General features: G+C 45.5%; 1 protein-coding gene across 3 annotated transcripts; it reads right to left on the bottom strand.

Annotated features, from left to right (window-relative positions):
* Positions 1-29544: 29544 nt before the first annotated feature.
* Positions 29545-137964, bottom strand: LOC126521528 (MFS-type transporter SLC18B1-like). Of its 3 annotated transcripts, XM_050170232.2 has the most exons (14): positions 137899-137964; positions 80765-81121; positions 58372-58467; positions 56616-56689; positions 54760-54907; positions 54022-54090; positions 52383-52482; positions 50527-50681; positions 50332-50430; positions 50107-50195; positions 48345-48440; positions 33424-33498; positions 30350-30443; positions 29545-29686 (listed from the first exon to the last, which is right to left on the bottom strand). In XM_050170232.2, exons 2-14 carry the CDS (start codon positions 81047-81049, stop codon positions 29558-29560), a joined length of 1509 nt encoding a protein of 502 aa, XP_050026189.1. In that variant the 5' UTR covers positions 81050-81121; positions 137899-137964; the 3' UTR covers positions 29545-29557. The 3 variants fall into 3 exon arrangements, with proteins under 3 accessions (XP_050026189.1, XP_054921809.1, XP_054921810.1); XM_055065834.1 differs by lacking the exon at positions 33424-33498; XM_055065835.1 differs by lacking the exon at positions 50107-50195.
* Between the last annotated feature and the right edge of the window lie 6215 nt (positions 137965-144179).

Below are 144179 nucleotides of genomic sequence, written 5' to 3'. Positions count from 1 at the left end.
GAACGTCGGTTTTGTCGAGCCGCTGCCTGGTCGCAGGCGCCTGACGGTCACACCACCTCTGCGACTCGCAAGTGATAATGCGCCCTAAATCTGTTTGGAACGACGTCGGCGTTGTCGTCATGTTCCTTATAAAGTCAAAGTGCGATAGCATCACGCCCGCGCGCCGTATGCTGTAGGCGCGAGGGAAGCATTGAACCAAGAAGGATGGTGGCTTGGTGCGGCGGTGGCGTCTTCTTGCGCGCGCAAGGGAAGAAAGCGGGGAGGGTGGTACGTCGCCGAATTTTCGTGCGCACAAGGAGCGTTGGGGGAAGCAGGGAGGTATGCGCGCGCTAAGAGGGGCGTAGATGAACAGGGTAGCGGGCGTCTCCGCTCTACTTCGACCATGGCTGCACTCTTAATCCGGTTACACATAGGTTCCATTTAAAAGTAACGTTCCACATATTTTTACTGGAACGAACCTCATATTTATGTGGATCCGGCTGTTCTCGCGATTAATATGGGTATCAGGAATTGCAACCTCTAAATTCTTTCTTTATTTTTTTTTCAATTAAGAGGAACATGCAAACGTTATGTGGATCAACGAATTGTTCCACTTACTCTGTTCCCTTACTATTTTCCCGTTCCACTTACACCTTGTGAGCGAGATACTTCTTTTTTGTGCTGTTCCACTTGAAAACATATGCATTGCAGTGAAGCAAGTGGCGAAGAAGCAAAGTGACCACTTACGTTTTCTTCGGATCCCCCTCTTTTACTCAAGCAATCGCAGCGGGCAGTCACCATGAATAAAAGGAATGCATAAATATTTCGAACTTAAAGACCAAATCGTCTTGCTAACCTTACTTTTTGCATCCTTAAAACGCCGACGTGAAGTTACGCTGGAGCACAAAGCTCACGACAGTTACTTGCTTAGTATGTCGATTAGCGCTGTTTCGAAAAGCGGAAGGGGTATTGGGCTTATGGTTTCATCTGGAAACGCAAACCCAACAGGGCAGAGCGAGACACAAGTGGCGCAGAGTGAAACAAATTTATCCGCACAAGCTATAAGTATACGAGGGAAAATATGAATATAAGGGGAAGGTAGCCGAGAGAAACAAAGTCAACTAAATTCAAGTGCCGTCTAGAAATGAAATTTCACAATTTAACAGTGATGTAGACTGTGAACTCACCATCTATATCCCTAGTTTTCGCGTCATGATTACGATTCACAACTTAAGTGTGCGGAAATTCCGAAGCGCAGCCACATTTTGCACAATGAGCAGGCATATGCAACCCCGGCGCAGACTTCAGCGCACTGTGGTGTTCTCGAAGGCGTACATTCAGGCAGCTCCCATCGTACCCAATGTATACCTTGTCACAGGACAAAGAAAGGCAGTAGACAAGATTACATCTACAATTCGTCTTGCAATTGATATGAATTGCACCACAACCTTTTTTCAAAGCGCCAGCCCTTGTTTCTGGCTTCTAAATCAATTTTCGTATCGTATTTGGTGCCTGCTATTGCATGAAGCGGAGAGGGTAACTGTCGACCACGCCAAAAATAGCGCAGCAAGCAGAGACGAATATAGTCTCTGAAAATTTTAATTTATTCACAATGATTGCAATTATTGTTAATGGTATGATACGTACAGGCAATATTCGAGGACGATGCGATTGGAATAATTCGCCACGAAAGAACTGGTGAAGTTATCCCGCGATGGTGAGACAATGACGATCTGCTCATTAATTTCGAAGTAGGAAAATGCCGCATTATAGTGTCAAAGTTATAAATATACATACATATATATATATATATATATATATATATATATATATATATATATATATATATATATATATATATATATATATATATATATATATATATATATAGCGACCAAGCACAACTTATTCCGCGTGGCAAACTGGGAAACAAAAAGCTCACCTACCCTTTTCAAAAGATCCGTCGTATATTAATACATTCGCTTATTTGTGCTTTGAGGCCGCGCATGAGCAACCATTTTATGGTTTGATTTCACCTGTGCTATGTTTCGTGGCCAACTGCCCTTTAGCCTCCAAAGTGTAAAGGAATGGCATAGGGGCCGCAATTTGGATGATCCTTGCAAACGTCTACGTTTTTTTACAACACCAAAGGTCTATTTGTAAAAGCGTCGTTTCCTTTTTCTACTTCTTCACTTTTATTTTGTTCTAGCGCTTAAACCGCGAGAAACTTGCCGAGCCCGTTCACACTAAAATCTAACTATAGAAAGAAACATCGCCAGGTTCGAGCAAGAAGGAGCGAGCGACTCAAAGCGGTTATTTCGTCAGGAAAGAACGCTTCAACACGGGGCACACATTATTTGAAATTGTGTGGAATTGAACCGTTCAAGGCAACAACACCCATACAAGCTAGCGCCAGCGTTCCGGGTAGACTGACACTGAAAACATGGATAAATAAATAAAGAGAATTCAATGCTCTCAGAAAAACGCGAGCGAGTGACATATGTCCCTATGCCACCGTGTCGACGCTTCTAACTGGGCGAATATGAGTATCTTGGCATAGCATTGCTACGCGTCCCGATAGCTTTTTTGCCCCTTTTCTTTTTTAGCAATCGGAGACACATTATTTTACGCCGTATGCCACAAAGCGTGGCTGAAAAGAAAGACATACGAAATCGCCTTGCGCCGCGTCCATGTTTACTGGACAAAGAATTTATAGCGTAAGCGAAGTGTGGGATCTGAGCACGCGAGAGGGGGCAAAACTAGTTTGTGCGTTCGCGATAAATATGAAATGAATGAGACATTTGCAGCAATTTTTCGTCTGATCGCCAGCGTGGGACGGTCAGCCTTCGTGGTTCTCGAGAGCGAGAATGACGGCTCGGCGGCTACGCTGGTATACGACGGCATCGTTTGTTTATACCTGCAACTCCGGGTAAAAAAAAATCGAGTCGCAAGCTAGTGAGCAATAAACGTCGAAGAATTTCAATCTTTCAAGACAAAAAGTTTACGGATTGCTCAAGCAAAAATAGTATTTGTCGCTAGAGCTTTCAGCGCCACTTATGTTTTCTATCGTGAGTAGCACGCTAAAAAAAGAGAACTCTTCACACACCGCCTTCACAAGGACAAGCTGACCAAAAGTTATATGACGCGGCAGTGTCTCTGATAACTATAGTATATTCGGGGTATGAGAAGTTGAAATCAGCCGCATCTACCGAAGTTGAATTTATCACTGTCGAACGCAGCGCCAAACTCGGGAAGCGACGAAATTGGACGCCGTCGCGCCAGCGGAGCCGCGCCAACTGCGAAGAGGCGAAGCTTTTGTTCGATGCTGCATTGTTACTGTTTTGAAAAGTGCGGATTTTTTCTTCGGTTTGAGAAATATCGATTTCACAGCAGACCTGGCTTTAGCATCCGTCACGGACTTCACAAAGAGGTAAGCGCTTTTACTTATTACTGTCATTGTATATGTCAATTTTGATGCAAACCTACGGCGCTCACGTTTTCGCGCCATTGTCAAGCACACGAAATCTGCTCGTTGTATTTATGTGTCAGTTTGCGTAACAAGTGAAGTTCTTACGAGACGTTACCGCACCGCCGCAGCTTCTATTCAGCTTTTAGCTTGAATGACAGCAAAGTAATTACACACATACGCTGCGTTTTCTCGCTCAAGTACAGCACTCAGTGGTGCGTGGCTTATATTCGGACTGCTGTTGTAGAAGTCGCGGGGCGCTTATTTTTCCTTTTTTTTTGTTGTTGCTGGGTGTACGTCGGAGAGACTTTCTCGCGTATGCTGCGCTCGTGCTGAGTGAGTGAGTGAATAAACTTTTATTTGGTCCAGCGAAGCGCGATAAAACGCGCACCCGGCTAATCCCACGACGGGACTGACAGATCTAGTCTGCCGGCCCGATCGCGGACGCGCTGGACGGCCAGGATTTGATCCTCAAAGACAGGACTCCGCAGGAGCGCGTCCCACTCTTCCTTGGTGAACTTCGGGCCCAGCGACCCGCACTCCCAGAGCATATAAGGCAACGTAGCTACCTCACCACAGGCCACGCAAGAACAATTCGGATAAATCTCTGGATATATGCTATTAAGGGACGCCGGATTTGGGTACGAGTTCGTTTGCAGAAGTCTTAGTGTTACCGCCTGCGGCCTGCTTAGCTTGGAGTGAGGCCGGGGGAAACCCTTCTCTCTAAGTAAAAGAATTTCGTGATTTCGTTGTGTGTGAGAGGAGCGTCTCTGTGTCCGGGGAGAGAGTCGCCCGATCCGAGGGCAGCGCGGTCGGTAAAGCCACGCGCAGCCTCGTGGGCAGACTCGTTGAGGTTGAGTCGTGACGTATTATTTCTCGCGCCTTACGGCGCTCTACCTTCAAATAATATCACTGATTTTCCCGAGGGAACAGTAGGGGCCTAGTAGAGACCGGGCTTGCTCTCTTGGAGCAGTATCTTCGCGCATGCCCGGCTCTTTTGTTGTTTCCGGTGTACAATCTGTTTCGCACTTAGGGGAAAACTCGGAGCGCCTTGCAACTCGATGCGGCGGCGGTAGCAGCGCGCGCAGGCGTAGGTGCTCGAGGGGCGGGGTCTTGAACGGCGTCGTCTGCTACGGCGACGCGCGCTGGCCGCATTGTCAGGAAGCGTGCTACTGTCGGGTAGTGCGCCGATGTCATCGTTACTGCGTGAAATGAGCCGGTATTCTTTACTAAGCGTTGTGCGACGCCCCCTGATACGCTTCGATGGTAAGTTCATCGCTGAAAGGTGCCGGACAGTCATAGACGACGTACTCATTCCATACGTTCTTGACGGCCGATTCCTGGAACGCGACTATATATTCTAACACGATGGCCGCCGATCCACACTGCTCGTGTTGTGCAAGAACTGCTGGTAGAGCGCGCCGTCACTCTCTTGGAGTGGCCGCCTCAATCCCCGGGCGCCAACATCATTTAATATGTCTGGGGCTCGTTGAAAGTATCGTTGGCGCACCATCCCCTCTATCAGTCGCCCGAGGATAGGCTTCGATCCACCATCGTCAGCGACTGAGACGTGCTGCGAATGAACACATCGCTGATCAAGTCACTCTACACTTCACTGCCTTCCAGCATGAGCGCTGTCATCGCTGCCGCTGGGGACATGACGAGGCACTAACTGAAGTTCGGAGCGTGACGTGTCCGATTCCCCGCCGGCGGGCAGGGTCTGTCTGGTGTAGTGAATGATTGTCGAGAAAAATCACTTCCAGCTCATTGTCTTAAAACATTCCTCTATTCGTATCCGTTTGTTTCATCGTGTTCGACCCTCATAGTTATCATTGTTGAGTGCTTTATTTTCCTTTCGAGTCACATAAAGACTGAGCACGTTGCGCGCACATCTTGGTGCGTCTCATCGCTGCGTATTACGGTAGCACACACAGTGAAGAAATATACGTGCACGCGCTCAGTACCCCGGCCTTTCGAAATAACAAACGAAGCATGCTGTCAAAAGAAGTTTGTGCAACTCCAATATCGCCAATGAAGGGCTCAGAGTTTGGCGTCGCACAACATTTAGTAAAGAATATCAGCTCAGTTCCCGAAGTAACGATGAAATCGGTGCACTGCCCGCACGCGTCCCGACAATGCGGCCAGCGCGCGCCGCCGTAGCAGACGACGCAGATCACGACTCCGCCCCTTGAGCGTCTGCGCCTGCTCGAGCTGCTGCCGCCGCACGACTCCATTGCCTGCCGCATCGCGACGCAATACGTTCCGAGTTTTCCCCTAAGTGTGAAAGAGACTGTACATATGTCACTTTTTTGCTTTGTTTTCGTGTCCTCACCTGTACAGGTAATTTTCTAACGCTGTTTCAACGCCGAATTGGCACAGTGTTGATAAAGGCCGGCGGCGTAGCCCGCTATTGTGTGAACAATAAATTGACATGCCGGTTTCCCTAAAAATTCATATGGTGCCTAGAGGGGGAGTTGTTATCGGGGCGACGGAGAAGTAAGCCATTGTCATCGTGGTCACAGTGTAATCAGTGAGTTTCACTATTGCCGCTTGAGCCTTGTTATGCTCAAGGCTTAGAAGACGAAAAAGTCTGCCGATTTTATTAATAGCGCGCACTAAGAAGAAAATTTTTAATTTTTACATGCTTTTTGTGGGGGCGTGTGCGTTTCGTTTATTAGTGTGGTTGACGAAAGCGTTAATAATTTCACAGGTGGAGACGTCCATGAATAATGGCATGTTCAACTGTGCCACAGGACATCACCGGCGCGCTCAGAGGGCGCTGCAAGGAGTGCGAATGCAATGGCTTTCAGCGCCTTGTTGATCTAGTTGGCCATGAAAAAGTACCTATTGGCTGGTGCATTCTCTGTGGGCACTCGCCTGTCTCACATGGAGCTCTCGTCAACCTATATGAGGGTGCACAAGAAGCTAAGTATTACTCAGTTGATATACAAACTTCAAAAATTTGAACTGGCTTGTTTTAGGTTGGCAGCACACTGTCATGCCTGTAACCAACAAGCAAACTTCCTGACATATGGAGGTTTTGTATGTTTATGCATATCCTCTTAGGGTCAGCCCCTTCAGCAACATTTCATTTGTGATAACTGACGCTTATGCTGGCAGCGTTCTTGGTATGAGACAGGTTTTTCACTGGGCTGCTGCTATTTTTTTTTCTTTCATGTTTGGTTACTGGCATGCCAGAGGAAATTATCTTTTGTGTCCTTTCAAATGTAAGGCGCATTTACGTTCTTCTAGATGTCTCTTGATTGTTTAGTTTGCAATGATGTTGTTTTTGCATTGTTGCGGTTCTGAACGATTGTGTAAAAGTTTTTATGTAATAAAATATAAAATAGAGCATTTGTGTAATTATTACAGTAGTGTTTCGTACTACTGAATAAGTGTATTTCCACTTTAAAACAGCAGGACTCTGTTTTTGGGCACCATTTTCCGGCAAGACTTCTAGCAGAATTCTTTTACAGGGTTACTTCCTGCCATTTATTACTACATAGATGACCTGGATAGCTGAAATAGTGTTGCAGATATCATATATATGTGGTATTGTTCCAGCAAATATAGCAGTCAACTTATACAAAACGGCACTCCAGGAATAAATATGTGGAACATGGTTTTACTTATACCATTCCTTTCTGAAAAGGAACATTGTTCCACACATTAATGTGTGGAACATGGTTTCTCTTACATCATTGTAAACTTAAGAGCAACAATGTTCTTCATATTTAAAATTTATCCAGCTCCCATGTTACTCATATATAAGAGGAACTTTTTTGCAAAAAAGTTGCCCTTACTAAGAGGAACCTATGTGTAACCAGATTAAGAGTGTGCGCATGGCGTGGCTAAGCGCGGCCGTGCACCTCCTATCTTGGAGGTAATCTGCGGTACGTTTGAAGGCTAACCGACCCGAAATAGCTGATGGCTTCGTGTGCACTTTGTTCTCGCGCTCGTAGTTCGCATTTGAGGGCCGAGGCTATACGAAGGGGAATTCGCTCGATGCTGCTACTGCTTTTCATCAAGCTAGCGTTCTGACAGCGTGTGTCCGTGTTTATCGAGTGAGATGCGTTTATATTTGCCTATGCGTGCGCAACACCGAGCTCGTTAATTTAGCTAGTAAGCGAATGTTCACAGCAGTTTTACAGCTGATAAAACGATTAACCGTACTGCGTATAGCTGTCTAACATATTGCTGCCGCAATCAACGCTTCACCTACTGAGCAAAATTTTGGCATTTTTTTATAAATTAGAAGCCGCCATGCTCGTAAGCACTGATAATGGGAAAAGTCATCAATCTTGGTTACAATACGAATGCAGCAGTGAAAAGTGCATGCCGTAAGTCATAGAAGGTTTGTAATGTTGAACCAATATTCTTTCAAATAAGCACGGTAAAATATGATGGCCCAAAACACAAATATCAGCCCCACCCGAGAGTGATGCGAACTCTATGAGCACGAATTATGAAAATATGTTTTCGTGGCCGTAAACGACGGGCGAAATGCGGCGATATACTGCCTCTCGGCCACCAGTGCTATGGTCGCTCGTTAGCATAATTCGCGTGATTCGTCGCGCCTTAAATTATGGCGGAAGAATACTACAATGGCGGCCCAGCGTAACATCACGCAGCGTCAAATTGACGTTTACAATATGGTCTTTCCTGTAACGCTCCTCACGTGATATTGCTTCAGCCATGAGCAGGCTGACATGGCGGCTGTCTTGGACCGCGGCCACACTTTCGTGAAATTGCAGGCGCATTACATGGGCTTTTGCACGCTGCCGTTCACTGTCTTTTTAAAGCGCTAACATCGCAACATCGCTTCCAAGGGCTAGAAAGAAGTCTCGGTTGAAGACGTCTGCAGCGCCGAGTCGCGTTTCGTCCTCTTGATGAAAACGTAAAACTGCATTGTGCGACACTTCCTGGCAGCCATTTAAAAGCACGCGCCCTCTCAACAGCTAATCAGATTGTCAACATGGCGGATAATAGCGGCTGTGATGTCACTATACGTGTCAAGCATGGAGCAAGAAGCGTCACGTGACAACCTAAATGTTACGAACAAGCTCTACCCACAAAAATGCAGCGTATCTTATCCTACTCTGAAAGAGAGCCGAGCTCCAGCCCACTCGCAATTATGCATAAATTATATAAGGTTTTATTCTTTCTTTGACGCCAAGCGGTGGTGAGCGTTCACTACAGCTCTTCTTTACATACAAAGATGTCTTTGTGTCATTGGTTTCAGAATGAAACATTAATTTCTTTGGCAATTTTTTATGGGTGATTGTGATATAACGGCTCTGCCTAAGGTAATATTTTAGCTTGAAACATCAAGCTTTTATTTACCAATTAGCCAAGTAGAAGCATGGAAAGTCCTTAAGTTGTCAGCGGACTCCAGCTAGCTTGGCTCTGTTTAAGACGTGAAGGGCAGGTGCACTGCGTTTTTGTGGGTGAAATTTGCTTATAATCCTTAGGTTTTAACCAACTACATTCATAAAAAAATAAGGCTCGTCAATGCTAATTTGAAGGCTGAATGAGCCCAATAAAGATTATTTACGACAAAATTACTTAAGCGTAATGACGAATAATTGAGGTTAATAATGGATAGTGAGGCTAACTAGAATTAATTTAAGTTTATTGCAATAGTCATGTTGGTGTTACATGGTAAATGTATTAAAGCACGAGGCCCCAGAATGTTGAAAAAACTGCCAGGGGGACCTCCTATGACTACATAAATAGGGCAACTATACAAATCAGCAAAGTACGGTCATGTGAACAATAATAATAATAATTAGGTAAGTTGATTATCCATACCCGATAATTAGATTATAAGTTAATGGGCATGCTAATTATTGAAAGACATGAAAAATAATCGAAAGCAAGAGAACAAGCAGAATAAGAACGATTATTAACGAGAATAATCAAGCCAACATGAGAGACCAAACTCGTTTCACTATCAATAATAAAAAAAAGAAACAATAGGTATACAGCAAAATGACATACATATTGATAGTTAATTAAGAAATTAAGATGGGTTGGTTAATTCCTGAATGAAATATTTCTTTGTGCACGCGGGGAATGTGTGAACGTTGTCTGATGATTCCATTTCGAAAGGTAATGAATACCATATTGCTATACCACAGAAGAGGGCTGTGAGCTCGCCGCAATTCGTAATTCGTCCTTACGGCAGGTAAAAAAAAAGATTATTGCGCAGGAAAAACCGGGTACTGTTGTTGTTAGTAATGTGTTCAGGATCAATACATTTAATGAATATGGGTATTATGAGCCTATATGTAATTATGGAGAGTTTCTGATGGAATAATTGGGGTAACGGGAGAATGTTAAGTTTGGGAAACAAGGACCCGCAGGACAAATCAAATGGGCTCAAAGTCATTAGTCTGATAGCTTGGTTCTGAAGTCGCTGCAGACGTTCAATATGCGCAGAATACGTATTGGCCCATGAAGATACGCAATACGAAAGATGGCTATGAGTATAAGCAAAATACAAAGATCGTACAATGTGAGGTAGAAATAAGTTATTGTCTTGACGATAACGTGGATGCCAAATGCAATCTTTTTCACGAGTGATCGGGCGTGTCCATGAAATTTTAGTTCGGTAAATAAGATGATACTGAGGAACCGCGCTTCATTCGAAACCTGTAGGACGTAATCACCAATGTCAACAGAAGGTGGGAAGTTGATTGAAATGCGCTGGGAATGGAACACCATACAGATGATTATTTTGGCACATTAAAGTAATATTTTTAAGGCGGTGTTAAGGTTAGACTGGAGTGTGGCATTCGATTTACTGGATGTAAAGATGGTCGTGTCATCAGCGTAATGTATGCACTTGGTCTTGGGAAGAATAGTGGACAGGTCGTTAATAAACATCAAAAATAAAAGTGGGCCTAAAATTGATCCCTGTGGGACTCCTATGTTAATTAGCTTGGGCGATGAGAGATGGCCGTTAACCTGTACCACTTGAGACCGGTTACTGAAGTATCCTCTTATAAGGTTCAGTGCATGACCAGATATACCAATGATTCGAGTTTAACAAATAGTATGCCATGGTTTATGGTGTCGAATGCCTTCGTCAGATCGCTCAATACAGAACCCACAAATAGACCTCTGTAAATAGCTTGCTTGATTTCTTCAGTTAAAGTAATAAGTGCCAGTTCGGTAGAATATCCTTGGCGAAATCCGAATTGCTGAGAAGACAAAAAGTTATATTTGTTTAAGTAGCGCATTAATCGAATGTGGTATAGCTATTGAATCCCTTTACCAAAAAACAAAGGAAGGATACAAATCGGCCTGTAATTCCCTACTGAAGCCTGATCACCTTTCTTGAAAACAGGAACTATTCTACCAGCTTTAAGACGGATCAGAAGCACCCCTGCAGAGATCAGATTTTTAATGATTAGTGCCAAAACTGACGATATTTCATGCGAAATTATTTTTATTTTACAAAGATCAATGTGGTCTAAGCCAGCGCTTGTAGTCTCAAAAGCTCTGATGACCTGGTGAACTTCATCTGCAGTCGTCGAATGCAGATAAAAGGAATGGCTACACCGAGGTATATGATGTAAAGGACACGCCCGCTGCTGCTTATCCGTAGATGTGCAAAAATGCTCACTGGATGCGTTAGCTATTCTAAGAGGATCAGTATACATTTCGCCACCTTGCTTTATTTTTATTGCGGTCTCTGAGCAATCATTTTTGTACAGAAATTCTTCAATAATTTTCCAGCATCGCGTCGTGTTGCTTCTGTTTTTTACAATAAGATCTTAATAATAATTACGCTTAACGCGCCTTATAAAGAAGATAACGTTGCAGAGTACTTCTGAAAGCGGGATTTTATAGCAAGGTTAAAAGGCGGTGGATTTATTCCTTATGAAGGTTATTCTTTTTATTATTGGACTTAAACAGCGACTTAGTAATCCATGAATTTCTGGGTGAACGAAACCACTTCGTCACGGTAGTGTAAGTGGTGCAGTTTTCTATGCACGTAGTTATTGTTTCCGAGAAAGACGCAAAAGCCTTTTCTGCGCAGTTTTTATTCACCGATGTCTAGTATGCTGCACGAATTAACTGCACGAATCTTACGGAGTCAAATTGCCGCTTTGTCAATGTATTCTTACTCTTTATATTTTTAAAGCCTAAGGTAAATAAACAGTATTATGGCCTGTAATGCAATGATCTACCACCCCGGCAATGTGATCAGGTGAAATATTGGAGATAATATGGTCTATTAGTGTACTGGAGCTCAGTAAATTATTCCTAGTTGGAGTTGAAATACGCGAGGAAAGGCCAAAGCTGTGCAAACAGTGCATATACTGTAAACATGATGCACAATCAGGATCGATGATGTTAATGTTAATATCACCAGATATAACAATGCTCTAGTTTTTTATTACGAAGTTATTAAGAATGTTGCTCAATCAACTGAAAAATCCTGGATACGATGATGAAGGTGATCGATAAATGGAAGCTACGATGGTATTAGGACTGTTAATTGATATAACACTATGGTTAAATTCAAGTCAAACAGACTCATATGGAAAATATTTAAATGTGATATTCAGACGATTCGTGTATGTTAAGGACGAGTTTACAAGCATGGAACTTCCACCACCACGACGCGATTCGCGATTACAATATTCAGAATGATAACCTGGTAATATATACAAGTTGCCTTCGTTGCCAGAACACCATATTTCAGACAAACATATCATAGAGAATTAATGATAAAGTAACGAAAGGAACGGAACAAGAGCAGCATGGTGTTTTCTTAGACTGCGGATATTTAACGGCAGAGTCGATAATGCTGATTATTTTTCATGTAACAAATCTGTAGTTTGTTGTCACGTGTGGATAGCCATGACGATTTAAGGATGGTTTAAAATGAGAAACGACAGCATATCTATCGGAAAATACGAAAGTCTTCTGCACATGCAACACACAAAGATCAGTACTTGCACACAGCCGCAACCAGCAGGCCCAGTGGACCGTGCAGATTAGATTCGGTACCTGGAGGGAACAACACAAAGATCAGTACTCGCACACAGCCGCAACCACTGCTGCGCAAATGACGAGCAACGGGAAGCGATGACCTTCGTGTCTGGTAAATGGCGAACGCAGTCGCTGAAGTTTAGTGACGAAGTTGGAAGATGGTGCACGGGACGTGGATACAGCAGCAGACTAACAGTGCTGACCGGTGCACCATGCAGATTACATTCGTCACCTGGACGGGGCAACGCAAGGATCAGTACTCGCACACAGCCGCAACCACTGCTGCCCAAAATTTAGGTTATGGAAATGAGGCTAATGAAGATTATGTAAGTGAAATTCATTTTCTCTAATCAAGAATTATTAAGGCTATTTAATATTAACGTTGTCTAATTAGTATTGAATCAATTTGTTTTGATTAAGGCCAAACTCTGTCAATTAAGAGTAATTAAGATGAATCAAGCTTAATCGGGACTAATAATTATGAATGAATTTGATCGTAATAATTGAGGATAGAAACCGAGCAAACATTGCCAGCATACGGCCACAGGCGTACGAATTCGCCAGAGATGCATTTGTACAAGACGAGCGACCAAATAGAATACTTGCGCATTACGCACCTGTCAAGTCCCATTAAGTAGTTCTGTGGTAATTTTCCTACTCTAAAGCCACAGCGCACATTGAGGCCCAGGCGTCAGAGGAGCTGGTTTGTCCAGGCTAGCTGAGCGACGTCATGCTCCTTCCTACCTTTTTTCCTTCATCCTTGGCAGGGAGGAAAGAAAGAAAGATAGAAGAGGCCCTGACGTCACGTTTTTAAGCCGGAAATGCAACCTTGTTAGTGTGCCATCCCTAACAAAATTTTTTATAGAAAGTCTATAGACAGTATATAGACATTTGTCTATGGAGTCTATAGACTATCTATAGACATTTCTTTAGACTAGTCTATAGACTTATGACCATACACTTTTTATAGAGTAGTCTATAAAAAGTCTGAGTCTATAGACTTTCTATAGACAGTCTATAGACTTATGGCCATACACTTTTTATAGACTAGTCTATAAAAAGTCTGAGTCTATAGACTGTCTGTAGATTAATGAAAATTCATGTTTGTAGACAATTGTCTGCAGCATGTCTATAGACAAGTGTATAGGCTTATAGTTCTCCTTTTATGAACTGAAGTCTATAGAACGTCTATAGACAGATGTCTATAGACTATCTATAGACTATTCCTATAGACCAGTCTATAGACTGTCTATAGACTTATGGCCGTACAATTCTTATAGACTAGTCTATAAAAAGTCTGAGTCTATAGACTGTCTATAGATCAATGAAAATTCATGTTTGTAGACAAGTGCCCGCAGAATGTTTATAGACAAAAGTGTATAGGGTTATAAGTTCCATTTTTGTAGACTGAAGTCTAAGAATGTCTATAGACTATCTATAGACATTTGTCTATAAACATTTTAAACACATTAGTCTACAAAAGTAGAACTATATATACAGTTCTACTTTTGCAGACTGAAGTCTATGGAATGTCTAGAGACAAATGTCTATATATAGTCTACACACATTCTATAGACTTCAGTCTACAAAAACAGAACTTTATTATCCTATACACTTTTTTCTATGACATTCTGCGGACATTTGTCAACAAACACGAATTTTCATTAATCTATAGGCGATCTATCAACACAGAAATTTTATAGACAAGTCTACAAAGAGTGTATAAGGCCATAAGTCCATAGCTATTTGCAATCTACAAGTTAGCTTACATTTTTGTATATGTGTGGTAGCAAAAACTTTTGCATGTAGTTATGTATGTGCACCTCTTGCTTTTCTTCTGCACTTATACATTAACGTTAGTAGATTAATAATGCTCTTGAACCAGCTGTACTTTCATATATGTTGCTTAAACAGAAATAATTGAGTGCTGAATCATGCAGTGCAAAAAAGAAAACAAATGCACAGGCAATGAACTAACTGTTTTTATTGCGAGATGTAATATATGCATTTCTTAAAACACATGTTTTATGCTATTATGGAAAGAGACTAAATATTTACACTACTTCCCCTTGGCAAGCATGGTCGCCAGGCTGGCCGTGACCTTTGTGTCATTAGACCCAAAGGTGATGCAGGTGTATGCTGCAAATAGGTAGATGCAGCAATATGAGACAAAAATAACAAGTATGTATTCTTTGTATGTTCATTAAGCAGCTTAATATATTTGCTCAAACCATATAAGTCAATACTTCATGCGGTTTACCTATGACTAATGGCTGCTTGTCGATACAAATAACTACCATTATACAATGTTTTTTTTTATGGTATGGTGAACAATTAAACAGTCACAACTGCTGCTCGTGCCAGAAACAGTATCTTCCCTTTTGTGACAAGTTCATATATGATGCATTAATGTACTTATCCCAAATGATCTCTATATTTATTGCTGAAACGTTACCCAGTTGAACGGTCTGTACATTTTTTTGGCTGGTAGTTAAGATGCCCGTGCAGAGGGATATGCTCAGAAGACGTAACTGGAGTATTCACAATATCATGCCAAAGATTGTAATTTCTTTTGCTTAATATACACATTTAAATGTCTTTCTCCTACTCTTAAATGAATGGGGCATTGGCTATAACTTCAACAGGAGGCAGATGGATTGATTGTATTGATATGGTCACTTAGTTTCTTACAGGTAACGAGGCCTCTTGGGCATGCTAACAGGTTTCCAAGTTAGGTATACCACATGAGCACCCGAAATACCACGCGAGCACTTTATGTCATGGCACGACAGACATGCACCTCCTAGGAAACAGAACTGATACTATTATAGTTCGAATGAATTCTATCACAGTAAATTATTTAAGGTGCTTCAAAGATGAAAATTTTTTCTAGGGTTTCTAGGTTTAGGACTTTAGTTAACGCAAAAAAAAGATAAATTCAGTAAGAAATGACATGTCAGTATTGTTGATTTCATTTTTTTTCAATAAATGGGCAAATTTCCCTGAACTTTTTATGAGGTGAAAGGTTTTAAAAATATATTTACCAGAGAGATTCTCTGGAAACGTTGTATGACATATAACAAGACAGCATACCTGTGTGGTCATTTTAAAATTTCCCGATCTTTTTCCAAGCCTTCCCTGGCTGTTTTCATGAAAATTTTCTAGCAATCTATGATGCCCGCAGCTTAAGTGCAATAAAAAAATATTGTGGTTTAATGCTTGCCAAGTACTGCCAGTCCATATTATTTAGATATAACGAATAGCACGTCAGTCACTTGTCATGCAGTATTAGACACAACTGACTTGAATCCCTTGTTTAATAAAGCTGACAAGGACTTGGGCAAGTTCGTAATTGATGGCCACACGAGCACAGCACGGAGGACAAGGACACAGAGACACACACGTATAGCAAATGCAACAAGGTGAGGGAAAACTATTCCATGAGTTATTCTTACGGTTCAATAGTAGTTTTATATATAATTTGCTCTCATCACTTTTGCCTCTAGTTAACTTTGTTTACCTCTGACTAAAGACTACATGGCAATATGAATCAGTACCATTATGACGTTTTGTTATATTACAGTATGATAAGCAGTTAGACAACCGTAATGGTCGCCGGTTTCAGCAACGGTACGTTTCGTTTCAAGACAGGTTCATGTGACACACAGGGTACTTATCAAAATAAAAGAAATGCGAGAATCCCAGACGATTCCTATAACAATGATTGTTGAAACAAAGATACCCGGCTGGGCTGTGCACATTCTTTAGGTGTGAATACAATATGCCCGTGCCGAACGAACATGCTCAGCATAGTGACTGCAGTTATGAATAATCCCGTTAATTTCAATTTATTTCTGCTTAGAACAGTCTGCACTCTCGTTTCTCATACTCTGAGATGAATACATTTGCCACACTTTCAGTAGAATGCACATGAATGGGGACGTATCGATAAGGTTAATTACCAACTAAAACATGTTACGATCTCTTAGGTGTGTTGATAAGGGTAGAACAAGTGCAATGTCCACTAAATTATTTGAATAGCCTGTGCGTTATCTACTAAGAAAACACCACCAAATGGATAATCTGGCTATTTTTTTCTTTTGTACAGTGCATATATTATACAGTCTGTCCAAGACGACGGCACTAAATGCAACAGTAATGAAAACCGGAACACTTATTACGCACGGCAAGGGCTTCATATCATGCACGACTAGCACAATGCGAATCTGCGCCAGCAGCTGCCTAGTGATTAACAGCACGTAAACTGCATAACGCCGAAGCATCGAAAAGCGTTTAACGCTTTTCATATAACCAGAAAGATAACTTCTGCTGCTAAAGTGTTTATAAAAGAGACAAAAAACACCCTTCTAACTACCGGCAAACGCAATGCCTTCAGTTTGAAACGTGTAAACGTGCTTCCCGGAGCGACTAATTTAGTTTTCTCTAATTTTTACGGCTAAGTTGCGAAGCTGCGAGAGACTGAGCTTATCACAGGTTTCATGCTCCAAAAGCATTTGTGGTTGCATATATTTAGATAGGGTGAATCTAGATATTTCTGTTAGATATTTCTTCAAGTCTCATGTTTTGCTTGCGGTAACTAATCAAAATTATTTAGATTGGTTGCCAGGAAGCTTAAAAATACTTTTACTTTTAACCTATACGAAAACGACAGCGCACACACTGCTGATGCATGCGGCGCAAACACGGCCTTTCATCCGGGTACGCTAGCAGTTATTCAACTATAAGTGTGTGTTTGAAAATTGATGCTAACACAATTTAGAGATATATACGTAAAGCGTGTCGCGAGAATTTCACTACACATGCGGCGCAGCATTCATCGCGGCTGGATCGAGCGCCACGAAATCAGATCTACCACACTGGCTGCTCAACACACACAATCCGCTTTGTGGCAGCTCAGTATCAAGTTAAACCATGGTGTACTTCCTTTGTTAAGCACATCAATTATCATGCTTAAATCAACAAGCGTGAGCAATCGCTTGCCGTAAAACATTCCGTATAGTAGATGTGAGAACAAGAGCGCGTTATCAAATCATGAAAATGAGAAACCGATACTATGCCCGAGTCGCCTGCTACATGCAACCGGTTCGCGCTACGATATGCGCTTACCTAATCGTGATCTATTGACGCAAAACATCTTTGCTAAAGCTTACCGTTCAGTGTAGTTGACGTGTGATGCCACAAAGAAGACACACATACACAGACACCAACGTTCAGGCAGACACCACACACCGCTACAAGCGTTTACGTGCCTGGCGCACTCGTTGAGAATTCAAATTGACGCGGACAGATGGCGGTCATTGCGCAGGCGCAGGAGCTCCGGGAGCCAGGGCGCGCGCGCTCCGAGAAGTCCATGCGCCTTTTCTTTTTTTTTTTTTGTCTCTTTCTCTCTCGCTGCGCGCCATGCGTGCCGGAACGGGTTGCTTTTCTTTTCCATTTTTCATCCTTTTTTGATGAACGAAGGAAATGCGCTGGCAGGTTGTATTACAAACGCTGTGATCTATCGTGTGAGACTGGAACGCCCACATGGATGAATGGGCTGTTTGTAAAAGCCGTTACAGGGCCCTTCAGGTGCTTGCATTATCGCCAGCGACGATGATTAATGCAGCGCATTTGTAGCATATCTTTCAGCGCACCGCCAAATGTGATGCCCACAGGTACGTTAGTGCTAATTTTCCGCTCCGATGATAGGTCAAAGAAATCAGTACGGCAATGAGGTACTCATATGTATGGCCGCGCAGGCATACCGCCTGCGAAATACTGGGTGGGCTCACAGAACTCGGCATATACTTTAAGTGAATAAGAAACTTTGATGAGTTTATAGTGCAGGATATCAGTCAACAAAAAACCGCGCGATGTTAGTGATGCAGCCGAAATATGAAGACAATGTGAAAAGTACCTGAGAATCGGACGACACGCAACGCGCACACCACATGCGCGACACCGGTTCATCGCACACTCACAAAGTCCGCGTTGTCAGCTACAAACATTACACGTCTCTGTGCTGTTTGCTTGATGCCTGCTTGGAATCCGCTTGTAGCTAAAGTTGGCGTTCATACCATCTATTATCACAATTGGATGGGCGTTTTGCTTTCTTTATTCTACTGCCGCAAAACTGATGCTATGACAACTGTGAAGACTGTCTTGGGATTGCCGAGAGCGACTACGTAGATCATATCATGTGATCAACAAATGCGTAGGTATACACTATGTGTATACTAAAGTCTACAAATAGGCTCTACAGAAATCTCAGCAGTATACAACTTCAGTGGTTTATATCAAACGCAGCTATGTATTATCCACCGGTACCTGCGCTTGGTTACAGCATACACGGGTTGGGCCCAGATTAACGATTTTTGTCTATTGTCAATCTATAGACGGCATGTAAACCTGAAGCAGTAAGAATTTTACAGTATCGACTGTTTTCTACTTCATCTCACGCCTTACCACAATCGATATACGGGCTGTTCGCACAAGTTAACGTGACCTTTGGTGACGTCCCACCCTATGGCCTACATCGGCGCTGATATAGGAAACCGTAGAGAATAATTCGAATTGCAAAGAAGTGTACGGGATGTATCACGTAATTTGAGCCAGACATTAACATGTGCAAATGCTACGTAGCTGGAGAGAACCAAAGTAATGTTGTTTGCCATCGCTTGGGGATACTCAGATTATTTTTTTGCATTCCCCTGATTAGATAATTAGCGTAAATAATTTCTAAATTATGTTAATTACATGAATATTCTCAATGGTAAAATTGTAAAGCAACATCAGAAACTCCCGATACAGCTTTCTGTTGCTCAATAGGACCTCCATAGAAGCGTTTGTCGGAGCGTGAAGAAGCCCGCGATTACACGCAATGTGACTCGAGCGGCCGGTCGCGCAGCAATGTATATATATATATATATATATATATATATATATATATATATATATATATATATATATATATATATATATATATATATATATATATATATATATATATATTTATATGTATATATATATATGGGGATGTGGTGTACGTGAATATGTGCAGGTGCGTGTTTGTGAAGAACTAGGTAGAGTGGGAATAGACAAGAAAATCCAATCGTATCGACTCTAGTCTATAGACAATCTAAAGACGAATAATGAACAACAATAAATAGACTGTGTCGACACTTTTCTATAGACCATCTATAGACTGCGAATAGACAAAAAGAAATAGAAATCCTATCGACTTTCGTCTATAGAAAGTCTATAGACAAATAACAGAGAAAAATAAATAGAGGCTGTATCGACTTTCGTCTATAGGTGTCTGTTGTGGGGAAGTAGGCAAAAAAGAAGCAAACACTTCATCGACTTTTTCTATAGACCGTCTATAGACTGCGAATAGAGAAAAATAAATAGAAATCTTATTGACTTTCGTCTATAGAAAGTCTATAGATAAATAATTGAGAAGAATAAATAGAGCCTGTATCGACTTTTGTCTATAGGTAGTCTACAGAGGGGAAGTACACAAAAAAGAAACAAACACCATATCGACTTTTTTCTATGAACCATCTATAGACTGCAAATAGAAATAATAGAAAAGAAATAGAAAATTTATCGACTTTCGTCTATAGACAGTCTATAGACTTTGTATCATCAAAAGTCCAAATCTTTAAATAGGCAAGGTCGTCTATAAAAAGTCTATAGCCTTTCTATAGACAGTCTAAAGTCATTTTTGTAAGGGATTTCCCTTTGAGCTTCCAATTAGCTCGCCGAAGCAGATAGGTGCGAGCTTTGAACTTGCATTGCTACGAACCGCTGGGTGTTTGCTGCCGGCGCGCGTCAGAACAAGGCCTACAAAACCTCTGTAGCAGTTTTAGTGAAGAAGACGCACTCCTGTGCTTTTCCGTGGCACGTTGAAGAAGACGACGAAGATGCTCGCCGTGATTACTCGAGTGTCTCTGTTGCGGGCGGACACTCATGCTCACAGACCCATAACACCATTTCCAAGCTTTACACCACACTCCAAAGTCAGCTAGTCTCGCGAACAGAATGTACTACGAGAAAGACACGATCGGAAAAATCTCATCTAACATTAAAGAGGCCGAGAGCAGCAGCGAGAGCTTCAGGAGCATGGTTGCTATGGCAGCACTGATGTTTGGCACACCAGACTCTGTGCCCCATTACGAAAAACACCAATGTGGCTTCCGCCATACACGCTTCAAATGATGCGGGCTAGCCGGGGCCTCTCCTACGCCTTCCTTCCTCCTTAAACCATAGTGTTGAGGGAGCCTCTGGCGACATTACAGTGTTAAATACGGTAATAACATCTCCGTATATCTCAGCATGCATCGCCGCGAGCAAACTGTAGATAGCCTTTGCAGTGATCTCACATTTTCTTATTGTAATTAAACAGTCATTAAACAGTTATTGTAATTCCATCGTCGGTACATTTGCAGTGGTTTCCATAAGTGACGTAATGTATGTATCATTTTCACCAGCTGGTGTTCTGCCCCGCGAGATGCAGTCGCGCTGTCATCTCATCCTCCGAACCGCTTTACGACCTCGCCTTCGCGACTTCTGCGAATATATCTTGCACAGACTGGCCGGCACTTGCAGCATTCCCGGCGACGCCACGATTGCCGACTTCCCCCACGTATAGTTCGGCCCGTCGAACGTGGCCACAGCAGCACGGCGAGCAGTTATTGCCGTAACGCGTGCACGGTGAGCGATCAGTTTCTCTTTTTTTTTGCGAAATCGCAAACTCAACGCAATCCCATTCAGTGCACCCGAACCGCCCGAACTGTAGGCTAGCATGTTGCCGGCCAGCCAGGATAGCGCGCGATGCGCTCTGGTCTATAGCGGCTTCGGCGTGAGATAGGACATGTTCGATTCCCGCGCTGGCCATGTCAACGCGCGCCTAATGTCGCCAGTCACGCTGGCTGTGCGGTGACGCTAGGCTATAGAGCGTACACTTGGTGCCGGCGTATAATGCTACGCCGCGCGTGACAAGCGTCCCAGTTACGCCGGACAGTATGCGCACCTTGAAATGGGCCGCTATCTTGTACACGTTCGAAAAGCCGACGTTAGATTTCGCCTCGCGCGATTGTCCAGCCTGCGCCGATATCGCGGCCTAGGCCAATCTAGTCCAATCGCTTGAGGCGAAATCGAATGTCGGCTTTTCGAACGTGTACAAGATAGCGGCCTTTTGGTTGCCGGTTTCTTATCGCTTATCGCTTATATCTCCGCTCATCAGCTCGCCGCGCTCGATCGTCACTTTCGTGGTACGTTGTCAGTATCGTGGTTGGCGTGGGCGTGTAATCGCGGACAGCTTTCTGTGGCTATGAAGGGAAAGCTACGGGCGCGTGGCGCGTGGCTGCTGCACATGTGTTACCGCGCCAAGTAGTCCGGCAGCGTTTGACAGTGCTTTTGGCGCTTTTGGTTGCTCGGAACAGACGCTGAATTGACTCAGCTTCCACGTGCGACGGTTTCGCATTTCACCAGAGGTGGAAGGGAAAAGCTACAAAATAAATAATCCTTACGCTCAGTGCGTGTATTATTTAACTGTTGCTATTAAGGGGTTTATGTTTTGTCTTCCTCAGCCTAAATTAACGTGGACTAAAACGCGGGACTCTTTTCAGAAGCGCTGTCACTTGTGCGCAATTTGCCTCCGTAGCTTTCCTTCCATAGCCACAGAAAGTTGTCCGCGAGTACAGTAACTGCAAAGCATGACGATGCGTAAGACAGCAAAGAACGGAAGGCAGGAAACGTTGCATCAGACGCAATGCCGAAGTCGGTTCATAACATTCCTTGCGCAGCCTCTGTTGTGTCTTTGGGCAAAGCAGTACCGCCAGGCTTTTTCGGTTCCCCAAGGACGACAGGTAAGCTCACGCAGCAGGACGTCATAATCATTGAGCCACCGTCGCAAGTGCAAGACATGTGGCATTTTAGATGTTCTAGAAAACCTTTTTCTGTTTCCCGTTCCCGAAAATTCCCCTCCTGTTATCTGTTTCTTGTTACCGTTTATCTGATACTTCTGTTAACCCTTTCAGACGCCACTCCCCGTTCCTAGAGAAAAACATAAATTTCGCAATTAGCCGCCTAAGTAGGCCTCACTGAAACTAAATAGCTCAGTGGGAAAACGAGAAACTAAATCAGTTGTGGTGTTTTGTCAGGCAGAGCAGCACATCCTCGATCGGCCTCTGCAGCCCTGTAACTCTCGGTTAGGTACAAACCCCATGCAAGCGATTTTGCGCGCGACAGCGGCAGGAGACGCGATGGAGATGGCTGTCGCGTTCGCTTGTCTCCTACAAGTCGTGCCCCATGCGAGCTGCGACTTTAAGCGACGCCTACCCGGTTTTTCCAGTATGAGCGCTGCAAATACGCACCGAAACTGGCGTGACACGTTAATTTATTAATTTAAGTTCATGTTTTTTACTGTAAAAAGCAGACTAAATATTTCTGAAGGCCTTGTGGTAGGTTCTTATCCTTGCCACGTATCAAAACTTAATCGTTTGCTCGTTCGGTGTGACAATCTGCAGTACTTGACTGATATATATACAGTTTCGGCTTCGCGGTGTTGGCTAGTCACTCATAGCACTTCGGGGCGATGAGCGACGAATTTTAGATTTCCAGAACCGAGTGATCGATCGACAAGAATGAGCGATCTGTTCGCGCGATGGCCTTTTTCGCAATTCTGCACAGCAGCAGACATGCCATGCCGTAAATTGCAGAGATGTCAGTAAATTGAGGAGGCGCACACATCCGCCGACATTAAAATACGAGGAACATTACTGTGGCCAGCAGAATGAAAGTAAATTTTGTTAGTTTGTTTGTTTGCCTCCCAGAGTGGCTAATGTGCGGAGTACCTCGCGTGCACCTAAGCACGGTACGGTTTGCAGGATACTTTCGGCTAACCTAACGGGTTGACGTATTTTGCGGGAGTGCTGTCCTTACAAGGGGTGACTTTGGACGAAGACATGGACCTGCCGGACCTCTCACCAGCAGGCAGCATTGCACCTTCTTCAGACTCAGCCCAGCATTACTTCACCCCGGTCCAACTTCATCTGCCACCATTTTGCAGCGACAACACACAAGTGTGGTGAGTTCAGATGGAAGCCTATATTTTTTTTTCTTCGTATCACATCCAAAACCACATGTTATACAATAACTTGCCCAGCTCCCTGCCTGCAGAGGTAGCTGAAGAGTTGACTGCGGTCATTGCTGAACCGTTGGCGACACGCCTTGTACCAGCGTCTCAAGGAGAAGGTTCTTGACCGCAACATGGCGTCCGGGTCAGTGCGCCTTCAGCAGCCGCTCTCGTGCGAGAAGCTTGGTGACTGGCGTCCGTCGCATTCTCTTCAGAATATGCGCCTGCTGGTGGCCACTACCAATGTTCATTCGCATGGTGCAGTCTTAGGGCAATTGTTCCTGCAGCGCTTGCCGTACGAGTCGTCCTGGCTGCTGCGGAACATATGAGCCTCGACAGTCTCGCTGCACTAGCTGACCATGTACATGAGGTGGCCTCTCCATCAGTCATTGTCGTCTCCGAATCACCAAAGCCTTCAACTCTCTCACAGATAGACGTTCGCATAGAGCAGCTTGCTGATTCTGTTGCGGCTGTCCAGAGGCAGTGGCGCTACTCAGGTTGGCGTGAAAGAGGTTCATTGAAGAATGGCACATACCCAGCGTCACATACTCAGTGACCAGAGTAGGTCCAACGATTGGTTTCGAGCATGGTTCCCTCAACAAAGCATCCTGGTGCTCTACTCATTGGAATACGGTCTACACAGTGACCCAAGTTGGCGGGAAAGAGGTTTATTGAAGAGTGGCACGTACCCACGTCACATACTCAGTGACCCGAGTAGGCCCAACGGTTGGTTTCGAGCATGGTTCCCTCAGCAAAGCATCCCGGTGCTGTACTCATTGGAACACGGTCTACACAGTGACCCAAGTTGGCGGGAAAGAGGTTCATCGAAGAGTGGCACATACCCACGTCACATACTCAGTGACCCTTTCAGTTTCTGAAGCAATACCTCTGAGTCTGACATCACCACCACACTTGGATAATCCGCAGCCTGAAGCATATTTAACTGCGCAATGAAACTCTGGTTCGCCGAGTGATGACAAGAGTTCATTAACGAAGATTTTAGAGACATCAAATCAATGACGCGTTTCAACATCTTTGAGTGCGCAGACGTATAAGGTAAAAATTCCTTACGTGCACGTGGCGAGTACATCGAGCAGGCGTGACCTGTTTGTAAGGATAGCTGCAAATCTAAAAACTGGAGTTTACAGTCCCTAGACAGCTCATGTGGGAAAGTTAAACCTTTGCCATTGTCATTGAACAGAGTTAAAATGTCAGCTACCGTAACGGAGCATTCGCTGTTAGTCATTTGTGTCACACCAAGAAAATCGTCAACATATCTGAAGATTTGAACCGAGTCAAGAGTTTAAAGCACTCTTAAGAGCGCGGTCGACAAACGATAAAAAAATATTACAAAGAGCAGGCGGCACACATGAACCAGTACACACACCATTTTTCTGAATAAAAAGCTTATTTTCAAACCAGATAAAAGTTGCACTTAGATAAAATTCAAGAAGGGATATGAAATTTTCCGAGGACAACCCGGTCGCATCGAGAAAATCTACCTCGCCACTTTCTTCGATGCACGTTACCACACTACGAAACAGCTCATCGTGCGGTATTGAATAACAAAGATCTTCGACGTCAACAGAAAAAATGTTGGCTACTGAATGGTGCCGCAGTTTCATAGATGGGTCGAGAAAATGTAATCGATTGTGAGGGAACACAGGTGTGTGCCGCCAACGCCTCCTCGATTCTTTTGAAAAAAAAATAGAGGCGCTGGTGCCACTTATCCAATGTCATAGAATGCACTAGCTTGCTTAGGTGTTGGACTGCGTCACCCCTCGATAAAGGCACAGAAATAACGTTTGTTTCTCCATATGCTCTCCTAGCAGCTCAGTCGGCGAGGTCGTTGCCGGAGAGAATAATCGAAGATCGCTGAAATAGGCCTTCGATCTGCAGTGGACCTATCTTAGGCTGGCTATGGTAATCATGACATTGATGTGTCCGTAGCGTGCGTACATGCTGTGGTTACCAGGTACAACGTTACAGCATTGTTGAGAGAGTGTTCGTCGCTCGTCAAATAGTGGGAAAACAAACAAATACCTCGTTTCAAAAATTGAGCATAAAATCAGACGTGAAAGCACTCACTGACCATTTAGTTCTTTACGGACACGCTCGTGTACAAACTCCGATTGGCTTAAATGAATGGGGTGAGACAAAAAAAAAACTGCATTCTTTTACTTAAGCTACACTTTTAAATTAAACATGAGAAATGAGATGAATTAAAGAACCACTAAAGCTGGCTAAATTCAGCTGGATTGGTAAATTACACATATTACAGTGCGCATTCTCGAAGAGACAGACGAAAAATACAGCCTTGAAGTTCGCGTGCTTGCTTCAAGTAGAGGTATTGAACAGTATCTGCTAGCGACCAGATACTAGCACCTTATTAGAAAACACAGAATAGGTTTCATTCTAAGAAAACGACAGACTGAACTTTATTAGTGCGGAAAATTTTCTCAACAAGAACGTTAGAGAAATGCGGAAATAGAGGCTTCACACGAACGTGTACGGGTGGTGCAGTTTGGGTGTGAAATTGACGCCACCTCCCCCCGTCCGCAAAAAAAAGTAAAGTAACGTGAATCTTTGCTGTTGATCTTTTCTGTAAATAATGGACGTTTTCCAGTCAATTAAAGGTAAATAGATTTTTTTAAGAAGGCTATTCTGCACCAAACTAAATGAACTGTTCAGTTTCAGTGTCCCTTTAACTGAACATTGTAAAAACACATAGGATGCTAGGTCACCTGTGAATGTGAGTCACGACGGCGTGGAATATGTATGACGCAATTGAGAATTGCAGTGTCAGTGACTTTTCCCACGTTGTGCGGTTATCAGCTCGGGACGCGCAGTTCGGGTTTTCATTTCATTGTTATTTCCTTATGGACGCCCGGGCAGTAAATAAGGGGTGAGCTCGAACGGAAAAGGTGCAGTTGTTACTATGATTCAATGCGAAAGGTATTTGGTTATACTTTACATGAAGCTTGTCGTTTAGCTTTCGCCAAGCTGCATGCTCTCCACGGCTTATACGAGGAATTGTGGGCCTCTCTCCTCTACAATATTGTTAGCGAAATTTGCGCACGCTTATGGCACACGGGAATGAATATTGTGTACATCTTGGCTTGCGTGCTACAGCATGGCTATAAATATGAATTCATGTGCGTACATACATATCAGTTAAGGTTGCACGCCGGCGCGTCATATTATTTGCCATTTGCGTAGCACTTCTAAGACGGGACGAAGAGGCACAGAAACACACACAGCGCTGTGTGTGTGTTTCTGTGTCCCTTCGTCCCGTCTTAGGAGTGCTACGCCAATGTCATTTATATCTTGAATAAGCTTTCAGTTGTGCCTTCCTGCTACCGTCGTGTGGATGACAGTTTATTGTTTCACTATTTGTGTTACTACACAAATTTCGCAGAACCCTTGTAAAGAGGCATTGAAACTTGTCAAGTTATGCTCTTTGTTGCGCTCCTCCTGAACCAGATTTTTTATGTGAGAGGGAGCGACTATCTAGTACTACTGGCTCATTTCTTTCCACATGATTTTCTTGTGCTGATGTGCACAATGTCGGATCAGGATAGTGGTTATGAGACGAAGAGCCAAGTTTAGGGTTTCTACGTACCACATGGTCATCGCGAGTGTAAGGTATAACGGTTGACTGTAGAGTAGGTCGTCATGCCCATTGCAGTCTTAGTGGCACCAAAGAGACGCGGAAAACCTTGCCCATGAGACTCGAACCCCGTTCATCATAGCTTCTTTTCCTTGTTGGCGTCGGCGTTGGCGGGTTACATCTTAATTATGCTGCAACGTTGATTTCGTGGCGTGCCAGCATTGCTATAACTGTGCTTGCTAAAGCCCTTTCTTCTTACCTCCGAGGACTGCGCGCAGGACGTGCTTCTAAGATCGAGACGTGAAGTAGAGACCTGACGCAGGCCTAATTAGTGTACTTCAGCTCACTGACGGAAACAAGTCCCCTTGTGGAAACGTTGGCTCCAGGCTAAGCTTTCTAGCGTTTTCCCATTGCTGATCTTTAATTGAACGCCTCTAAATGAAGGCTTCTACAACAAAATGACGTGTATTACGAAGGATTTGGTATGTACCGGCCGAATTCCTATCTGTCATTTGTATTGTGAACGCCTCTACAGCGAAGGCTTCTACAACAAAGTGATCTTTATAACGAAGGACTTCGTATGCACCGGCCGAGTTTCTGTCTGTCATTTGTATTATGAGGGTGTCTACAACGAAGACCACTACAACAAAGGAATTTAGGTGCCCCGAAAGCTGATTTGTTGCTTTGCAGTGAACGAGGGGCGCAGCGGCGCTAGCCACTGCAATGCCGCCACCGATTATTTCTCTAGCAGTCACAGAGCGCAACTGCACATAAGACGCATCACCATACGGGAGAGCCCGGACAGCGCAGTAGCAATAATACGCAAAAAATATTAAGGCAAAAAAAAAATCATTACAGTATACCTGCGACTTTCCTACACAGCCTTGACCACATAGCTAAGTTTTACAAACGGCTGTCTATGTTTTGTTGGTCTGTTTTCTGGAACGTCGTCTACATGTGTACGCGCACCATATGGGTCGAGCCGCAATGAAATGTTCTCATGGGCGGTAATCACACATGCGTACACGCTTGCGACACGGAATTTGTACCGTGAGACTAACACCGCAGCTCGTATAATGCCGCAGAAGCCACTTTAGATTGGCGCCACTTTTGCTGCGAAATACCTGCCACCGTGCGTTGAGTGCCGCGCCCAACGCGTCGTCCTGTCGCTACGTGTCGTGCAGTACTGGGGCCTATTAGAGTTACTGTATATTCTACCAAAGGTAGCATATACAGCTTTGGTAGCTTTGGTAGCATATACAGTAACTCTAGGGCCTATGTCTGCTTGCACAAGTCTCCGCAGCACACGCTACTGTTGTCATCGCTGCGTTCATGTATTAAACCATGTCTTTCTTTTTATGAATTCTTTTTATTTTAAATGTAACTGTCACATCTATGGCCTCGTCCGTTTTTGCATGTTGGCTGCTTAGCTAAGCGGAATTTTAGCAGCAGCAACAAAATAAAAATATAAGGTTCCAAATTTGACAATAATTTCGCCAGTCACCTAAAATGTGCTTTTAAATGACCCACTTTTGTGCGCATGTTGTCACTGTTCAATTGAAGCCGATGAGCAGTAAACCCAAGCCTACTTAGCAGAAATACGAAGAATGCATCACTTTCGAGATATCCTGTTCAATACCTGCTAAGAAAAGCCTCGGCATTCCAGATAAGGTCGTCCCAAACTGTTAGGGTTTCTGCTATGCAGACACTACTCCTCGACTTCAATTTCGTAATTAGAACATATCCCCGAAAGTGAGTAATATAAAATTTAATCAGCACATTTTCGGCAATTAAAAGAGTTCTGTCAAGTTCTTTTTTTCTTTTTGCTGCAAATTTCCACCTAGCCGGGTAACCTATCTGCAAGAATGGTAGGGGCCTCGATATGACAGTTTCTTTTAAAAGAACGTGTTCCACATAAAAAAAAAAACACTTGGCAGTGTAGGCGCAGAACGGCCAAGCATAAACACAGTCAAAACGCAGTTCGACATCGTCGCAGTCATATAAGTGACTGATTTTAGAAAGCAAGAAATTTAGAACAAGCCAAAGCCCGATGAAAAAAAGAAAACTAAAAAGAGGTATTCGCTTTCTAGAAGGTGCAGCTTGCTAAATCTTTTTCGCGTACCTTGGGGGGATTTGTTTTCTGCGTTATTGGAACGTTATGGGAAGCGAACAACAAACTACTTTCGTTACATTCTCATTGATTTTTCCAGCATTTAACACGCTTTTATTGGACTGTGTATGTCACATTCAAAGTCACTCACAATGTGCTAAAGAAACGTTTCATACGTTTATAAAAATTAAACTATTGCTTTAAACAATGTTGCGCAGGAAACAGGCAGAATGTCATCAATACTTTTTAATTCTTCGATACATTATTGTTATTATTCTGAATTGTGCATCCTTTCTTTGGATCTGTCAGGCTTAGCTTTGCTGTTCTAAAGGAGCAGAAAGCCTTGGACACCCACACGGCGAGCATGACTGGAATCTGCGAATGGTTAAAGAAAGTTGAATTAGGGAAAATGACAGCAGTAACGAAAGTGCAGTAGCGATGGCAAGTTTTTCGTGCGCTGAAAAGCAATAGCATGTACTTTAGCCTTATTCAGTGAATTAAAGACCACTATTCGAGTCAAGCTTCGTCAAGCAACAAAATAAATAGAAATGCGAAGGCTGATGCATGCACCATAAGGAAGCTAGTTCCCGTAATGTTGCAGGATTAGAGGCAAGTGAAAATATATTGAATATTTCGTAAGTTTACGAAGTGTTTACGTGCTTTCTTGTTACTTTTCTTTTTTGACGGTGTGGGTACAATTCATGAGATATTTTTCGCATAACATTTCGGAACTGCCAGAATGCGGAAGAACGGCCTTTAATGACGTCGGAAGAGGTTATGTAGACGAACGAAAAATACTTCAATAACTCATACTTTGGCGCCTGAGCTATAGATTACATTCAGAAATTACGTTCAGCGATTTGGGATATACGGGAAGCACTTGTTTTGATATTTCTATTATGTGTTCCAACGTCTGTGATATGTTCAGGAAAATGCTTCAAACTTCCTTGCTGCTTGAATGAGTACGTGTCTATTAGACGGGCAGCGGCCGTAACTCCGGGATTTCGGTTGTTCTGATAGACGCACACGAAGGCTTACCCAAGCTGCGAGGAGAACAGCCATGACTAAAGTCGCAGTGCCGTAGTTGAAGGCATCGACCAAATACCCCGCTACTGGGGGCATGATTAGGCCTCTGAAAGAGACGAAACATTTGTATTGTTAAAAATTATTCAACACTCAGTCATTCTTCTTAAATTTATTGTTAAGTGTACTACTTGTTAACTTTCGTGCTCAGCAGCAAATTCGCGTGAAATTGGGTGTATCCCTCTCTTTCTTGGGGGGAGGGAGGGGGAGAGGGGGAGTAATAACAGGGTAGCGAAGTGTGCAAACAATATAGATAATAAAAAGCCTCCGTGATGGCTGTTGAATACATTTAATTGGTCTCCTTAAAACGCAGCTGCAGCTGACAAACGGCTCCAGACTGTCATTCTCGTATATCTTACGCAAGAGGAGTAAATATTTCTTTAAAAGTAGAAAATAAACTAATTCATTGCCTAATAATCTTTTTACATTTATGCGCCTGCACATTGCAAATCACTGCTCAGCAGCCATTCAGCCGCCATGATGATGATGGCGCTTATTGGCATCCCTTGTGAAAGCAAGCGGCCACGAATAGTCACAACCCACTGTGATCCGTGGCACAGCCAATGATTACAGAGGGTTGTGGGGCCGTAGTGATTGGCACATAAATGATTACAGCGCCACCAGTGAGACCAGGTACAGTATGCTCACCTATTGGTATCAGCACTGTCACAAACAAACAAACAAAGAAAAAAAATGTTTTCAGGTTCAACTCTGCGTTATAGTGAACCAGCAGATTCGGACATTGAGGGATTTGATTCGAGTCAGGAGTTCTTCTGACAGAACTGTTTTGTCCACCATATATACCTTTCATATGGCACTGGGATGCGTTTATATAAATTCGACTTCCCGATCGTTATGAACATTGTTCTCATTGGATCAATTACAGTTGCGCTAGCCAATTGCGACACGTGTAACTGGGTTGCGGATTATGTAATCAATTTGAATGTTTTCAAAGTGAGGAAAGCTGGCGCATCAATGTTTTTTTCTAGCTATACACACTAATACTCCTTGCTTAACGCGCGACAGGGTTCCAGCGAATATACGGAACTTAGATTAAATTTCTTTGCAAGGCACCGTTTCTCACCACTCTTCAATAATTTGCTGTTTTCAAATATTGTCTATTTCTACAGGAAGGGGAAACCAGACGGAGCTCATATATTTAGTGCTGATTTAGCATGCATTTGCATTCCTGACGGTGGAACAACGGAACCGTGCTGTCTACATTTGGCAGGTGATGTGAACCTGTAAGGTTTACGTGGAAAGTTCAGCAATGTTCGGACTCCTTTGCAAGTGACATCAAGGCGGGAAATTTTTTGAGTGATGGTTCGACTGCTCGAGGCCCTCTTGAGTCTGCGGTTACGGCAGATGTCAGAACATATTAGGAGAAATTAAAGTGTCTCGGTGGTGCAAACATTGATGTGTTACTTGCCGTGCTCACCACTGCGAAGTTATTACGGTTCTATGTGAGGCATAGGAATATTGACATGATGAGATCCTGTCAGTGTTTTAAAAATCGCAGTTATAGTAGAGACAGTAAGAAATAGAGTTCAGCTATTACTTTAAAACAGTTACTGTTAATAGCTGAATACTGCTAAAGTAGACCGGTTCATGCAATCAGGAACGAATGTATAATGTTTTGTTTTGTACACACTTCTTATACCCGATGTTTTTATGTGGTTGCACCAAATTAAAAAAAAATATCGCCTGTGGTAGGTAGCATAATTGAACTAAATTACATTATGAGGCGGGCATTACTTCTACAATGAATCCGTGCACTTAATTGAGACGATAATACTGCTCTACTAGCTTTTTTAATTATTACTATGTGGCACATATTACAGCTTAATAATTAAAACCTGTGAGTTCGCGAGGCGTACCCACTTGGAACGAATTCTGAGAATGGCACTAGTTTCCAGGTATTAATTTTCAAAGTGTGCGACGAAATAGATGAGCGTTCCGGTCAATTTTGGGCTTCAATGTATAGAACAGTGTTTTCTTAATAAAAAGCAAGTAAACAACAGCGCATTTTTAGAGCCAGTTTGATGGCGGGAATCTCGAAACCGGTGCCATCCTTAGAATTCGTTTCAAGTCGATATGCCTTGCACGCTCACTAGCTATAACTCGTAAATAGCAATAAGTTCTGTAAAATAATCAGTAAAAACTAAACTTAATTAGGAAACATTTGTTAAGTAATCAATTAGCAACTCCATTGCTCGCGGAAATCATACCCGCCTCACCGAGTAGTTAGTTCCAAGGGCTAGAATTGTGCTATCTGCCAAAGGTGGCTTTTTAAAATGTGGTCCAGTTAAAAAAACATCCTATATATAGATTACTGTTGATAACAAAATAAAAAACTTGTTAGGAACTTAAAATTGTGCACTTAAGTTCCCAGCAACATACGCGTAGGAATACAGACACATAACACTGAGCGTAACTATAGGACCTTTCATTTTCGTCTCGTCCGTTGCACTGTCCATTCCGGACTCACTCGTTTATGTACTAGTATAATGATTTCACTATTTTTTCAGTTACTTTTACATTACACTTGCATCACGCGTTTAGTGAATACTGATCCGCATCACAGATTCTAATCAGCTTCCACTGTGTAGAAAAGACAACATCAACGCAGGCACTTCATGTTAATTTTCTATCTTAAGCCCATGCGCCAGGCTGTGTTAGGGTAAGACCTTGCGTGAAGCCCAAAAAAACAACCACCTTTCGTGTCTGTACGCTGCAGACTCTTCTTGCTTAGTGTCAGTATAATAGCCAATGAACCTGGCGTTTTACGGGATTCGGGTGCCCGTGCGCTTTCCTTACGGCTGTATTAATGCATTGAGGGCATCAGGTTAGTGTCAAGTCATTCTGTCAGTTCATTTCACATTACACTACTCCGCAAATTTAATCGAAAAAATGTGCACCGTTTCTTGCGGTCCGATGCATTTTCCAAATATTGGCGCAGTACCGTAAGTATAACTGTTATTCAAGTGTCTGGTAGAGCCTTGCTGTTTGTCGGTCAAAGGATGACTCACCCCAGGAAAAGACACGTGTGCGACACACTCGACACAAAGCCCGTAGTTCGAACGGTATCTGGATAACCACGTTCTCTGCAATAAACATAAGACATCTATTTAAAAATAGTATACAAGAATTACTGAATCTCATCATATGACATTTGTTCGATCTTTTAAACAAAGTACCTGTGTGTGCCTCTCAAACTTTCGAATGCTTGTTTTTTTGTACCAGCTTCCTGTCACGCTTCACGACAATATTTGTTCCAAATGAGATAGCAAGTTACCTATCCAAACGAGAATGGTAACTGTGCATTGAAACGAAGTTATCACACATCTTAAATATTAAATAGGGCATACATTGTGGTTACGTTCTAGTCGGTTCTACTTTTCACTTTATCTTCCTCCTTGACACTCTCGGTGACTCTACGGACTACGTGACTTATAGTAAGACTATAGACTACGTAACTTCAATGCATGCTGAACGTTGCCTACAGATTAGTGCCGTATAGAAAGTGCGTCTCGTTTAGAGCGCAGCTCTTAGCGCCCTTTCCTGCGCTTCGCGTTGGCGTCGTCCCTCGGCGTAACCGAGCGAACGAGCACAATGAAGCATGCACGCGTGAACCCGGAGCGCAGCGGGGGAGGAAAGAGGGCGGTAGCGAAAAGTGCACGAGGAGGAAAGCAGTTGAGAAGGGTGCGGCGAAACCAGGAGGTGGAAAGTGGAGAAGGAGGGTACGGCGAAAACGTGAGAGGCGTAGTGCCGCGCAAGACGGGCTCTGTGGCGACGACCACTACGAGATGACGCCAGAATAGCGCGCCGTCATCTCTCCACTGATGGCATGTGGCGAGTGCGTCCGGCGGTAGCATGTGTGGAAACAAAGCGCTTCGTGAGCGGAGGTCTTTGTGGGGCGGCTGCTTTGAGCCGCGCCCCCGTGTGACCACGCGCTGCCTCTCGCGATCTTCAGTTTAGCGAGGCACACTTCGCTCCATTTGCAATGTGCCGCGCGAGACAGTTAGTCCACGCCAGCCAATATATCGCGACATGAAAACATGTATAACGCTGAGCTCCAATTTCGCATTAGGGAGTATCGTAATCGTCGGTGATTTTTTGTTACTTTCTTCATTTCATCACGCCCTCTCTTTTTGTTAAGCCATAGCAGCAAAAATCTATATACTCGCATGAGCGAGTGCAACAAAGAAAGCGCATAGAAGAAAAAATCAGCGTTATTTTGTTTGAAAACAAGCTTGCACCTCATTCATTTCTTGGATGCTGAATAACAAAAAAACAATAAAAAACTTGTTACCAACAGGGAAGATACTAGACACCATTTTCAGCAAATAATGTTATCTCTCAAAGTGAAACATAAATTTATCCAAAATGTTCGAAACTACACGCTTTAGGACATTGTTAGCAATTGCTTATATGTAAATTCAAATGAATATACTGTATGGTGCTTTGTTTGATCTTCATTGACGGCGTTCTAACTTTATGCATGGTTTAATTGCACAAACACCTTTTTAACTCTTAGCAGCTCCTTAATAGGTAGTTCACATGTTTCGACAAATGTTGATTCAGTACTAGTGCGCGTTGTCTAATTCAAACCTTTTTTTAATACTTGGCATGCGTAATAAGGAGATGTGGACACCAAGAGATGCTACTGGCTACCAAACGAGTGGTATATTCGCTCGTTTTTGAAAACTTCGAAAGCTTCGAATACCAAAATTCGAGCCGAAGCGAATATCGAATTGCATATTATTCGAGCGAATATTAAAAATATATCGAATATTCGCACAAGCCTGATTGTGAGTATTGCTTTCTTTTGAAAAGATACGAACGCTTAGCCTAGCCAAGTGATGGCCTCAAACACACAAAAGTTATTATTTCGAGTGTCACATTCTGCCGCCCGGAACGGTTTGAGTTTGGCCGAGAAATACCGTCAATTTCGTCTGAAATTAACAGGTGCAATTTATTGCCACCAGTGTGTTTTACAGGGGTAGGATTCCTGTGCCAATGGCGCAATTTCGAGACAAACGCAAATTCCTGCGCCACACTGCGCCAAACACTGAAAATTGACCGAAATTGCGCCACGCTGCCTCAGAACGGCTTCGGCATGTGTGCAGAACGAGCGGATTAGTTCTCCGAAATAGACTGCAGCCGTTCACATTCCGCACACCACGCGACGGCACCTGCCGCACAGTTTCTCGTAATTTTCGCGCTGATAACATTTCGCCCTTCCGGCAAGTGGCCGTCGCACGCGCGGTCGCAACGGGCATTAGGACGAAGGGCAAATGGCGGATTTGGAATAAAAACAGATTGCAATAGTTTTGCGTTATACCAGGAAGTTAAGCATTAGTGCTTTCGAATCGCCAAAGTCTATTATGCACCAGTGCTCCAACTGCGCTATTTGCGCCATTTTGCTGCAATGCCACTTGCCTGCGCTCACTAAAGTGTAATTTGCGCCAATTGCGCAAAAATTCGGCATTTAGGCGTTTTTACGGCAATGCAGTCTTTTTCAGTAGGGTTATGCAACTACTCCACTATACAAATCGATTTTGAACATTCAAACACTGTAATTTCCGTACGCTCGATTTTTTGGACATGCCCGAAAATTCGTATGCTTTCGCGTCACCGCCACGTGCCCCATAGAATCAATGTATAAGAACGCCTGAAATTTAGGACGCACAAAACCTTCGCCGTCTGATTTTCCGGACTTCTTGCCATGACCGCAGGTCCGAAACGGCGTTAATCGAAGCCACCACCGCAGCCATACTGATTATCTCGCCGCCTCGAGCCGGCGCTCTCGCACGCTGATCCGCTCGCAGCCGTAGCCACCGCCATCAGCGCGACAATGCTAGGCCTAGCTACTTCGACGTTAGCTACCAAGCTTGCTGTTTGGTGCCGTGTTTTTTATTGAAACAATTCGCCGCTGTTAGCAATGGCGCTGCTCCGCCTTTGTAAACCTCGCCAATAGCTTCGAATAGTTGATTGCTGGGCGTCGATTTCTCAAGTAAATAACAAGACGCCAACAACTCCACGAAACCTGCGTTGCATGGACACCAGGGCACGAACACCTGGCAGGAAACGACGGAGCACATGCTGCCGCCCGAGAGCATACCAGCCGGCATTCCCTGCCGCACGGGCTTCGGAAAGCAACGAACGTGAATGATATTCCCATCATCTACGCCCAAATATTTCAACACTATAGACTGGAAAGAAGACAATATCCACTACCACATCCAAAATTATACTAGGTAGAAGCAGCCGCCCTCCGCGGACTACAAACGATTACTTATGTCCATAGAATTATTATGCACCGAATGCACCCCACTAAATTCTCATACCAAGGCCAGTATTGTCATGTGCCAGACACCCTCCAGCACATGGTGTTAGTGCGCCTACACAGCGAGAAAAAACAATCAAGGTGAAGCTTCACAATCACTACACGCCATCGAAGAAAAATGGGAGGCAGTGTTAACGGCGCAGAGCATGGAGGATTAGCGAAGTCTGGTGGACCGGGCCCGGGCCGCGGTATTAGCCAACGGCTTCCCGGACTGAGAGAGCCTCCCATCCAGGGTGAAGAAAGCTTTAACTTTGTTTCACACAATAAAAGTTTATTCCTCCTCCTTCTGATGCATCAGTATGACTGCCTTTATTACGGCGAAAGCCTTACGTGGCTTGTTGCAATGGCTCATATCCGAAAAAAGTGTCGTCTAGACGAGTGGTTCAATACATATTGTAATCAAGTCGAGTGGGTTTGGTTTATAAAAAGTTGACGAGTGGTAAAAAGAATACCATCGTCAGTAATGGCTTAAAATCGAAAAAAATAACGATCTGGAATGGCTTATACGCCCGTAAGCAAAGATGCAAGGGCTGCATATGAATGAAGACACGAAAGAAAAAAGAACGAAGGAAGGAAAGAAAGCAAACATGAACATCAAAGGGAGGGGGGGGGGGGGCGTATTCTGTAAGAGTTCACCTAGTGGACTGTCCATTTTGGCCGTTGCTGATTGGGTGCAGCTGTACGAGGGAGGAGGAGACGAGCGGTCCTAGCCAATCAGGTACGGTCGAAATGGACAGTCCACTACGTGGGCTCTTGTAGAATACCTCCCCAGGAATGGCTCATACCCCCGTAAGCAAGCAAAGATGCAATGGCTGAATATGAAAGAAGAAGCGAAAAAAAAAAGAAAGAACGAAAGAAAGAACTAACGAAAGAGCAAAGAAAGAAAGAACTAAAGAAATACCGAGTGAAGGAATGAAAGAAACAAGATGGAAAAAACGAAATAACCTTTAGAAACTGCATTTGGTGCTCGCATGTGTCGTTGAGGAAATCGACCTACAACGCAATACTTTACTTCACACTACAGCTCGTTATGTCTTGCGAGAAGTCTGACCCCTCCGATCAGATAACTTAATGCATTACCACGTGTGCAGCAGGCTTTCGCCTTTATTTTTTACAGGAGTGTAACATGCTGCCTCTTTTTTTCTTCAAATGTAATGCTTAATCAGAAAGTTCTTTAATATCTGCTGTCGTCATTTACAGGCTCATTTTGACACCGGTCTGCTTTAATAATTTCAAGATCTTTTCTGACGCATTGTTTCTTCCGTATTTTATTTACGCTGGCATGTCCTTTGTGCGTTTATACTGACATGGATTCCCTATGTCAGTTCTATTAAAGTTGTAACGAAAGCGAAGGCAATCAAGCTCCATTACAGCGAAAGTTTTCACCTGCTTCAACCTCGACAATGCGATATACTATTGTGCTTGCTTCGTGTGAAAGAAACTTAGCCTGGTGCAGGCTCGCTAAAAATACAGAACGTTTACGTTTAGTGCTTAGTATGCCTCAGAAGAATTGTTGGACTTGATTAAAGCGATAGCTTTTCTTTGGTCTTTCGCGCGTTCTCACAGTGGTTCACGGCCGGGCTTTCTCCGCGGATGCAAAGACGCCGATGCAAAGGCGCGGACGCGAAAGGCACGTGCACTCGCAGAACCCAGTAGCGGAGCACGTTCGTCTCGCACTTCATTGAGACGCACGCGCCGTGGCACGACCGCATTGGGGCGTCTGACGGTCTCGAAGCGATGGCCGCCAGTGGCGCTGAACACGTTTCTCCGACGCGGTCCACTCGGAGCTACCATAGAGAAAGAAAAAGACTTTTTTCTTTCTCTATGGAGCTACCATCGTGTGCGGACGTGAGGTTTGGAGCTCCTGAGTCAGCAGCAGACGCTACAGCGTCTCACGTGCTCTTCCTCACCCTATTCCGAGCACGACAACGGACGCTTCCTGCGACCTTCCACGGCGACGTCAAGATCACCACCGATGCAGAGGCTAGCATCATACTAATCCCCAAACCGGGCAAGCCCCCTAAGCTAGAGAATCTCAGGCCGATCTCCCTCACATCATGCGTAGGGAAACTAATGGAACATGTAATCCAGACAAGGTTAACCCGATTCATGGAGGGAAATGAACTATGGCCGAATGAGATGGTTGGATTCCGACCGGGCTTAAGTACCCAGGACGTGATGCTGCGGCTTCAGCACGACATCATAAACTCAAGATCGAGAGATATAAAAGCAATCCTAGCTCTAGACCTCAAGAAAGCCTTTGACAATGTCAAACACGAGGCAATCCTGACAGAAATGCAAGAAATAGGGGTAGGATGCCGAACCTACAACTATATAAAGAACTTCCTGACAAACAGGACGGCAAAGATTAGATACCATGATTTGGAATCGGAAGAAATAGAACTGGGAAACAGAGGAACCCCGCAAGGATCTGTACTCTCCCCACTCCTCTTCAATCTGGCTATGAGGGGCCTCCCGGCTAAACTAAGGAAAATAGAAAATTTAAACTTCAGCATGTACGCAGACGATATAAATGTTTGGATAAACAAAGGTAACGACGCGGAAATAGAAAACAAACTGCAAACAGCCGCGGACACAGTAATCGAGTATGCAGCAACTAGGGGGCTTACTTGCTCACCAGAAAAATCGGAACTCTTAATGTACAACCCCAAATCATTAAGGCTGAAAAGAGACAGCGATCTCAACATCACGGTTGGGGGCATACCAGTACCCAAAGTAGATAAGATAAGAATATTAGGACTTTTCATCCAAAGCAATGGATACAACGACGAAACCATACGGAAACTGGAAGGTTATGCAGCACAAGTCACCGGGATATTCAGAAGAATAGCTCTTAAGGGGAGAGGGCTAAGAGAAAGAAGCCTAGTTAAGCTAGTACAAGCGTACGTCATCAGCAGACTTAGCTACGCCACACCATTCCTTAACATCCGGGCTTCAGAAAGAGACAAATTAGACTCGATAATCAGAAGATGCTATAAACGGGCACTCGGATTACCCATAAGCACCTCCACTGAGAGACTCCTAGCAATGGGAATTCACAATACGTGGCAAGAAACAGCCGAAGCAGTTAAAACCGCCCAACAGGAAAGACTCAGCCAAACATATACAGGCACAGCTCTCCTGAACATGGTGGGGCTGCAGACAGACAGAGGCATGCAAAAGAAACATGACATCCCAAGAGAAATCAGAGAACAGCTAAGGATAGGCCCAATTCCCAAAAACATGCACCCCACCTTCAACAAAGAAAGGAGGGAAAAGAGAGCCGAAGCACTGGTCAGACGCTTCAGCGAAATAGATAGGGAGATAGTGGCGTACACGGATGCGGCCAGCGGCAAACTGGGTGCGGCAGTAGCCTCGGTGGTAGATGGCCAAGGCGAAGCAGTCTCAGCAGCAACAATACGCAGCCGCAATCCGGAAGCAGCGGAAGAAGTAGCAATCGCGCTTGCCTGTGTTGGGACCAAGGTGAGCTACATAATAAGCGACAGCAAAACAGCCATCCACAATTACGGAAAAGGCAGAATCGCACCAGAAGCGATACGAGTACTAACAGGAAAGAAAATTGACAGAAAAATCAGCCTCGTATGGGCACCAGCTCACACGTCGGTCCCAGGCAACGAGGCGGCACACTTCCTAGCCCGAGATCTCTACTTCCGGTCAGGAACAGAGCCGCCCGCTTGCAAGGAACTAGACGAGAGACTACAGACCTACACAGAAATAATCGAAAACTATAAGCTTCAGCGTAGAACTGTCCCCCCTCCGGACAAGGAGCTCGGAAATAGAGAGGCGAGAGCCTGGCGCAGACTGCAAGCAGGAAACTACATAAATCCAGTATGGGCGTCACACGTACTGAAAGACGAAGATATAGACGATAAATGTAAGAGATGCGGGGAGAGGGGGACCCTCGACCATATAATCTGGCAATGCGTAGACTCCCCAGGTGTCAAGGAAGGAATAAATAGTAGAGAAGCCTGGGACACCCTTCTGCAAAGCGCGGACCCCGCCATGCAGAGGAGAGCCATCCATCTGGCGGCAGAGGCCGCGAAGAGCCAACAACTCTTTGCCTGCATCTAGTCGCGGAGACCCCCAACCCTGTCCCCAGGCCTGCGCGCCAGGGGCAGGGAGTAGGGGGTCTCCTTCTCTGATGGAAATAAAAGTTTTTGGAATGGAATGGAATGGATGCAGCAGGGACGCTCGCGGCGTCTCTGAGCCGTAGTGCTCGAGCTAAGCCTCAGCGTGGTCAGGATCGGCGTCCAGGGACTGCAGACCTTGTCCAACACCGCGAAAACCCGTTGACCACGATCATGGATTTCGGAAGCTACCAACGGCGACGATCCAGCAACAGAAGGATATCCAAAAGACCCGGCGGATGGATCATGGCTCACTGCTCGCGGCCGGCGGGGACGCCGCGCCGACGCTAAGTCTGACCCAGCAACCCGCCGCCAAGAGACGCAGCATTCGAACCAAACTGTACCACGACGACCCCAGAGGCCCCCACCTCTGCCCATTGACTATTTTAAAGTCATCCTGCGCCCGAGAAACGGTCTCACATTCGGTGAGGGGCCTCGCTACTCTCTGACTCGCGCCGTCGGCATCGAGGCGCGTCTCAAGGAACAAGAGGTCGACGAATTTCACCTACGTGTTCAACGTGCCCAAAACATCGCCCTCATCAGCACGCCAAGCGAAAGAATAGCGACCAGCCTTAACAAGATGACATCGCTTGCACTTGGCCCGCATCGCTACCCCATCTCAACATACATCGCCTCCCCCGATAATTCCTGCAAAGGAGTCATCACGGGTCCCGACACAGGGATTACATCAACAGAACTTTTAGACCACCTGTTGGCACCTGGGGTGGAAATCCTCCATGCTCGCATGATGGGCCGAACAACCACGGCCATCATAACATTTGCTGGGCTCAAGGTACCGCGCTACGTTAGGTATTATGGGGCCGAATACCGATGCTACATTAACACCCCGAGGGCCCAGGTGTGCAGCATATGCCTCACAGTGTGCCACCGTGCGGACGTCTGCCCCACGCCAAGCATCAAGTGTTGCTCCACATGTGAGACTGAAAACCCATCCCCCACCAAACCTCACCAGTGCCAGCCCCGGTGCCTGACGTGCAAAGGGGGTCATCCGACAACCGATCCCAGCTGTCCGGGCCGGGATAGAAAGCCACCCAACAAGCAACGAGTGCGCCAGGAACTCGAGAAACAAAAACGGCAACAGCATCGTCCTCTGGCCCAATCTAGAGAGCGACGACGCCGATCACGGTCCCATTCCCGATCTCGGTCCCGATCCTGGTCACGATCTCGGAGCCGAGGCCCCGGCGAGTGTTCTAAGAACCGCGAGCGGGTACCGCCATCATCATCATCATCCTCATCACCACCGGCGTCACCACCACCAGTGGCACCACCACCGGCCAAGAAGAAGCCGCCACCACTACCGCAACAGCTACCATTAGCAGCGCCCGAAGGGCCAGCCGGACCTAAAGAGGTAAGTTGGGCGGAGGGCCCGCCACCTTCACTGCGCTAATCTCCCTCACACTCATCCGAACCTCAGTCCCTACCACAAACCCAATCCCAATCCTAGGCGCCTCGCGCTAAGATCCCTCCCTAGTCCCCAACTGAATTGTGCCGCGACCTCCAGCAGGAGCTTCGACGAGAATTGCACGGAGCTACACAGGAGATGCGAGAAAGCATTCTCACGGAAGTCAAAGAAATGATTCGAGCCGCCTTTGTAGACTTCTAAACCACCGTGCTGAAACCAATGCTACATGAAATTACTAACCAACTCAAGTAGAGCGTGAGAGAGCTCACGGCACAAGCCCTTCCCCCCTAAATAATCATCCTCCTCATCCTCACTAGTCGCACGCGCTGCACCAACCTCTGCGCCGTCACTAGCGACAAGCGAGCGCGCTCACCCGTACGTTCGCCCAGCCCAGCTACAGAAAGATGGCTCCTGCAATGCAAATGCAAAATAGAACGGCGGGACTGACGATGTGGCAATGGAATTGCAGGGGGTACCGATCTAAACGGGGCTCGCTGCAACAGTACGTTGCCGCATCGTCAGAACCGCCGGACATCATACTTCTCCAAGAGAAGGGCGGCACCGTTGTAACTATAAGTGGCTACGAGGCCATTAGGGGCTCGGACGAGGCGAAAGTGGGCGCGCTTGTGTCCAGGAAACTCACCTACACCCATACTACTCTCACGTCAGATATCCCTCATCAAATCATTGAGGTTGTCCCCGCGGACACGAGACAAAATAGCCTGTACATCTTAAATGTATACAGTGCACCTCGCACTCGGTGGGACAATTTTCAGTATCTACTCTTGGAACTCATCAAGTTGGGCCCGGTGTCCGTAGTGTGCGGTGACTTCAATGCCGCACACGTGGCCTGGGGCTATCGCAGTAACACACCAAAGGGCACCCGGCTTTGGGACGTCACACATAATCACCGATTCACCCTCATAACAGATCGTACCCAGCCTATTCGCCAGGGAAATAGTGTCGAGAGAGACACTTTCCCGGATCTCACTTTCATGAGGGGGGTCCAAGGCGAGTGGCTGAACACTGGCGAGGCGCTGGGTAGCGATCACCACATTCTCATCATCCGCATCAATCACTCAAGTTACAAACGCCCTGAACAGAAAATTTGCATTACAACTTGGACCAAACTTCGCGAAATCCGTAAGGATCGAGCCACAGGAGATGAAAGCCCCAAAAATTATGCCAGTTGGCTCAGTGATTTACGCAATGATCTAAACAAAACGGCTAGCCGCATAACCACGACGACAGAGACCCCCGAGGTTGACCCGCATCTCCTACATCTGTGGGACGCGCGCCGAGGTCCCACGAAGCGATGGAAGCGGCAAACGTTCAATCAAAAATTGCGCTACAGAATATCCCAAATTACGAGAGCAGCCCAGGAATACGCAGACCAGCTAACCAGTGTTAACTGGTAAACGTTTTCGGGTAAGCTAAGTGGTACGCTGGGCACCGCGAGAGCGTGGGCAATCCTTCAGTCGCTAATCAATCCGAAAAACACGAAATCCCATAAAAACCGGCAGCTTCAAATTTTCCTCCACCAGTGCGGAGGAGACGGAGACCAGCTCCTGAAGGATCTTGAACAAAGGTATCTCTCCCGTGGCTCTAAGCCAAGCTATCCGGACTATCCGTATAGAGAAGAAAGTGACCCGCTAGGCACTGACATAACTGTCCAAGAAATCAAAGCCGCATTCGCAGACATTCATAGGAACAGCGCACCCGGAGAGGACGGGATACGTTATACTCTACTGCGAACTCTCCCGGATGAGGACCTGGAAACGCTCTGTGCTATGTACAATCAGCACTGCCACGCCGGCACTCTCCCTCTAGAATGGCGACGTGCTGAGATCACTTTCATGCTTAAGCCCGGAAAACCCCTGTCGATCCAAAATTTACGGCCGATTTCCCTCACATCGTGCATCGGAAAGCTGCTTGAGTATGTAATCCTAAAACGGCTTCAACCTTTCTCGGAGATGCAAAATTTCTTCTCCCACACATAGTTTGGATTTCGCCCCCATTTGTCCGCTCACGATGTTCTTCAAATAAAAGAAGATCTCGTTGACTCTCCCATCAGGGCTCAGACGAGAGCTCTTTTGGCACTTGATGTCAAAGGAGCTTTCCATAAAGTTTCCCATGGTCTCATCCTTGAGAACCTGGCCCACTCCCACTGTGGCTCCCGTATGTAGAATTACGTGCGAGCCTTTCTCAAGGATCGTGTAGCCACAGTGAGAATGGGCTCATATCGGTCAGCAGACATTAAAGTTACCGGAGCGGGGACACCTCAGGGGTCGGTGCTCTCGCCGACGCTTTTCAACATAGGTATGGCGAGACTACTCCAGTTACTGGAGAAGGTTGAGGAGCTATACCACGCGATATATGCTGACGATTTGATTCTCTGGACGTGCACCGGCTCGGATGGAGACATTCAGGACCGCCTACAGACGGCGGTGGATATAGTGCAGGCGTACCTCGCGACTGGAGACCTCGAATGTGCGCCAAATAAATCAGAACTATTACTAATCCGACCCCGAAGCAGCTATGAAACGCCATTTCCATCGATTGAAGTGAAAATACAAGGCATACCGATTCCCACTGCACAAAGGGTCCGAATCCTTGGTTATCTCCTACAATCCAATGCCAAAGCTCACTTCACGGTAGATCTCCTTGGTCGACAGTGCGAGCAAATCATCGGTATAATGAGGCGTGTTAGTAACCGCCGCTCAGGACTCAAGGAAGCCGATTTGCTGCGGTTGGTCAAGGCACGCATTATCAGCCGGCTAACCTATCACCTCCCATACCACAACCTGACGCTCTCTCAGACCAACCGCATAAACACAATTATTAGAAGAGCCGTTAAACAAGCACTCGGAATTCCTGTATATGCTTCCACGGAACGACTACTTGCTCTCGGGGTACACAATACCATCGAGGAACACATCGAAGCACACAGAATGGCACAACTCGAGCGATTGAGACTGACCCCTACAGGCAGGCATTTGCTCTCACGGCTGGGCTACCCACAGCATTCACCCTCTACGCAAGAGAATATCCCAGTCCCATCAAACTTCCGAACCTTACTCACCATAGCGCCCATACCGCGCAATATGCATCCAGAGCATCATAATGGTCGCCGGGATGCACGTGTTAGATACCTTCGGAAACTCCTCAACGCCCAGCCGGAGGGCACCGTCTATTATACCGACGCTGCCCACTATGCTCTTGCGATCAGAAACAAAGAAAGACAAGTGTCGGTGGTGGCGGACGATCGGGGTAATATCGTCACCTCGTGTAGCGTCCAAACCGAGGCTACGCTCACAGGGGAGACGTTGGCCATAGCAGTCGCCTTCAACCACATCGTCGGTCACATGAACAGATCACCAAAACACGACCATATCATCATTAGAGACTCACAAGACGCATGTCAAGCCTACCTCAGGGGTCATATACCTCAGGAAGCCAATCGCGCTCTCACCAGCACACGTAAGTTCCCCGCCATTCCAGATCCCTCAATACCACGCATCAGGCTGATTTGGACACCTGCTCATGCCTCTCTGTCGGGCAATGACCGCGCTCATGCGGCTGCGCGAGAGCTAACCTGCCGGGCACCTGGCAGTGAGGCGAGCAACCCATATTAAGCCTCCCAGAATTTGCCCAACACATACCGGGACACTCTAGACTTTTACAGACTAGGGCGCTTGCAATATCACCCTCCTCCCAAATCCTTCTCCCGGAATGAAGCCGTATCCCTGAGACGGCTTCAAACCAACTCATATCCGAACCTCCCCCTTCTCAACAAGCTCTCCCCAACCTTATATCCCACCACCTGCCCAGGCTGCGGTGCACCATCGACGACGTTCCACGTCACGATTGAGTGCCAAAAACTACCTAAGGATATCCCTCTTCTACAATCTCCCCAACCAACATATGCGCAGTGGGAGGCGATCCTCCGTCGCTCAGAGCCTCAGGTTTGGCTGGCCCTGATACGACGAGCACGAGCGGTAGCGACAGCCATTGGGCCCCTGGACTGAGGGCCCCAACCACATAAATCCTTTCACTTTATAATAAAGTTTCCTCTCTCTCTCTCTCCGACGCCTAGGCTGACGGTAGCAAGGCTTCGGTTTGATGCCGAAGCCCGTTGCGCTTTTCTTGTCGGTGCGTCGTTTCCTCTTGCCGGTTCACCACGGCTATGTTTAAACCGATTCGCGTAGCGCGCGGAATTTCCTTTAAAGTAAATGGTCGGAGGAGCGTCGGGCCTCCGCGGAGTAAACTAGTGCAAAAGAAAACGCGGCAACCTAGCTGTTGTAGTGCCATCGTCGCGTCACACTGTCGCCATGCCGCTGTCATCCTCACACTATCGGGATTCTGTTGTTGTGATGCAGTCTTGCTCGTGCTGCCTTCATTGTCGCGCCGTCGTTTTCTTCATTGTTGTGGTGAAGCCGTCGTCGTCGTCACGCTACCATGCCGTCTGCCAAAAGAAGTCTACAATAATTTGTACCGCCTTCATGAAATACATCTACTAAAGTCAAAAGTATATCTTCGGAAGTATTGCTTAGTGTACCCATCTGATTTCTGCGGTCCGCATAAGCTATTCACTTAGACAGCTTTCAGAGGAAATCATTTTAGAATGGTGCCCTGACAAGTCATCGCAGTTGAGGGCGACGAGGGCACTGTTGCACTTTTTAAGGTCATCGGATTTGCACAAGCGAATGTAGCCTGAATTTGCGTTCGTGGCGCTACAAGTGCTACTGTTCTGTGATCATCTGCCAGGATAACGACGTGCTGTAATTGTGTGTCTGTGGCTCCATCCCTATCTCTCTATTCTCATCTGTTTACCTCCCCTGCCCCCTTCCTCAATGTAGGGTAGCAAACCAAATTTTTTCCGTCTGGTTAACCATCCCGCCTTTCATCTTCCGGCTAAACACTGCTTTTTCAATAAAGAGCTTTCTCTCTCTCTCTCTCTCGATCATCATCTTCCAACCACAAAAAAAAAAAAAAAAAAAAAAAAACACTGAAGAGATGCCTCTCGTCGGTGCAGTCCAGGCGGAGGCCCGAGATGCAGCGAAAGTATAGTCTGTGTATTCTCGTGCCTCTTACATGTGCGGTATTCACTGAGAGCTTATTCATCACTAACTGTAATTACTGATTGTCCTGCATGTTATGTCTGGGGCTGCGAAGAGAACATAAAGAATCTGTTGTGGTACTGGCCTCAATTTCACATGCAAGGAAAACCTATGTCTAATTCATTGTGGGCACTAGATGGTCGTCCACTGAAAATACAGACACTAATGGAACACCTTCCTCACCGATCGTCTGCCCGAAAAGTAGTGAAGGTACTTCTGTGCTTTTTCAGAACGGCTGGTTTGTGCGAGTGCTTTTGACTACGTGGTTCTGTCCACGCACGTGCAAACATTCACTGCCTTTCATCTGTTTCTATCCCTTGTTTCTGGTCCCGTTTTCCCCTCCTTGCGGTGTAGGGCAGCCAAGCAGACACTTTTTTTGGTAAGATCCCTGCCTTCTATTTGTCCTTTCTTTCTTGAGGATAATCTTCTTTGCTTTTTGCAAGACTTTTCAATAAATTAAAACACCTAACTTTGAATGGATAACTATTCTACAATTAACTATTATATATTTATAAAGTATAAACTTTAACAATTTGACATGACTATATTACTGTTTACATGCATACATTTTGTGTGATATGGCTATTCGAATTGCTTCTGTGATGTCTTTTTCCGCAGGTTATATAACTGACCACTGAAGACAATTTTCAAGCTACTTTTCTCGGTAGAACAGGCAAGTGCAAGGCTCTTCCTTTCTTTCGTTTATAGGTGTCGATATGACGTGAAGGATATTTTTAGGGTTGATTTGCTCCAGGCACATGATGGCCGTGTGAATTAAGTTCGTATCCAAATTTAGTAACACAAAAAGTTGCGGGTCGTACACATCGAAATGGCGATGTTGCGTAAATAAAATACTTGCAAATATTTATGTCTTGTTCGCTTTAGTACGCGCTACGGATGTGGTACTCACAGCGTAACGGTCAGTGAATGACAGAAACCGCAGATGTAGAGGGAAGAAATGCCGACGCCCATGAATATCTGGGAGATGTAGACCATGGTTAGGGTCCTGAAAAATGATGCATTTCATCTATGAAGTGGGGAAAGGCTTCAGTTCAAATGTGTTTAACTATGCACGAGAAGTACAGTCAACCACAATAGGTTATGGACCTTAGGGACCTCAGAAAATGTTCAATTTCTGAGCAAGCTGTACCAGTAGCCAGTAAAACTGAAAATCAAATTGTTGTTCAGGTATACTATAGTAGAGACTGTAAATGCGAATACTAGGCTGCGTTGTGAGGCTGCGCAGATATTCAGTTTCTTCTCAGATCTTGTGTTCCGCAAGACTTTGTGCTTGACTGCACTTGCATTCTTATAATTTCAACAATGTAATTGGCGAAATAGTCAATTTGATGCTTAGTTAACGTCTTCTGCAACTAGCGACAATGGGTGCACGAATACTGAGTTTATTTTTTTATATATCAATGCCTGTTCCACAGCACTTATGTATACACATGTTTACAGTTAGAGGGTATAGGGCTTCACCGTAAGCAGGAGTGACTGAAAAAAAGGTCAATCCCGAATTCGAAATGAGTGCCACTTCTGCAGTAGCAGCAGCAGCAGCAAGCAAAGCAAAGCAATCCTGCTAACCTACTCCAGCAGCTGAGTAGGCTATCAGTATTGAGACTGAGGATTGAGAGCACATCACCAAGATGCAGGCCGAACAATGATGTTGGTCGCTTTCCCCTGCATTTTGCGTAAAATTAAGTGAATTGAGATGTATACATTACGCTAATCAGATCCTAAACTACCGAATGAGACAACATAGTTTATTTGTCAACAAATTTCATCGTCCTCAGCAAGAAGTTCTGCGGGGTGCTTTTATCATATCAAGGGCCACTTCCTAATTTACACTCAGATTGTCCAACTGCTACTCATGGCTGTGATGTAAGAACGACAATTGTACGCTAGCTGGACACTCGACGAATTCAGGTATGGCTTCCCGGTTGTGACTGGCCAAGTCACCAGGCACGATGATTTATCCGACGCCACAAATAATTTCATTGATCCACTTCAGAAATTGAGCGCCGTGGACAGAACCCTAGACAAAGACGAAAGCGCCAGTGCTCATGCTCACTGTACTCCACTTAGAAAAACGCCGGCCGCGGTTAGGAATCACCGCGGCGATCATCTCGTTATCAGGCCGACCAATATCCTAAGCGGTGGTGCTTGACGTACCGTGATGGCTCAGTGGCTATTGCGTTCTCGTGCTGAGCCGTGAGTTCTATCATTCGCCGTTGCGGCCGCGTTCCGATTATGCAACAACGCCGTCGTATACCGCGCTTTGGGCGAAGGTTACGGACCTTCAGGTGGGCAAAACTCACAGTTCACACAGAGCCCGCCAGATGTTATTGTTGCAGAAACGCCTTGCTCTCTGCCTGTCTGGGGTGGCAGCATCATATCATTTAGCCAACTAAAGCCAGGCGCCGACCAAAACTCGCGACAAGCGTAGCTGCCGAAATTCCAAACGTTATCCACTTCACGCGTTCAGAGCCAGATGCTCGCGTACACTTAACACATTTATCAAAGCATTTCACTGCCTTTCGGTGTGTTTAGTTTTCTCCTGCAGCGCCATAGTCACTTCTTTCTGCGCCCTGAAATACGCTGCTGATCAGCCGCACCGCATTACACCGTTTTTTTGAAAAAGAAATACAGAATAGTTGTGTCGGCCTCACCGATCAGCGGGAATGAATGGAGCTGGTCCAACAATAAGGAATGCTGCGAAAGACAATACGAGACCAAGGAGCGCGAACAGTGCTTCACCCTGCAAGAAACCGTCTTGTAGTATAGGCTGGCATGTCATTCAAACTTTATTGGTAGTTTCATCGACAAACTTAATTACCGACACATTCTCAACTGCGTACATGCCTACGGAAAGGACAAATATTATGCCTACAAACCTTGAAGTGCGCAAAGACTGCAGCAATAATGCTGCCAATTGCCGAGCTACCGAACTGAATTGTGTAGACGGTGCCGATTTCAGTACTGCTGAGATCAAACTAGAAATAAGGAAAAAATATATATCAGACATGTTTAGACAATAACAACCACTCCATTTAGCGCACTATCATATCTACTCAAGAACGGGGACTAACCTCCCGAAGGCTGGGCTCCAGCGTTGGTTCATTGAATCCCATTTGACCCCAGCAAAGCACCATGCAACCCAGACCAGCTATGAACATTGGGTCCCACAGCAGCTTGGAATAATTTATTGTGACTTCGCTGGGATCGTGTGCCTGAGCGAAAGAACCTGAAATTTTAGATTAAGCAATTACAACAGAGCTTCCGTTTCACTTGCTTGATTTGTTTCATGCAACTAAGAGAATGGGGCCCGAGGCCCGAGCTTGGAGGATCCACATCTTAGAGCTTCAACGTGTTTTCTACTGTTTTTATTGGTGTGACAGGCTTTAGTAACCGTGGTGTGCTGGATAACTGCGCATTTATACTTGGTGTCCTAACTATCATGCACCGAGATTTAAAATAAGCAAATGCCACGTAGCTGCACAGAACCAAGGTAATGTTCGCCGTCGCTTGGAGATGCTCAGAGTATTTTTTTTTGCATACCGCCAAATTACATAATTTGTCCTAATTAATTAATCAACTTCTCGAATTTATAATTACATGAACATTGTCAGTGAGAAAATTGTTGAGTAACATGAAACCTCCCGATACAGCTTTCTGGTGCTCAATACGCTACACAATAGTGTCTTCTCCTAGCGTGAAAGAAGCACGCGAACACACGCAAAAGGGCCATGCGACTGGCCTCTCGAGGCACTTTGAGTGTATTCGTGGGCTTCCTTCACACTCGTAAAAACATTTTTATGTAGCACGCATTCAGGACCAGAAAGCTGTAATGGGAGGTTTTCATGTTGCTCTAGAATTTTGTTAATACCACTTTTCATAGAAATTTATTTGGAAAAATGGTTAATTAATTGAGACTATTTATGTAACTTGGGAAAATGAAAAAAGAAAGACGCTCTGAGTTTCTCTAAGCGACGACAAACAACATTACCTTGGTTCTGTCCAGCTATGTGGCATTTGCATATTTTTAAATTTTGGTGCATGATAGTTGGGACACCCTCTATAATGCGCTCCACTCAGCCTCATGCATTTAATTACGTGTGTACATGCGGTATCCATGTGATAGATGAGTAGTGATACCACGCAATTTACGCATAATTTGTTTTGATGCTGTTGCTCGAAGGAGATTATGCATTTTCGCATGCATAAGCCAAAGCCAGCAAGTCTACGAGGGCGTGGAATCTTGTTGATTTGAATTGGTTACCTTGTTTAGATATTGTGGTTTTAAAATATTATTGTTCTTTTGTTAAGGGGCTGCAATTCTGAAGATACCTCATGGAGCCATTTTCCTACCTACTAGTGCTAAGCCTACTACCAATACCTACTAATTGCTAATTCCCATCTATTTCGCGCGTCAGAAGGATTATAGATCATTTGAACTAACGGGCAATAATATAACAGTTCGTAATGAAACGCTACATTAAAATACTGCATGACACTTCACAAAGTGAAGTATGTCTCTCCCAGTAAGAAAACTATGGAGCTGTCGTTATACCATTACGTGGACTGCCAAGCCAAAAGACGTTCAGAGCCGCAAAGCAGAAACGTGGTTAGAGGGGACAAAAAATATTATGCTGATGCATAGGAATCGTTAATAATTGACTGAAGCTTTGGTTGTTGTGTCGTTATCTACACAGAGATACCGCCAGGCACTGTATGCACTAAGAATAGCTAATGAGGCGACAGCAAGTGGGAAGCCACTACCACACCAGTCCTAAGTGAGATCTTTAACTGTGAATTCACGTTCTTATTCGACTGACGTCAGCAATTGTTTGCACAAAAGCTGCACGATCTAAGAATTCAATTCAGGCAAGGCAGAGTTCACAAAGAGCTGAATGATCACGACGTATCGAAAGCGTTATGCTCTTACCGCAATCTTTGTTTAGAACTGACTTCAGGCTGACGATTGCCGGAAATGCCAAGATGATGATTATTCCAATGACGAAAAATGGTGCCGGGTACCCCCATTTCTGCAAGTGATACAAGCTAAGATTTTCACCTGATTTACCTGCACCAGCATCAGTACATTATTATTGGCAACGAGTACCGAAAAACACGATTCGGTTATTAAGTACTTGATGTCGATCTAAAAAATATTTTGCCCAATGTCAGTGAAAACAGTTGCCCATGCAGGGAGTTCAGGGATGCTATGCCATTTATTGACTGAACCCCCGAAGTGTTGTGCCAGATAAAGCAAACCCCCTCGTAAAACACCCGACAGCGTAGTCGGCGTTAAAACGTTGGCACTTCCCGCGTCGCCACATACATGCCGCGGTATATCAGCGAGCAGGAATATATGAGCAGGCGCAGTGACGATTATTTCTGCATCGTCGTCTGTGTCGTCAAGGTATGTTTGAATTGCAGAAACGCAAGCTTCACACATACAAAACCACTTCTTTTTGACAGCCAGTGACGTCCGAGTCAACGTTTTCCTAAATCACCGTAGTGATGCTGGTCCTGGGTCTCATAGAGTTTCATACAATAATTCAAAGAGGGAAATCTGGCTCTGTAATTGTTCAGCCACCATGGGAACGGCGGGACAAGTACACGGATTTCTCTGATCTCCACGCTTATTGATTCAAACGTTCTTGCGCATTCGTTAATTACGCTTTATTTGCGTTCATTGTGCAAAATTTCAGAGTAGTCGATACTTTTCTAAGTGCAGAACACCCTGCGAACACACACAATCGCTACTAATTGCAGCAGTTCAGCCTATCGAGGTGGCCAGATTGAAACGCAACAAACGTCTGAACGCGCTGGCTCGCCCGCAAGAAATTCACAAGTGCGTTCTGTCCCGCTTCACAATGCATCCGCCCATGGCCTAACTGTTTTACTACCGGGCTTTTGTGCTAGAAGTGCTCTGTTCGAATCCTGCCATCGGACAGTTTTATTAATGTTTATTGAATTATTTAATGCACAGTATTTAGTTGAAAATGAGGAGCCTACAGAATCACGAAGCCGTTCGAAGCCAGAAGTTTAGGCAAATCTTTGTACTTCTCATCATTTCTATGCTGGCGAAACCGCCTCGCTTGCAGCTCTTGTAGACACTAGCGCCAGAGTTCCCTCTGGCAATTATTGTACGAAGCTCTAGGGTGTGTATAACAAAGCGCTTATGGCGGTCCGCATTGATGCGAACCACTTGAGTGAACGTTATGAGTCACAATAAAGTATATTTGCAATAAGCTTGCCCCGCACCATCTGTGAAACCCTCGGTAAGTGATCATATATCTGGCTTCAGAGCTGCGACCTCGCCTCTTAAGCTTTCGTGACATGTTTCAGCCAGTCTGCGCAATTTTTTTTTTTCGCCGCGTGTGATGACCCAAGAGGTGCTTGACGCGCGGTACTCGTGACGTGAGCTGGCTTCGCCGCGATATATGAGCGAGGAAGTACACATTTCTTAGCTGGGAATGTCGTTTTAGCTTGAAATGTACGTGCACTTGGAATAATACAACACTTGAATTTCTCGAATTATGCATTTCGTTCGAGTTACAAGACATACTGAAACTTACCTCTATGAGAGCTCCACCGAGGATTGATCCTATCATATTTCCTGTTGTGAAAGTGAACTCCAAGGATGCCTGAAACAAATAAACAACTAACGTATAAGTAAACAATGATAGCTAAGTTCTTACAAAAGTATAAAGTAACGCAGCTTTCTCGGAAAAGCATACAACAACGCTCACATTTTCTAGTGTGCATGACTGCATGATATAGGTTGCTTAATAGCACTCTTGGTCTAGCCGGTAACAACTAGCTATCCTATTTGTTGTGATATGCAACTGTCTGGTGTTGTTTCTTGATTCTTGATTTAGTACATCTAAGATGTTATCCTTTATGCGCACGTATCCTACTTGCACCTTCAATAAGCGCACAGCTTAGACGGGAGAGGAGTGTAAGCGTAAGAAAAGTGCTCAGGGGTCTCGTCTAAGATGTGCTCTTGTTGAACCTGCAAGTATAGACCAACCAACCCAGCAACACGCTCTATTAAGGTACCTTCCCTATCCACAGGAAAAAGAACGAGAAATCGCAAGTTGATTATTTAAGGATATCTTACACTGGGGGGGGGGGGGGGGGGAGTCTGGTTTTATAGAACAATTTTTTTTCGCACTAATTTCTAGCGCGAGTCAGTGATAGTTTTGCTACAGAAAAATTGGCATAGTTCAAGAGATGATATGCGTATTTTATGTCCTGCGTCTAAAAGCACCTTAGCACGTAGAGTAAGTAAATTATCAGACGAAGTTGCTTACTATGGCCACTCCAGTGTTCGACACGAAGCGATTTGTGAACACTGCATAGGCGCTGACTATATACAAACTATTTGCGACTCCACCCAAGAATGCGGATGCGAGGCCAACAGCCAGGTTTACAGCTCCTCCTGGAATCCAGTACAGGGACCTGAAAATAGGACAAGGAACAGACATGTATTGACGTTCATGCTTGCTATGGTACTCAGAAACAACCTTTTTCCATATTGTAATCGATGTCGCTTCAAGGCGTTGACGCGATCAAATAAGGTTACTTATGCTATCAATTATTTATGCATTAACCACGGTGCTATTTCTTGTGATACTTTGACAATTCTGTCAATACCTTTTAGGGTACGTTCATTTGAATGGTGACGACGAAAAGGTAAGGAAAAAAAAAAGGGGAGGGGGGGGGGGTTGAACGAAGAGCAGGTTACAAGGGTTCAAAGGAGGTGGTCGGCGACGGAATGTTAATGGTGGAATGTAATGAGATGGTGGAATTACTTTGCTGGCAGGTAGGTACTCGGCGGGGATGCGGAGAAACTTAAAACATAAGCAACACAGAGATATACAGGCGAAATGAAGGAAGTAGGAAGAAATTTAAATAAAAATGGAAGGTAGTTGTTGGGTCGTCCTGCTGCCGGATTAACGCAGGATTCGTTAACCATAATTTGTCTATATCCGAAGACACAGCAAGCAGAACGTCGACGAAACAACTAGTAAAATAGTGAAGTGACTTGAAAAGAATGGAACAGAGAAGAAGGGAAAAGACAGAACCAAACAGCGTGGGAGGGTTGGGTAGATGTAGAAAAAGTGAATGGACAAATGTTGCCGATTGAACGAATTAGTAGTGCACACTTTCTTTTGTCTACCAGGAGGTGTTTGTAAGAGGCTGCTGCGAAGTCTGTGTTGACGTTGTCTTTTAGGAGAACAGAAATAGATGCAGTTAATGAGTACTCTGTAAAGTAATGAAAGACATCACGGGAAGGTAGGCCACAATCATATCAATTTGTAAGTGTTAGGCGGAAGCGATGAAAATGTAATGGGAACGTCCATGAGCAGTCAGAAGGTTTACGAGTGGTTGAAAGTAAAATAAACAGAGAAATTCACTTTAACGTGGCCGCTAAACATACGGAATATTTTTTCATTAAGAATCTGTCATGGTAGAAAGAGCGGTGCGCCACTTCTCGTATGAAACAACCGAAGCTAATCAGATTTGTTCATATGTATGGTCACTAGGTGTCAAAGCTTCGTAGTTAAAAAAACGAACAGCGAGTTTTCAAGAATAGTATCGATTGAAGAATGATTACTATTTTTCAAAAACAAGAATAATATACAGTTGTCGCAGAAAAGGGCATTGTAGAAGATATGGCGCATAGGTGTACATTTTGTGGGTATTCTAACGCAGACGTTTGATGAGAGCTAGTAAAACAAATTATGCTCATGAGCTCGAAAATACTCCTCAACAAATAGAAGAATCAGCAACCGACACATAAATCGCGCGTCCAGTCCAGTTCCGCACAGGGACTTTTTTGTATATGGCCGCCATTGGAATGCTGGCCGCCGCATCAAGGATTCGAAGCTACACTGTTATGCTCAGCAAAAGGCAGCCATAGCCGCTAAAGGCCTGCGGTTGAGTGGCCCAAAAGCAAACAATACCGTGTAGCACAATGAATGAAAAACTATGGTGAAAGACGTTATAGCCTCTTCATATGACCCCAGAAATCTGAAACCTACCTCAACACTAAATTTTTAATTTCTTAAATTGCCTTGTCCGAGAACATCTACAAGGCAGTAAATATTGTTCCATATATTGACCTTTTAGTGGATTTGTTTCAAGCAGCAAAAGATGTTCTTACCCAAAGAGAAGGTTGAAGATGAAACATCCTGTCATGCCGAGGAGATAACAAGCTACCGGCGAACTCCACACCATCTGCGCAAAAGGCATATGGTAGTTTGCTTTGTATTTTGTGTTTCGCCTCTCAGTGTGCTTTTATCTTAGCTGCACAGTATCGCCTAAAGTTGTTATGCTTGCGCTTAATTTGTTGGTCGTCCTTGCATCTCTTGTTTGCACAGCTTTATTAAGAGTTTTGGTGGGAAGGACGTTTACTAATTATTTTTAAGGGTTTTAAACGTCGCAATAAGTATCGCTTAAAAACGGCCAGATGTATTTATGAAATGGAAGAAAAGAATGACCGTGAGAAAGTACTCAATTCTATATGAATTATATATGAAAACTAAGAGAAACGAAAATATGGAGGGAGGGGGGAAATGATTTTACAGCATCCTCACCTAAACACATGAACCATAGTTGAATATGCTTCACGTTGTCCTTAGCAATTGTTCACTCATGAGAAACATATGAGTTATCAGCAGCAGTACTCACCACAGCAACGTTGTTACTCGCACGAGGATTGAAAGCTAGTGCAGTGCTAGATTGTCACTGTGTAACTATTGCTTTTGAGCCAGTATAACGCAAATGCAAGCGGGAACATCATTGTTATTTTACTGTATATGTATGACTCTGAAAGTGGCAAGTCTTTTTTTAAGTATACACAGCAATCAGCCTGTAATAGAGATACACAATTTTAATCCAGTGACGCATTTTATCCTGCCCTTAGGTGGTGGCTCACGGTGTCGCAGACCACTCAGCAATGTCATACCAGCTGACTTTCGTCCAGGTTTCGGCTGCTTGTAGCAAGACTCTATTGCGTCGTTTCATAACTTCAGTTTCAGCTGTCAGCGACCTTCTTAAGGTCTGACTTGCTCTTGGCACACGTATTCTGAGTTACGAGCAAGAGAGAGAGAGAGAGATTAAAGAAAGGAAAGGCAAGGATGTTATCCAGAACAAAAATATTGTTTGCTACCGTAGACGGTGGGGTAGGGTACGTAGAAAGATAAGACTAAAATAAAGAGACAGGAAGGAAAAGAGAGCACATGAACCCAATCATTGCTGTTCACAGCACAGGATAACAGTTGCATTTGTCAGTGCTATATTCGCTCACACGGGTTGTCACCAGAACCTGCGACAATGCATTCTAGCTCTCTGCTGCGACAGCTTCTGAGGACGGTATTCTAAAATGATTGGTTCTGATGGTGGTCTGTCATACATACGAGATTGAGCCGTCACGATCATTTGTCTCGGTACACTGTGTCGAGGACAGTCGCACAAAACGTGTTCAAGTACTGCTCGAGGCTAGAGTGATCATAGGCAGCGTTGCCAGCCATTATTTTGCAAACCTCGAGTTGAGTTCCGTGGTATTAAAGCTGTACAAATTGCTAGCCATAAGCTTGCATATCTATTATAGATACAACGCAATTTTTTGCGAAATAATTAATTTTACTGAACAGAATAAAATGTAAATGTTCAGGTTGATGGAATGACCGAATTGTTAATATACGTAGATCGTGAGCGGAAAGATTTGGTCATTACCAAGTCATTGAATAGAATGACGTTTACATGAACTGCACATACAGTTGATCTGGGAAATAAATGAAGGGTTCCGTGCTGTTTCAGGAACCATTCTTCATTTTTTGCATATTGTAGGATGGTATAAGGTTATAGCTCCCAATAACAAAGCTATGTGTAGAAAAAAGGCCGCATTAAGAACTTACAATTCGTTCCGCAAGTATTGCTCCAAACATCATGGCAATCTTGTAAGCGGAGTAGACATAGCTGTACTCATCGGCGTCGAGGCCTTTATCAGACGCCTGAAACAAACCAAACGAGAGTGAATGGCTAAGGCAATGCAAATCATAGGTTGTTGTATGGTGGCTACTGACGTATCAAAAGTATTCAAAAAAAAATCTCGTTTTTTTTTTCGCTTGCGTGATATTTGTCAATATTCCGGACCAATATCCACGTACTCGGATCGCTTATCTCAATTTCATCTCTAATTATGTTCTTCTCGATTGCATATTTTTGTGCGTGCATTAGAGTAATATTTCATTCGCCGCTACTGCTGCAGCACTTGTAACAATACCTTCCAGCTCTCTCGAATTTGTCGTAATCTTTATGAATTTGGGCTTGTTCTACGCTTTTGCGAATGTTGCGTCCAATCTTACGAAAAAAATTGTTCCGAAGAAAGTTTGGCTTGCCGGTCCCTGAAGATGTACTCGTATCCTTGGAAATCTGATGGCGAAAGGACACCAGAGATATACTTTTTTGGATTTGGATTTTTTGGAATACGTTGAATTTCAATTGACATCGTGAAGGTCGATAGTATAGAACACACTACCTTTGGTACTAATTAAGGCGAAGTGAATTAAGGCACTCGAACCCATGACCTTTGGTGGAAGTCGAACGCATTTGGAGATATGGGCGAAACGGCCATATGTCCGAGTTGGATTCCAATGACATCGTGAAGGTCGAGAGTAGAAGTCACGACCTTTGGTGTTAGTTAAGGCGAAGTTAAATACGGTACCCGAACCCACGACCCAACATGGAGATATTGGCGAACCGGCCATATCTGCAAGGTAGATTCCCATTGACATCGTGAAGGCCGAGATTCGAACCCACTACCTTTGGTGTTAATTAAGGCGAAGTGAATTAAGCCACAGTTAAGACTGAAATTATTAAGGCACTGGAACTCATGAAGTTTGGCGGGAGAAAACAAGTAATAGGAAGTAACAACGCATTCGAATGAAAATGTCAAGTAATGCAATGAGTATCTCGTGAGCGCGCAGGTTTTCGCCTTCATACTCGTTAGCGTATTTATTTGTTTATGTATTGTACGCTCAGGGCTTTAGAGCATTCTAGAGGGGAAGGGGATAGAAAGAGCACTTACAAACTTGATAAGGAGCACTTTACATAAAACAGAGAATCAGAAGCAGTAAAAAAATGAATGAAAGATAAAGGCATGTTGTAATAAGGTACGTGCAATGACAGGGTGACACACAGGTTTTTGCGCTGTGCACGTATACACGTGCCAAAAGAAGGGGCGGGGGGACAAGAAAAAGAATGTAAAAAACAGAAATAAAAAGACATAAAAAAATACATGTTAAGTTCTTCGCGGAATCTTTCTGAGTTCACATGGTGGCTGAAGGACAGCAGCGCCAAAGTTCCCTCGAGCATATTGTAGGATGCTCTATGGGGCGTGCCAGATAGAGCGTGCACTTTGCCACCAACTGCCATAGAGCTTGTTTCAGAGCGCTGCTTTTTGATGCGGGCGGACGGTTAGTCACGTGATATTTTACATTTTCTCGCGGGCTTTCTATATCAGCGGAAAAATTTACACGGCCTAAAAGTACCTGGCTGAAAACACATCGGTCTTAAGATTGTTTCAATTTTCAACAAATTCCCAATTTACACCACGCCATTCAACGCAGTAATTTAAAAAATCTAATTGCAATTTATTAGTAAATTTAGTGTTACCAGCGAAAACATTACTGGTGGCTACTGTACTCGACTGTGAACAATACGCAATTGATTATATTCGCATTGAACGACCATGCGATGCTTTCCTCGGCCACACCTGTACAAAATCAATGAGAAATTTAATTCTTTTTGGATAAATGTAAGTTACATATATGTTCACACGCATGCGCGCACGCGCGCACGCACGCACGCACGCACGCACGCACGCACGCACACACGCACACACACACACACACACGCACGCACGCACACACGCACGCACGCACACACGCACACACGCACACACACACACACGCACGCACGCACGCCCACACACGCACGCACGCACGCACGCACGCACGCACGCACGCACACACACACACACACACACACACGCGCACACGCACGCGCACACGCACACACGCACACACGCACACACACACACACACACGCACGCACGCACGCCCACACACGCACGCACGCACGCACGCACGCACGCACGCACACACGCACGCACGCACGCACGCACGCACGCGCACACACACACACACACACACACACACACACACACACACACACACACACACACACACACACACACACGCATGCGCGCGCGTGCGACAGAAGCACATGACAGCACATGACAAAAGCGCATGAGATGACCGCTTGCGCTCCTAGCATCCTATGTGCACCGCGATTACAATGCTCTCAAACGTGCTGCGTACAATCTAATAGCGCATTGAGCTTGGTGTGCTGCCTAATCTGCGTATTGCTATCATGAACCGCCGTGAAGGAAGCACATCACTGGCATAAAGTGCGCAGTCTACATGAAAGGGGGTAGGTACTTCATGATACAGTACCACCGCCCCGTTCCTAAGGGGACGCTCATAACATCATCCATCCATGAGGAGTGGTGGCGTGGGTAGAGAGGGCGGGGGGGGGGGGGGCGTATGCCAATTAGTAACGGGGGGGCGCCCCCCCCCTTAACTCATGGCTCATCAACTAGCCCATCATTATCTGTTAAGTTGCTAATGAATCGAGCCAAACGAAATGGTCCAATAAAAGAAAAAAGAAAGCGTGTAATATAGAATGCTTATATATTTTTGTAAAAGTAAGAGTAACATAAGAAAAGATTACCTCAAGGCATTAAGGTCACAATAAAAGGCTAAAAACGAAAGCTAGATGCCAGCAAAGGTGAATGGAGCATTCGTGCGTATCGGTACGTTTGACGGCTTCACGCACACTGACATTCTCGACTGTTCGCCTGGAAGTACCTCCAAAATTTATTTGACCACAATCATCCCTTGTGTTTTGTTCAGGACAAACTCCAATGTTGCAAAAAATTTTGTAGCAGCTGCTGCAGCACGTATGGGCTGCAGTGAGCTTGTGCGTGGTGTGGTAGCTGTGTCATGACTCGTAAACTTCTCCCAAGGACTCTTGTTCGAGTGATTTTGTATGTCGCAAGAGCTTTATTCGCTGCCAAGTGTTTCTCTTTTCATCACATGTAAAAGCAGAAGCATATGCGCCTTCTTCCATACACTTATTAAAAGAAAGAGTCAGTTGAGAGAAGGGTGGAGCGATGGAGAGAGCTTATTGCTTTAATGAGCCACTATCACCTGGATATCTACATGCGACCGTAAAGGAGCGGAGTCGCCGACTACGGATACGTTTAACTAGAGTCAACAATACTCTAAGCGAACCTTGCACGATTCTGCCTCCGACACGCGCAGCACAATCTCTGCCTGCGAGCAAGATACGGTTTGCACTACCTTTTTGTCTCTCACATCACTGCCTGCAATGTAATATAGAGCCGTGTGTCTACTACCGAAGAAGGCTCTTGGCGAACGTTTTCTTTGGAATTGTTAATCAGCGTGACGCAGATGGCAAGTGACCCTCAAAAGCTCAACTAACATTGGCAGCAGAAGCGCTTCTTTGCTAGGCCACGTTGTCTGGCGCATTGCCGTGAGCAACAGCGCCTTGCAGTGCTGCCTGCAGCTTTCCTAAAGAGTATATTATATTATGCAAAAGTGCCTTCGACACAGAATAAGCGCAAGAAGAAAGCATTTTCCGAAGCAATATTAAATGCAGCCTATGTTGCACAAGAGACAGAAATAGGCGTTTATATGTAGCATAAGATTACTGCTACTCCATTTCGAACCACATAACTCGTTCTCATACACCAAAGGGGTGCGGGCGTGCTCCACGGAGTAAAATAGGGGTTTGCCTATAAAAGTCCGGGCTCCATTTATGGCACTTTCACGTACCATTGCTGCATTCTGCAGGTATGTATCACACGATTTCATACTCAGATGCGTTCTCTCTGGCTCCGTATTCAATTTTCACTATCTTTAACGGAGACAGCTGTCCTTTACCAACCGCGACCTGGTGCAGCTTTCGCGTATATTTAATTTGCCGCATCGGAATTTTCCGACTCGGCAATCGCTGCAACGAAGAAAAGAGAGAGGGAGATAGATAAAAAGAAGGCAGAGATGTGAGCCAGTAAAGAGTCCGGTTGGCTCCCCTGTGCTGGAGGAAAGGAGAACGGAAACAGAAAGAAGGGAGAGAAAGAGAGAGATGGGGTTAGAGAGACGTGTGCAGACAGCACTGCAGTCAAAGGCGCTCGCACAAGCCAGACGTTTTCAGAAAGCACAAAAGTGCCTTCATTACTTTCTGAGCCGATGATCGGTGTGGGCGGTGTTCTAGTATTGTCTGTTCAATAAGAAGGTGGTAATCTAGTTTCCTGAACGCGTTTGACATAGATTGTGTTTGTGGTTCAAGCTGAGGACAGTGGCACTATCGGCAGTCAATGTTCTCGTAGCAGCAGACATCACATGCAAGACTGTCAGCCATTGCAATTACTGCTGAATAAGCTCGCGTGAAGGCAACTCCCAACCATGGTGCAGTCCGGCCAGAGGTCCGAGTTGAAGCAAAAGGGTGAGTCTCTACCGCCTGGTGCACCTTGTATGTGCGGTATTCCACTCAGCTAACGAGAGTGTGCTTGCTAGAACGCGAAGCTCTCTCGCAGCGTCTGTCCTTCAGAGATGAATGGGGCGTAGTGGTCTTCTTGGTTCGACGTCCGAGCTGCCTTATCTGCGTCATCGTTTCCTATGATATCTCAGTGGCCTGGTATTCATTGAAAAGTGATATCATGGCCTTTTTCACTCAACTGATGGCTGAGTTCCACGATTTCGCACGCCAGTTAATCGTGAGTTTCATGTCGCAGAAATGACGGTATACATTGTAAGGCCGGCCTTGAATCGCAGAAGACTGCCCATTTTTTAGGACTTTCTGTGTGGATCCCATGAAGCCGCGAGCTTTACAGCTGTGGACATAGTGATATGGAAAGTCTTGAACCGTTGGGTTATTCCCCTTGTTGGTATAACTACAGCGCCACCGGAGCTGATTAGTGTAGTAGAGCCTTCAGTATAAACGTGTCTGCAGTCGCTGTATTTACTGTACAAGAGGAGTCGAGTTGTTTGAGTGCAAATGATGTCAAGTCAGACTTTTTGAAGTCCTGGGATTATGAGGTTTACTTGAGTACTGCTGACACACCATGGAAGACTCGAAGGTCTTGCAGCAGGTGCGTATCCTGACGTAAGAGAGGCACGATGAGCGAAGACAGTTGCACTGAATGTCGTGTGGGCCTTTTCTATAGGTAGACTGGTGAGGTGGCAGGTAGGGGTCGGGGCGAAGTGTCTTATGTGCACACGCATTGTTTCTATGGTAATGTGCGCTCTAATAGTGTAATCTTCAGCGATTGCAATAACTTCTGTCGTTAAATCGCTCCGTGGTAGACCAAGGCATATCCTGAGGGCTTGGGCTTGGATACCTTGGGTTGTATTCAGGTTAGTTCTGCAGGCGTATGAGATGACCGGTAGGCTGTACCGCTGGAATCCAATAAAGAAGGCCCTGTACAGTTGCAGCAAAGCGTGTATTGACACTCTGCAGGTATTTCCTGATAGGAACCTAAACATATTGAAAATTCTCGTCAGTCGTTTTTTTATATAATTCACATGAGGGCGCCAGGAGAGATTTTCGTCAATAACCATGGTTATACTAGGAGAATGCCAGCAAACTTGACAGAAGAAAAAATCGAGAGGCAGACATAGACAAAGAGACAGGAATGTGGCTCTTTGTCTATGTCTGCCTCTCGATTTTTTTTCTTCTCTCAAGTTTGCTGGCATTCTCCTAGTATAACCATGTACCAACTAGCCCAACAAGCCACTCTCATGTCAATACCACCCCCAAAAATCTGCTAAATGTGCTGTACGGGATCAACTGTCCGTCGACGGATATCACGTATTGAGACATTAGTCTCCTGGTAAGTGCCATCACTGCACACTTTTCAGATTATATTTTAAGTCCTTGTTCGCGAAGGTAGGGTGATGTTAACGTGTCTGCCTTCTGAAGCTGCGCGCTAAGCTGAAGTCGTGTAAAACCCGACGTCCAAACAACAATGTCATCGGCATAGATGGAGAGCCGGACGGTGCATGGAAGGATGTCAGCGAGTCCAATGAGTGTTAGATTGAAGAGCGCTGGGCTCAGTGCTCCGCCCTGAGGAACCCCACGGCTACTGTAATGCTGGGAGGCTGGGCGATCCTCGGTACGTATGAAAAATATCTCTTCTATAGGTAGTTACTAATTCAGAAGTAGACTGTGCTGTCAAGTCCTACTGCCTCTAACGTGCTCAAGATCGCTTCATGTGTTACGTTATCATATGCTTCTTAACATCCGGACACAGGGCAGAGGATAATCGTTTGCAAGACTTCCGGAGCTCGATGTACGTCTTCAAGTCGACAACATTGTTTGTGGTAGAGCGGCCATGCCTGAAATGTGCCATTGCGTCTGGATATACCTCGTGATGTTTCAAATACTATTCTAATCCTGCTAAAACCATTATCTCCATTAGTTTTCCGATGCAGCTGGCAAGCGCAATCGGTCAGTATGATGAAATGTCTAGAGGCGACTTTCCAGGATTGAGCAGTGGCATTAGGCGACTGTTCTTACATTCCTGTGGAGCCGTGCCCGTCTGCCAGGAGCTGTTCAGCAAGTGCAGGAGCATTTTTTGAGTCTCTTCGCCAAGATTACATAGGGCACGATAAGTTCTACCGTCGGGTGCTGACGATGACGAACACTTGCACAAGGCAAGTGCAGCTTCAAGTTCGTCCATAGTGAAAGGACTGTCCATGCGGAGGTCGCGTGAAATCTGTGAGTGGTTGGGCATCGATGTTCCAGTGTAACTAGTTTCGCGAGCAGTCCTCCTGCAGAAATCATCAGCGATGCTGATCTTTCTGCATTGTTGGCGAAGGGCCAAAGACATGAAAGGTTGGCGCTGTTGAGGGTTTCCACGGAGACCTCAAACAGTTCTCCATATGCGAGACAAAGTTTGTCTTAGATCCAAAGACTCGCAGAACGACAGCCATCTTGGCCATGTCAGTCTGTCCATGCGATACTGAATTTTTTTTAGTTACTCTGCCCGTCCTCAAGTCAGGTACAGATTTTGTACGCCTGTATATTCGCTCTGCACGGCGACGAAAAGCTTTTTTAACTCAATGTCGTAGTCGGTGCGTGTAGTCGTTCTCGGAAGCTAATGCGTGGCAGCCTCTAGGGCACCTTATATAGTGTCCTCTAGGCTAGAGGACAAGGACAAGTCATCACGACAGCCGTCTTCCACAATTGATTTGAACATCGGAAATTCAATACATCGAGTGACGCCTGCTAACTTGGAGCCCGTCTGCCCTTCAATCCTAAGTGGGAAGGTGGTCACTTCCGCGCGTTTCAATATCCTCAAACCACCTATCCTCTTTGTTCAAACAGCATGAAACAAAGGGGATGTCCGAGCAGCTACTGTAGACAGTTCCACGCAGAAATGTGAGGCTTCCATCATCAAACAATGTTGTTGTTCGGAGGCAAATGAAACTAATCTTCTGCCCCTAGAATTTATCTTAGAGCTTCCCCAAAGATAGTGGTGGGCATTAAAATCTCCAGTCATCACACAAGGCTACGGAGTCGCTGTTGTGATTCGCCGTAGCTGCTCGAAGTCCAGCCGACTTAAGGGCGATATGTAGGCTAGAACACCTATGTAACTCACTTGCCTTTCTTCAATGTCAGACACACATGCTGGTTTTAACGATAAAGCTTTACTGGCCGCGAACTTGCAATTTCGCCGTGGCGGTGCTCCGAGGAGGCACATGGCGTCGCAAGGAGTGCCTCGCCGCGGATATTTCTCTCTCTCTCTCGCTCCCTAGTCACTACTACGCATGCGCAACTAGTAGCACCGAGTCACAGGTGTTCCCCCGCTGCGCCGCGCCTCCCCGCCGCCGCCATTTGGTATGACGTCACACCGCGTTCCTCGTCGTTGCGCTCGCCTCCGCTCGCTTCGCCAGCTGCGTCGCATGCCTGATAACATGTCGGAGGATTGAAAAGGATAGCTCGCGTGCGCCGCAACCACAGTTGAGGCGGCGGCATGGACGGCGACAATTCTGATAAGCAGGAGGAGGCCTGGAATCGACATCGGAACGAGATGAAGGGGAAAAGAATTGCCCAGGAAACAGACGAACTGCGCGCCGAACGACTGGCTAAACGCCGCAACATAGCTAGACAACCAGACTAACCTGCACTTGCAATCAAGATTAACCAAGGCTAACCATGCTATGTCTTAGCTTTCGCTACGTATATCCTGGCATAGCCGAGCTAAGCCACTGCCAATTTTTCTTGGTCAGGTGGCACTGCATGATGAACACATGTAAGATCACATCGTATGAAAACGATAATCTTGCTGCATTCTCCATGTGTGGCGGAACTCAAGCCCACAAACCCGTACAGTCTGATGTGAAATGATAGGGGCTAGCAGATGACGATAATGGGGCACTTATTCATGAACACAAACTGTCCAATGTTCGACACACGTAACTCAAGTCCTCTGGCGTTCCACTGAAATGTCGACGCGTTCCAGACCGCGTCACGAAACGACAGCTTCTGGCGAGCCATGATTTCAACCAAGGGCTGCAAGCACTGGACTCAGTGTCCTGCACCTGCAGCGTGCTTTGCACAGACGAAGTTTTCATGTTGTTCAGTATAACACGAATGGCATTCATGAGAAACCGCAATATGTTGTTGTCAACCCTTCTAACGGAAGATAGCGCGTCACTATCAGCAGAAACCATCGAACACACTCTATGCCATGGTCCTTGCTACAGCCCACAGAGACGGTCGCTCGCGACCTTCGCTCGTACGTCTCGACGACTGACTGCTTTTGGAGCAGATGATCTTGGAATTCAGGCTTGTAATGTCGTCACACCAGGGGCGCTATAACGTAAAGCTATTCCAAACTTTTCTATTCCAATTCTGCAATCAGCACTCTGCGATTGGTCAAAATCTTTATGGACCAATCTTTTTGGATCCCACCCACTCTGCCTGTCTTTCATGCGATGTCACGAAAACGCGACAGCTCCCAGTTTGACATGACGTGTACACACTGATTATGCATGATCCTACCGAAGAAAAGAAAAATAATTATTTCTGATGCGGCGCCTTTTCGCCATTAACTCTCTACTATTGCTCAAAAGATTTCAGGCTGCACCCACTTCACCTGTCTGGCACTCGACGTCACAAAACTGCGAAATCTTATTGCGTCAAAGTGACGCGTACGCGTTAAAGATGCATTAATATACCGAACAAAACTGGATTTTTTTCTGAATAGGCGGAGACTGCCGCGTTTCGAAAGGAATAGAATATGGCTGCTGCCAATCGCTCAGGCACTGGCTACTCTCACCTGTCGGAGAGCATGGGTTTATTTGCGTATAACAAAACATTTTGCGTGGCCCTATAACGTTATCTAGCCCTGACGGCCCGTATACGACATTTCCCTGCGAACTCTTCTTTGCTGAGGATCCGTATTATTGGGATTTTAACGCGACAGCCTTAAGGAGCTCGTGTCGCAGAAAAGCCGGTATCGCTGGCGTCGTTGGCGTTTGCCGTGAGCGAAAAATGACGGAAGGCAATTCATAAATAAAAGCTTACAAGATGGGCTGGGTGGGAATCGAACCAGGGTCTCCGGAGTGTGAGACGGAGGCGCTACCACTCAGCCATGACTTCTTTTTTTTTCTTTGTTGTCCACTCAGCCATGACTTCGATGGTTCAAAGTGGGACAAAAGCGCCTCTAGTGAATGTGGTGTTGCCTTAAAAACGTGCCATAGAATGTTATACGACGGTGTATATCGGTAATTATGAGCATGTAAATTACAGAAGTCGCAGTTCTACGCGTAGCGAAGTACGTTAACGCTACATTTCTTCTGCGCTTGGTGCACACGCAGAGACATCTTGTGGCAAACACAGGATGCCCCCTCCTCGCAATGTACGGCGCTGCCCCGACACGTGGCGCGCCACTTGCCAGCTTCTCCCCTTCGTCTCGTTTGAGCGCATTTTGGCCGTGCGGGGACCGGTGCGAGGATGCCCCAACACCCTTGCGTTTATTAAGTTTTCTCGCTCTCTCCCCTTCCAACTTCCAGCGTGCGTCACTCGAACCCTCGTGTTTAGGCGACGCGGTTCCTCTTTCCGCTCACAGCGCGATTCCTAGGTGCAGCGTCCGATGCGGGATGCCTTTGACGTGATCGCTGCGCTGTAGCGTGTCTGGTGGGAAAGCGTCCCCTGCGATGTGTGCCGTGCTGCTGGCGAGGAGTCATGCGACTGCGTGGTGCTCCCAATCGAGATAGAGGACGATCCCATCGAGGCGTCAGCCCCATGATCGCCTCCGCCTTCATGGCGCGTCGCGACCCGGCTGTCCGTGCCGATCACGACGTTTGGCTCGCGTAGATCATTTCTACCTCCGAGACATCGAGTTCTTTTGTTCGTTCCGCTTGCTCAGGGGCACGTTTCGTTTTTGTGTGACTCAAGAGCATGCCGAGCGAATGAGTGGGCGGTGCGAACGGGGTGCGATAACGCTATCACGTTCCACTCTTGAAGGCGAAGCTTAAGTACCGCATGCTAAGTAAGGTAAGGGAAAGCGGACAATTCGCAGAAGTCAGCCCCTCCCTCTTCATCAGGTTATCTATTTTCAGAGCGCTGGCTCGGCCCCATAGAACCCTCTTCACTTGAGCGTGCTCCTCACCTCTTGTCTGCCAATTAGATAACACAAACCGCTCAATGTAGGCAATCTAATTCGTTTTGAAATCAAACAAAAGTGGCCACCTATAAACGCGGAGAGCATTTGATTGGGTTGTTCAGGTAACGCTGCGGGTCACCGCCCGATGCTTGCGTCGGCGGTTGCGTAAATTTGGCGTCAGTAGGTTGGAATAAAAACAAAGTGGAATAGTTTTATTTATAGGGCCCCAGAATTCGACGAAGGCGCTACTGGAGTTTCTGCGGTCACATGGCGTAGTTAAAGAACACTAACACTCCCGCGTACACTTCCCCCCTTTTTAGCCTGTGTGTGTATTGTACTGTCTTTCTTTTGATCCATGTGATTTATTTTGTTTTTCTTTCCAGGTATATGTATCTTCTTACCCCGGCTTGTCTTCTAGTTATCCTTCCTGCCTTTGGCTTCTGTCTTCCTCAAATTCAATTGTATCTTATTGAATTCCTGCTATCGCCAAATGTACGTGCTTGGGACAAAACCAGACACCAAGAAGTAAGTGATCGTTTATTATCAGGAGTGTAGACCGTTGAATATATGTTGAAATAAGCAGAAATTGGGGCTGCAAAAAGAAGTTCGTGGCCATCTTGATATGAACGGGCTCTGCTAGTCCCGAGCGACAGTGTTGCGTGGCGGCGGAGTCGGCTGCCCTGTCTATCCTACTCCGGGATTGGGGCCTATGCAAGCCGCGCCCTCACCAAGGCTGAAGCAAATTACTCGGTCACCGAAATAGAGTGTCACGCAATTGTACGGGCGTTAGGAGGATGTCGCCCCTATTTTTGCGGCAGACATTTCGACGTTGTAACAGAACATCACGCATTCTGTTGGTTGGCTTTACTAAAGGATCCCTCAGGTCACCTCGGTCGTTGGGCTCTTCGAATACAAGAATGCGACATTCGCGTCGTTTACGGATCCGGGCACTAGCCCTCCGACGCAGATGCGCTCTCTCGATCACCCTTGAAATCCGACGAATGGCCATCCTTTCAGCCGTCGACTTCTCCCTGGATGCTCTCACTATTGCAGCCACGCCTTTGGAACAGCGCAAAGATCACTGGATCACGTCCCTCTTGAAAGTTGTGTCTGCCTCTTCATCCGCTTTACAACCCCGTACCCTTCGCCGCCAAGCCGTGCATTTCCCAATAATCGATGCAATTTTATACCGCTGCAACTACTGGGAGGATGGATGTAAAGGGCTGCTAGTCATACCCAAGCACTTGCGATCCGATGTGTGAAGCCTTCCAGATAGATGTAAATGCACAGAGTTTTGCCGTTGGATCCCTCGCCTGGCTCAGACTACCCTTCCGGCCTCCTGCCCTCACTCCCAAGTTTGCTGCCAAGTACCACGGACCATAACGCGTCATCGAGCCCATCAGCTATATCATGGAACCGGTCAACCCATCTTGGGACAAGCACCACCTTGGTTGCAACACGGTCCACGTCAGCCGCTTAAAACGGCATCGCCACCCTGTCATCCTTTCATCGCCTTGAGTCGCCAAGATAGCTTCCCTTCGCTACAGGGGTCATTGTAATGAAGAAGAACAAAGAGCAAGCAGTAGTTGGGTGCTATCATCGATGTAGAGCGCGAGCGCAGATCCCGAGTTGTTGGCGCTGATACCGTGTTTATCTTGTTACTGTGCTGGTTTTTCGCCTGCCGCCTGCCGTCAGTAAATCCCCTTATCAATATTAATAATAGAAGCTTTCGACGTAAGGCCTTTTCTTAAGTGTGGCCATACACGTTGGCAGTGCAAGGTAATCACATGCCCTTCATCTTTAGCAAACAGACACGCTTGAAAAAATTGCGTAAACCAATCATATAAGGCCGTCGCCAAATATTCAAAGGTATCCATTATCAAATCTCCGAGTGTAATACTTCGATCCCCATTCGCAGGGTCTTGCTCATTTTCAAAATTCTCTATTGTTTGGTTGTCGCTAGTTTAGCAAAATTTGTAAAATATGCAGAAAGAATGACTAAGTTAGCGTTATATATATATATATATATAAACGAGAAGAGAGGAGGTTAACTGAGGTGCCCAATTTGTATTAATCATGTCATGAGAAGCCAACAAACAGGCACCAAGGAAAACATAGGGGAAATATCTTGTACTTACTAATTGCATTAATGAAATGATAAAGTGATGGCAATGAAAGTGGATGAAAAAACAACTTGTCGCAGGTAGGGAACGATCCCACGTCTTCGTATTAAGCGTGCGGTGCTCTAACCAATTGAGCTAATGAGGCGCGGTTTCCCCATCTACTTTCATAGCTATTTATGTGTTACTGCTAGAACTAACGTTTCGTAGACAGATTCAGTTATTCGACAGGAGCGATGTATATGCCACACAATGTGCCCAATCGGCGTATAAGGAATTTCTGTGTATTTTCAGCACGTGTTACCAAGAAAACTTTCCTCTGCAAACTAGACGCAAGCGATCTTCGCACATTCGCAAACCTTGGATCACGGACGACCTCTTTCGCAAAATAAAGTTTAAACACATGCTCTATAACAAGTTTGTTATGTCGCGTAATATAACCAATCTACACATATTTAAACGCTACCGCAATAAGCTAACAAATGAGCTTCGGAAAGCCAAGGCCTCTTGTGAATATCAATACTTCATGTCTTGTCAAAATGACAGTCGCAAAACTTGGAAAAAACTACATGGTATGCTAAATCGAGCGTCGTCGTCGCATACAAATATTGAGATTTTTGAACATGGCATTAGCACACCGAATGAAATGCTTCCTGATTGTTTTAATAATTTTTTTGTAAATGCAGCTGGTTTATGTGTAAATAGAAATGACGTCCCCTATGTTCAGGTCAGGTGCCCCTATAGTATTTTCTTATATCCTACTACTGAATGTGAGCTAGTCCATTTATTTCCTGAGTTACGTAATACCACGTCGTGTGACATTGATGGCATACAGATTACACCTGTAAAGCACGTCTTACATATTATATCGCCCGTTTTAGCATACATTTATATCCTCTGCCTGACACTTGGGGTATATTTTGCCGAAATGCAAACAGCTAAAGTGCTTGCACTGCTTAAAAAAGGCAATAAAATTGTGATGTCTAATTACAGACCCATTTCTATACTTTCAGTATTTTCAAAAGGACTTGAAAAAATAATATTTCGGCGTATTTCAGATTTCCTCGAAAAACATAACCTGTTAACTGACTGTCAATATGTTTTCCGAAAGGGATAGTCAACCCACCTCGCGTTACTAGCACAAGAGGAACTAATATTTCGAAATTTCGAGAACAAGCTGCTCACGCTCGGGGTTCTTATCGACTTCAGTAAGGCGTTTGACTCTATTAACCATGAACTTTTGTTAAAGAAGCTAGAGTACTACGGTATTCGTGGTATTGATTTGGATATAGTGAAATTTTATTTAAATTAGTGGAATCAACTCGTTGAAATTAATGGCGTCTGCTCCCAGTTCAAGCAAGTAACAGTTGGTGTTCCCCAAGGGAGCATATTGGGCCCCCTCCTTTTCAATATATAAGTAAATGACCTTGTTATTGTCAGTAGTGAATCTAAATACATAATCTATGCAGATGCTTTTTCATCGAACACCATTGCAAGCCTGGTTTCAACCGCAAACTCTGTTTTTGCAATAATACAGAGATGGTCACAGGATAACGGCTTAAAAATTAACACTGAGAAAACATAAGCCATTTTATTTCAACTAAGAAATTAAGGTGTGAACTTAGAGACCGACATTATAATAGGTTCTTCAAGAATTGAGCTTGTTCGGTTTGCGAAGACGCTAGGTGTTTTTTTTCTTTTTTTTGAGAGTCATATGTTATGGACTGATCACATCGACTTCCTTGGAGGAAAACTTGCGCAAGTCGCTGGGGCGCTCTTCAGTTTAAGACCGCTGCCACGTAAGGTCGAACTTATTTTGTACAACGCTCTCTTCCTGAGTCACGTACACTACTGCTGCCTCGTGTGGAGTACGACCTCTGCTACAAACATAAACTGGTTATTCTTGCTTCAAAAAAAGGTAATACGTAGCATCTGTAATGCTCCAGTAGAGGCTCACACTGACCTCTATTCAAACAGCTGCATTCTCACACTGCATTCTCTTTTAGAGTTCAGGCGGTTACTAGCCTATCGTAAAGAAGTAAAACAGAGCCAGTCATACATCACATCGTTAGCACATATAATTCGATACAATACAGCATACAGTACACGGTCACCTGAACACTGGTATGTGCCGCATCCTCGCACTAACTATGCTCTTCAAATGTTACACCATCGCTTACCACGCCTGCTAAACACGCTTAAACATAATAACATAGATGTCACTTCTTGTCTTATATCGCGTTTATGAGTATATCAGTGATTTTTCGAACACGACTTAATTTGTTGTTTGTGACTGTTTCTGAGGTAGACTGTCGTTACACATCTTCGTTTGCTATTAGCCTTTGTCAACGGCTGCATCATGTCTTATTCTTTCCTGACAATGTTTACTTGGTTATAGCGCTATCACTGCCTTTGTTGCTTTAGTGTACACTGTGGATTGCGTAGTTTTTTTATGGTTTGTAATGTTTTTTTTACATTGCATTTCTTTTTGCTGGCATAATGTCTAAGCCAATTTGTCATATTTTTTTGATTATGTATTGTTTTTGTCAGTATTGATTCAGTGCCTGTGCCTGCTCCTGCTTCTCTCAAACCGGGTTTAAGGCCCGTCAAGTTGCTGCGAGCAACTTTTTCCTTAAGTCCCCCATAAATAGTATCTTTATAGAAATAAAGGCAAAGTAGTAAATAGTAATTTTGGATGTATTGGTCAGCGCCACCACTCACAAACCTTGGAGGTGAATGTAGAACATCCTTTCTGCCGCAGGCGTCATGAGTACGTGATATTTCTGTGTGAAGGCAACTGGTCAATAAACCCGCACATGCTACCTGAGGGCATCAATGTTGCCGGATTTGATACCCTCGTTATGTAAGAACGAGAAGACAAGGGGTTAATTGAGGGGCCCGATTTTTATTAATAATATCATGAGAAGCCAACAAGCGAAGAAACCGAGGAAATATAGGTGAAATTACTTGTACTTATTATTGAATTAAAGAAATAAATTAATGGCTGTGAAAGTGGATGAAAAAGCAAATTCCCGCAGTTGGGGAAGGATCCCACGTCTTCGTATTACGTGTGCGATGCTCTAACTAATTGAGCTACCGCGTCGTGGTTTTCCCATGTAATTGTCTTCTCTAGATTATATATATATATATATATATATATATATATATATATATATATATATATATATATATATATATATGCATGTGGGGTTTCGAAAGCTGGTCGGGCCCCAGTCACCCAGGAAAATGAAAACTTTCCGCCTATGAAACAAAGTACACATACCCCATATATACGAGCAGCTCCGACCAGATAAGGTGTTTTCAAAAAAGTTCTTCGGGTCATACTTTATATATATATATATATATATATATATATATATATATATATATATGTATATATATATATATATATATATATATATATGTATATATATATATATATATTCTTTTTTCTGCTCGTGAAGAAACTTCGTTTGACTTCGAAGAATTGTTCACTGAAGTGACCGCTTTATACGAGAATATCCAAGACCTCATAGTAGGAGACAATTCAATTTGACAGCCTGAGTCCTCTCCCACCAGCGATAATCTGATGTCTCTCAGCGCTATCATCTTCCTTCGTGTAATTGTCGTATAGTTCACTATCACTAATACTGCTTCGCCTTTCCGGCGAAACTGCAGCTTCTCTGTCTTTTTTTTTGTCTTTTTCTGTGAGTCTGAGTGTAAGCGCTCCTGCGCATGACATATGTTGATTATAATTTCGAGTGAATCCTGCTTGGCCTCATTTAGGTTACCGAGTGAATTATACAGAGTGCCTTAACTATCATGCACCAATACTTAAAAAAAGAGCAGTTGCGTTACCCGAAGAAAACCTAGTGCAAATTGTTTCCAGTGCAGTGGAGTATATCCGTGAATATTTCTTCGGTTACTGAAGTTTAATTTGACAAATGCAATTAATTATCTAATTCGAGAAGGCCTGTCCTAATTATCAAAGTGTCATTGAGGCATTTGTAGGCACCCAAGGCACCCCCAAATGACATCTAACTGCTGTGTTTTCAGCGACGTACGAATTGCGTGCAATATTTTCCGAGTGGCACACAAACCGTATGAAATATCAAAAATACCACGTGACTGCGCTCTCACCCGCAACATAAAGCAGCTCCCTCAAATAACCTGATTAAAAGCAACTGCATTGCTTGTCCGAAATCCGAAGAGACAGCGGGACACCTTGATAATGGTACGGAAGGAGCACTAACAGTAGGTCTCGCGGCTTTCCAGCTTTTCCTTCCTGTCTACGTCACACTTATCACCCGCCTTCAAGACCGACTGATCACATTGATAATAAAAGTCCCTTGATAACGCGGCCTAAGCGCAGCTCTGACCACGCACGAAATGCGAAAACCAATGTAATAGTCACAGCATGTTTCGAAATCGCGGCTTTGCTTTCACCGCATCGACAGAGTGCGCGCGCAGCTATACTTCGCGCCAGAAACTTGCTTAGGACCAAAGCCAAATTAAAATGACGGCTTTAGTTTTCATGAGAGTGTATATGGGCTACAAAAACAGGTTCATGGCATCAAATAAAAGCGAAATAAACGGATCTGGAAGCGACCCATGCGTTGAGAAAAGGCCAAACCGATCCGTTCGAGAAAGCAAATAACTACTTCTAAATGAGCCTAATTGACAATTGGGACGCCTGCACAAAAAAAAAAACAACAAAAAGATAAGCAAGAAACATCAGATTTCAGTGTGCCCTTACTATCTATGAATTCTTAAACGCCATTGAACATCAGCTTCTGCTTAGAGGACGTGCTCGAATAAGTGTCCTTCTGCAGCTACGCAGTACTGAGTCCGCTTTGTCACACCTTCGTTGGCTTCCTTGATGACCGATGCTCGAATTCTACGGCAGACATCCGTTATACTTGTCTTGAGCTAATCTGACATCCGGCTCGATTATGTAAGCACCATCTTTCACATAACCCCAAAGAAAGAAATCAAGCGAGGAGAGGTCAGGTTACCCAGCCGACCAACTTCCGCACCCGTGCCTTCCAATCTATTGCGCATGAAAAGTCGCATCCAGCCAGTTTGGTGCTCGACTGCTGCTGTGTGCTGGTGCTCCATCTTGCAGATACTACAGAAGTGGACGATGTAACAGCGGCACTTCGTTGAGAGACTCATCCACCACTCCTTCAAGGATTTCGTCCACATAACACTGTCCAGTCAATGTTTGATCGAAGAAGCTGGGACTGATTATAGCAGCGGCGTAAATTCCGCAGCCCATATTTTCGACCACTGGTGCTGGTGCCGATAGCGCTTCACCCAGTGTGTAGTGTAGTCACTCCGATAGTGTGCGATATGCAAATTTACCTGGGCGTTTCCGTGAATATTGGCTTCATCTTTGGGCATGATGTTGCTCAAAAAGTCCGGTGACTCATCGGCTTTTGTGAGGACCTAAATCGAGCAATCTAGACGATTCTACAGATCCCTAGCTTCCAAACATTTTTGCTGGTTAAGGTCGTATGGGTGAAAGGCCGTCGTTCAGAATCCTCAAAACTGATGACTTCAATATTGGTACCTGGGAGGCCACGTCCCGCACGCTAGCATGAAGGTTTGAGGCCATAAATGCTAGAACATCCGTGTGTAGAGTAGGAATCGAAATTGGAGGTCTATGCCGCTGTTTCTTGAAGCTGCCGGTTTGTCTCAGGCTTTCATCAGTTCGTTGATAGTCGACGCGTCTGGTCTACCACCACACTACCAAGACTGGTATATATTTAGGGCCTTCCTCTTGTCATTTGCAGCTCCCAAAGCAAGGATCATTTTTACCGTCTGCTCACTAGAGAAAAACATGACGACTTGAACAAACGAGAACGCACCTTTAAATATTTGCACTAACGTTGTCAATTAGCTTTTGTGATGATAGGTTTTGCCACAAAAAAGAATAGAATCATCCGGGCACTTTATGCACGCTAAGACAACAGCTATCGCAGAAGGACGATGGTTATTGATTGATATAAATGGGATATATATATCCCACCTTATATCAATTAATACACTTTCAGTTGGCAGTAAGTGCTTGTCCACGTTTTTTTCCTGTGTCTCCTGTTCATCTTCAGGCTGTACGGAGCACACATCTATCACAGCTCGTTTCCAACTAACAGCAAACGCGACGTATTACTTCGGCCGAGGCGCGGCAGATAGGGCACTAGCTAAATCGCGTTGTTTTACAGCGAAGCTCTATATAGCTAGCCGATTCGTCCGTCCGTCCGTCGGTCAGGCTGTACGCCGAGAACTCCTCCTGCGTAACCCCATGCGAATGCACAAAAAGAAGCGAAAGAGAGGCGCACGATTGGCTGCGCCAGCAGTGACGTCATTGCTCTCCGTCGCAGCTGGACTGGCGCGCAGCAGTTTCTCTGCGGCGCCGAAATTGGCAGGCCATGCGTCATACGTACTCCTTAAGAGCAGACAGCTTTCCATCAGCAACGCCGCGGGGTGAACCGGGAACGAGCTCGTCTACATCGTCCCGATGCTGCAGCCCGAGCACAAGAACAGGCTCGTAGCGGAGCGCAAGCAGCAACTGCCTACCGAGGATTCGGCAGCCTACCAAGCCGTTGCTTAATGAACCGTCGGGATTAACCCAGTGATAAACAACGGGGCCACACGTTTCAGCTTCGCTGGTTAACCATCTGTACGGAGTGCTTGGGCGGTGATTTTTTTCCTTATTTCTTTCATTTCTTTCTGGCTAACTCAGAAGGATCCTGTTTGAGGGCGCTGTGTTGTGTGGCGGGTGGGAGCGTAGTCACGTGGTATTCGCCATATTTCGCAGGATATATTTATCAGTCGGAAAAAATTAGTTTGCGATTAGTGCGTCGCTGAAAATACCAGAGTTAGATGTGGCTTTGGCCTTGGCAGTGCTTCCAAATGCCTCATTGACACTTTGATAATTGTGGTAGTTAGTCTCGAGTTAGATAATTAATTATAATTATTTTGTTAAATTTCAGTAACGGAAAAATTACTTGCAGCTACTCCACTGTACTGGGAACGATATGCACTAGGATTTCTTCAAATAACGCATTTTTTTTCTAGATCTTGGTGTATGATAGTTATTCGGGACACCCTGTATATATTTATCACCTCTACATGCAAGTGACGATGTTCTCATTCCTAATAAGAGCTGTAAATTAATAGAATGTTTTTCTTAATGCGTCGTTAGCTTTGCTTATTGGAAAGCGATACTGATACACATATCATTCGCGTGAATTTCACCCGCCGTATTCGCGTGAATTTTACCCGCCGTTGCTAAAAGACTCCGCCGAAGGAGTCACTAAAGTCTGGAGGTATATTTCAGGGTCAAAAAACACGCAAAGCATATTGAAGCGAGGTGAACATACAGCGACATATTCATTCTCTAGGCATAAGCTATCCATACCTTTAGAAATAATTGTTAATTGGCTACCTCCTTCTCTTTAAAAAATATATTAAACTTTGTCTTGTGTGTATATTTGAATATATTGTGCATGTGCATTGCGTTTAGAGTGGAAAGTTAAAACATCGTTGAAGTGAGAAAATACGGATGAGGCAGCCGTCGCTGGTCCTTCTAACGCGCTTGTTCTCCTATTGTCACGATTTGCAGAAATAAAGCAAAGTGTGAATTAAAATCCACGCACGTCTGCGCGAGCAATGATGCAGTAAGCTATTAGCCACAATAAAATTTTAAGTGAAATGGTCGAGGCTAGTCAAAGGAAATCTAAAATGATGTGGGTGACAAAGCTCTGGCCATATGACACGTTAGGTGGGAGTAGGGGATAGACGTTGGCATCGCCGGGGTGAATAGTACTCAGCGCCCCCCCCGCCCCCCCCCCCCCCGAGCCCGGAAAACTCAGGAGTGGGCTCGAATCCCGGCGCCCCCCCCCCCCCTCCCATTCCCCCGTAGTCGGCATCTATGATTTGTTTTGTCTTTCAAGTGTTCTCTATTGGTTTCTAAAATCAAAGTCGCGGAGCGGCGCTGTCGAAGCAAAACGGTCTTGAAAGCTCCACTGAGTGTCAATATCTGCTCGCAACTAATACTTTAGATACGTGAAAGCGTAGGCGTGTGAAACATTGATGTAAATTTAGTGCGCATTCGTGGTCGTAAGTTAACGAATTAGGACTGGTTGTGGTCCGTGAGCCTTGTAAAATCAGTTTATTGTCTTTTGGCTATTCCTCAACATTTTCATTCTTGTGGCCATATTTTGTATCGATAAACGTCATACCACATTTTTTAATATCATGCCTTGCATCTAGCCGATCTCCGCAATAACATAGGTACAGTGGCGTCCGAGCCAACCAAATAAGGTTCGAAGAGAATGGAGCATGGTCAGTCAGGTCGTAAGGAAGTACGGGTCCAGACAGTGGCATAAATGTTGATCGGCTTAAAAAAGACAGAACTAGGAGTATACTTCTCATGTTTGCTCTTTACAAAGTAGTTTTCTGATATTTCTTAAATGATATAAGTAGATGCACAGAAAACAGGGGGAAGGCAAGAGATGAAAATTCAAGACGATGAGCAAAACGAAAACACGGTGAAAGCGGAAGCCACCGTTTCAGCAAGTGAACTTGTCTTTTTCATGGCTTGAAAAATGCTTGGAAAAGACAAGTCGACTTCTCGAAACGTTGGCTTCCGCTGTCACCTTCTTCTCGTTTTGCTCATCATAAGTAGATGCAGAATTTCCTGGCTCTGTACCATCAGTGAATTTATGGTCACTGAAGAACTTAAGCCTCAGCGATCAGATAAGGCAATGAAATAAGTAAAGCAACGCGTTTACTTTGCTATGTTTGGCTCGGAATTGGACACTGTGGCCCAGGTGGTTGGTGGTGCCCTGGCGGTTATGTACTGGTTAATGACAGAAACTGGTCGAATATTGACGATAGTTCTAGGCAAAGAAATAAAAATAAAAGAGTGTAATCGTCTGACTGCATATAAGGGCTCCAATATTGGGGCTCTTAATTGCGAGTGTTTGCAGTTTTTTTTTTGTCGTATTTATCCGTGAGTGCAGCTGGTAGCTTTGGGGCATTACCGAACCGACAGAAATAGCGCATGCAATTATCCAGTGTAGCAAGTGGTAAATAGCCCGAAAATGTAGCATGTAGTGTAAAAAAGAAAAAAAAAGAAAGATCCGTGCGACTTGTCTGTCCTAATAATAGCCAAGAATTTGACTCGCACTACCTGTTCGTTGAGGGACTTCGAACTATAGACTTAAATTGAAAGCATCTGGTGCCTTTGGGCCCAGTGATTCTCCATCTATTCTTTTGACTGTCACAGTTGACGCAGGCAGAAGTGTGGTACTTGAGTACAAAATCGGATTGATACTTTTGACAATGATCAGACACTTGCTGCGCGATTGGATGCGGGATTCACCAAAGATGCCGATGCGGTGTCAATTAACGATGACTTACCATTGCCGGATAGAACGTCTGCAAGAGCGAGAAGCCTGCAGCTATCCAGAATTCACTGTGAACAAGGGGCAGGATCCACAGGAACTTCGTCACCTGCCTTCCCCACTTGGTGTTCCCTTCTGCGGCGGTTTTTTGCGGCAGTCCGTCTACCGTTTTACCAAGTGACACGCTCCCATGTCGACTCTGGTCGCCACAGTAGTCGTCGACAAAATCGGGATGCTTTTTCGTTGCCCCGTAGTTGGGCTCTTGTCCGGCTTCCCTGTCCAAGAGCACCGAAGACTTCATGCTTCACTGAAAGCTGGCGACGGAGGCTGGCTACCACGCCAACTGCGTCAGCCGTTGTGCTCGCCTGCCAGCCTGCGTTGAAACCGTGTCACACATGTGATTTGCGCTCTGCCGACGCACGCCTGTTTTGCCGCGCAATTAGCTTGGATGTGGCGTCACGCCAAGGCCAGCCTTATCTTTATGTATGGTAAATCGACTTTTTTTGTAGAGATATACATACGTAACGTAAACATCTACTATACTTGAACATTTCATACTGCTATCTGATGGTTTTAATTCGTAGCAACAAGGGAAGTGCCACAAAACAAGTAATGCACAAAACAAGTGCAAAGTTCATGAAATGTTCGAGCATTTAGGATATAAAGAGACTGACTGCTGTGACAACTTAAACATTTGGGACAGTGCCAGCGCATGAGTCAGGTATAAACACGCACGCACACAAAAAGAGGATATAGAACAATCCTGCGTTTTTACTGCAGCTTTCTTTTCTACGTGTTTTGTACTTTAAGAGCTCTGATATGAAACATGCTACTGCTTTAGAATGCTGAAGATTTTAACCAAACTCATGGTAGAGGTGTTCACAATTTATTGAAATCTATAAAAGAAGAAGGAATCTCTGTAAAGGGAAAAAATCTGATACCCATGAATTTTGGACGTTGCCTCCGCGGCCATCTGTCGAGCTTCACCGCAGTAGACCAGCGTAACTCACTGGGCAGTATTAAAAAAAATGTTTCAGAAGGCCGACCAACATTTTGCAACTTTCAGCTGGCAAAATGCAGAGGGTACGCCCGTTTAATAACATGCGTATTTACGGCACCTATCCGTAACTTTCAAACCATTACGAGTGTTGTAACTACGTAGCAAAGGGCAGACCCTCTCGGCGTTCCTAATTAAACCTTGTTGATTGAAATTGGTGGCCTTCGCATATATATATACACTCAAATTCCGCTCATTGAGTTACGCTGGCGCACTACATTGAAGTTCGGCAGGTAGCCGAAGGGCCAATTTCTAAAATTCGTGGGCACGGGTATTTTTACCTGATCCAGAAGATTATAATGATGGTATTTACCGAGTCGTTCACCTGAAGAAACTGATCGGAGGGGGTTGCAAACAAGAACGTTCCGAAACGCCGCACACTTAAAGAGAGTAAATTCCAGACAATACCTAGAAGCGAGCTGCAAGCTTTACAAGCATGAAAACGCAGAGATGGCACGCATCTTATGGAAATGCACAGAGATCGGAGCAATATACATAGAGGACAACATAGAACCGGACCTTCTCGAGGAGCGATGGCTAAGCGCTTTGACTAGCTGGGATCTACACGACCAACTATGGGCAATCCAGCGGGCCCAGGCAGCGGTGGAAAGGTTAAGCCTCAGCGCACATAATGTCCGGCTGGCCTGAGCCCGGGCTGGTAACATCGCGGGTGCTTTCCTCAATAATGTTTTTTCAACCTGGGAGCTATGCACATTTGTTGTTCTAGTTCTATCTTTGTTACTGTAATGCTTATGCAGTTTAGAACATTAGGTCAGTTTTCCTGGATAAGCGAATTTCGAATAATATATGCACGCCCTACAGCACCTGTGTTGGGAACCAGCAAGCGGTCTTCAGAACCTGTGTAAGCATGAACTCCACTAAGCACAAGAATATAACGCGAGTTGTCGACGTGCTCAAATATCGAATAAGATATCCCTGATTTGAAACTGGGAGTCAAGACAAATATGTACTGTACACTACACAGTTCTACACAGTTTTGCTCATAGTTCTACAAAAGGTATTTGAAATAGTTAAGGAGTAAGTCCACAGTCAAGTCAGAAACCGTGCTTCGCCCAAGCTTCAAGTGGGCACCACTTACCCCGCACTTGTACGTATATGTGCACCTGTCAAAGGTCCTCTTGAGCTTTATGCGTATTTTGTTTATTATACCCCAATAACACGGCACACCTTCTATCACGATCGCACTCGACCAGGATTGAATTTCTTGGTCGTCATTGGCTCCTTTGCACGAGATCCGGATAGGTGCGAATCACAATCAAAGAATGCGATGCCGAAGGGCCTGATCGCGATCGAAAGTGCCACGTATGACTACGGTGTTACATATGGTGCCTAATAACACATTACGTATAGTCTATGGCTAAAGGTAGAACGAGAGCACACAGAGATTACATAAAAGATTACACCCAGCTCAACTTTTAAAACAACTTTTAGCTGCCATTTTATGAACGCACTGTGTCACAACTAAGGAGAACAAGGACATCTCTCTTTCCGATATGGGGTAGCATGTACGCAAACCTCTCCATCACTCACTATTGGTGGACTCTTTATACGTTCTTTCTCTAGAAGCGGCCCACGCATCAGGTTAGTCATACAATGAAACGCACCTGCCAGTTCCGCTGCAGTTTGCAGAGCAACGGGGGGGGGGGGGGGACCTGTGACGGAAACGGTTTTGTGGAAAACACGCTCTCGCAGCTGGGCTTTCGAGTCCGCTTCAGGCCGCCAGCATTGGGCGCATATTCGCAATTGCCCACCTGCTTTGGTCTCACTGAGACTGGCAGTGCTGCAAATAAATACGCAACTCACGGTCACGCCGTTCCTATTTGTGGACGACTCGGCCCTGTTTGCGAATTCCACCGATGCGAAACCTGCGTCGGGTTTCGTATCGTGACCGGTTCACTGAGGTGTTGCTACGTCATCTCACGGTCGCCCGCTTTATCAATGCTTAAAAGTGTGTCTGTTACCGCACATATAGTATGTGCCAAAAGTGCGTATGGCGCTGATGGGACCTGGTTGTTGCAGGGAATGGGGAAAAGTCTACTGTCACTCACCCTGCTACAAGGGAGCACGAGAGCACTTGTTCGTATCGAGAGAGTTGTAGCGCAAGAAGTGTCTGCGATATATAAATGTCGCTGAACTCCTGTGCTAGATTTTTATATTTAAATGTACACTAAATACAAACACTAATTCAGTTTGGACTGATGAAGTATAGCCTTATAACGCTATATTCGTTATCGCGCGAAGGAGTTCATCAAAATAAGAGTAAATGAAGGATGTTTTTCTTTTAATTTCGTGCCTATATCCAAGCGCCCGTAGATTGGTATGACCTAATGAATATCCAATAATTTTCACGTATTGGGAGCGTGTGGCGCAGTAATTGTTTTCGTCGTCGTATCAAAGGCAGAAGCCAAGCCCAAAAAAATCTAGTGATAAAAAGGAGAGCGGTTTTTGTTTGCAGGCCTAAAATAGGAGAAAACTAGATAGAATAAAACATCTGTGAGAGTGAAGCCGAAAGCTTTCGGTTGTAATATGCAAGAAGGCGTCCGAGATATCAGGGGCTACCTATTGTAGAGGGACAGGACACTTTCTCCTGCGCAATCTTGGCAAACTTTGTCAAAGGAATACTAAAGAGTAAAAATACGTTGAGTTCTATTAGTAAATGAAGCTTCTGCAGTGCTAAAAAAATTCTCTTAGTGCTAAAGGATGCTAAGCCGGAAAAGATGCAATAATGAACAACGAATGGCGACGCTGACTTGAAGATCCCGAGCCAGCCCACCATAACGCCATACACTTTGGAGGCGTCTGTTCAGGCCTCGTTAATCTTTTATCCGTAAAAATTGGGAGAGCGAGAAGAGGGAAGGAAAGGCTGGGATGTCAACGAGGTGCATGTCCGGTTTCTCTTCTTTCTTGTTTTCTTACCCTTTACATGCACTGCATAGAGGAAAGAGAGAGAGAAAGAGAGAGAGAAAGAGAGAGAGAGAGAAAACATTTATTTGTAATGGGATGGAGTGACGTCCTCGTAGGGTGGAGCCCTTAATTCAGGGCCCCATTGGCTCGCGCCACTCCGCGTGCCCGCCGAATCAGCCGTCGCTGCTCTTGCGGGTATTAGCTGGTCAGCGCAGTCTCCCGCGAGGAAGGTGAGGGCGAAGGAATAGGGGAGTAACCCGGAAGGTGTGGGCAGTCCCAGATGCAGTGATATACTGTGGACTTTGCTTCATAGTAGGGACAGTATGAGAGATATTGTGTGGTGTGGAAGAGGTGAAGATAAAGAGGCAGGGAAATGAATTAGTTTTCGGAACGTCATCAGCGCACCTGGTGCCACCACCTGCAGTAGTTTCCTTGCATCATCAGTTTACCTTGCGCCGCCGTCTGCGGCAGTTCGTGTCGCGGCAGCGCTATCATTTATGCTGGTCGGATCAAGTTTTATAACGTTGATAATGACACCAGGCTGCATGGAGATGAGCAAGTGGCACAATTCTTACGCAGATTTAGCCAACTCCCAGAGCAATTTCTGCGGGCACTTTGTCTCTTTCCCCCGCACTACCGGCGCCGCTGCTGCCGCGGATGCGCGGAGTCCAAAGCCATCTGGTGGTGATGCAAGGAACCCAGCGGCGGCGATGCGCGCCTTCTCCGCTGTGATTGATTGGCCTGCTCGGCAACAGAACAGCCACGCAGCTCCCATGGTTGCGAAAACCCGGTAATCTACGCAAAGGAAAGTTTAGCTTTTAAAACGGTTAACGGATTCTCGCTCTAGCTCTTGAAAGAGCTACGAATCAGATGGAAGAGAAACTACAATAGAAATTTGCACGCCGGGTATTAAAGCTAATTAAGGTGTCAAGTCTGGGTTAAGCTGAATATATTCAGGTGTATTAACGATAAGTATACGAGTACCTGCGGAGTGAAAGTACGCGAGTATTGAACCTGAATATGTTAAAATTGGCCAATAAAGATGCACAAAGGAATAAGTAAACACATAAATTGTTTTGGTGATCAGAGTTCGAATCTTTAAGAGTCATAAAAACAATGTCCCTTCTTTCTTCTCTTTTTTGTTGGTGCACACTTGCGGCTCACTGAATGGTTTCGCGTTAAACAGGAAAGCAGAACTATTTAGAGCTTGGAACTATGCAACAATAACTTACAATCTCTTCAAGCCATAATTTGCAGCGATATCTTGCATAGATAGCGGGCTTTACAAACAACGTGTTCTGTGTGACATATTGCTTCACCGGCCACAGCTCCAGCAAATGTGGCATAAAGAATAAGCAAAAAGAAAAAAAAAGACTTTGCATGTTATTTACATGAACATGGCAGAGCAAGCAAGTCCTTAACGTCGACGTTTTCAGGACCAAGCACGTGCTCTTCTTCCTCAATGTCGTATACAGCGTTGTAACAATATTTTCGGACTTGTAGTTGTGTGTTGCCGAACGCCTCATATATTTGTTTACGTCACTAAACAACACGCGAGGAAGAAAACGAGGTGTTAATGCCGTGTTCACAGCCACCTACTAACATAAGGTGCAGGATACGATAAGTAATTACCCATGTTATACATAAAATTTCAGCTCCCCCACCCGTCGGAGACAAGAACTGAAGAGAAATTTGCTACACTAAACTTCACATTACTTAGGCGATAGTATCACGGACTTCATGATACCGATCACACGGCTATATCAATAGACTTATTCTTTCAGCCGTGAAAGCAGCACTATGCACGAAGGCTCGCACACGAGTGAGCACTACAATGTTGAGCCCTACCGGCTTTTAACAACGTATTTCGTGAAAGCTAACTGCTTCGCTAGCGTGTGGGCTGGGTGCGTTAGTCTGTGAAACACCTCATCTTATTCTCCGCGTTAATTTATTATAATGCCCGTTGGACGCCACAAGTGCGTCAGGAGTGTCGTTACTTAAGATTGTTCGTTGCTTTTGAGTGCTTCTTTTTCATTGTTACGCACCTTCCTGCAGAGGAAATGCCAATTCAATGCCACATTACAGATTTTTGCCTTTCTGCACAGCAAGTGGTCATATCAACATGTGCAAAGTATTGCTGCAGTTTACTGCAGCTATTCAAATAGGCCATAAGTATTGTATAGCTCACTCGTAACGTTCGGTCAAAATATCTTTTTAATGTTTCTCAACAATCGATTCAGTATTAGGCGTTGGCGTTGAATCACATGAAAAGTCCCAAACCCGCCCGAGCTAAAGCTTCCTCTTATGGCCACACGTTTAATTTATTGCAATTTTCATCTTTATGCACTACACCGCTCACAAGCTATAGCGAAATACAAGCACCAAGTCTGGCGGATGCCGGTTGTGAGACATTTATATACGCAGCGATGTCACGAGGACGAAGGCAGTGTACGATGTTCGTCGAGAGACAAGGGTGGTAGACAAAGAAAGCTTCGCTTTAAGAGAACAGCTGAGAACAGAACTTTAAGAGAACACTTGAGCTGGTTACAAACCTTGCTTATCGCACGCGCGCTGCCACTGGCTGCTTTTAAATAGGCAAATTGCCAGTGGTAGAAGTAGTATTAGAGAGTTATGGTAACCGAGTGTTGGGTGATGCAAACTCCATTGTATGCTCTTTGCGTTATTTTGAGCCCTCTTTGCGTTTTCGGCTTCGTAGTTTAAATGTGAAACTACAAAGCGTACGTTACCTCCTGCCTAAGCGATGCCGGAATAAAACACCACACAAAGCTCCCAGACTCAATCCACCGTCTGTCCCGGCGTGCTGCTTCAGCGTCGCCAACTGATATTCAGCGGAACTGACAACCAAGACGTGGAAGACTGGTTGGCAGTTTACCAGAGCGTGAGCACAGTACCCAAATGGGGCGATTTGACTAGACTGACCAACGTCGCCAGCCTCTGGTTCCGAAATCACGAAGCAGAGATTAACAACTTAGCGTCGTTGAAGACAACTTTTTCGAAAATCTTCGTCCGCCCCATGGTCCGCAAGCTCCGCGCAGAACAGCGACTTCGTGAACGCGTTCAACAACCCGGTGAGAACTTCACCAGTTATGTCAAAGACGTCGTCGACTTGTGTAAACGTCGAAACCCGCCAATGCACGAGTCGGATAAGATCAAGCACATCCTCATAAGAATAGCCGATGAGGCATTTCATATGTTATTGGCTATGACCCACAAATCGACGCAGATTTTGTCAGCTTGTGCCAGAGTTTCGACGAATTGCGCAAGCAACGCGCCCAAACTCGACGCCCTCTGCAACAGAAAGACCCGGTCGCGGCGTTGACTCTGGGCGACCAGAACGGACTGTTGATTCAGATCAAGCAGTTCGTGCGTGAGGAGGTCGCCCAACAGCTCTCCATTTTATCGAGCACACGCGAGCTAGCACAGGCACAACATCTGGCCCCAGTCATACAAGTGATACAGGAAGAGGCCACTGACGCTTTGTCTTTCGTTCACCCTGAGGGCACATACTCTAGCTTGAATTATGTTAGCCGTCGACTTGGCTTTGTTCTCAACGAGAACAAAGGTATTAGGAAGGAAAATGAGGCTCTCAAACTCAGGATCCACGCTCTCAAAAAAGATGTTACTGACTGTCAAATAAGCATGCTAAAATCGGAGCAATACTTGCGAAATCGAAATATTGAAATCAAGGGAATAGTAAAAGCAGATGATGAGAACCTTGCACAGCTCCTGACGAAAGTTGGTGAAGCTATCGGAGAACCCATATCAGCCTGTGACGCCGATATATGCCACAGGGTGCAGACTAAAGATAAAGATAAACCGAACATCATTGTCCAGTTTCAACGCCGGGAAAGACGTGACAGGGTTCTCAACGTCGCTAGAAAAAAGAAGATAACGAACGCTGCCATCGGATTGCAAAACGACGCTCCAATCTATATAAATGAGCACTTGTGCCCGGCAATGAAAAGAATCCTGGGGATGGATATTTCCCGAAAGCGCGAAAACGGTTGGAAGTTCGTTTGGACAAGGAATGGGAACATCTTTGCCCGTCGTACGGAGACGTCACCTATCATTGCTATCTGTCGCGAAAGTGATGTGGAAAAGATTAGCAGCACGTCACAATTGTAGTGTTAGAACCATTCGATGTTGCCTATTCGCAATGTTGTGTCGGCTAGTTATATCGCTCCTGAGGACATTCAGCACGTTGTGAAATCGAGGAAAAATGGCAGTAAATTGTTCAAAGTGATGCACTTAAACGCACGGTCACTTCATCCAAAAAAAGAAGATATCACTTTGCTGTTGGAATCATGTGGCATAAACTTTTCCTTTTAATGTTCACAGAAACGTGGTATACTAGTAAGTCAGAACATTTCATGCTGCCGGGGTTCAACCATTTCTTTTTAAACCACACGGAGAGTAGAGGGGGTGGCTTTGCCATTCTAACAACTCTTGAGTTTTGTGAAGTAATCGAAGAATACAGCCTTATCACAAAAAATTACGAAGCCTTATGTATTAAGAAGGGTACAAATGTATTCGCTGTTCTGTATCGCCCTCCTAGCGGTTCTATGGCTGATTTCCTAACATTTATCGATCGACTTTTGTCACATGCAAATGCTAGGAATTATATGCTTACTGTCGGCGGGGATATTAATATAGATGTCTTGAAGAAGTCAGTTACAAGTAATGAATTTTTATCAGTGCTTGAGTGCAACTCTTTTGAAAATGTCATTACTATGCCAACACGAGTTACTGAATCAACAGTGTCATTGCGGGACACGTTTGTTACCAATTCTATAACAGAAGAAAGAATTTCAGGGGTACTAAGTTGCGACATGAGCGATCATTCGCCTATATTTATTTTCCTGAAAATGCACACCAACCCGGCCTACGTGAAACCAGAAGAATTCACGTACCGCTCAGTGACACCTGCAACATTGGAGCACTTTAGACACCGTATCAAGCAATTGCATAGGAATGATATTTTGGCCCATGGAGATGCAAACAACTCGTATAATAACTTTATAACAGCATTTAAAGAACTTTACTTTGAATCGTTTCCTCTCAATACATATCACAGACCAAACAGATCTCGGAAACCATGGATAACAAACTACCTGAAACAAAGTGACAGATAAACCATAAAAATAAACTTTACCAGCAGTTCGTTAAAAAACTTAATGCGGGCTTATGGGCTAAATACAAGACTGTTAGAAATAAGTTGAATAAAGAAAAGGACAGGGCAAAAAGGGACTACTACTACCACATATTCGATCCACAACGTGCAGAGCGACGTAATACCATGTGGAACAAACTAAATGAAGTACTGAATAAAGGAGCCACTCCCACTAAAATCGAAAATCTGGAAATAGACGGAAAAACGTTAAACGGAACTGAGCTTGCAGAGCGATTCAACGATTTCTTCGTGAAAATAGGAAATGCCAGCCACAGCGCACAAACAACAACCGGCATAAATCCGATACCAAACACGCTTTTTCTTAAACCAACTTCCAGTTCTGAAGTAATTACACTATTCAGTGGAATAAAAAAATAGTCGCAGCTGTGATTCTGATGGTATAGAAATGCGACCACTAAAGTATGTATTAGATACCATAGCGGAAGTACTAACACATATCTACAACTTGGTGTTATCAACAGGTATTTTTCCAACGCTCATGCAACTAGCAAAAGTTACCGCAATATACAAAACAGGAGACAAAAACAATTTAAGCAATTATCGCCCAATATAAATGATAAAATAATAATAAATGATAGAATTGATATCTTCTCTAGAAAGTACGATCTTATTTCCCAATGTCAATATGGTTTCAGAAAGAAACGTTCAACTGAGAGCGCTCTATTAGCACAAAAAGAAATCATACTATACAATATCGAGAACAGGCTTTTGACACTAGCATTATATTTGGACTTCAGTAAGGCATTTGATCGCGTAAGTCATGAATTATTATTAAATAAATTAAAATGCTATGGATTTAGAGGAATCTCGCTCAAACTTATTCAGTCGTATTTTAGTGCGCGGTCTCAGTACGTTGAAATAGATGGCTTTAAATCACGCACACAACCAATTAAAACCGGGGTGCCATAAGGCAGCATTCTAGGGCCTGTGTTATTTTTATATTATAGTAGTGGCATAATCGACATCGACGAAGATTGCAAATTTATAATTTATGCTGATGATTGCACACTATTTTTTACTGGATGAAAGTTAGGTACTTTTGAGGCACTAGAGGCAAATACCTGTTATAAGCTTCGCGATTGGTGCACTAAAAACAATTTAACACTAAATAAAACCAAAACAAAATATGTCCTTTTTCGAGCCCTTGGCACATCCCTACAGTTATTACCCTAGGCCCATACAAAATTTCAGTAACCAAATCAATTAAGACGCTTGGAGTAATTTTGAATGAACATGTATCCTGGAATGAGCAAATAGATCAGATTAGCTTAAAGCTGAGACGCGTGGTGTGTGCTTTAAATCGTTGTCGATATCTTTTGCCTCTTACCATAAAGCGACTTATTTATCAAGCTCTCTTCCATGCTCACTTCAACTACTGTGTTTTAATATGGTGAAACACTACATTCACCAATTTGAATAGGCTAAAAATACTTCAGAAAAGAGCTATCGGGGCAATAGAGAACCTACTATACCTTGAACACACCAGCCATCTTTTTGTGAAGTATAAGATTGTTACGGCAAACAATATATACAAATGCAGGCTGCTACAACCCTGCATTAATGCAACTCGCGGGAAGCTTGACACATTTCTCACACTTGCAAATCTTGAACCTACTCAAAGTACTTACTTCCATCGGTATAAACCCCCTTGAAAACTCCATTCTCACGCACTATTTACGGAACGCAAATGCTTTGCCACACATTACCAAGCACTCTTAACGCATATGAGCAGCAAGACATAGAAATCAAGACACTAAACCCCACCAATGTAGTTAGCTTGTTTTTGTAACTGCGCATTCCTTAAATTGTATTGCTTTATATCATTGTTTTCACTAAGCATAGAAGTACGATGCCAATTTGTCTTCTCTTGCTTTATTATGTGCAAAAATGATCCTATATGTACTATTTTTCGTACTGGTGTGTGATAATTATTTGCTTTCGCTTGTGCGTTTACCCTGTCACTTTAATTATTCACTTTTTGCTTGTATATTTACCCTGTCATTGCTCCTACAGGGTGGACGGTGCTTAGTCAAGGTGCAGTATCCGCAGCTTTTTCGCCGTCTTCACTTTTTCACAGATGTTTTTGTTTGGTGAAAATAAAACACTGACTGACTGAGTCTGTGCCCTTGTCGTACGCGCAAGTCGTCTCTGCCGGATTGCCCCCTCACCCAACCTATTTTTCCGCGTCAGGACCTGCTCGGCCACCAGCAGTTCCGTTAAGCTGAGCAGTCCCCACGTTTTCGAATCCACGGCGCACTGCGGACAATTGCCGTATATTTTTTCTTGCGGTTATTCAGGACATGTGGTACACTTCTGCCACCATCACCCTCTTTTTCAAACTGGAGCCATGCGCCCGTCTGCGTACGATCTCAAACGCTTTAACGGCACAGTGCGGCTACAGCAATCCTTTTCCCCCGAACGACTGCCCTCAGCTAGCCGCCGATCCCCATCACTACGACGCCGACGTCTGTCGCCTATGCGCCGTCGACCCTGCCCTTCTGACGTGGAAAACTAGATGCCGCAGTTCTTAAGGCACGAGCTGCATCATCGTCGAAAAATTCGCCCTCAAATTTTCCCTGCAAACCTCATCGAAGTTCTTGTGGGTGGCTTTTGTACCCTTGCGCTTGTGGTCACTGGTGCTGCCGTTTCAGTGATAGCTATAAAACATTGGCACTTGCTTAGGATGGTTACCACGACGTCCCTCCGTACCTTACACATAAGTCCGCAAGTACATTCGTTCCTGCATTGAGTGTTAACGCAGGAGAATAACTTGTCACACGCTTGGCCCATTACAACCTTTGTCGCGTCCAGCTCACTCGTTTGATAGAATTCGCATAGACCTGTACGGGCCCCTTCCTTCCACGCCTGCGGTTAATCTGTGGATTATTGTGGCTGTCGACCATTTAACTCGATATGCCGAAACCGCCGCTATTCCAACAGCTTCAGCTCGCGATGTCACCTTGTTCATCTTTCGCAGTTTCGTTCTTCGCCACGGTGCGCCACGCGTGCTGCTTAGCGACCGAGGGCATGAGTTTCTTTCGCAAGTCGTCCAAGAGCTTCTCACTCAGTGCAATACTATTCATCGCACCACTACAAGCTATCATCCGCAGCAGACTAATGGCTTGACGGAGCGCTTTAACCGAAGATGATGATGATGAAGCCACATTTACTGGGTCCGAAATAAATCGGTGGTGCACGCAGGCACCAGATGGGGTGGTTCCCAAGTTACGGGACCCATATGTTTCCAGAAGCTCCTTGCCCCTGTCCGTCAGTGCGAGCTGAATCGGTAGGGTGGTGCTGGATAACAAGGTCTCCCATCGCTCAAGGGGTTGGGGATTGGGGGTGTTGGTGGGAAGGGGAGGAGGGGGGTCTTGAGTTCTGTGCACTCTGCTAAGACGTGCGGCAGAGTGCCCTTTTCTCTTCTGCAAAAAGAACAGAGCATATCGTGTTCCGCAGGGTACATGCGGTTCATCAGTACGGGATGCGCAAGCGATCTTGCCTGCGCTCGACGCAGGATCGTCTGTTGTTGCCTGGTGAGTTTGGGGTGCTGTTCTGGCAGTCTGCACCTTTCCTCTCGGTACATCCGGGCAATGTCCCTAAAGCTGGTAACCAGGTGCGGTAGCTCTTCCGGCTCGTGCTCGGCCCGGATTGACATTTCTCGGGCATGGTAGTCGGCGATGGTGTTGCCTGCTACCTACCTGCGAGTGAGCAGGTAGGTAGCAGTTCCCGGAGCCTTGTAGTAGTTCCCGGAGCCTTGTGCTTCGCTAGAATGGCTCCGGTCGCGAAGGAGATTACCCCCCTGCGGAAGCTTCTGTAGGCTGTCTTTGAGTCGGTGACTGCGGTGTCCACGCTCGGCTGTGCGAGTGCGAGGGCCACGGCCGCTTCTTCGGCAACTGCGGGGTCTGTTGTCTTCAGGGACGCGCTGACGATCAGCTTGTCCTTTGATGTAACCACCACCGCTGCACGGTCACTGTGCTTTCGGAGCGAGGCGTCCGCGTAGAGGACCCTGGGGTTCTCTTCCAGCTTCCGGGCTAGGGCTCTGGCTCGCGCGGTGAGCCTCTCATCGTCCTTTCCCGGCGTCATGTTCCGGGGAAGGGGTTTTGTCTGAATGATCATTTTCCAGTCTTCCGGAAGGGCCGTCTTGATGGGTACTGGCTCGATCTGTGATCCTATCTTGCGTAGGATGGCTCGTCCATGTTCCGTGTGACTGAGCTGGATTCTCTGATTAGAGAGGTGGGCTTCGATGAGCTCCTCCTCCGTGTTGTTGGCCCCCATGTCTAGCAGTTCTTGCGTGGACGAGTATATGGGCATGCCCATTGCTTGTTTCCTTGCCTTACGAAGCATCGTGTTTAGGGTGTCCCTATTCGCCTTCGTCAGCTGGAGATACGGGGCGGAATAGGTAACCCGCGACACGACGAACGCGCGTACCAGGCGCATGGCATCGTCCTCTTTAAGGCCTCGGTTTCTTTTGGATACCCTCCGAATCATACCAAGTATCTGTTCGGTTGTTGTCTTGATCTTTGTGATGGCGGCCTGTGCCTTTCCGTCGCTCAGAAGTAGTAGGCCGAGAATCCTAATCTGCTGTGTTGGCTTGATGGTCGTTCCGGCGATCGTGATAATCACGTTCGGCGGCAGCTCCTTCTTGGATTTTCCCGAGCTTTAACCGAACACTTGGTGATATGCTCTCCATGTACATAGCCTCCGACCATTCTAATTGGAACTTGGTGCTTCCTTTCGTGACATATGCCAATAACACAGCCGCTCAAGCCACCACTAGATTTCCCCCTTTCTTTCTACTATACGGACGTGAGCCCTCTTCCACACTGGATATTACACTTCCATACCGCCAGGATGCATTCCAATATCGCTCAGGCTCAGAACTCGCTCGATGTGCCTAAGAGTGCCGCCAACTAGCATTATTTACAGCCGTTACAGAAGGTCTTCAAAACGAACGCCTAGATTTGGCTAAACCTGTCCCTACTTTCCCTGTTGGCTCCTCCGTGTGGCTTTCAATTCCATGCAGACCCCTGGTCTCTCTCGCAAGTTTGCAGCGACATATCACGGTCCCTACCGCATTTTTCAATGCACATCGCCGGTGAACAACATCGTCGAGCCTGTGACACCTCCCACCGACAGACGCTGCCGCGGTCGTGAAAGAGTTCATGCGAGCCGCTTAAAGCCCTGCTATGACCTCTTGCGCTCTCATCGCCTTCCGTCAACGGAATGGCTCCTTTTTGCCACCATGGCCAATGTAGTGGGGAGAGGTTCGGGAACTATTGAGAGAAGACAACGAATCCGGCAGGCTGGAGAGCGCGAGATAGCGACCGACGCTCTTGGGCTAGGGCTGTTGTTGCGTAGCCATGCTAGTAAACAAACCCCTCACAGCAGCATAAATTACAGTAAACATAAGCTGGCTAAGTAAACAAGCGTGGCTTGACATGCGCAGACACACATGGATAGAAAAATCTTGAACGCGAGCACCATCCCCTAAAATTCCAAATTCAGGGCCTTGTCGATGTGATCGCCATGCGTCAGCCTCGCGTTCCTTTGCTGTGGCATGCTAACGGCGGGCACAATATGTGCGTTCTCTTTATGCTTTTGAACCACACGATTTTGAATGCACTATCACTTAGTGTCTGCCTCCTGTTTCCACAGCGCCGCGTCTGGACACCCTGGCATTGAGCTGCAGCGTGCGGAGAGCACGTATCAGCACGCAGTTACCGCGTCTGGACAACGGAGATGTCTTGGTGCGGATGCGGGCCCTCCTTGCTTCTGTGCGACAAGCGGGTTACAGCAGCTTCTCAGATGGCGTTTTGACAATTAACCATTTGTGAGGTGCTACTTTCTATCTAAAATGTCGTTCATATAAACTGAAGAATAGCATTCAGGGTGGCAGAAGAAAATATTTGACATGTTTTCTAAGAAACTTGATGCAGCAATTTTTGAAAAATAAAAGTGGTACATATATGTGCCACTGACTTCGCTACAAGAAATAAAATGTGGTACACATTTGTACCGCTGTCCGCAGGCGGTTTGAAACGAAAAGACAATGTGTAACTGGAACGTTATCTATAAAGTCAGTCGTGCTATTCACTTGTGAAATGTCTGAAAACATACAACGCACAGCGGAACTTTGCATTTGCTGCAGAGAAAGCTTGTTCGAACCTGTTTCTGTGCCGTGGAGCACAACCTACACCTCTGTCGACTAGCCGACCACTGCGGGTGATGATCTGGCCGAGAAATCTGATGTCGTGAGGCACTCCTACCATCTAGTGACCACTTGTAGTCCCTTTCTCTTTGCTCTTAAGGGTGACAGTCTCTTGTTGTCCCCGAAGGTTTGCCCATTTATTAGCCAGCGGCCAAGGGAAAGCCGAAAGAACAAGTATGCTGTATCATGGTGCGCGGAAAACTGAACAAAAAACGTTTAAATCAGTGGCGTCCCGTAGAAAATAGAAAATTTTGTGCCGCCCTTTTTAGAGCGGCGGTCTTCTGGGTAGGCACTGCGCTTCTGATCAAACCTATCTACGGCACACATCCCTGTGTTGTAGTCAGTTATTGCCTTCGGACAAGCGACTACTACAAGAATGCCACTAGAAAGCTTTCTGCTGACTTCTACAACTGCTTGCGGATTGTTGAAGTTTGACATGGCAGTGTCACATTTGCTGTCCTTCCACTGATATGGAGTTATTGGCCCTCTGGACCGCCGCAAATGCTCTTTTCTTGAGCTTGTTATCACGCTTGATCGTTTGCGGCAAGTCTTTGCGGTTGACGCGCACAGTACCAGTTGCAAGAATGCCCATCTCGGAAAGCATTTTAAGCAGTCGCATGGTCGTAAAAAATTGTCAAAAAACAACTGAGAACACTCTTGGGCATGCTCGGAAAGCGACAAAACGACATGCTCTCCAAAGGTTATAGATCAGCACGCCAGTTACCGTCTTTTCCTTCATAAATGTGCAACTGTAGAAGGTAGCCTGTTGCAGAATCGGCCCGGCACCACGCCTTATACCAACGCTTGATAGGCTCCATTAGAATGCACTGTTTCAAAGAGGACCATCCTTTGAAGGGTATAATACTTTGATCCACTACTTGATGACATCAAGGGATATATTGCCGCTTGAAACGTTCATTGAAAGCATCGACAAGAGGACGGACTTTTCCTAGTCAATCGTAGCCATCTTGGCCCCTTCAGCTTTCATAGGTCAGTAATATGAAGACAGTTGAGGATTGCTGGAAATCTCTGAAAAGTTATCACTTTATTTATTTCTTCCACATAAAAAAATGTTTCACTATTCCAATATAAGTACATCCGATGAATAAGGTTCACACTCATCAAAAGAAGCATCCCTACGAAGGCTTCAAGCTCCTGCTTAGAAATTTCATGCAAGCCCGGTTGATTCTTCTGCTTCGCATACATGTTTGTCTATGTGACAAGAACCTCAAGCACTTCTCCATAAAAGTACAAAAAGAATGTCTCCTTTGTCAAAGCAGGCTCTTCAAAGGCTCTTCTGAGCAGAAGAGTGGGTCCCATACTTTTGGTACCTCTAAAATACTGTTCGGGAGGTTACTAAGCCAGCGCCAGCTTTCTGACGGAGCGTCGTCGTCTTCATCCGAAAGAGCAGCATGGACCAACTTGCGCGTGCATTTCTTTTTCGCTGGTGTTTTTAGCGAATACGAGCGCTTTCGCTTCGAAGCCACACTGCTAGAAGGGACACCATCGTCAGCGTCTTCCTCTTCCATAGGCGCTAGCTCTGGGACAAACTCCTCATCGCTCCGCTGTCCCCGTCATCTTCACTCACTTCTGGATTCTAGGCAATTCAAATAAGAGGGCAACAGCCTCCTCCTGTGTAAGGCTGTGACCAGTAGTGTGTTTAGTTAGGAATATTAGAATCTCTAACTGCTATAGGTATCGCCTCGCGCTACTCTGCTTTCACACAGGTAAAGCCGCACAAACGCGAAGGGGACCAGCGACCTGAGAATACGCAGGCCTGCGCGACTTCGCGACAACAGTCGCCAAGCAGGTAAATTAGTCGAGGAGCGATTTGCGAGCTATATTGCTATTATGAAAAATTGATTTAGCTGTAATTATTATACTTAGGTATAAAATAATCGTTAAGCCAGGTATGACGGCTGTGCCCAGGTCGGTGGCTAGACATGACTGTGATTAGGCTTGGGTAGACACGCATCTTTCGACGGTGCGACGCCCGTTGTGCCACAGGGAAAGCGCAAGTGCTAGACATGCAAAGAGTCGCCGCGAACATGCGCAGCGTCGAAGCACAAACGGACAGGGCCCGAACGCGGTCAGTACATTGATCTCGATAGTGCGACGCCTGTTGCATTCCGGAATCTCCCCAGTGAAGCAGCTCGCCGGGCGATATACGCAAGTTGGTCAGACGCCGATTCGCGACGACGGCTGAAAGCCTCCACTCCCGTGCAACGCTCAGAGAAGACGGCCCGGCCTCGCTCTCATCTATGGCCAAGCTTGCACTGACTAGGCGGACGCGGCGCTCCTCTAAGCCTAAAACCCCTTAAACTTCGTAAAGTAGTGACACTCTCCTCCTCCGCCTTCACTTCTCCTCGTTTATCCTCTCTTTCATGCTCCCTCCTCTACCGTGGCGCCGCCTACATGCGCTCCTCGCCACTCCGTAGACCATGGAGGAAGGAAACTGAGGAGAGGCCCTACCCCCTCCGTGCGCTAGGAGAAAAGTGGGGAGCAAATGACGTAGTAGCGCGTAGTAGGTTCGCCTTTGTTTTGCTGTTTTTTTATTTCTTTGCTGTAGTGGTCCCGCCTTTCGGGCCATAATGGCGGCTTTGTTTTTATTCTGATCCATGTTCTGAGCGCTCACACGTGTTGCTCCGTAGGTTTCGTACCGTGGCAAAGGCGCCGTGCGGGCAGGTTTGCGTTGGTCTCCGTGTTTTGTTGCGCTGCGTTATCTGGAGCGTGCTCTACCGGATGTTGCTGTGGCTAGGTGGGAAAGGAGGAACTAAAGTTCGTGAAATGAACGCGCATGCAACGCTGTACGCAATGTACCGCGCCATTGCAATGGCAACGGACGAAGGAATATCCGCGGGAAATTTTGCCCTCTTTGGCGGAATCATGCTAACGTGCTAACGATTGTTTAGTATTGCTGCGGAGCGCGCGGGTCCCAGCAACACGGTTGCGCGCAGCGCGGCGTGGTTTCGCGAGAAATGTAAACAAGAGAGGAGAGCTGGCCCGATAGGCGGAGCAATGCCATGAGCAACGCCAACTTCCGGCTTCACTTTCGCTTCACAAAGAGTGACGTCAGGGCCTCTCCTGAGTTTCCTTCCTCCGTGCCGTAGACGCTTCTCGAGCAAAAATGGCGCTGATGCAAGGCGCGAGGGCCCACGTGATGCTATTAGGCCAATAGCGACGCGGCGTCGGCCTCGGCCAGAGCGCGCGAGGAGGAGGCGGCATTCTTCAAAGCATGGCATTACTTTACGAAGTTTAAGGTGCTTTATTCTTAGCCAGGCACGTGGCGACTCGCGGGGTCAGGCGGCGACCCAGCTGCGGAGAGCGCACGCGCCAAGCCGGCGGCGGCGGCGTAGCTCGGCGCGGCGAGTCACGTGATGCGTCGCCAAGGCTACGGCGCAGCTGCTGTCAAATGAAGGTCAAATTGCTGGCTACGGCGAAACTCAGCTGGACGCGGTTACTAAAGCTTTCGCTTTAAAAAATGACATGCGTCCGGTTGTAGGTTTCCAACGTCGGCGCCCAGTGCAGCAGGCTGATGCTCCAACAACTAGGGAACAAGCGCTTTTTTATTACATGAAAATTAGACGTAGGTGTGTGCGAAGCTCAAGGCTAACATACACTTAATAATCAGCCGAACTCCTGCACCCAATAAACTTTTATGCAGAAACTCCAGTAGTGTTGTCTAAGTAAGCGTAAGCATTGTGCCACTTGCTCATCTCCACGCAGCCCGGTGTCATTATGAATCTTATCAAACTTGATCCGATCAGTATAAGCCCTTATCGACCCTTATCGGTCGTTATCCTTATCAGACCTTATCAGACTCGATCCGACTTTTGTCAACCCTTATCGGTTGTTATCACCCTTATCCCAATCCATCGAATCCTTATCAACGCCTATCTGTCTTTACCAGCCTTGTCGGGCTTGATCAGACCCTAACTGGTCTTCACCCACCTTATCGGACTTCATCCAACTCTTACCGGCCTTTATCGGTCTTTATCAACCTTTGCAGAATGCAGCCCTTATCGCTTTTTATTACCTCATCCATCCGCGTCGAATTATTATCAGCTGTGAGGAGACCCATATAACCCCTCATCATTCAGTGTCATTCTCTTATCAGCACATTGACTGATTATCTGTTGGCGCTGCGCGACGCGAAGCGCATGAGCCCCTAGAGATCGGTGCATTTCGGTCGGTGAAGGAACGCGCCAGCGGAAGGCGCAGCGCGCGATCACCGAAACCCGTCGGGGATGTGGCATGTTTGGTCTTTTGGCATTCAATTCTTGCAAAACTGGAATTTTCCTTTTATTTATAAGGCTCTACATCTACTCTACATGTGGTTCTAGAGAGGGCTTTTACGCCACTAACACGAAATTTCAACAATGCCTTCAGAGAAACTGTTCTCCTTTCAAACTTGTTACCGCCAATACAACACATTCATGTGGTTCAGATATGTTAACCTTCTGCAAGCGTGGGTGTTCAGCCGAATGGGTAACACACGGCTTCTGAGCATGGGGTCGTAGGTTCGAAACTCACCACCGCCAGCGTTCTTTCTGCCGAAATTTTTTTTCATTCGAAAAAATTATTTCTTTATGCTTTACGCGTTACGGACGGACAGAGGCCGACGAACAGATTTCCTGGGTAAGTCGCTTAGGAACGCTTACGCAATAAAGCAACCACTCTGGTGGCTGTTCTTGCGCCGCATGCTCACTAAGCACATACGACACAGTTTCAGGGAAAAATGACCTCATGATTTAGGAGTTTCAGCATGCATGTCACACATCCGACTTTGGCCGCAACCTTGTGCATATTTCTCGCACGCCAACACCGACTATGTCTTTGCGATGACCACCGCGTGTCAATTACACTAATGATTTTCATACGATGGTACATATCTACGAAGAAGGATCGGCCGAGACGCGGGCGTCACAATGGATCATGCCCACAGATGATGATGGGTCAAGAAGCGGAAGGTACATATCTTGCCAACGCCTATTAACTCTTTTCGATGATTGCCGTGTGTTTATGATGATTATGATTTCAATACGATGCCGCATAGCTGTACACAATGTGGGACTGACCGAGAAGTGACCGGTGCATTTAAAATAAATAAGAAGAAAGGAACAAGCACCAGTCTTTATAAGCTTCGTAACATTACATAACACGGGTGTACTAGAGCGCACTAGCGTACGCTGGTTCCCTTTACGCCAGTGACGCTGAAGTGAAATGGGCGAACTTATAGCATTTCATTAACCGTTTCACACAGGTTCCAACATATGCCCGATTAGGACCTGCATAATTTTTTGTTCACCGTATGCTGAGGATAAAGTAGATGGTGAGGAAGGGGTGAATTGACGAGGGGGCCTGGTGTCGTCGGCATCGTAACAACACAATGAGGACAGCAGGAGTCCAAAGAGGACTCCCACTGCAGTACACGCGTCATACGTAACTCTTATCGACGGTGGCGACACGTTTTGTCACTATATTGATTCAATGCCAAACGCATTACCATCTACTGTCATTGTGAGATGGGTTCTGCCAGATGTTTTTGCATGGCTCACTTACATTACATGGCTCACTGTGCGGCCCTGCCGTCATCAGAAAGGCGTTCCACAAAAACGGCACAGAAGTTACGTCATCTTCACCTTGCTAAAAAAAAAGTTGCCACGGTGACGCTCCGATCCTCTGTGCCACCGCCCACACTACCGCTACGTAGGCGAGTGCGCTAACTAGTGCGTCACCGTTGTATTTTTTATATGCAATTTATTATGATGAATGAAATGACGTATGTACAGGAACTATTTACAATAATATAAGGACTAGGTGATCAAAGGTCAACACAGGTCAAGCTGGCCAAGCAATCACAGGTCAACGAGCAGTACATACAAAGAAAACGTCACACAAAGTGACCTATTCCATCGCAACAAAATCTTGAAAAGAGAAGTTAAACACTAAGAGCTGAGGGCTATGGTTTGGATCTTGAGCCATTACACCATCACTTTATGCTCACATTGAATAGTCTTGTGTGCCATATAAATATCTAGGCGTTCCATTGCATGCCTACATGTTAAATGTACACTACTGGAGAGAGCACGTTCCAGTCCTCCAGCGTTACACAAATGCCTTTGTCCTGCACCGTCTTTAAATATTTGTAGAGAAGAAGCCTGCAACATCTTTTTGGCAACCAAAACTTTCCATGTCCTTCGGGTGCTCAACTGCGCGAGAATTTACATTCAACGTTCTCACAGGATTTTTTAAAACATTTTTATGGTCTTCTAGTTTTTTACCTATGAGACAGGACAACATTTTTCGACCAATGAGTGCTGGAAGGTTAGGGTTGGTGCATTTATATGTGCAACAGTTAGTCTCGCACTTTTTTTTTTCGAGATAGCTCTCAATCGGTATCACGAGCATCCTTGCAGGTTAACCTGGTTCATGTCCTGCCAGAATCGGTGGTGTATTCAAATTTTCTTTACAGACCTTGTTTGTGGGGGTTCATACGTGAGGTTTAGTTGGCTATTGCTTTTTTGACTGTTCGTTTTTCGAAAGTTATTTGTTCACTGTATCACAAAAAACATTTACAAATATTCAATTTCGATGTTGTTCCCATTGCCGTTTTATCGATCAGTATACATCAGATTACCAGGACATGATGTACTTGAAAGAGTGCGCAAAATGCCAGCTGCTCCTTTTAAAAATTTGATTTTTTCTGGAAATTACGCACTGAAACCTTGCCACTTATAACATTGCTTCGGGAAAGAAATATTTTCGTTTTATCAATTAACTGTCACAATAAATTGTCGCCTTTGTGACGTTCCTGAAGCTATTGAAAACAGTTTTATTGATTGTAATGATGCCATGTTATTCTGGGATGACCTCCATTGAAATATGCAAAAATATTTTGAGATATTCTCACAGTATCTGGCATCTTGTCCTCTGTGATGTACCATTTGATATGTTTTTTACTGATAGGCCTGCATAGGCTATAGGAAACTTGAATGAAAAACCGAAATGCAGAATAAACAATTTCCTCAAGATCGCATTTTGCTCAGATGATTATGTACCTAAAAGACATTTACGATTACAAAGAATGTCAGAAGGATTGGTACCCACTTCTGATAACTGCGCCAACGTTTCACTGAAGCACGATTGCAGTAGGCGACAGTGATGAAAACGTTCGAGGCAGTGCACGTGGTTAGGAGCTGTCTGGTGGGCGACTCACTGGATGGCACGTGATAGGAGTAGCGCGACTGTCGCCACCATGGAGCCTTCATGGTCCGAAGTTTAATCGCTCGCGTCTGCATCATCCGGCGAGCTGCAGCGGCTGCAGCGAGGCAGCGTGCAACGCCGGCATCCATAGGTGGGAAGTTTTCATTTTTCCTGGAGGGACTGGGGCCCGATCAGCTTTTCAAATGCCATATATATATATATATATATATATATATATATATATATATATATATATATATATATATATATATATACATATATATATATATATATATATATATAAGTATGTATCTTGAATAACTTCGTGTGACCTCGAAGAGTTGTTCACTGAAGTGACGGCCTTATATGAGAATTTACGAGATCTGATAGTAGCATAGCAGCAGCCAGTTCAATTTCACATCCTGAGTCCTCTCGGTGGGGTAATCTTCCTTCGCGTAATTATCGTATACTTCGCTTTTCCGGCGAAACTACAGCCTCGCTGTGTTTTCTTTTTTTCCTGTACTGTGAGTATGAGTATAAGCGCTGCTGAGCATTACTACTGTTGATTCTGATTTCGAGTGAATCCGGCTTGGCCTCATTTCCGTTACTGAGTGAATTATACAGGGTGCCCCAACTATCATGCACCAAGACATAAAAAAAAGAACAGTTACGTTACTCGAAGAAAACCTAGTGCATATTGTTTCCAATATAGTGGAGTAGCCGCCAGTAATTATTTGGTTCCTGAAATTTAATTCGACAATTGAAATTATTTGTCTAATTCGAGAAGTACTGTCCTAATTATCAAAATGTCAATGAGGCACATGTAGGCAATCCCAGGCACACCCAAATAACATCTAAATGCAGTGTTTTCAGCGACGTACTAATTGCGTGTAGTTTTTCCAACCGGTAAACAAACCTCACTGAATGTGAAAAACACCACTAGACTGCGCTCTCACCCGCATCCATAAAGCAGAGCCCTGAAATAAGCTGATTGAAAGCAACTGCATTGCCTGTCGCAAACCCCAGTAGACAGCGCATCACCTTGATAATGGTACGGAAGGAGCACTAACAGCAGGTCTCGCGACTTTTTAGCAATTCCTTCATTCTACGTCACATTTATTATCCATCTCTCGAGGCAGATTGATCACATTGATAACAAACGCCTCTTGATAGCGCGGCCGAAGCGCCGCTGTGACCACGCGCGAGACGCGAAACGCCATGTAATAGGCATGGCATGTTTCCAAATCCCGGCTTTGCTCGCACCGCATCGACCGAGTGCGCGCGCCAGTATATTTCGCACCAGAAATTTGCTTCGGACCAAAGCCAAATTAAGGTCGCAGTTTGTGTTTTCATGAGAGTGTATACGTGCTACAATAACAGGTTCATGCCATAAAATAAAGCGAAATAAACAGACCGGGAAGCTACCCACGCCTTGAGAAAAGGCAAAACAAACGCGTTCAAGAAAGTAAATAATCACTTCTAAATTAGCCGAATTGGCAATAAGGTTGCTGGCACAAAAAACAAAGAAAAAAACATCAGCTCTTGTTATGTGTGAATTCGCAAAGGCCGTTGAACACCAGCTCCTACCTGGAGGACGTATTCGAATAGGTCTCCTTCTGCAGCTACGCAGTACTGAGTCCACCTTATCACATCTTCAGAGGCTTTCTTTAAGAACGATGTCGGAATTGTACGGCAGACATTGTCTTTAGCTAATCCAAGTTGTCTTTAGCTAATATGACGTCCGTCTCAATCATGTAAGCCTGCTCTTTCACTTAACCCCAAAGTTTTTCTGTATATTTTAGTCCCTTGTTTGAAAAAAATAAACCAGTTGTTAGTCGGCGTTCGTATCGAGTACTTCCTTTTGTCTTTCGTCCGGGTTGCGCTGCCCACCCCTAGGAACATGTTTAATCACCGACTCGCCCAACTTGCCGTGTTAACCCAAAGAAAGAAACCGAGTTGAGAGAGATCAGGTGACCTAGGCGGCCAATTACAGGCCCGTGCCTTCCAATCAACTGCGCAAGAAAAGTAGCATCCAGCCAGTCTCGTGCTTGGCTGCTGCTGTTTTCTGGAGCTCCTTCTTGTTGATACCACAGAAGTGGAAGACGTGACAGAGGGACTTAGCTAAGAAACTCATCCACCACTCCTTCAAGAAGTTCGTCCACGTAACGCTGTCCAGTCAGTGTGTGATCGAAGACGATGGGACTGATTATAGCACTGGCGTAAATTCCGCAGCCCGCATTTTCGACCACTGATACTGCAGTGCCGATTGCGCTTTATCCAGTGTGAACTGTTATCTCTCCAATAGTGTGCATTAGGCAAATTTACCTGGGCGTTTCTGTAAACATTGGCTTCGTCTGTGCACACGATGTTGCTCAAAAAGTCCGCTGACACATCGGCTCTTGTCAGGACCCAATTAGAAAAATCTAGACGATTCTACAGGTCCCTATCTTCTAAGCATTCGTGCTGGTTAAGGTGGTACGTTTGAAAGGCCGTCGTTTAGAATCCTCCATACTGATGACTTGGAAATTGGTACCTGGGCGGCCACGTCCCGCTCACTAGCATGAGGGTTTGAGGCCATATTTGCTAGAACATCCGTGCGTAGGCTAAGACAGAGATGGAGTCCTCCGCCACTGTTTCGTGAAGCTGCCGGTTCGTCTTAGGTTTTCATAATTTCTGATGATAGCCGATGCGTTTCGTCTACCGCCAGACTTATATGACTGATATATATATATATATATATATATATATATATATATATATATATATATATATATGTGTGTGTTTTTTCTTTTGTGGCCTTCCTCTTGTTGTCATTGGCGGGTCCCAAGGCAAGGAATCATGTTTATGTTCTGCTCATTAGAGAAACACATGGCAACTGGGAGGAAACAAAACGCACCTTTAAACCTTTGCGCTTGTGTTGTCAATTCGCTTTTGTGGTGATAGATATTGTGGCCAAAAAAACATCCGTACACTTTATCTACGCTAAGATAATAGCCATCACAGCTTGTTTCCAACTGACACCAAACGCGACGCGTTACTTCGCCTGGGGTGCGGCAGATAAGGCACCAGATCGATCTCGATGTTTTACAGCGAAGCTGTGTATGGTTAGCCGATTCGTCCGTCCATCCGTCTGTCGCCTGTACGCCGAAAACTCATCCGGCACAACCCCATGCGAATGCACGAAAAAAAAGCGAAAGAGGGGAGCGTGATTGGCTGCGTCAGTAGGGACGTCGTTGCTCGCTGTCGCAGGTGGGATGGCGCGCAGCAGTTTCTCTCCGGTGCCGAAATGGGTAGGCCACGAGTCGTACGTACTGTTGAGCAGCAGGCAGCTTTCGATCAGCAACGCCGCGAGCGGAACCAAGAACGAGCTCGTCTACGTCGTCCCGATGCTGCAGCCGGAGCACAAAAACAGGCTCGTGCAGCCTTGCGCAAGCAGCAACCGCGTACCGACGATTCGGCAGCCTACCAAGCCGTCGCTGAAAGAACCGTCGGGATTAACCCAGTAATAAACAACGGAGCCGCACGTTTCTGCTTCGCTCGTGACCATCTGTACGGAAAGCTTGGGCGGTGATTTTTTTCCTTCATTTCCTTCATTTCGTTCTGGCTAACTCAGAAGGAGCTTGTTTCAGAGTGCTGCTTTATCATGCGGGTGGGAGCGCAATCACGTGGTATTCGCCATATTTCGCAGGATTTATCAGTCGAAAAAAATTAGTACGGAATTTAGTACGTCGCTGAAAATGCCGCAGTCAGATGTCCCTTGGCTGTGCCTACAAATGCCCCATTGACGCTCTGATAATTATGATAGCATGTATCGAGTTACATTATTAATTACAATTACCTAAGTAACTCTAAGTAACAAAATATTATGGACAGCTACTCCACTGTACTGGAAACAATATGTAGTAGGTTTTCTTCGAGTGACGCATTGCTTCTTTTTAATCTAGGTGCATGATAATTAATTGGGACACTATATATTTATGACCTCTGCATGCAAGTGACGATGTTTCCATCCCTAATAAATGTTGTAAATTAATAGAAGTGTTCTCTAATTTAGTCGTTAGCTTTGCTTACTTGTGAGAGAAACGATACTCAGAGACATAATATTCAGGTGCATTTCACACGCCGTTGGTAAAAGATTCTGCCGAGGGGGTCACTAAAGTCCACAAGTTTTCTTTAAGCGTCTAAAATGCACGCAAACCATGTTGAAGCGAGGTGAAGATACAGCAACATATTCATTCTCTAGGCATAAGCTCTCCACACCTTTAGAAATAATTATCAATTGGCTACCTCCTTCTCTTTAAAGATATAATAAACTTTGTCCTGTTAATATAGTTAAATATATTGTGTATGTGCACGGTGTTTACAGTAAAAATATAAAACAACGTTGAAATGAGAAAGTATGGATGAAGCAGCCACCGCTGGTACTTCTAATGCACTTGTTCTCCTATTGTCAGGAAGCAAAGTATGAATTAAAATCCGTGCACGTCCGCGCCAACAATGATGCAGTAAGCTATTAGCCACAATAAAATTTTAAGTGAAAAGGTCGAGACAAGTCAAAGGAAACCTCGAATGATGTAGGTGACAGAACTCCGAGAATAATAGACAGTTTTAGTATAGCGTAAAGCAGCAAACGCAAAGAGTTAGCGTTAGCGTTGCGTGCACCACACTGCGCATGCGCTGTACGTAAACGCTGCTGGAGCTCTTACGTACGTACGCTATTTTCGAGATTTAGCGGGGAACGCTAACGCACGCAAGGGGAGCCTTACGTACGGCAACATGGCGGCGCCAGTCGAAGTGAGAGCTGCCGCTTCGGATCTATCGAGTCGTCGGCCTGCACTGTTTGGCTCATTCGTTCCCCACTAATGCTCGTGTTTGCTTTAGATTTGTGTGATGATGCTTCGACAGCGGCGCACAGGTGACAAATGGGCGTTGTTTACGATATACGTTCTCGATTAGCGGAGCAGTGGGCTTAACGAGAAGGTTTGCTTATGTTTGCTCATGTTTGCTGTCTCCGCCTCGAGATGGCGCCCAAGTGTATTTCGCTCGTTCGCTTGGTGTAAAGCCGCATGTCAAGCCGATGCATGTCAGGTTTTCCGCGGCAAAACACAGTAGTGTGGTCGGTGCTGTGGTCACAATGCGTGAGTGTTTTACCAACGACGACGATATGAACCTCGTGAAGGAGGTTTTCGCCTTGAGCCCATTCGGACGGACGTCAAGGTGGGCGTCCGTTGCAAAAAATTGGAAAGAAGTGGGAAATCCGCTTTCTGGAAGCGAAATTGCCGGCGAAACGTTCCCTCCGGAGTAGCTTCGATGTTGAGTGGATCTTGAGGACACGTAGAACCTGCGCGGTCGCTCTCGTTCCCGAAGCATGAGGGCGTCTATGTCCTCCCAACTTAAAAAGGACACGTAATATGGGTCCCACAGAACACTCGATCGCGGCATGCCAAGAATAATCGGTGTGTTTCGCGACTCTCGACAAAACAATGCACAAACCAAACACCTACATGCGTAATTAACGCAGCGACTGTGGCTTTCGATAAGCTTGACTTAGGGACACACTTGCGGATTCGGCAATGGATAAGTTTGACATTTCGTGTGGATTTTGCTTTCGAGTACTTTGTGTTTTTACGTCTAGATGGCGCTGTATTTGTTTGCGTTAACGTTAACGCTCTTCTCCGTTCCGCTATTCTAAAACACTACCTTGTGCTGCGCAGTGCAGTCTTTCTTTGCGTTAGCGTTGCGTCGCACGCTAGCGCTAACGCTAGCGTGCGACTTCCTCCCCCCCCCCCCCCCCCCCCGTAAAACTCCGGAGGTGGCTCAGGCCCCGGAGGGCCCCGTAGTCGGCGCCTATGCCGGAGTCCCCGACGAGTAGACAATCGCCCACGGGCGACGACGACGACGACGACGACGATTAAGGTGCAACGCGCTTCAGGTGCCCGTCGGACGACGACTACGATATCCCCCCACTGAGTATGAGGTCGAGTTCGTCTACGAACTCGATGAAGAAGTGCAGTGTCACAACCATGGTGCCGCTGGGAAAAGTACTGTCATCGCTCGGCACACAGGTGTCACCGTGACTAAAAGTGGTGTCAGCGTGTAAGAACACTTAACGCAATCTACGTGAAACACTACTTTGACGAAAGGTGCGCACAAATTAAGCTCAGCTGGGACATCGCAATATGGCCGGTTTGTCGCCTTGAGTTGTTGTAACTTCATAAGCAGGTAACGCAATCTACGTGAAACACTACTTTGACGAAAGGTGCGCACAAATTAAGCTCAGCTGGGACATCGCAATATGGCCGGTTTGTCGCCTTGAGTTGTTGTAACTTCATAAGCAGGTAACGTTACACTGAGAAACATAACGTAGCAGCACTAAATCCAACAAAATTTCGCCGTAACACTAAACTCGACGACATAACTAAGCGACTCACTCAGCGACAAATAATGCTCTCACATTTATACATCATAGGAATTGCTTAGATGCCACCATAATTTTTTTGATCAATCAAGTTTTCACGTTTCATGGAATTCACGTTGAAACGTGGTGCCATGTTCTGAATGTTCTCTAAGGAACCGCGACTCGAAATTCGTCTTATAAAAAGCGATCAGTGATACCCTATTGTTTTTAGTTTACCAACGATAGACACGATAAACGGCATCATTCTGCACTGACCAAAAATTATAAGCTAGTTAGGTGATGTTACTATGTCAATCTCCTAACCGCACATTCATTTGCTATTGCTACAAGCAGAAAAGCAAATCTACGAAACACTCTAAAAAAAGTTTACACGCTTTGGGTTGTATTTTGCCCCCAAACAGTAATCGTCATCTATCTTGTTCGCGTTTCCTTTCTGTAACGCTGTGAGTCCGGTACTTTCTCATGAACGTCATGAACGGCTTGTGCGTTATTAGCTTGACACAGCATTCTCGACCCGAAAGTAGCGAGCGCAGAGTTCTCAATAGAGGAAACGCAAGCAAGGCAGGTGACGATTATCGTTTGGGGAGGAGATAATAAATAAATAAATAAATAAATAAATAAATAAATAAATAAATAAATAAATAAATAAATAAATAATCTTCAAAGGGTGTAAATGTCTTTGGAGTGTACTCCGTAAAAGGAATTATGCCCCTCAGTAACATTACCTTGCAACGAAACCGGGAACTCGCACAATTATGCGTTTGAAGGAAACGTACAGAATAGATAAACCTACGTACATTCCGCACATCCAGTTCCACGGCGTCGTGCCCATGACTAGACTATTCGCCAGTGGAAATGTCACACTGAAGCACATGCCGCTCACTGTCACTGACAAGCTTGCCGCTTCGCATTGCTCAATGCCAGACCCAGGATATATCTATGTATTTTTTTCTTTTGGTGTCATGTAGCTCAAAGGAAGCGAGCAATTTTTTAGTTCCTGTTTTATGATTGCCGTTCGAAGTTATTGCTTTAATTATAATAGTATCAAGAGCATGGCATGACTCAGTGGCAGTACATTAGGTAAATTACGCATTCCTGTGTGTCTTTTATACTTTATTTGTACGGTGCGGCCGGGATACGGATCCCGGCAAACACACTCTCTCTCTCTCTCTCTCTCTATATATATATATATATATATATATATATACATTGTAGTGGGTAATATGCATGTGGCGCTGTGCGGGCTGCTACCTTCTGCTGCGACCATGCATGACGAAACCACCCAGAAAGATGCACCACAGCCTCCGGCGGTCATCGTTTCCGGTGTGTTGCGCCAGCGTGATCCTGCCATCTTTAGCGGCACCGATGATCATGACGTGGAGGATTGGTTGTCATCTTACGAACGGGTGAGCCAGCATAACAAGTGGGACGACATCACCAAGTTGCACAACGTGCTGTTTTACTGAACCGGCGTCGCGAACCTCTGGTTCCGAAACCACGAACACGATTTCGCAACATGGAGCACATTCAATACAAGTTTCGCAGAAGTGTTCGGGCGCCCCGCTGTGCGCAAGCTTCGCGCAGAACAACGCTTACGGGGGCGTGCGCAACATCACGGTGAAACTTTCACAAGTTACATCGAAAATGTCATTGACCTGTGTAAGCGCGTGAATCCGTCAATGTCAGAAGAGGACAAGATAAAACACATTATGAAAGGCATTGATGAGGACGCCTTTCAAATGTTGTTAGCGAAGGATCTGCGTACCATGGCATAAGTTATCAATTTGTGCCAAAGTTTTGACGAGCTACAGAAACAACGCATCTTAGCTCGGCGCCCACCGCCTACGGAAGATTCGTTAGCAGCATTAATTATTGGCGACAACCACACAACTTTGCTGACGCAAATAAAAGAATTTGTGCGCGAGGAGGTTGCATGACAGCTCTCGATTTTGCCGACCACGGAGAATCCTTCTCAATGTTTGGCTCCAGCGATCCGACAGATAATTCAAGAGCAAGTGACCGAAGCTCTTCCACCTCCGTGTCAGCCGGCTCCCGTGGCCGCGCCTCAGACGTATGCTGAAGCCGTTGCACGGGCGCCTCGTCTGCCGGGGTTCTCTCCTCCGCCTTCAGCGCCTCGCCCGCCGGTGTTCTCTCCTCCGCCTTCGCCTCGCCAGCCGGCGGATCCCTTTTTCAGTGCATAGCAGCAGGGTACAAATACTTGGCGCACTGCTGACAACCGCCCAATATGCTATGCCTGCGGTACACCGGGACATGTAGTGTGCTTCTGCCGCCGGCGCTTGCCGGTCTTCGTGGGCAGCCCGCGACGACCCAGCTCCGACTTCCGACCTTTCCGTATGCCTCAACGACCACCACCGGAAGTCTACGCTGCTGATGACATACCGGCACCGCAGTCACAGCTCTACGGCACTCCACGGTCGCCTCCCCCTCGTCGGCGCTCACTCTCACCCATGCGTCGTAGGCCCAGTGCCAGTACTACTGAGGCGGAAAACTGATTTCCGCAGTTCCTGAGGCACGAACTGCGTCATCGTCGGAACATCTAAGTCCTCATTTTTCTACCGCTAACGTTATTGAAGTGTCCGTTGATGGCATCAAATCTCTTGCGCTCGTCGATACTGGTGCTGCTGTATCCGTGATTAGTGAGAAGCTTTGTCGTGCATTACGGAAAGTGACCATGAAGCCGTCGGTACCATTGCTTAGAACAGCCAGTGCACAACAAGTGCAGCCAGTCGCTATGTGCACTGCCAGAGTGCTGATTCGAGACATATTGTATTCGATTGATTTCTTTGTGTTAACTTGTTGCTCCCACGATGTGATTCTCGGTTGGGATTTTCTGTCGCGCCATCATGCCGTCATTGACTGTGCACGTGCTGAGGTTCAGTTCTCCGTTCTATGCGATTTGCCATCTCACGACTTTCAAGTTCAGGATCTTAGAAGGATCTGTGTAACTTCAGATACTGAGCTTCCTCCTCACAGTGCTGTATTTGTCCCTCTTTCATGCGCATCGCTTGCCGAAGCGACGGTCATGTTTACACCCGCTGCCGTCTTCATTCGGCGCCAGCTTATATTGTTGCCTTTCACCCTCCTCACGGTTCACCATGGTGCTGCAGAAATACTGATTTCAAACCCAAATTCGTACACTTTGGCTTTGCACTGTGGCGAGACTATTGGTACCATCGAGTCTGTGGACGCTGACGTTATTGTGCATATCCCTATTGCCGAGGACGTAGATACTGCCAACGTAACAGCACTGACACCCCATGTGCCATCTAACCGAGTACCACCGGATGTTTTTTGTCGCTCAATTGCCGATGACCTCGAGCCGACACAACGTGAGCAGCTAATAACTCTTTTAAATGATTTTCACGCCTCTTTTGACTGGAACCAAGCATCATTAGGCCGCACAAGTACCGTCTCCCACCACATTGATACGGGACATCACCCACCATTACGCCAGCGTCCGTACCGCGTGTCATCCACCGAGCGTCGTGTCATCACCGAGCAAGTTGAAGACATGCTTGACCGTGGTGTTATCCAGCCATCCTGCAGCCCTTGGTCGTCGCCCGTAGTACTCATTAAGAAAAAAGATGGCTCGATTCGTTTCTGTGTGGACTATCGTCGCCTCAACAAGATTACACGAAAAGATGTCTATCCTCTACCGCGCATAGATGACGCCCTGGATTGTCTACATGGTGCTGAATTCTTTTCTTCGTTGGACTTGCGATCGGGCTATTGGCAAGTGCCAGTGGATGAATCCGACCGCTCGAAGACAGCTTTCATTACGCCTGGTGGCCTGTATGAGTTTACAGTATGCCATTCGGCCTCTGCAATGCGCCCGCGACATTCGAAAGGATGATGGATAACATTCCGCGAGGCCTCAAATGGAAGACGTGCCTGTGTTATTTAGACGGCGTGGTAGTTTTCTCCCCTGATTTCACCACTCACCTCTCTCGTCTACGCGAAGTCCTTACTTGCCTTGCCACCACCGGCCTTCAACTTGAAAAAAGTGCCGCTTCGGAGCCCGCCAGCTGACCATACTTGGCCATGTCGTTTCCAAAGACGGCGTCCTTCCCGAACCTGACAAACTTCGTGCTGTCGCATAATTTCCGCGGCCGACTACACTGAAAGAGCTCCGAAGTTTTTGTCGGCCTTTGCTCTTATTGTCGACGCTTTGTGCGCAATTTTGCCTGCATCATCGCTCCCCTGACGAAGCTCCTGGCTGGCCCTGGTGACCTTCGCAATTGGACTCCGGCATGTGACCAAGCCTTCACGACTTTGCGTCGTCTGCTTACCTCACCGCCTGTTCTACGCCACTATGACCCGACTGCACCGACCGAAGTTCGTACGGACGCCAGCGGCGTTGGTCTTGGAGCCGTCCTTGCGCAAAGCAAGCCTGGCTTTCCGGAATATGTGGTTGCGTATGCGAGTCGTGCCCTCACGAAGGCAGAAACCAATTATTCCGTCACAGAAAAAGAATGTTTGCTATAGTTTGGGCGTTAAACAAATTTCGCCCTTACTTATATGGCCATCCGTTCGATGTTGTGACAGACCACCACGCGCTCTGCTGGCTTGCGTCACTGAAAGACCCGTCAGGCCGTCTTGGACGTTGGGCTGGCTCTTCGACTCCAAGAATTTGACATTCGCGTCATCTAACGATCCGGGCGCAAACATTCGGATGCAGATGCATTCTCCCGATCACCCATGCGATCCGACGAAATGCCACCATCTTCCATAGAGTGCCCGGTTGCTACACTTGCTGTTACTGACATGCCGTCTGAACAGAGGAAAGATCCGTGGATTGTGTCTCTCATTGACATGCTTCACAGTTCTTCAACGGCTACATGCCCTCGAGCCCTTCGTCGACAAGCCACCCATTTCGTGCTACGGGACGCCATCTTGTACCGCCGAAACCATCAGCCGGACGGTCGCAAATAGCTGCTAGTCATCCCTCGCCATTTGCGCTCCGACATATGCACGTATTTCCACGCAGACCCACAACAAGCTCATGCTGGCGTCCTGAAAACCTACGAGCGACTCCGCCAGTGCTAGTACTGGCGCGCTATGTATTCTTATGTCCCAAATACATTCGGTCATGTGTGACCTGTCAGCGACGGAAGACATCTCCTCATACGACAGGCCCTCTGCAACCTTTACCGTGTCCTGCACGTCCTTTTGATCGGATTGGCATCGACTTTTATGGGCATCTTCCATGCTCTGCTAAAGGAAATCCTTGGATAATTGTCGCAGTAGACCACCTCACAAGATATGCCGAAACTGCTGCACTTGCTTCGGCTGCTGCTCGCGACGTCGCCGCATTCATGTTACGGCATTTCATCTTACGGCATGGCGCACCGCGAGAACTGCTCAGTGATAAAGGCCGTGTCTTCTTGTCTGAAGCTATTAATGAGCTACTCGCCGCTTACCGCACTATTCACCGCACCACTACGGCGTATCACCCACAGACTAACGGTCTAACGGAACGGTTCAACCGCACTCTTGGTGACATGCTCACCATGTATATTGCGTCTGATCATTCCAATTGGGACGATGTCCTCCCTTTTGTGACGCCATCTTCGGACAAACGCCGCCGTGGCCGCGAGACGGTTCCCGTGAGCCGCCTGAAGCCGTACCACGACGCCCTTATCGTGTCATCACCTTAGGTCGCCAGGATGGCTCCTCTTCGCCGCGGGGGCAATTGTAGTGGGTAATATGCATGTGGCGCTGTGCGGACTGCCACCGCTGCGGCGCGAGACCCGAGCTCGGGCTGCTGATGCGAACGCCTAGGACTCGCGATCAAGCGCTACTTTTGATCCCGCGTACGAGCTGCAATAAACCCCCTTTTAATATATATATATATATATATATATATATATATATATATATATATATATATATATATATATATATATATATATGTATGATATAGTGAGACTATGCCATAATCTTGATCCACATGTCTTTAGATGGATTCAATCTTTCCTTCTCAACCGCTGGCAGTTTGTTTTCACTAATGGCACAGCCTCGCCGCTTACTAACGTGCTATCTGGTGTACCTCAAGGATCCGTCCTCGGATTACTTCTATGTTTAATTTATATTAATGACCTTCCGTCCACCCTATCTTCTGCCAGCCACCTTTTTGCTCACGACTGTGTAATTTCCCGTGAAATACGTAACCTCCACGACATTAATACTCTTTAGACCGATCTTAATGTGGTCTCTAGCTGGTGCAAAACTTGGAAAACGGAATTAAATATTAACAAATGTACGTTCATGCGCGTTTCTCGCTGCCCTAACACTCCCCCTTCTTATTGTTTTAATGGCATTCCGCTTGATTCCGTCGCATCATATAAATATCTAGGCATACATATATCACTAAACTTAACATGGAATGCCCATACTGAATACGTTACCAATAACGCTAATCGCATGTTAGGGTATTTACGTCGCAACTTCTCTGCTGCTCCTTCGTCCTTAAAACTCCTACTTTATAAATCACTAATACGACCTAAACTTGAATACGCGTCATCTATATGGGACCCTAGGTATGAAAATCTTGTATCTTCTCTCGAACTTATACAATATAACTCCGTTCGCTTCATCTTTTCAAATTACAACCGTACTGCAAGTATCACAGCCATGAAAACTAACCTTTCTCTGCCATCTTTAAAATCTCGCCCTAAAATCAGCCGCCTCACTCTATCCCACAAGGTATATTATCACGTCACGCTACATGACGATTTTATTTCACCACCGGAATACATCTCCCATCGCATTGATCATCGGCAAAAGGTTGGCATCAAAAAGTGCAAAACTAAAGCTTGTTTTCAGTCGTACCTTCCCCAGACATATGTCGAATGGAACCGCCTCCCTTCCGATATTGCAGCCATTGAGGATAATCAACGATTTCGTGATTCACTAACAACCTTTGTTTATTTTGGAGAATGTTGAAATTATGTTCTAACAAAATTCACTGTATTGTATTTATTGTCTTTGTAACCTATATTACCCACTCCTCTCTTTAATGCCTTTGGCCCTGAGGGTATAATAAATAAATAAATAAATAAATAAATAAATAAATAAATAAATAAATAAATAAATAAATAAGAAGGCCTTCAGGTAACGTGTGTAGGTTTACTGACCACTTGCTTTCACCCAAGAAGTTCACGTACACCTGACGCCTGTGGCAGAAAGGGTGTTCCACATCCCCCGCCAAGGCTTGTGAAGGTTATATATATATATATATATATATATATATATATATATATATATATATATATATATATATATATATATATATATATATATATATATATATCATGTCCAAAGGAGTTGCTGCAGGTCTGCCTCCTGCACTATCGGGCACGGCAGTGCGTATGTGTAACACGAGCCTCGCACAGTGTATAAGTATGGACATGCGAGTAGAATCAAGCTCAGTATACACTGTGTAGCTCTACTCAGCATTGAAGTTGTTCACGTCTTGCTACAGTCTACATCATTATCGATGAATGGAAGATTTTCTGGAAAGTGAAAGGTGCTGGGGAGCTTTGAGGGGCGTCCGACTACTAGGAGTAGTTGCAGTACGAGGTGCGTAATCGAAAAGTAGGCAGCGAGGGAACTAACTCTGTATGCCTGAACGTATTCGTATTAGAGGGAACAAGAATGTCCCCAGCAGTAAGCGAACAAGTCTGGTATTTTTTTTTATCACTTTTAGAGTGTTTTGTAATACTACCTTTCCGCGATAGGAACGAGGGGAGCCTTTGTTAGAGCCAGCGTTTCTGCAAGGGTAATTGCGTTTATAATTGAAACGACTGCTTTCGTCGGCTGATTTGTTTTAAAACATGAGCTTACGCTGATGCAGTAAATGACTTCTCTCATTCCTGTCTCCATCCTTCAAACCTTATTTGCAGCTCTACCTTCTTTTGAGCCATCTGCGATGGGGATCAACATTATTGTGACCCCCTTGGCTCTGCATGATGTTTCCGAACGTCGAAACCTTTGTGACATGCCTGACAGGTCTGCTTGCGAAGCATGTGGTTGGGATTACACGGTCGTACATATCACCCGCGCATACAGCCTCGGTTTTGTCATCAGAGACAGGCGCTCTTTACCAGCTTTTACTAGTTTGACAATCGGGCGCTTTCTAAGTGGAAGGTCACCGGCTTCTACAAACATGCAGAGAATGTTCCGATTTCTTTTTAGTGCTGCGGTCTTATGTGAAAGTATGTGACCCTATCGCATGCCGGTGGGAACACAATAGCCTTCTTCCATCAACTTTCGTTTCCATCCTTCTATGACATTTCGATTACTCACTTCACGAAGGCTTCGCCGTACTTGTCTCGTGGGATATATGTTTGAATACAGTTGAACGGGCCTCTACAGTGAATGCATCTATAACGAAACAACCTGTATAACAATGTGTCCTAGGTCAGTAATGCCGCTGAGAAGTATACTGGGACAGTTCTTGTTTAATCTATATTTTAGCGACATCGTCAATATTCATGCTTACTTATTTGATGTTATATGCGCTGATGACACCAGTGTATTTTTCTGCAGTAACAATCCTGACGAATTGATCAGAAAAGCTAACGAAGTGCTTGTCATACTCGAGTGTTGGTCGCAACTAAATGCGTCAGAAATTAATGCGGCCAAAACAAATGCACTCATTTTTCGCCCTGAGGGTAATAGTGTATTGTGCTCTAAATCCTTGACTTATCGCTTTAATAACACAGGAATTGTGTCAGCATTCAAAACCGCTTGTGCTTGGTTTAGAGAAAACTTGTTCTGGGATGTGCATGTGAGTCACGTGCGCTTAGCTCGCTCACGTTTTATTGGTCTCTGATACCGTAATGCTCTCCTCCTCCCGACTAATATCAAATTTCTGCTTTTCCAATTTTTTCTTATGTCACATGTGAATTACTGCCAACTCGTATGGGGCACTGCCACGTACACATCCTTACAAAAGGTTTACGTCCTTCAAAGGAAAGCTTTGCGCGTCATTTACAACTTAGTCAGAGACCATCCTTCCGTGCGGCTCTTCCAAACTGCTGATATTCCAATAGTCTTTAGTATTTATAACCTACGCCTATTTCTTCGATGCAAATGCGAAATAAAGAACAATAACTCAATGCTTAAAGAAATAGCAGAGTTAACCGAGTACGCTTCTGTGTATCCTTTACGCCTCACGAAAGAATACGAAACAAGAACAACACGCACAAATTACGTAGGCCAAATGTTGAAAATAACTCTACCCTCTTTATTAAATGTTTAGCACGAAATGATTTTGATATCCAATGTTGTAGGCCTGACCTTCATGCTTTCTTCGTGTGGAGCTCATATCTGGAATCTCAAACATGAAAATTCTCGTTGATGTAGTGTTTTCCTTCGCCTTTCGCTTTTTTATGATTTTATACAAACATAATGTATGGTTCTTTCTTTATAGTTATGTTTATGTGCATGTAGCCAGTTATGTACACCGCCACTGCATGCCGCTGAACAGTAACAGGATGGGAAGCCTGCTCAAGTGAGCTTGACTAGGCTTCCCATCCTGTTACTGTTCAGCGTTATTTTTCGTGCCTTCCACACTGTGAACTATGAAGCAGCAAATAAATTGATTGATTGATTGATTGATTGATTGATTGATTGATTGATTGATTGATTGATATGTCCGAGCCGAATTCCTATCTTTAATATGTTCTGTAAGTACCTCTATAGCGAAGATCATTTCAGCAAGTGTGCGTGAAGGCTCTTAAGTGAACAAAAAAAGACCTTTAGATATGGACTGGCATACTTAGCAATTATAAACAATAAATCGCCCGAATAATAAATTGCTTTGCCTAAATCGAGACAGAATCCTTCGCAAGGTGCCTAAAGGCGAGGCATCCTTTTTAATGAGTGGACATTGTTGAGCAGAAGATGGCGATGCATTCGATTGCTCAGCAACTGGTGTCTCTGCGCAGCAACCGCCCCTCCCCTGCAGTAGAATAATTTGCGACAGTCACCACTTCCATCCACCTCTCCACCTACAGACTAAGGAGTTGCTGTCGCTTATATTCGAACAAAAACGATTATTCGACAATTTGGAAAGCGTTGGGCATCTAAGGTTTCTTTCACTCTTCTATATGCTTACTTATAGCCTTTTAGTGGGATAAGAGCAATGCGTGCGTGCACGGGGATTCCTAATAGATGTAATTGGTTTATTCTCCTCGTTGTCGTTTTGAATGATTCAATATTTAAATCGTTGCGGCGACGGCCATTTTCATCGAAATATCTGATTCCGTTGTACTAAATTAATAAATCCGAGCACAAGGATGTTCTCGACTGGGTTGAGTTCGGCTTGATTATTTGCCGCTAAATCCAGCCTTTACGGCTTTGGTCCGGAGAAGCGTAAAACTACCCCAATCTGTTTTTGTTCCAAATCCGCCATTAGCCATTCGTGATAGGTCAAAATGGCTCTGGCTCCACCCTACATTGGAACGAAAACAGATTGAAATAGTTTTACGTTATTTGCGTCCTGGGAGCGGAATAGGGCTGTCACGCCTAGACGCTGCACCACCCTCGTAATAAACACAGGCTTGCGATAAACGAAAATTCCACTGAAGTGCGCTTGCTTGATTCATCAGAAAAAAGTACTCGCTGCACTTCCTTTTTCCCCTGTTCTTACTTTACGTTCGGCAGTTTGACCCTGGCAGCCACAATGCGCACAGATGGCCCGGCGATGTCGTGTGTCTCGTCAGATCCTGCACTCACAGCTACAGGAACAGTCTGTCACCTGGCTGCGCAGACCCGACAAGGGAACATGGTTAACCATAAACGGACGTGTTTTTTATTGTACATTTTACATCCCGTGGACCGCTTCGTGTGGAGACTGCGCTCGACGAGGCGGATGTTGCGTGCAGCTGTGTCCACGGCATCATCATGAGTTTTGCACAGCACTGGGCGCGTGTGACTAGCGTGCGCAGGCCCACCTTTTCCTAGAACTGCTCCGTAAGATTTAAGCGTATGTCTCCAATATCGCATGGCGAACAGCAGACGAGTTTTGCGCCGCATAACATATATTGTCCTTTGCACCACAGGCATAGTGCGTAGTCTCGGTGCCAAACTTTACGATGTAAATACCAATGGCAGATTCATACGGGTTGATCATTTCCAAGTCTTGTAGAATTAAAAAAAAAAATCGCCTGCGGGTGATAACATTATACTTGTCCTTGAGCTGGATCTTTAGAAGAGCCGGACATTACCAGCACGAGAAATAGAAACACATGAGCAACTAATTAACAAAATTCACGAATTACTTTCTTAATTAATTACTTTACGGCACGTATTACAATTCACTAATTGTAGCCGGTGAGTTCGTAAGACGTATACATACGAAATGAATTTTCAGGATGATACCACTTTCGAAATAATATTTAACAAAGTGTGGGCTGATACACATGGACATTCCAGGTACTGCTTCAATGCATAAAATAGCGTTTTGGTAAAAGGAGTAAATGGAAGAACAATGCATTTTTACGGCGACTTTGATAGTGGATATTTCCAACCTGGCGTCATTCTGGAAATTCATTCTAAGTGGGCAGGCCTTGCACACTCACCGGCTACAATTCCTAAAATGCAATATGTGCCACAAAGTAATTAATTAAGAAGTTAATTAGTGAAATTTCCCTAAATAGTTTGATGTGCGTTTCTATGTATCGTGCTAGTGATGTCCGCCTCTTAGAATAATCCAGCTCAAGGACAAGAATTATGCTGTCTGCTACAGGTGTTCTTTAAGAATTGCATAAAACTTAAAAATGATCGCCCTGTATAGACCTTTTCATCGGGCGAGGAGGAAAGGGCGCGCGGCGAGCCTTTTCTGCTCTCTCGTCTGTGCGATCCAGCGCGGCGCTGCTTGAAAGTATTGCTGTCGCGTGCTGCGGAACGATTTCGGGATGTTTCAGATCGTACTTCGTGAAACTTACGCAATGTCCGTTCATATAAGGTCTTTAGGGAAGCTTTTCGGTGCATTTGTAACTGCAGTACGCTGAAATACCTCTTGGGGGCGCAAACATGTGAGGCGCATTATCAACCGCGGTGTGTGTATGTGTTGTGAACTATTTTGCGCATATCGGTTTCAATTCAACGAAGAGAAACGGCGTCTCTGTACTACCAGCATGAAATGGTAAATCTGCTCACTATCTGATCACTTGGCGTAGGGACTAAAACATAAGAGCGCATGCTCGTGTACAGACAACACAAGGCAACCACGAAGCATTAAGCGGCAGTCGCTGTCAAATATTTGTGATACACCGGCATCGTTCTCACGCATTTCAAGTCTAGTAGCCTTGAAATCACTATATGTCTACGCTAGCCTACTGCATGAAGCCGATGGCGCTGCTCAACACAGCGATCACTGCAGTTGGAGAACCGGCGTGATAAATAAATAAGTTATGTGCTTCGGCATTACCTCTTTCCCTTGTAACGCCATAATACCCGAGATGGATCGCATAAAAAGAATGCGATGGCTATTTTTGAGAACAAAATTTCCGTAGTACGTGTGAGTGCGTCGTAGAGAACGGAACGAACACAACCGACAAGAAATTTCGGTTATCATCCTCTTTCTCGAAAAAGAAAGAGAAGACAGGCTAACACCGCAGTACGACTTCGCATAGTCACGCCGCACAATGTTTATAGATCTATAAACGTTGATGCCGCATGCTTGGACCATGCGCTATATAGAACAAAGATATCTGTAAATCCAGCACCTACCACTGCCTGGGATGCTCGCGCAGTTCGTGAATGGTCACTTTGCTGGACAAGTAGAGTTCACACTGTAAGGTATGCTGTTATTACTAACAAAAACTATTTTATTCACGGGTGGAAACCTCATCCACCGAACCAAGTAGTCACGCAACGTAATCTGCAGCTAACAGTTTGAGCGCTTGTCAAAGTATAACAGCACAGCTCATATCGCAGCAGAACGGTACCCAAGCTGTTACGATCGTCGCGTATGTTTCATGGCTCCTAAACCGCAGCTTAGAACTAGAGGATAATACTGCAATAAGGTCACATTAGTGAATGTAACTTTCAGAAATACACAATTGATCTCCGAGGCTGATTGAAGGCTCAAAATTATGCGTGCACACATCGCGCTGCGTGCTCCGTCTGCCTCAATGCCAGCAGAAAGTCCGGCCATACCGACTTAAGCCACTTCAGTACGTCTCACAGAACAGTACTCCACGTAGAAGACGCCACGCCATACTAAACAGACCGCACGAGTGCGAAACCAAACGCCAGAAACTATCGCCGAGCTTATACCTGCCATGCAAAACGGAGCGCTCGCCCAAGCCAGCATGCCTACTGCCCATAGATGGCGCCACTGCGTAGTAATATGGTTTTAGGCATTAGCAAGAGGCGATTAGAGGATTGCTGGAAGAAAAGCATGGAAACGACAAAAGACGTAGACGTACAAAAGCGCAGCTCGCACTAGGGGGTCAGAAAATTTGGGTGTGGTAGTTCATAGTGTCTTTTTTTCTTTTTTTATTGTTTAACCTAGGTAGGACATTAAATAGTATAATAGCAAGAGCTTGGTGGCGCAACCCACGGCCCCCTTCCAAAGGGGAAGCTCATAACATCCATCCATCCATCCATGAAAAAACGGTTTATAGAATGATCGAAGTAGTGGGACATTATAAAAGCCGCAACCATTAGGGGTTCCAGATTGGAAGCGGAACCCAGAATTGCTCCCTCTGCCATTACCCAACACGTCGAGTTCACAACGTTATGCGAAAAAACCTTTATGCTTACTAGTGTATTTATAAAATACTTTGTGAACTGTAATCTGGAGGCTTTTTATCACACTTTCGGCGACATTCTTGGGCTGTTTTAAACCAAGTACATATTAAACCATTTCATGAGGCAAATATTGCGGTACCGTGGCTGCACTCGGGCACAGGTTCAAAAAGCAAAGCGGTCATTACTGTAGTTTCTGAATTAGACTGGGCTCAGCGGCCAATTGTAGGTGGGATGAGAAGCTCCCCAGTATCGCGTTGTCTGTGCCTGCCTCCCTCCCTCCATCCCTCTATTTTAGCCAGCTAGCCTGGAATCGCCACAATTACCACCAAGATCAAATGTATCAGAAGTTCGGGGACTAGCAAGGCAAATAAGTGTGCGAAATTAAGGGCTTGTGAATGAAATACAGCCTTTGGAAAAAAATAATTTAGCAACTGCTGAAAAGCGTTATATGACCATTTTACATTGATTCCATGCTCCAAGGAAACTGGATGTTACACCAACTTTTTACTTGATGAAATAAAGGACGGATTGTTGATGTTCTGTAAGCAAAATTAAAATGGGGGGGGGGGGGGGGGGGGGCTGTAATTGCTGAATTTGCAATAAATTGCATGCGCACGAGTTCCGAATCGTTATGAATGTGTTTTACGAGTGGCGCAACTTTTAGCCCGCTGACCTGGCCTAACTACAAATACCACCAAAATCACGCTTACGAACAACAGGGGGACCAGTATGGCCAATCAGAATGCGAAGTTAAATGCGAGTGGATTAATTAGATCCCTTGTAGAAAGTTGCTCACTCAACTCATCCAAAGTGTCATACGGAATTTGCCCGCAATGTTTCACATAGTTCTAAAGAAAATGTGCCTGACATCGAGTTCACATTAGGTAGAAATGGGGCGTATGTTAGATGCATCATTTTGTGAAATTGTACCGTTCCCAGCTTGATCGGGAAGTTCAGAAATAGTTACTGAATACGGTTTTCTTTTTTTGATATTTTTGTGCATTGCACAAGGTTTGACGTACATTTCCCTGGCGCTGCCGGTGAACTGAACAGGTACCTTGTTTATATTTAGTGAAATTAAGGGTCTAGCTACGGGTCACGTGTAGGCAAAGTTCAAAGTGGATGGGTTAATTGTGGCCCTTGCAATGAAGTATTCGAACGCTTCGGAGCTTTATAAGTGTGTTTTACAAGTGGTGCAGGATTTAGCCTGTGGCCCGTGCAGAACAACAAATGCCGCCGAGATTCAGTTTAGCGAAAGTATGTAGGGACCACTGGCAAAAATTTGTGCTAAGAGGAAGCTTTAGCTCGGGTGCCCCTATAGAAGTACGTGTAAAAGAAGAATTCGTTTTTCTCGGCAACCACTGCACCAACCTTGACGATATTTGTTGAATTTGTAAGAAAAACTTAAAATCTAGTGACTTCTGATTTCAAATTTTTTATTTAGGACGTCAATTTTTTACTTAAAGTGGCAAAAATCGCAAATATTTAGCAAACTCAATTATCAAATTTAGAACTCCGTAACTCAGCAATTAAAAATAACATCACAATTCTGTGAATTGCATCTCATAGTACATCTAAAGCAGACAAAATTGATATGTTACACATGAATCTCAAGAAATTAAGTATTGTGTAAATACAGCTGTTGCAGAACCCTCATACACAATTTAACAAATTTGCTTGATATATAAATTGACATATCGCATTTGTCGGCTTTGAATGATCTAATGGATGCCGTTTACAGAACCGCGATATCTGTACGGGATGGAGAGCTATTAATTTGTAAACGTCGTTTTCTTATTTTTTCGAATTTAGAAAATTCTTTAAACAAAATTGAGGCCCTAAATCAAAATTCTGCTTTGAACAGTCACTAGAATTTAACTTTCTCCCTCAAATGCAGCACATTTATTTAAAATAGGTCAAGGGGATATCTCAGAAAAGTGTTTTTGCATTTTGCATTTATTTGAATAGACCGCGTGGGAGTTTGGTCTGAGCTATAGAGCTTCCTTTTAAGGTGAATGTATGTAGATCACGTACAGTGTTTGTAAAAATAAAAATCCCTTTAGCTACCAGTCAAAGATATTATAAGACCATCTTTTTTTCAATGTTTCCCAGTATCACGCAGTTGTAAAAAAAAACATGCTGCTGTACAACCATATTATATTTGGTGTAAATCGAAAGAATATTATGTTTAAGGTGTGGCGAAACTTTAGCGTTCCTGGCTTAATTAGGAACCTCGTAAATCATTACTGAATGGCTGTCTTTTTCCTAATTTCCTGCGTTACGCAAGGTTCCTAGTATATTTTCTCCTGTGTCTTCGGTGAGCTAAACAAGGCACCTTGCCTATATTTGGGTAAAATTAAGGGTAGTTTATCGGTGATGCTTAGAAGTCGACATTCTGTGGGCTAGTTACGGCCTTAGACGTAAATTCGTATGCAAATGGTCCAGAGCGTTACTATTTTCTTTTACGAAGGGCACTGAATTTAGCCCGATGCCACGAGGGACTATACAGACCACCGATATGAAGTTCAGCAAAAATGTGAGGAACACTGGCAAATCTGGATGCGAAGTCGAATGCATGTAGATTAAATACAAAGATCGGTAAAAAATACCTCGTTAATTTCTTCGAAGGCATTATAAGTGGCTAATCTTTCAAACAGGCGAGTCATGTGCGGACAACGATTTAGTGTGCGTAGTTTAAATTAAGCTAATTGAATATTTTGATGCGATTTCATGAAATGAACGGCTTTCCCGGAAATTGGATTGGGATTCTGTGCAAGCCTGCTGTATCTTCTTTTTCCACCGCCGATCAAATGCACTGACTGTGCCGAACCACGCCTCATCTTATTTCTCTCGCGCTGCGACTACATTATAACAAGAGGTGCTAATAAGTGTTTAGCCTTACCCAGAAAAAAAGACCGCGCTAGGAAGGTGTAACTGCGGGAAGATTTTACATATTTCTCCAGGTAGTCAATTTACTTGCGACATCTGTCCTGCTGTTTCTTATGTCGCTGCAAATAAAACTCTTCCGCTTGGTGCTGTAACAACTCACTTGTAATATTAGTTGCCTCCAGAACACTCCCAGATCGTTGTTATTTGAGGCGTTTTTTGAGATTGGAGAAAATATAATAATCTAAAGGATCCAGATCGGGTAATTACGGTAAACAGGACATCACTGAAAAGCCTAAGGAGGTCACTTTTTGTCATTGTTTTACCCGCAGTGTTTGAAGATGCATTGTTGTTATACAACCGGATGTCATTTTTTAAGAGCTTTCCTCAACGCTTTTTCCTGTTTTGTCTTCGTAACTAAAGTAGAGTAATATTCGGAATTGTTGGTCAAACCCTGTTGGAGGTAGTCCACCTGTAGAACTCCCTTCTTAACCTCGCATTCCCCGGGAAAAGAAAGAGAAAACTTTTAATTTGCATCTGTACCAATCTTTTCATGCGGAACTTCTTTGTCATGGAGAAGCCGACATACGTACATTCCGGTACCTACTGTTATATTGTGTTGTGACCATAGCAGTTGGTCCATGCCTTATCACCAGTTACCAGTTACCAGGAAATCTGACCCATTTCTTGCAAAATAAAAGGTTACATAGCAGCCCACGATGTCTGCACACATTTTATTTCTTGTTCAGTTGTCAAATGCCTTTGTATCCTATTTGTTGCAAGCTTTCCCATTTTTAAGTCATCAAGAGTAATGGCACCAGCTCTCCCGCGGGATATTTCCACATATGGACGAATCCTCTTAGCGGACATTCGATGGTCATCCATGAACGTGTCATGAATGGCTTTCATATTTGCAGGCATAGAGACAGAAACACGCCTTCCAGTTGTTTTCTCGCTTTCAACAACGCAACGACCAGTTTTAAAATTGACAACGCAACGTTTAACGGTGGCATATAAAGGGCCACTGTCATTCAAAGTTTGTGACATTTCGTCTTGAATTTGCTTCGAGGCGCATTCGCGCTCTCTCCATTGGCACTGCGACGTTGCTGTTGGCACCGTCGTGCTGTCAAGGTATTGACGCGCATGCGTGGCCAGCGCGTGGAGGATTAGAAGGTATTCAGAGACGTGCAGTGCGTTCTGCTGCAAAAGCGGCGAAGCCAAGTGGACGCACCGTCATGTGCCACTCAATCCGTTCTATCGCAACCATGGCAGCGTCCTGGGTTCCACTGCTGGCATGATCATTGTGCGCACACACATCGCCCCTGCTGACAAGAACGGGCTGGAAAAACCAAGCTATATCTACCTATAAGCCTTCCTTTTGACGCTGATATACGGCGGCGGTTCTCCTTCGGTCTCATCTTGTCCACGATTGAGGTGCTAGGCTTGCAATGCGGCTGGCGGTGCTTCTTATTACGCCAGCGTTCTAGAGGCCTTCACCGCAACGCTAATCCTTGCATCGTGCGTGTACGAACTACATCATGTAATTGCCGGGTTTTGCGTGCCAAAACCATGGTTTGGTTATGAGGTACGCCGTAGTGGGTGCTTCGCAATAATTTAGACCGCCTTGGGTTCTTTAACATGCTCCTAAAACCATGTACACGGGTGTTTTCGATTTTCACCCCCATCGAAATGCGACCACCGTTGCCGGGTATCGATCCCGCGACCTCGTGTTTAGGAGCCCAGCACCATAGCGAATGAGAAACCACGGCGAGTAAAATTACAACCTAGAAACTCTTGCTAACGCTTAGTCCCACCTCCCCCTTATCCTTCTAGCGAAACTGCCAATTTTTCAATTCGCTCTAACATACTGCATTCCTTTCCTTACACCTAGGTGAGCTGGACCGCTCCACCGCAAGAACGGCGTCCTAGACTATGGCCACTGTTAATGTATCGCATCAAACGCGTCAATAGGCTTAGACAGATGGATTCACCGCCATGACCCAGGTCTGAGCTAAAGTTAGACAGCGACGAATCGGACTAAGAGTCATTAAGAAATAGTTTTTCTCTCTCTAATGAAGTGAATGGCGGATACCGCTATATAGCGAAAGGCAGTCGTGTCGAGGGAACGAGCTCGATGTAGCAGTAAGAGCGATGGCGGAGAGGCGATTGTAACCACGTCAGAGTTTTGGTGATGGGTGAACCACACACCGGAGTCGCAGCGGAACCAGAGCGCGTTTCTGCAAGCAGCTCTAGGCACACTAGCAGTCAATTATGGTCTCGGGAATTAATGTTCTAACACAAGCGGCTTGCGCTCGAATAAACATGATCCTGTAGTAATTATGTGAGGTGCCGACATGCAAGGTTTTCTCAGCCAGCTGCAGCTGCGAGCGTGGCGAGCTTCCCCGAAGAGACCATGGAAGCCTTCACCACCTGCCGCGGTGACTCGTTTCGTAGGGACGACGATGTGCCGCGTCAACACACCCTCGGTGCCGCTATGACTAAACGTGGTCGGTGGACCAAGCATTGTTCGTGGATTCGCCGTGTCCGCTGTTTGAAGCAGGGGAGCCCCTGGAGTTTTTGCGCGGCCGTCTCACGGAGCTTAGAAGTCATGGACGGACGTGGTGGCCATTGTCTACGGTGTCAACACTGGGATGAAGAGGCGCCTGCCCGGGCCAAGCCTCGTGTCTTTAAGAACCCACTCACCTCGGCGTAGTCAGTAAAACCTGTGTGGAAGTGTGCGTAACCCTCCCCCTAAAAAGGCGGGTCGAATACGATGACGTTGGATGCTACGAATTGGCGGTGAACTGCCGTTTTCCCTCACCTAGGGATCTAGGGAGGAAAGAGTGTTTATAAGCAGCTGTTGTGCGGCTGCTGAGTGTACTCTCTCTCGCAGTCATGCTAGACTGATGAACTGCAACATCCTTATGTAGATACTGTAAATAAACCCATATTCCTCGTTCTCGATGATAAGCACTCCTTCCCTTCAACAACGTCCTCAGCGGGGATAGGTTGGACGACGGCAGGGGCCAGCTACCATCTATTTCATGCCCGACTCCAAACATGACACCGGGCAGCTGCTGTTGGAGCTCGCGTAACGGCAGTGACCATTTGAACTTTCACAAGATGCCTTTATGTGTTTGTGAGCTGTAGCTTTCACCGTCATAGTTTAAAGGGACACTAAAGCGAAAGAATAAATCAGTTTAGGGTAATAAATCATTGTTTGAAAGCCCTGCAGGCAGTCATTTCAAAGTAATAGTTTGATTATTAGATGAGAAAATGAAGGTCGAAGTATCAGTATTTGAATTTCACGCCTAAACTCCGACGCCTGTACGTCATTGTGACGTCAGGGACTCCAAAGTATGATTTCGCATTTGGGTCGCGTTGGCTGAGTAAAAGTTACCGAAACTTGCCAGGTTTAATATTTAGTTCCTTTAGAATACAATGTAGTTGAGTTGAGTTGAGTGGAGTGGTTGTAGGCTACTGGTGGGATTAGCCTTGCAGTTGCTGCCGGCAATTGCTCCACCGTAACGACACTTAAAATAAATAAATCGTATAAATCAGACACAGACCTCACAACCACGCAGGACACGGATTCGGCCTCCACATGGTGACCTTAGGAGTGACTATGTGTGTTTAGAACACAATGTAGTCAGTCTGTACCGCTATATAATTAAGTAGGCCCTAGAAGATTCCATTGAAATCCATGACGTCACAGAAATCAGGTGTGGCAATTTACACGCGATGAATATACACGCTCTGAACAACCCCCCGACGCGGTTTAAAACGCGATTGAATAAATATAATTACGCCCAGCCACCAACTTGCGACGCTAAGTTCAGCGCTAGCGCGCCCCGCGACTTCTGCCAGCACGCCTAGGGACAAACGCATACGACACGCGCTAAGAAACTCCTGCATAGTGCCTAGGCAGAGTCATATATCCAAGGAGCAAAAGTTCCCACATTTCTTCTCTCACATCCGCTCTTTCTCGCGCATGCGCACACACGTCCGGCGTCTCTGCAAGTGCGACACCCCGCTGTACCTTGATAAGGTGGAAGCTAGGGCGAGTTGGTCATTCAATATCGACACGTTTGCACAGCGCAATCTGCCTACTAGCAATCAGTCTTTTTCACGGCGCGACGACGCATGCGCCCTGCCCTAGCGGATTAGTCACAAAACGTTTTGAAAGAGACGCGCGAGCGGCCACGCGGCCTGGGGCGCGATCGGAGATCTTTGTTCGATACGCGTTCTGTTCGGTTGCTGCAACGTCACAAAGTGGCAGTGTGTAAAATTTCTGAGTATGGGGCGGAGAGAGCAGCCAATCGGCAAGCGTAGAACTCCCCGGAAATTTACTTCCCTCGTTTGTCGTCTGCTTGCAGACAGTATACTACAAAACGAAATGTTTATCTTCTTCTATGAATGAAATCTTTATCTAAATTTTGTCTTCTCAAGCTTAAAAACGTTTTCGAATAGTAGTAAGTGTGAATACTACAATTTATAACTATTAGTTTCTCTGCGTCGTCCCTACGTGGTGTCGCGCACAGCGAGAACAAAGAAAGAAAAAAGAAACGACGGGAGCAGTGGCGCACAACATTCCAGTGGCTAGCTGACACCGATGATGGGGTCGACTTCGCCGTACAACCAACGCACTATTTGTTTCGAGATACGAAAGCGACGCCCGAATTCGCTTTCTTCCATTTCTTCAAACGCGTTTCGCAATGCCACCCGCTCTCCTTCTTCCTCGAGCAACGCCAGCGCAAACACCGAAGTTCCCAACGCAAGCGCCATTTTTCTCGTATTAAACTATGGATTGGATCCGAACGCGCTAATCAACTGCCGAAGCCACCGTTTGGATCCAATCCAATCCACCAGACGCGCCATGCGAAGCCGGTCTCGTAACGAGCGATGATCGATCCAAACTTCCCAACTCCCGCCGGGTTCGGCGCGTAGCAGACGAAATACTCGGTGGGAGGATAATTGACAGGAACGTGTCATCATTTTGACGTCACCAAAAACATGGCCGCGCCCCGCGGCTGGCGACGTGGGCGCGTGGTAGGCCAATCGCGCGCGCCGGTAACCTAACGAACGCGCCGAACAACCATCTCCGATCGCACCCCTGATATCGGCGGAAAGTACTCCAGGAAAAAGAAAGCGTACGGACGGCCACTGCAACGAACACTTGTGCCGTGTACCGCGTTGAAACTTTACTTGTAGTAATAGTAGTAAAATCTTTATTAAGAAAGGGGAGGGGCAAAATGGGTCAAAGAGCGATGGATGGTTGGAGCCGTAGTCCAGGGCTCTACTGGCATTGGCCGCCCGCTGGACTTGCTTTAGGAGTGTCCTATGCACCCCCAGGTCTAATCTGGCGAGCTCTACCTCCCACTGCCCCGCCAATTATTGTTGTTTGTTTGTGTTAGGCTGAATCGCTAACTGTGGTGGCATTCTTTCTCACGTCCACGAAATGTGGAAAAGGATTGGTCTACCGCCACACCACGGGCATCTACTAGCTCGATATTGTAGCTCGACGTCGGTGCGGGGCCGAAAACGTGCGTAGCGTAACACTGCAACTCCACTTTAAAACAGAAGAGGGCCAGGACGTCCGGACTGCACCCTGAACCACGGAGTAGCCGCCTTGCATTGACGGCTGGCAAATTTATCGATAAGCGCCTGCGTTACACCTGGACGACACATCAAAAATACGTTGCTGACGCAGTCTTCTTGCAGCATCGGCCCACTCTTACTGGTGGTGACAGCACGTGCCTGACTTCATGTACATTTAAGGCGGGGTAATACTCGGTCGATACGAGACCGAAAAGACGTTGACGCCGACGATTGGCCGACTGTTCAGCACTGTATCACTGAGACAATTTGATCATAATAGGCCGACAACGACGCAACCGACGGGTGCGAGGTGTCATTTAGCGCGACGGGCTTTCTTGTCGACGGCGCCGGCAAAATCAGCGTGCCGACCACGCGATCAGCCGTCGAACCGACAACGCGATAGGTGCAGCTCATTTACTTGTAAATATGATTATTCGAGCTCAAGATGCCTCGACATGCCTTCGAAGTTGAAATGCACGAGCTTCAGTCCTCTCAAGCGGTGCACGGGAAGATTGAGCCAATGTTGATCCTGAGCAAAGGTTGGGTTAGGCCTGACCCCGTCGATTCGTGCACTCGCTGCCGCTGGACCTGAACTTAAAGAATAAGCAGTCAGGACGAAGGACGCCGCTCTTGTAGTTCAGTCGTGGTGCTATAGCGATTTGATAACTACACTTCGCACGGCAAGTACACAATAAGCAGCAAGTGTCGACACAACGCTGTGCCAACATCTTGTACTTTGGTCACCGTTCCAAACGCTACCGGTCGCATTCCCGTAGATGGTGGGTCTGTGTGTGTTGTTATGCTGACACATTTATTAATTCCAGAGAAGCACTGTTTTCCTCTGCGTCAAGCGGGCAAGAAGAGACAGTGCATTCGGTGCAGCAGCATAAACTCGCATGCAGTTGCCAACGGTGTCAGCGATGGCGTCCGCGTTTTCGCGAGAGAACTACACGGCCTGCAATGGGGGCTAATGCCGAGCACAGTTTATCTAATAATACTTTATGGCACGCGCAAACTCTAAGTATCGAAAGGGCAAGTTGAGCCACTTGGTTGGGACTCATAGTAAAGTTCGTTACAGCGCAATGCAAGGACGATTGCGGCGTCTACTACGGCGTTGGCCACAGAAACCGCGGCCGCCGTAGTAGACGCCTTTTGGCGGACGCCGTAGGGACACGTTGCTGGCCCTCGTGTCTTGAAAGCAATCCGCGACGTGGCCAAAGTGCGCGCCCGCGCGGGCCTCATCTTCAAAATGGTCTGCGATGTTTGCAGAATTCGCTTAGTGCCGGTAGCTTCGTATGCGTTGTGCTTTCGACGTTTCGTTCGCGCTGAAGCGACAGATGCATGGAGGTCAAGCGACTCGCGGCTCCTGCCGCGATTCCTAACTTCAGCGTTTTCGCAGACAGTTTGCGCTGTCATTGAGCGAGGTGTGTTCATGTTTACCTGCCTGCGCGTGACACCGTGCTGGTTAATTTAGTTAAAAGACGTTGACAGAATGGTTGGTTTGAATTCATGATAGCATGGGTAAGCACAAACGAACAGAGATGTAGAAAAAAACAGACACGCAAGGACAGCGCTGTCTCTGTGTGTCTGTTTCTTTCTACGTCCTCGTTGAGTCACGCTTACGTATTCTATCATCGTTGATTTAATTAGTAAGCGAATGTTCACAAGTGTATACGGCCGATAAAGCTACTATCCTCACTAGGTACAGCTATCTACTAATCTGCTGTCGCAATAGGTGCTTCGCCTTCCGTGCGGAACTGCGAAATTTTTCCCTGTTCCCCGCATCCGCCAGAGTGCTGCTATTGCAGAATATTGCTCTCCATCTCTGTCATCGTGCCTTTGGTTTGCTGCTTGTAATAAATTCGATATACTTAGTTTTCGCAAGGTTGTTTGTAAGCTAAAGGAATTTGTTCAGCTTCTCAAGGCCTAATCCTATTGTTTTGAGCATACGTATTGCGGTTGATGAACTCAATTTCAATTCAATTCAATTTTATTTGCATTTATACATCTACAGATGACAGGAGTACAGACAAAAAGCCATATGAATTCGGCTTGACGGGGTCTGTACCCCCTACGGAAATGGCGCTGTGAACAATACAGAGAACACAAACATACAATAATGGATAAACGAGAAAGAAAAAGTGAACATGAGTGAACATTGTATAACAGAAATGCATACGGGTAAAACAATCAATAGAATGCTCCAAGAAATTATATTACAGAAAGCGAATAGTATAAAATGATACAAACAATGCAGCCTTGAAATTCATATCTATAAATAATAAGTTATTGACAAGCAGAGAAAATTGGTTAAGCATTCATGGCGTCAGTGTATACCAGAGCAAAAAGAAAGAGAAAGAAAAAGAAAGGAAAAGAAAGGAATCCACAATGTGCCCATTAAAAGGAGAGATAAGTGTCTATTGAGTTTCTAATGAGTTTAACAAAGATGGCTATAGAAGACAAGATAAGAAGAATACTATAGTGCTAAGTAGGGGGGGGGGGGGGGTACCAGTGGCGGTCGTCTATCCGTGTTTTGCCACTACTAATATATATATATTAGTAGATTAAAAGAAAGATAGGCAAGGTGGTCAACTAAGGTGACGCGCGATTCGCTGCCCGTATACACGTGGTGAATAGGGCATAAGCAGTACTTATAGCGCGTGATTCTCTAACTCTGTACAAACGCCAAACAACGCTCATATACAGTGCACAGCCGGCACCCATCTATTAACCGCCGCGCCCCTGGCGGCAGCTTTCTTCCCAAGCCAAACTGTGGCGTCAGTTTCATGACCCGTAAACAATGATTGAAGGACTCGGGTGTTTATCCTCCAGCACAACGAACAGGCGAACAAACAGCCGAACGATGTTGAGGACACGTCGAGATCTAAACACGGAATGCCTGAATATTCGTAAGAATTATGTGCACTTTAGCGTATCCACGGGCGGCCTTATAGTCACAGCTTGCTGCCTGTACTCTTAACACACACTACTACTGCCGATAAGAGGCAAGTTGTAAATTGGCAAGTAATATCCGTTAGGCGCTCACTAACGGCCGTCTTATCCGCTCTTACAGAACTAACACATTATACATCGGCTCAAAATGTAACGCATGTACTTTGGCTGCATTGTTGGTATTCCTCAAGTAAAGCAATGCCTAACAAGCAACCATGCATCATTTAATGCGCAGAAGAAAGATAGCGGCCTCCCCGATTCTCCGCAGAGAAGAAACTGAGACCGCCTCCTTCAGAGCAGTGTAGTAAAAATGCTATAATAGTCCAGTTCGGTCAACCTGGCTATCTTTTCCTTCATTCCTCTATCTCTTGAAATAGAACACAGGAACGAAAAAATGACGACTCTCTCTTCTTATTCAGTCTCGACATTACCTTACTCTTGCCTGACCACGTTACATTTTGTTGAACTTTGGATTCTTGTTGCGTCTTTAACACTTTTATATGCGTAGCCAGTGATGTTAGAGTGCCCAGGTAGCCACTGAAATGCAACGTCGTGGCCTCTGTCCACCGCTTGACAGTAGCGTGATCGTATCTCTGCTATACTCGCGGACAACTTTCTGTGGCTACGAAGGAAAACCTACGGAGGCTAAGTGCGCACGAGAGCGCTTCTGAAAAGAGTCCTTCGTCTTAATTCACGTTAGTTTAGGCTGGAGAAGAGAAAACATAGACACCTTATTAGCAACAGTTCAATAAGACACAATACACCACTGAGTGTAAAGTTTTACTTATTTTGTGGCTCTTCCCTTTTGCGTCTGGGGAAATGCGAAACTGTCGCACGTGGAAGCTGCGTAGATTCAGCGTTTGTTCCGAGCAACCAAAAGCACTGTCAAACGCTGTCGGACTACTAGGTGCGGCAGCACATGTGCAGCAGCCACCCGCCCGTAGCTTTCCCTTCATAGCCACAGAAAGTTGTCCGCGAGTCTACCAATTCTTCATGTGATTTGCATGTGGGTTGAATGTGCCGAGAAAGCTGCCCGTGAGGCATATGGAGAATGTGATGGAAATCTTAATACCGTTGTCGAGAACGGATGCAGCGCGGCACCTCAGCGGTCTTAACCATATTATACCTATGAGAAAATGGAATACACCGGACTTTACCAACAGGCGCCTATATGCCATGGACCCGCATATGAAATTACAACTTTTACCTGGTTATAACTGACAGGAAGGAACGCTACTGTGCTGCTTGCAATTACGAGTTTCTTTCACAAACGCCTACTCATTCTTAAATAGAATGGCGGATAGTGCCAATTGCAGCACATGTGGTGTTTAGGAAACCACCAAACATATGTTATGTGACTACCCCACATACGAAGATGAGAAGAATTAATGCCCTTCCGACAGCTTTGGGTAACTGGATGACAGGCCCTTTACAGAGGCAATGTTGGGCCCGTGGCCTCGTGCGTCTGCTATGTGCAGGCTAAAAAGGTGCTTCTGCGTTTTCCCAAATGCATCAGCCTGTATGACCTCCTGTACCTAACTCAGCGATGAACACTTGTATGTGTAACTGTGCAAAGTGTGAACTTCTCTCTTCCTTCTCTTCTTTGAATCCGCTTACCCCTTTCCCCAGTGCAGGGTGGCCTACCGGGCTCAACCAGGTTAACCTCCCTGTCTTTCCCTTATGACTTCTGTCCAACTCTTTTTATTTGCATATAATAACACATAATTTTCGTCATTTTCTGCAAGCATTTCAGTCATTAGCGTTAGTTCGCGTACCATGTACATACCATTTGTGGAACTTAATACCAATTTCTGCGTAAGCTCGGGATCCGCCAATTATTTTTTTAATCAAAGAGAGTCGGCATCATTACAGAGGTGATAGCTACCCAGTTAGACGTGACAGCGGGAACAATGAATAATAATATAAGAAGAAAATTCCAACAGAATGCAGCTCACGATGAATGTCGGTATTAAAGCGATTAGCATTGAACCACTGTAGTGACACACCGCACTGTATAGGGCAAAATGTGTATGCAGCCGAGGTCCTCTCTCGCGCTTCCCACTGCACGCGCAGCGCCATCCAGCTGCGCCGCCGCTAAGTCCGCGCGTGGCGCAGGTTCGATTTCGCCAAGCACCGCAGAATTTCTAAAGGATTCTTTTGTTATTGAAGTACGTCGCATACACAGGGGCATTTGCTCCATTACTCAAGTTGACTTCTATGTGATTCATCGAAGAGCAACCTGGCGGCAATTCTGGCACAAACCTAGTGGCCCAAGTTGGTGTCATGTCCATTGAAGAGCGACGCAAACGAAGTGCCAGATGCTTGGTGCTCCAAGTTGGCATTAAAATGGTTCATGGGACAAACCCAGTCTCCAAAATTGGGCAGACGGTTGGTTTCAAACCCTGTTCCATCAGCACAGCAACCTCATGCGCTACCCATTATACAATGGACTACCCACTCCTAGAAACCCATGTTGACTGTAAAATGGTTAGAGATCAATAAGTGGTCAGTCCCCAGAAAGTGCGATAAGTGCGCTAAAAATGCTAATCGCCTTAAAATGTCACAACTTTAGCAAAGGTGACTTGAAAGGAAGTTGAAGAGAACACTTCAGATTCATACGCGTCCCTAAAGGTTCATATAGATAAATATAAGAATGCAGCGCGCATCGTATACAAGATCAGGATAGGCCACGGTACAGAAAACATCACCTAGTGCTGCGCGTAGCAGTACAGTGCGCTTTAACGCTGTTCACACACGCACACACACGCACACGCGCACAAACACGCACACACGCGCGCGCACACACGCACGCACACAAATATCTCTTGTGCTGCTTGCACGGTGACTGTCACAACTACGTATACTTTTCTGGCACAGACGTCGCTTTCTAAAATTCTTACCGGTTTCCTCGCTGTAGTGAAGACGCGCACGTCCAGTGAGCCAGTTCACCGCGTACTATCCACCACGAATTCTATTTCGCACGACAGGAGGCCTTTCATTTCTCTGTCGTCGAGGATACGTGGGCTGCAGCAAGTATGATGCAGCCATTATCCGGTTTCGTAAATAATATCCGCTCGATTGCGACAGGAAGCAACCAGCGTTCAACGTTCCCGTATTCGGCAAGTGTTCCAACACGCGCGGATGCAAGGGTGTGCATGCGTTATATATTTTGTATTTCTGAAAATGTGCTGCATTTCCGAAGTTTGATATTGCTTCAGCTCACTAACACTCAAGTTCTGAACATTTAGTGTGACCGAAGAAAAGAGTGTTCGAGAAACGAGCGCTGAAAAAGTACCACAGAAGCTACACGACAAGCCCCGGCCAACGGCGAGCTTTCTTTGATTATGTTAAAGGAGTGCTACATTCGACCCCTGATAAGTGTTCCCCAGCTGCACAGCGTTTGCCTCACTGCACGTTTTTATTAGTGCAGAATACAGGAAACTACTCGCCGCGAATAAACAGATGGCAGGATCTCTGAAAAGAATGATGTGCAAGGATATCAGTTGGGTTTGTTATTATGTATATAGCTTATTAGGAACCGCTTTCCTTTTTGCAAAGCCAGATGGTGCAGCTGTATCTGGAGCGTACGTACTTTAATGGTTCCCAACGAACGGCTCCGTTTCATACGGGGAGAAAGGTAAAAGATGGCGCAAAACATCACCAGGGATGCGACATATAGTAGAAGGCTGTTCCTTTCTGGGGTGTCCCGCACAAGTGGTGATGCTGAAGAAGATTGAAGTAAAACATTGGACGTGCTGAAATGGTTTGGAAATTTTCTTTTCATTTATGGAGAAACCGAAATGTTTTCTCTCCTGCGCCTTTTCAACATTGAAAATAGAACACAATGCTTTATGCATTAGGCTGCATACAAGAGTATCGGGTAGGTCATATCAGTGATGCAGCAGCTGCGGGGTACGTGAAACGTCTTGTTCACGCTGCACAAGGTGTATGTACACCAGATATGGTTGAGAAATGACGTAACCAAGTACTTAAGTAACATTTATTCACCCATTATAAAGACTACATGCTTAACTTATCTTACAGCTAATAGGGTCATACGGTCTAATTATGCAATCGTGCTCGTTCCCTATTCTTAGCGGGTCGTTTGTTTTTCAGAGGGTGTTTGGGCAATAGGGTACAAAAATGATCCCCTTACAAGTGGCGCCCGAGACGGCCGTGAGCCGCTCAAGCCGGCCGCTCTTGCACATGTTCGGGCGTGGCTCAAGCTCCTGCCCTTGTGCTCCTTGTGGACACGTACGGACACGTTCCACCGTGTTCAAAGGGGTTCAGTATCCCCCTGTCTTGCTGGCGGAGTCCCTTCCCACCATTTCTGGACCCTTTGCCGCACCCAGTGAAATGATTAGTTAGAGTTGGCGTGAGCTTTAGTATATGTTTTTCTTAGTCCGGAGTGCGCAACACAATGTTATGTGCACGCAGCAGCTCAGCAGCAATGCTTTTATGTTTTAGCAACAACGCTCATCCTAACAGCGGAAGCCAGTTTGCTGCTCTGGCTCCAGCAGAGCCCACTGAGAAGAACGTGAGGGTGCGTCCAAGGTAAGTACTTATACCTGGTAGCGAGAGAGCGGTTCATCGCCGGTTCATGGGGCTTTGCGCCATCTGAGTGACGAGGGGGCCCTTCCGGCGGAAGAAAAAATAATGTGATGTCGTATCCGTGAGAAACAGAAGCGACGTCATTATGTTCTCAGACATGAAATTTTCTTTTTGGTGGCTTGCCATTAGAGCTGTGTATTCAAATGCCAAATGCCCAGCCATTGGATTTGATGGGCGTTTCGAGCTTTCGGCGCGGAAAGCGATGCAGCAGGTCAGCCATACGGGTGTTGAAATTGCACCGCTACACAGAAGATACTTTCTTTGGAGGCCGACGAAAGCCTTGGGTGTATAGTGCTGGTCCCTTCGTCGGACGCCAATCCCGACGGCCACCGCATCTGCACGAAAACAGCTAACGTAAACAATGATCTGGTGGTCGTAACTCACTACTTTTGACTGAACAGGTTAAGAAACGATGAAACTACCCGCGCCACTCAATTCAGACAAACGTCGACAAGCAAAACACAACATGTGAGGGGGCGTATATTGCAACAGGGGAACTTTATGAGCGCGCCTTTTTTGTACACTTCAAGAGCTGCATTGCATTGCAAAGGATATCGGTGTTATCGCCCCCTCTTCTGGTGAGCGATGAAAGAAAGGTATTTATTGATAATGATTATGTAAAATAGAGCTGTTTTTCTTTTGTCATGCGTATGTAAAATTGATTAGGCATTTTATTTTCGCTGAATTAATCAAACTGTGTCTTGTCCTAATTTGAAAAAAATTGGCTGACGATTACGCTTCTCGGTAATGCGATCTTTGAGCGCAGCTGCTGCCTAATTTCAACAACAGGCAACCGAATACATAACACGTAGTGTCGAAGGGAGGCGGTTCTGCGTTTCGAATTGGGCAGCACACACCGCGATCCGCCGCTATCGAGCCGGCGCTCCGACGACGCGCCATCGCGCCATCGCGCCATCTTATAATGAGTCACCACCGCGGAGAGGGGGGGGGGAGATTAGCAATTATTATTTAATGTTTCTTCAGAGGTGGGATGAGGAAACGCGTGGAGAACAGGGGTATTGAGTAGAGGTCACGCACTCATTCACTCACAGACAGGCCTCAATGCGGCCGCACAAGGTTCGGGTGGGAAGTAGAAGTAAGGGGACGAAACGCTATAACTGTCTTTCGAGTCACCGCAACGTCACTGCGCCAGGCAAGGGGAGGTATAGGGCAAGAGTGGAGGCGGGAGGACAGCCAGGCTCAACCGCAGCCAGAGGCGACAAATGTCACTGAGGAACGCGCCCCGCGAACGGCGAAGCGAGAGACACGGCTGGAGAGCCGTACAGCCACGGGACGTGGAAACGGAGCAGCGGAGAGCCGTGGATTACGTGCGAGGCGGCAAGGGGCGCCCGCCGCCGGCACCGCGGCCGTATCGCGACAGTGAGAGAAGGGGCGGGTGGGCGGAGTGGTCGGTAGCAGCGAGAGTCACCGCAACGGCGCTGCGCAGAGGAACGGGGCGAGAGGAAAGGCGACAACATGTGATCTGGCTCTGGCGGACAAGGGGCATATGATACTCTATGACAAGGGGAGAGCAAGACTCGCGCCGCGCGCCAGAGATAACAGCAGGAGCGCGCACAACCAGAGCAGCGCGCGGATGATGACCTTGGTAACGAGGAGGCACGACGGCGAGGCCGACGGTGGCGCGAAACGCGGGAATGGGCGCCAAGAAGCTGCATTCTAAAACTATATATGGTTGTTCCCTCTTTCATAGGAATCCGTAGAACATGAAAGTGAAATGTGTCTTCGCAGAAGCTGTTGCATGCTTGCTTCGTGAACACGCGGTCCGCTGCAGCGAAAGGCGCGCTACTTGCGGGCTGGTGACCGTGTTGCAGGTTTGCTTGACGCGCGGCGTCCTGCTGCTGAGTCGCTTCGGCGAAGGTTCGAGCATTTTGGTCCGTCTCCGTACTGTCGTACAGAAAGGATTCAACAAGAGCGAATAGCGGCCGAATTGACTGCAGCGCACCAAGCCACCGACATTAATACCCGAACCACACTTCCGATTTCGATTTTGGGCGCGTGCACTTTGAAGGCTAGCTGGAACGCGTTACGCTGGCTGCGCTGACCGGCGCGAAATTTCTTCTGTTTTATTGAGATAGGAACTATATGGACACTCCAGGCGCATTTCTGTCGTCGCCGTCGCCGTCACCGTGAGATTCCGTATGAATGAAAGCGTGTGAGGGTGAGCCGGTGAACGTAGTTCAATCTCGCATGCGAGAGCGAGGGACGCGGCCTGGATGCGTGCCTTATCCCTTGGCGCGCGAAGCAGGAGGGCGGGGGAGGGGAGGTGAGGGTGGAGGGGCGTACTTCTACGGCGGCTGCTACGGTGCCTCAATGTCCTCCTCGCCCGCCGCTACGTATAGAATGGAGACAACCGTGGCGTCTCCAGTGTTGCTTAACAAGAAAATGTCTTCCGCAAACCGAAGGTTGTTAAGATATTCGCCGTTCATCTTCTCTCCTAAGCCTTCCGTGTGTAATAGTTTGAATACTTCTAAGCATGCAGTGAATAACATTGAAGAGATTGTGTGTCCTGGCCCGACTCCTTTGATAGGCACTTTTCCATTTATTTGTGGGGAATTAAGGTAGCTGTACAGTCTTTGCAGATATTTCTCAAGATATTCACATATGCCTCCTGTACTACTTAATTACACAATGCCTCCATGACTACCGCTATCCCTACTGATTCAAATGCATTTTCAAAATCTATGAAAATTATATAGAGAGCTTAATTCTATTTCACAGACTTCTCAATTACCTGACCGATGACAAGAATGTGATACTTTGTAGAATATACCTTCCTGAAGCAACCCTCTTGGTTTATTGAAGTCAAGTTTTGCGCTGATTCTATTTGATATTATCTTGGTGAATATATTATACAATACTGAAAGTAATATAATGAACCTATAATACTTCTATTCTTTAACGTCTCCCTTCTTGTGGATTAGAATAATGTTGGCATTCTTATAGCTGTCTGCTACACTTCAAGTCGTGATAGATTGCGTATAACGGGCCTCAAGCTTTTCAAGCATAATATCTCCTCCATATTTGATTAAATCGATTGTTATTCCATCTTCGCCTGGAATTTTTCTCGTAGACATGTTTTGCATGTCCCTTGCAATTTTATCACTAGTAACACAAGGAGCTGGATCCTGTTGATCACTCCTCGAAGTGAAGGTTGCGTGGCTGCTCAGAGTACTTTACATGTTAGTATATGATTATTCTGCTGCTTTTACTATGTTGTCGAAATTGCTGATGACATTGACCTGAATAAGTTTCACTGCATACATCTTGCCCTGGCCGAGGCCAAGTTTTCTTCTGACTAATTTCATGTTGCAGACATTTTTCACCGCTTCTTCAATCTTGCCGACGTTATAATTTCGAATATCGCTTGCTTTCTTCTTGTTTATCAGTTCTCAGTTCAGCGGACTCTATCTGATCTCTATCATCCTTTCTCGTTTCTTTATTAGGTCATTTGTTACGTGGAAGGCCTTCCCTACTGGTTGCCTTAGTGTATTACTTCCCACTTCAATTTCTGCTTCTGGAATCAGCTTTGCTACAGTGTCGTTCATTACCTCTATTTCAGCTTCATCTTATTGCTCTATAGCTGTATACTTTTTTGCAAGCACCAGCCTGAATTCGTCTGCTTTTGCACTGACTACGTCTAGGTTGCCTTGATTCTTCTAGGCTAATGTTGCTCTTTCTTCAAATAGAGAGCAATCCTAGATTTCACCAACCTATGGTCACTGTCCTTTACCCTACCTAACACTTTTACATCCTGCACTATGCTCGCCATCGGCAGAAATTATTAAATATATTTAATTTATTGTTTCTCCATTACAGGTTTTCCAGGTTCACTTCCTGTTACTGCGCTTCCTGAGGAACGTATTCATTATTTGGTGATTATTCTTTTGCTTGATTTCTACCAACATCTATCCTCTGCCGTTCCTAGAATCGGTGCCGTAGTTGACAATTTCTTGTTCTTTAGCCTGCTTTCGTTCCACCTTTTGCACTGAAGTCGCCCAAGACTACAGTAGTCTGAGTTTGCACGTTTCTTACTTTTACTTGAACACTTTCTTAGAACTCTTACGTTTTATCATCATCATTACTGGAAGTTGCAGCGTAAGCTTGTACTACTTATACAGTTCTTGTTTGTCTTTATTACGACTTTTACCCTCCCATAAATGTAGTTGAATTCCTCAATGTTGCCTGCTATGTCCGCATGAATTGGAAATCCTACCCCGTATTCTCTCTCATCTGGAAGGCCTCTTGCAGAAGACGCTGGGGACAGAGGACCACAGGCAAGAATCACGAGGGCGATAGTGGCCGAATACTGCACAAAACAGTCGAACTCGTGTTCTTGTGAGGGAGCGTCTTTGTTGAAACATAAAGGTCTTCCTAATTTGGTTGCACCTGGACAACTATAACACCATTGAATCTCGGCATGTTTTTCTTTCTTCTTTTTTTTCTTTTGCCGGTGTCAGGTGCCGCTCCAAGCTTGCAAAATGTAGTGCACTGGACAAGGAGTCAAACTTACGATCTTCAGATGAGAAGCTCGGTGTCCTACTTTGCTCTA

The sequence above is a fragment of the Dermacentor andersoni genome, chromosome 6 (assembly GCF_023375885.2).
Source record: "Dermacentor andersoni chromosome 6, qqDerAnde1_hic_scaffold, whole genome shotgun sequence".
NCBI classification, from domain to species: Eukaryota; Metazoa; Arthropoda; class Arachnida; order Ixodida; family Ixodidae; genus Dermacentor; species Dermacentor andersoni.
The sequence above is the reverse complement of the archived record's forward strand: the minus strand, read 5'-3'. Positions and strand labels throughout refer to the sequence as shown.

Coding starts and splice junctions, on each gene's coding strand:
- LOC126521528 (XM_050170232.2), bottom strand. CDS start 81,049: ATGAAGTCTTCGGTGCTCTTGGACAGGGAAGCCGGACAAGAGCCCAAC. Junction 54,908..56,615: donor ATCTTCAACCTTCTCTTTGG/GTAAGAACATCT, acceptor TCCTATTTTCAG/GTCCCTGTACTGGATTCCAG. Junction 50,196..50,331: donor CAGTCTTTGCGCACTTCAAG/GTTTGTAGGCAT, acceptor GGTTTCTTGCAG/GGTGAAGCACTGTTCGCGCT.